The 144,179-nt window shown below is 38.4% G+C and overlaps 5 protein-coding genes and 1 long non-coding RNA gene across 9 annotated transcripts in view; all 6 read left to right on the plus strand.

Moving 5' to 3' along the window:
- Nucleotides 1-9,513: 9,513 nt before the first annotated feature.
- Nucleotides 9,514-42,250, plus strand: LOC105354181. Of its 4 annotated transcripts, none has more exons than XR_002290365.2 (7): nucleotides 9,514-9,779; nucleotides 9,927-10,116; nucleotides 13,056-13,083; nucleotides 18,384-18,585; nucleotides 27,376-27,426; nucleotides 36,882-36,931; nucleotides 41,525-42,250. It is a non-coding gene; the product is annotated as an uncharacterized LOC105354181 (long non-coding RNA). The 4 variants fall into 4 exon arrangements; XR_002290364.2 differs by having other exon boundaries at nucleotides 9,515-9,775; XR_002290366.1 differs by lacking the exons at nucleotides 9,514-9,779; nucleotides 9,927-10,116 and adding exons at nucleotides 12,368-12,958; nucleotides 13,460-15,078.
- Nucleotides 42,251-43,043: 793 nt separating this feature from the next.
- LOC101163971 (very-long-chain 3-oxoacyl-CoA reductase-A) lies at nucleotides 43,044-58,026 on the plus strand. The gene is made up of 11 exons (XM_004069403.4): nucleotides 43,044-43,348; nucleotides 51,089-51,135; nucleotides 51,843-51,918; nucleotides 53,165-53,272; nucleotides 54,040-54,104; nucleotides 54,234-54,278; nucleotides 54,674-54,708; nucleotides 55,417-55,498; nucleotides 55,646-55,711; nucleotides 56,340-56,489; nucleotides 56,797-58,026. Exons 1-11 carry the CDS (start codon nucleotides 43,171-43,173, stop codon nucleotides 56,935-56,937), a joined length of 993 nt encoding a protein of 330 aa, XP_004069451.1. The 5' UTR covers nucleotides 43,044-43,170; the 3' UTR covers nucleotides 56,938-58,026.
- Nucleotides 58,027-59,447: 1,421 nt separating this feature from the next.
- alkbh3 (alkB homolog 3, alpha-ketoglutaratedependent dioxygenase) lies at nucleotides 59,448-72,308 on the plus strand. Its single transcript, XM_004069404.4, has 10 exons — nucleotides 59,448-59,565; nucleotides 60,431-60,511; nucleotides 60,643-60,752; nucleotides 60,829-60,863; nucleotides 60,964-61,011; nucleotides 61,998-62,101; nucleotides 63,426-63,514; nucleotides 64,270-64,479; nucleotides 65,654-65,752; nucleotides 71,105-72,308. Exons 2-10 carry the CDS (start codon nucleotides 60,436-60,438, stop codon nucleotides 71,228-71,230), a joined length of 897 nt encoding a protein of 298 aa, XP_004069452.1. The 5' UTR covers nucleotides 59,448-59,565; nucleotides 60,431-60,435; the 3' UTR covers nucleotides 71,231-72,308.
- A 22,243-nt stretch (nucleotides 72,309-94,551) lies between these two features.
- On the plus strand, nucleotides 94,552-115,884 carry ticrr (TOPBP1 interacting checkpoint and replication regulator). Its single transcript, XM_011475797.3, has 21 exons — nucleotides 94,552-95,641; nucleotides 96,080-96,305; nucleotides 97,312-97,532; nucleotides 98,257-98,482; nucleotides 99,147-99,282; nucleotides 99,805-99,932; nucleotides 100,131-100,334; nucleotides 100,447-100,592; nucleotides 101,433-101,533; nucleotides 101,684-101,777; nucleotides 102,714-102,796; nucleotides 103,000-103,230; nucleotides 103,424-103,511; nucleotides 103,678-103,741; nucleotides 105,220-105,351; nucleotides 105,430-105,520; nucleotides 105,615-105,673; nucleotides 106,203-106,474; nucleotides 111,382-113,464; nucleotides 114,544-114,675; nucleotides 115,286-115,884. The coding sequence occupies exons 1-21, from the start codon at nucleotides 94,979-94,981 to the stop codon at nucleotides 115,399-115,401; spliced, it is 5,496 nt and encodes a 1,831-aa protein (XP_011474099.1). The 5' UTR covers nucleotides 94,552-94,978; the 3' UTR covers nucleotides 115,402-115,884.
- Nucleotides 115,885-118,187: 2,303 nt separating this feature from the next.
- Nucleotides 118,188-134,207, plus strand: LOC101164721 (creatine kinase U-type, mitochondrial). Its single transcript, XM_004069406.4, has 9 exons — nucleotides 118,188-118,501; nucleotides 121,756-121,954; nucleotides 122,516-122,611; nucleotides 127,356-127,577; nucleotides 128,106-128,191; nucleotides 131,456-131,579; nucleotides 131,862-131,996; nucleotides 132,254-132,379; nucleotides 133,387-134,207. The coding sequence occupies exons 1-9, from the start codon at nucleotides 118,350-118,352 to the stop codon at nucleotides 133,498-133,500; spliced, it is 1,254 nt and encodes a 417-aa protein (XP_004069454.3). The 5' UTR covers nucleotides 118,188-118,349; the 3' UTR covers nucleotides 133,501-134,207.
- Nucleotides 134,208-140,255: 6,048 nt separating this feature from the next.
- pdia3 (protein disulfide isomerase family A member 3) overlaps nucleotides 140,256-144,179 on the plus strand; it is a 5,563-nt gene continuing 1,639 nt past the window's right edge. Inside the window, exons 1-9 of the mRNA XM_004069407.4 lie at nucleotides 140,256-140,591; nucleotides 141,430-141,508; nucleotides 141,629-141,746; nucleotides 141,829-141,936; nucleotides 142,581-142,707; nucleotides 142,885-143,001; nucleotides 143,079-143,204; nucleotides 143,375-143,557; nucleotides 143,890-143,998. Of these exons, the coding sequence (XP_004069455.1) occupies nucleotides 140,458-140,591; nucleotides 141,430-141,508; nucleotides 141,629-141,746; nucleotides 141,829-141,936; nucleotides 142,581-142,707; nucleotides 142,885-143,001; nucleotides 143,079-143,204; nucleotides 143,375-143,557; nucleotides 143,890-143,998 (1,101 nt within the window). The 5' untranslated portion in view covers nucleotides 140,256-140,457. The remainder of the gene's footprint in view (nucleotides 140,592-141,429; nucleotides 141,509-141,628; nucleotides 141,747-141,828; nucleotides 141,937-142,580; nucleotides 142,708-142,884; nucleotides 143,002-143,078; nucleotides 143,205-143,374; nucleotides 143,558-143,889; nucleotides 143,999-144,179) is intronic.

Raw genomic sequence — 144,179 nt, forward strand, 5'->3', positions numbered from 1 at the left:
CAGAATGGAGCAGAGCAGAGAGCTTGTGGCCCTTCAAGCATATTTTCTGTCACATCTTTTTTTTAAATGGCCTTTTTCATCTGGTCCTGATTCACAGCGATTTGAATAAGGAAATACTCAGAAGTTCAATTTCAAACTTAATTTTCTTTCTTTTGGTCCGCTGTCATCAGAAAAATGCCACAATAACATGTTAAAAACGCCAAAATCACAGTTTTCATTCAAGTGAGTCTAAACGCTCAACCAAACTTGAAGGCGCTGTTTTGCTCTCTTAAAAGATTACTTGTATAAAGGTAATTGAGCCTATGGTTAATTCTTATTCTTGATTTGCATTCTCAATTATCTTGATTACATACATACATATAATAGCGAGTTTCAAAATCCCTATAACTTATTGAAATAGATGTCTTTATTGGAGGAATGGTTAGAGCATGTATGTAGCAGGTCTTCACGTGGATTTGTGCTGGTGTGTGGAGGTGGCTGCTTTGGGAAGGAACAAAGTGTTTTTTTTCTGAATTATCAGTGACTTTATGAATAAGTGAAGCAGCTGAAACAATGATTAGCAGTGTTTTGCAGAAGCTGGATCATACAGACTGCTGTATTCTTCTGAGAAGTAAAGTTATAATTTAAATGTATTTTGGATGAGTAGTAAAGCCAGGAAATAACCCTTGTAGATCATTTGCCTCACAGGAGTCTGTGATACATCATCTCTTCTTTCACCCATATGAGTGTTTAATTCAAGTGAAACTTCAATGGGTGAAAACATATTGTAGTGCCCCATAAATAAAACCTAAATAAACAGGTTTATGTCAATAAATATTGTTTTGTCAAAGAACCAAACGCAAAGTTCCTTACATTTTGTATATAATTCAGTACACTGATACTTCTAGATCATTTCACAGTAAAGCGTCTTTAGAGAAAGCAACTCTGAAGAATTCCAGGTAATTTGCACTGAAATGTAACCATCCACGACGCAATTTGTCTTGACAGAGTTTCACCTCTAGAGGGCGATCTAGACCAGGGCTATCCCTCAAATCTATTTTTATCATGAGTGTGCCACATAAGGCTTCTTAAATGATTTCCACTTTTATATTAATCAACATAAAGGAAAAGATGAGAGGAAATTATTATAAACCTTTAAATGCCAATGAATCTGTCTTTCTATGGATATTTATAAATTATCCTTATTATATTCAGTCAATCCTTTCTGCTATTTTCATTATTTGAACATTTTCAGTAAGTCACTATGATAGTGCGAGTCTGTTTTTCCTCTTTTCTTTCTTGTAAATTTCTCGGTGCTGACTTCACAAGGCACCACAGTTCCACTTTCAGAACAGTAGGAGGAGCCATAAGACCAGAAAGAAGCCCCCTCTATTGATCGTGACCAGGTATTTCCCAAACCAGCCTGCCAGCCAGTCAGCCAGCAAACGCCTGGCACTACACACACACACACATACACACATGGCGGAGCTGAAAATAATCAAATGGTGGAGGAGGAGTGGGCGGCAGCAGCAGGAAAAGAAGCGAAGACGACCCTCAGAGAGAGAAAGAGAGGAGGAAGGGATGACTGTAGCAGCCCACGTGAGAGGAGAAGTGAAGGGAAATCGATAGTTCTGGAGCACTTGGTGGAACTAGACGGGTTTCCTCACATTATTAACAACCTTCGGGAGTGGATGTTGTTGTTTGTGGTCATAAAACAATGCCTTAATACAGTAACAACACACACCCGAGGCAGACTCTACAACCACCCTAAACAGAAAGCTTTTTTTCTATTACACTGGTCCTAAATTTCCACTCTTTGTGAATTGCAGACAGAATTGTGATATGAAGATGGCATACTTTACACATCACTGATACCTGCAGTGTCCAGGTGGAGTCTTTACGTTCAAACACCAGTGAAGACTGCATTTGGCTTCCCAACCGTGCAGCCAATAAAGAAGAAGAGGGTGTACAGGACTCCACACAAAATGAAAGATCTTTCTCTCTTTACTTACAAAGGTCTCATATCCTCATCAGACCTACGGATGATGATAACAGGGAGCCTGGTAACTGTCTATTGTCTGTCATACATGTTTTTAACCCGCTTATGTCTTTCAGGGTCACAGGGCTTCCAGAGCCTAACCTGGCTACTATTGGGCGAAGGGGGAGTACATAGGTTGCCAGCCTGGCTACACAATCACGCACCCATACACTCTCACTGTCGCACCTATAGGGACAATTTAGAGTAATCAATCAACCTATGAATTATGTTTTTGGACTGGGGGAGGAAACCAGAGTGCCCAGAGAAAACCTACACATGCACAAGGAGAACATAAAAACTACAGAAAGGTCCCAAAAACTGAAAGCAATTTTATCAGTATGACACTTAGGAATGAGTAACAACTCACTTGGCTTAAAGAATAACATTTTATTGCTCTTAGTGTTTTTTTTTTTGTTTCATTTTGTTGGTCTTTCATTGATGCCTTACTCTATAATATAGGTTCAGTTCATTGAGTTTCACTGGCTTTTGTTTATGAAAAGACACCTAAAGTCCTGCCACATCGATTCAGTCAAGTTGAGATCTAACCACTGCAACCCTTTTCCAAACTGTTCTGTTATGTTTCTGTGACTCTGATCAATGTCCTGTTGAACAGCCCACCTGCACTTCATGTCACATCAGGTTCTGTGACCACAAAGCATCCATAAGCTTGGTCTCTGTGAGTGGTTGAACAGCTGATATTTGTCCAAATGTCGGTCTTACAGTCATGTGATTTGTAATGACTTTAATAATTCAAGTGAAGCTATTCATCAAAAGAAGAAACCTTGATCAAATAGTTCCCACTTGTGCAATCATTTTCTGCTTAGTCTTTTATAAACTATGATGTTAGGCTTGATTACTAAGTTATCAGTCTGAAATTTCCCCCTTAGATTGTTTTGTTGTCTATAGAATCATATAGTGGCACAGTGATGCAGGGGTCATCACTCTCCTCACACTGAGATGACCCTCGTTCAAATCCCTACTGGGTTCTTTCTGTGTGGAGTTTGCATGTTCTCCTTATGAATGTGTGGGTTTTCTTCGGGCACTCCAACTTCCTCACGAAGGCCAAAAGCATGCCTCCGTTGATGGGTGATTCTTACTTGTCCCTATGTGTGGATGTGAGTGAGTGTGATTGTGTGGCCCTGCAACAGACCAGCAACCTTTGCCCAGCAATTGGTAGGTATAGGCTCCAGCAACCCTGTGTCGCTGGAAAAGGGAGTAATCAGGCTTAGAAGTTGGATGGATCCTACAGCATAACTTGAGGGTAAACTTGTGCCTCTTTCCTAAATATTTCCCATTTGCAGACAATCTCCAATGGAGTCCACGCTATGGCTAAAAAAACCCTCTCCATCATTTTGCGCTGGAAGGTCTGCTTCCGTGAGAACAATCCTTTACGGAGAGTTTCAGAGCAGCAAACTGACAAAAGGCGTCTCCTTTCATTGGGTCAGTCGTTATAAAGTGGTTGATTTCTCGGAAGATCGCAGACTCGGTTTGTACTCTGTCCGCCCATGTGTCGAAGTGTCCTTGGACACTGAACCCCACATAGCCCCTGGTGGTTATAGGTTGGTGGAGGTGACATCAGTGTGTGAATGTTCGTAGATGAATTGGACTGGGACTGTAAATTATTTTGGGCCTTAAAGCAAAATAGAAAAGCGTTAGATAAGTATACGGCCGTCATCGGCCCTGACACACCTGCAGGTGATCATTTTGTCATGGGTGTTTGGTTGAGCATATGTTTGTCTCTAACCAAGCAGTTTTGTACAAGGCTTGTATATTTCAGTCTTAGTTATGCAGCACATTAAATGACTGCATGATGCCAAATTGTTTGTCTAGACTATGAATCAGATGGTTTATTTGTGTCCTCTGATTAGTAAAGTTTTAAAGTGGATGGTGTGTTATTTGTTTATCTCTAAATACATCAATAATCACATTTAGCGACATAATAACTTTGTAACATACATAGATTTTGTTCATAATGACTTTTCCTTTGTATGCCTGATCCTTCTATAAACAGTCAAGAGCGGACAAAAGTGTCGAGGAGCTGTCCGTGGTGCTGAGCATCAGAGCAGCACTCCAGTTTTTAGAGAAATTTGAAAAATCACTGCAGATTTTTTTTTTTATCTTTGGCATTAAAGCTATTTGAAAAAGTTTATTTGGACTTTCGCATCGTGCCAATAGTGGATCTCTCATTTGTGCTTTCAGAGATGCTTCAGTCGTGGTAATGATGGACATTTATCAACTGTTTCTTTGTCCTTAACTCTGGTATTTTGGAATCGTGACAGGCTTAACCGCAACGTGCCTGAAGTAATCTGGTTTCATTGTCAGAAAACAGGTTGGTGTGTGTATGCAAAGAAAAAAACAGTTGTGAAAAGGGAACTTTATCTTCTCTTTCATTATAAAAAGAAAGGTAAAAAAGCGCCGCACCATCCTCCCCCTCATGTACAATGCTGGGAATAGTAACAGCACTGTGAGGCTGGGCTAAATATAGCAGCCAGTGAGTGTTAACATGTCAACTTCAGCAGGAGTGCAGGGAAGCGGCTGCTGCACGTGTGGCCGCCTGGATGTACACAGTTTCGCTATAAATACTAAATCTTCTCTATACCAAATGCACCACAGACAGAGGAAAGAAAACATGAAAACATGATTTATTTCCGTAGGAGGCACAGGAATAAACGGACGAATATAGCTCACGATGCAGGCTCACGATGCACCGAGTGCCCCGTTAAATAAAGGAAGAACTGCCTTTTCATCTGCCTATTTCTTTTAAAGGACGTGGAAATAGGATTCAAATAGATCTGTTTAGTGTCATGACACCCCCCCCCCCCCCCCCCCAAAAGTCTCATAGAGTAGGGGGGAACTGATTAAGGCTTTTTATGTCAACTTCTTTGCCAGCTTTTCTCATTTGAATAAAAACAAACTAATCAACCAAACAATGTTTGTTTTATTTATGTAGTTCTTTCAGTGCTGGTGGAGGCAGACCTTCGGCACGCGCACAGACCTCCCTTCTACTTTACGTAATCGAGTACGTGAATGTCAAGATATACAGAGGGACTCATGGACAGAGGAGGAGCACTTCGTCAGTACACCCAGCACCCAAAACTCATACTAAAGGAACACTGTGTACTCGATTGTCCTGTCAGACTTTACGCATTAGATTTGCCCACCTACCCCTCCTTACGCGTACGAGCATGGACGTCCACTCTCATCAACCTCCACTGGATCATATAACAAAACAAACACAGATAAAAAATATATATACATAAATAGAAAAAATGGGTGGCAGCTGCACATGCGCTGCGTAAACTGGTGGGTTCCCCATATGCAACCAGTCTGCTCGGCCATTCATGCGCTCTGCAGGGGGACTTGTGTGAATGAGTGAGTGGGAAAAGGATGAATGAATGACTATAGGTGAGTGAATGAACAGTCAAAAACAGAATTAGAAGCTGGCAGGCTCGCTCCCGTCTCTCTCAATGGTTTTTCCACTCATCCATTCACGCGCCCTTCTATTCATCCAGCCATCGCAATATTCAGCGCCCCCCCCCCCCCCCCACCACCACCACCACCACGCACAAACACAATACTACCTCTGGTGTGGAGGGAAGTACGCTGCACGGGCACTAACCCAGCATGGAAAGCAAACACATACAGTACACACACGCCTGTCAGAGTGTGCATCAGTGTGTGTGTGGGTGTGTGTGTATCAGGGAAGGGTTCTATTAATAGCACTATAGCTCTGCTTCCATTGACATCATGTAGGTAGGAGAAATGGAAAAATAAATAGGTGAAGGGGAAGAGGGAAAGGAAAGGACACAGGAGGGTTCCTTAAGCTGGACCTGAATTTCAAAGAAAACAACATAAGCCCCTGAACACTAAAATCCACAGTCTCACATACAATCCTGTAATGTGATGTAGTTTAGGTGTTTGCTAATTACATTTAAAGTCTTTTCATTGCAAATACTAAAAACTCAGTCAGCATCAAATTCCACTTTTTGAATGTTCATTTTAAACTTTTCCCTCAAAATTTCCACAACACGTAAACAAAAAATGGGCTTTGTGTTAAAGCAGTTCTCTATGAACGATTTATTAAACCAAGGGTCTGCAACCTTTTATGCTAAAGGAGCCATTTGGTCCAGTTTCTTTACTGAACAAAACCCACCAAGAGCCATCAAAACCCAATGTTTAGAAAAATACACTTTATTTATGTTTTTGTGGATATTCAGCCGTTTTTATATGTGGCTTTTAAATATTTACAAAAGGTGAAAATTAACAGTGTTCCATATTTCTGGGCCCAGGTCTGGGTCCCCCTGTGCCGCTCCCTAGTCCAGATAAAATACTGGGTTGTGTCAGAAGGTTCTTTGCCAAACCAAATGTGTGTATCAGTGAAAGCCGATTACTATAGCAACTCATGAGGGGATGTGCTGAAAGGTGAACAACAACAAAAACTGTGTTTTATATTTTTCTGTATAAATCTATTTTGAATTTCTTTTTTTTACCCTCAAAACAAAACCCACCCTGTGTAAAATAAGATCCTCCTGCTGCAGCAGATTAACTTGAATTAAGAATCCAACAAAATCAAGTCAGACATAGCATTTTCTATCATTATCACTTTATCCCTTATATCCAAGGCACTCTAACATTGGGAGTTGGGTCATCTAGACCCACTAGACAGTGCTCTGAACCTTTTTTCTTCAATGATTTGTGATCTTCACTGGTGTCCATGGATTGCACGAAATCTTTCCACCTTTATCCACTTTTGTCATGGTAGGGAGAACACGTCAATGTAAGGGTGGGGTCATCTAAGATAGCACAAGGGTTACACATGTCCGTGCAGTTCCATACTATATTTTCCCTCTGCACCCCAGCTAGACACTGTTGGGCAGCAGAAAATCATAGTATGTCTTTTAAATTTATTCAAATAATGCACCACTCTGGCATTAGATTGAACCTTTTAACATTATTTTACTCAGTTATCCGATGTATGGAAATCCAAAAAAACACTAAACTTAATGAACTAAAAGAATTTCACAAAAACTGTAAGCCCATTATATAATGAAATTACTAGCATTTTTCTTCAAAGCCAAGGAGCCACGTAGGACGGATAAAGAAAGCACATATGGCTCCAGAGCCTCAGGTTGCAGACCGCTGCTTTTAACCTTTTTTGTCTTTAGCTTGTATGATTGTCCTTATTCCCTGCAGCCTAAAAAAGACAAATAAACCGCCACTTATTCTAAAAAGATGAATGAACTTGAAGAAAAAACTTTGACTTCAAGGAGATTTCCAAATGATTGAGCACCGCACATGTACAAGAGATATCCACTCCTACACATAAAAACAGGGATCCATGAGGAAAAGACAGCCAAATTATACGTGCAGGAAGATATTTTTACTTATCAACATGCTTATAGGATCCACTCTGGCTAAAGCTTGTTTTAATGAAGGAAAGACTTTTATTTTGTTGTCACAGCTTGATTCATTTGTTTATGTTAAGAAGAAGGAAAGGACGCAACAATATCTTTCCATGGTTGGAGTTTATTAGTCACACCCAGGATCTCTGCCTATCTGAGTCTGTCATCAGCCTTGGCACTGACCCCTAAATGCTGCGTGACTTCCACTGGTGACGATGACGTCTTCTGTGATACATTTCTCCCCATGTTTGTTTTCCATCATGACTTGTGATCACACATTTCACACCTTCTGCCTCCAGAAATATGTCTGTACTAGTAATTGTTTTCTAAAATTATCATGATTTTATCATTATTTGTTGAATAGGCTCCAATTAGATAGACATCAGCTGCAGTTGCTGGGCTCCCTGATGACTTAAGTGTTCATCAGAAGATGCTTACCTGAACTGAGGGAGATACTTATATGCAGCACGTGTGTATTTCTTTCTTAAAGTGAGGTTTAGATTGTTATTTATCCTTTTTTTTGCAAGACCACCTTTCCTCTCTGTCAATGGTGACACACTTCACCTACACAACACCATCACACCCTGATTTGAACATGTTTTCTTGAAAGGTGTGGTACCAAATGGCTTGCGGACATGAAACACCGCCCTAAGTTATTTTTAATGTGTAACTCTCAACTCAAAAGGATAAATCATGAAATTGATTTTTAATTTCTAACTGTAAAGCACTTTGGCTAAACTCTCTATGCTTACTTCTTTAATTCCCTCTTGGTCTTGGTCTTCTCCTCTTTCTCTTATTGTGTTTTTCTTCTCATATGTTCTAAAAGAATCAGACCTCTTGAGGGAAATTTTCAGGCCAGTGTTAAGAGTAATGTTAGTATCTCACACAGAAAAAAATCAAATGTATTCCGAGAGATTTCTTGCAAACTAGCAGCATTTTGTTTGTAAAAAAAAACTGCAAAAAAAGTATAATTTGCACATTTTCTAAAAATTAATGTAGAAAAAGGTTTAGTTGTGTAGAATTTTCTGAACATCTATTTTTAAAGCTTACAGTAAACTCCATCTTTTTGTAACTTAACTTGGTATTAATGAGTAATAACAGAAATATTTGCACTAAAGAGACAGTAAAACATTCTTACGATAACACAAGATAAAGTTCTGGAGTCGAAACGAAAACAGAAACCAACACGTGACCAACGCAATGACATTTCAGCACCACGGATAGCTCCTGGAATCTGACTTTAGTGACCTTGGAGAATCCAAAATCTTTTAAGTCCCATTCTTAGGATGTAACCACTTACTGTATTTTCAACGTTACTGGAGTCGATGGTTCTATCACTCACCTTCCAAATTTATTTGATTAAAAATAGTTGTTATTCAATTTATTATTCTGAAAGTAATTCTCTGTGGTAGCCTAAATTTAACGAGATTCTACATTTGTAAAAACTTTTTTGGGGCATTTGTTGAAAGTATTTATTAAAACATGCTACGAAAAAAGTGTAACCTTTTGAATTTGCACTTTGTGTATTTTCTGTTCTATCTTGTTTATGGCTTTAAGGGGTTGTTGGTTAGGAAAACGGTTTTAGCATAGTCAGCTGGAGGTTGGAAGATATTTATAGATCCGAGGAGCCAGAAAGACACAGGGGACCAAAAAATGACAGAGACGAACCTATTTTGACTGGTATGACCCGTTTGCTGAGGCCACTTAACATCAGTTTTAGTTAATTCTGTTTTTTAATTCCGTGTACTTTCATATACAAACACGACAAGTATAATTTCGTGATGTATTTTTTTTTGCCTTCACTGGGACTCCACATTGAACTCGTAGTGGCTCGCGCTGAGATATTGATGTCTGCTCCAGTTTGACAATGGGGCTGAATGGAGGTAAAAAAAAACTCCGAATAAAACATGCAATCACAGCTGCCCACAACCCCCTTCACCCCGAACACCCCAACCCAAGCACTTACAAACCCCACCCCATTTTTCTTGCCAGCTGAATTAATTTGATGCTATTTTTAAAAGTCGGTGTTTCTAAGGGATACCTAATGACGCAATGACGTCAATGCAGGTCAATAGCACACTGTTGGGGAAGAGGACTAGAGAAAGAGAGATGCACAGGCCCATAAGGAAGACAAGGGTCTGGTCTTTGAGAAGCACGTGCAGCCTTTTCCTTTGTTAAAGATTTCCTGAATGCGTCTTTGCTCCAGGAGATCTCTTCGTTCGTGAATTCCAATAACAATGTGGACTCAGAGTCGCGCATTTCCCTCCTCATTCATGTTTTCCTCCTGCAAGTCATTCACACAGGAAGACACCGAAGCGCACACAGACACAAAGTGTCTGCGCTGTGAGGATGAACCGTGAGTGCGTCTCCCTGCATGTCGGAAACCCCCTGTCTGGTTCTTCCTCAATGGGCTAACATTTGGATTTGCTCTTTCCTTTCCGATCAACCTCTCAACACTCAAACCCTATCTCTCCCCCCCTCCTCCAACCCACATTTCTTTTGAATAGGTTACAGGTTGAATCTCAAATTGCAACAACAAACATCTCAATCTCCGCCGGAGCAGGAAGACGACGCACATCGGACATTTTCCACCCTGACGCACGGGGGAAGACTACACGCTGCCCTGCGCTGTCGTGTCTCAGTTAGCATTAACGTTGACTTTAACGACTTTAAAAAGAAAAAAAAGTAATCACGAAGGTAAGTGTCTTTCGTTGGGTGGTGGTGGGGATCCCAAAACAGTTACATGGGGGGGGGGGGGGGGTCGTTTTAACTAATCTAACTAATGAAACAGGTTTTCTCCTGATGTTTTTATCATCATCATTATTATTAGACAAATATTTTATGACGGATAATTACATGTTGCTCTGACGATGAATGTTACAGTGCTCCTGATAACAGAGTTACAGACCTCAACATCAGCACGTTTCTGTTAAGATTCAGAGACATTTTTAGACCAATGATTCACGGAGCATAATTTTTCAAGTTTGTATTTAGCAGGAAAAATGCTTAAAAAGCTTGTAAACTTTGATCCCTGTCAATGTTTTTGCTTTGACTGGTGTTTGGCTCAGCGGGTTGAATTTTGCATGCACGGGAAAGGGGCTCCGCGTATTACGACTACTCACGTGATGGAAATCCTCAGTTTATGCAGGTTTGCCTGCATGCATGCCTAGTAACAACAAAGTGGTATAGTTAAACTTTGGAAATATATTTTTTCACTCCTGCTGATTAAATTGATAATAAATTCTGCATTTCTATTAATATATTTCTATATTCAATGCAAGACAGCAAACCAAGCTTATAAACTATACTACTATAAACTGGCGTCGAGTTTTATCTGTCTTTTGTTTTGGTAAACATTTTAAATAGATTTATGAATCTTGAACGCTCTGAATTGTCTTTTTTTCCTTAATATTCAGCAGCTCTGAGCTGCATTGAAGTGCGCTAATGTAAGGGTGGGAAAAACATGACACAAGCGAAGTTTATCAATGTAAACCTATAAGAATTCATTGACTGTCTTAAGCCTATCAGCATTATTAAAAGCACTCTCTCGTGGTCTCTTGTTCTTCTTAACTGAGCTTAGGAAAAAACATAATAATTAAGCTTTTTAGTACACTTTTTATATAGGAAACAATAGAAAACACAACAACCTGTATTCAGTGTTACAAACACTGCAAAACCGGTTTCCCCATCAATTCACTTGGTTGGATGCCTGTAGGGAGGAACCTTCTCAGTTCAACTTAAGATCATACACATTTTACCTCTCCGACCAAATCTCCTTTACTGGCACCTATAACCTACCAAGAAGGATCTCATGTTGATTCTGTCGACACCTTGTGGGAATCTGAGAGTATTACAGTGAGAAATTCCCGCTTCATCTCCCATTGATACTGCTCTTCGATTAAATGATCGTGGTCTACTGGGAGTTGTGCTTGGATGTGTGTAGGCAATTTAGTATATGTATGTGCACGCGCGTGCAGAGTGTGGCTTATGATGGTCGTTAGTAGATCCTCTTCCATTACTTGTTTTCCTGATCTTTACATATTTTTTCTCCAATTTCTTGTCTAAATAAAACAAACTGAATGCCACAGAATCTATCTACTTTTTCTTTCTTGTGTTTGTCTATAGGGGCACAATCAGTCCACAGTGCCTATAAGTACTAGCACAGACTCCAACAGTGTACAGTTGGCCTACAGGCAGGGATAAAAATAGCACGCACCGATGCGACGGGCGCAGCCCTTTTCCATTCTGAGAGACGACTTTTCTAGGATGCCACTCATTCAGGATACTCACTAGCCTTATTTCCAGCCCCCACCCTGTGCTATCTGCTTCACCCCTCTCTGTAAATATCTTCAATATGCAGATGAACGCAGACGTTGAATGTAAAAGAAAGATGTAAAGTAAAAATGTTGTTTAGAGAAAGGTGAACACGGAAGGTTTATTGCTGCGCCCTTGCACGGACAATCCACTCCCCGTGGGTCTTATCTGTGGGTGAGCAGGGTCTGATGCGTGGGCATGGCCGGTGAAAATATAGGAGATGTGGAGCTGCCACTGACTCCTTGTGTTTTCTGAATGTTTTGCCCGCCAAATTCACTGGATGCTGGGATATAAATTCTCTAGAAGAAAACATCACCGACACTTTATTTTTGTATATGTGTGTGTGTGGAGGAGGAGGGGGGATAAATACAGACAAGGTTGGTAGGCAGGGATAGAGGAGAGGGAGGGGGGAGGCTGGCTGGAAACCCTGATGCTCCAGCGTTAGAGGAGGGATTCTTTTTTATTATTTTACCTGGAGATAACCTGATCTAAAGCTTCTAATAGTCCATGCCACATTGGCAGCTGCATGTTCCTCGTTCCCTGCTGTATATGTTTCTTCTTTCATTGTGCATTTTCGCAGGGCTGATCACAGAGCGGCAGTCTTTAATCAGGCTCTACGGGCTGTAAAGTGAGTGAATCTGAACGTGACGTCAATGCCTAGAAACTGACGCAGCCCTTCAACATAAATTGGCTTTTTATTTATTTTTCCCTCTTCCTCTCCCTTCTTCTCATCAGCAAACCGTAATTACTAAATTGTACAGCTGGTAGTGCGTGTTTGCTCGGACCTGTTTTGGCGTTCTCGAGTGCCACACTGGGACGAGGAGCTTTTGAAGAGACATCTCGAACATAGACGGTGAAAATGGCAGCCTTGGCCAGTTGCAGATCTGAGTTGTTGGGAAGAAAAGTGGCGGGTTTAATCGCGGAGAGGGACGCGGTTCTGCGCGAAGACTCGTGTTTGAAAAAAAATCTCTGCAATGATGCAACGGAGGGGACTCTGGGCTTTTAAGCACAGTTGAAGAAGCAGCAATGTTGTTTTACTTTGCGCGCAGTTTACGCAGCGTTCCTTAAATTTGACTTTACGAGTGTTTGGGTTTTTTATAGTTTGCCTTCTTCACGCTGTGACCTAAAAATAGCATCATAGTTTGGATCGTGCGCCAGAAATAGACAGACGGGTATCACTTGTATAAAAAAGGAGGCGATGCTGGGCAAACTTGGACGTACCCCTGTAAGCCTAAAGTAACAAATAGAGGACTTAAACTGTTGCATTTCTCTCAGAGTTTTCTCTAAAGTATTTCATCTTTTTTTCTTTCTTTTTTCTGCAGTTTAGAGCAAGGACGAGCATGAGCTACGGTGAGTGACACATATGCACACGCTGCTTTTAATTCTGTGTACTTTTGTGTATTTAGTGAATTCCTCTTGGAGCCTATGCTTCTCCTCTTCTCCAAATTTCACCCTCCCTCTGCTCTGTCTCTGCACACAAGAACAGTTGGCTCTCAGACATGCACATGGATTTTTACTTTATTTTATTAGCAGAAGCAGCCCTTCCTGCACAGTAGGGATCACCCTCTTTATGTAATAAGTTAGAGCAAAAACTCCCTTTGTCTGTTGGCGCTGTTGAGTCTTCATCACGTTCTCCCCTCCCCTATGCTTAACCGCGAAAGCCAGGGTAGCCCTTCTTTGGCCAGCTCTAAAGGACGCCTTTCCCATCGTTTTCTTGTTTTTTAAGAAGAGTCATGTTGACTGAAAAACGGCGGTGGAGGCAGAAGAGGAAGAGGATGTGGTGGTGAAGTGAAGGAGCTGTTGCTGCTGCAGAAACCAGGCGCACCGCATGGGGAAACCCGGAAGCTGACCAGCAGAGGTGGTGCTGAAACCACACCAAAGTGGCAGTAGTGGGCTGTTGCTTCGTATGTGTTCGTGCATGTGTGTTTGCGCACGGGAGCTGGTTGGGGTTTCAGGAGATTTGTTAATTCCCCTGTTTGGAAACCAGAATCGTTTTTTCCCGGAGCATATGCTTGAAGTTTCCTGTTTTGGCGACAATTTTCACAAACATGTTATATGTGAGATTCTCTTGCGTATGGTTTGAATGGGATGAAACTAAGAGACGGGGAAAAAGGGATTCCAAAAGCAGCGACCAGACTTGTTTGAATAAACTTTTCTTGTGCTTACGCGAGCCCCGTGATTTCTTCCCGAAACTCAAAGCAGCTTGAGATTCCCCATCATTTTCAAGCGAAGCAGCGTTGCCATGGCTTTCAATCAATGTGCAGATGTGTGACCAGTAACAACTATGCAATGAAGGCTTTATAACGGTCACGTGACTATGTGTTTTAGGAGCTCTCCTCAGTGAAACTGCTTTCTAAGTCGTTGCAAGAGACCGAAGAAGCTCTGTTCGCGTGGTCTCTACTCCAAAATAGACGAGATCACCCTTTCAGTATCAGTGCCTGTTGGAGAAATGACGAGTATGCGACTGCACAGCTCTGCAGTCTAAAGGGCACGCGAGAGCGCGCTCACAACAGTCCGGTGAGTGCGCGACTTCAGCCAAATTTCCCAGCCTACAGCGCACCATCGATGAAGTAACACATCTACCGCCTGTCCTTGTCATGCAGCATCCAAATTGCACGCCACTTGCGATTCAATACTCCATCTAAGAAAGTACAAATGAAAAAAAATGTACACAGCATCTTCGGCCAAAACGCACCAAAACCTTCACCAGGGATCAGATCTTGCCCAGTAATGCAACGTCGGACGTGTAATTCGGGTGAAAACAACACAGATTACCGAGTCGTGACCGCCAAAGTGAGTGATGTGCGCGTTGGTTGCGTCAGGAGAGCCAGTCACTGTGCAGTGCAGACGGTGGGTGAGAATCGTGACTGACTAGGTTGCAAATGAAAAGACCACCCAATAAAAGACAGGGAAAAAATACCCACATTGGGAGGGGGTGCGCTTGAAGGAAGGGAGGGGTGGGATGTAAGGAAAAATATGGGGTCTGGAGTCTGGGCTGGACCTTGGCACTAACCCTTTCCCTTCCCCTCCCCAACCTTTCCCACGGAGTCCCAAATGTGTCGTTTGTCCCCTGAGCTTGTTTTTGCTTCCAGCCCTGCTGCTTGTTGGCATGCTTGAATGTAGTTTCACCAGTGATCGTGGGGCTTAGTTGATGGACGGAGAGAGAGAGGAGGAAGTTAGTTTGGAGGAGGGGGAGTGGTCGGGGTGAAGACTGGGGCACTTTTGGATCGTGACCCGTCCTACCTTAATACAGGACTTCTCCTTAGGGATTCTTGACTTGTTTTGGGGACAGAGTTAGGCTTTCAGAAAAAAACCCTCAAAGGAACTGTTGCAGGTAATAATGAGGTAAGTTGATCGTTCCATGCCTTCATTTCTAAGCTATACTAACAAGAAACAAAATCCCATTAAAGCCCAAATGTGTAAAGCAAACAGGGAGAACTCTGCAGCTCGTGCTCTGTTCGAATATGTAAACTTTTGTAGAGCACTCCATGTGCGTGGTTTCTTACAACCTAAAAAAACTGTACAAACTGAACATTGTTAGAACATTTACCACACTGTTACCACAATGTTGCAAGACTGAGCCACGAATGGACCCTTGCCGCCACTTCCCCGTTCGGAACCCCCCGCGACGCGTCGTGCTGTGGTACCCTCCGGTGAACTGGGTGACCACGAGTCGCCTCGGATGCGTCCTCTTATGTTTTGATGCAAGGTGGGAGGTAAAGCAAACATTCCCACACCTTGGTCGACGCAGTTGCAGTTTATTAAGAGCGCCTGTTTGCGTTTCCCAGAATGCCGTGCAGCCTGCAGCTGCCTCGTGATTAGAGGAAAAAGGGGCGTTCTTTGTGATGAGGTGAAAATGGCTCGGTCTTGTCGTCATTTATCTTGTTTATTTTTGTTATCATTGCTTGGTGTCACTTGTCGCAATATGAAGCCCAGATAATGTTGGTTAAATACCTTTATTGGGGGAAAACATCTAAAAAAATACTGCTGATACCACCATTAAATGTTTTATTTCTAAATCAATGCATAAGCATACACTTTGCTATAGATCGCAATTTGGTTTACCGTCTTTTTTTCTAAAAGGGGGGTCCCTGTATGAGCGAGACACCGATTGGTTGATGACGAGGTTTGGTTTGCTCCAATGAGATCCCTCCCTGCTCTCTTTATTGCCAGCAGTTTACAGCCTTGCTCCCTCCTCACCCAGGGCTCTGGAGCGGGTGCAGACAGCAAGCGCTTTACTATAGGGAGACGCACAACGGAGCCGAGAATATCATACACAGAGAGCGCGAGCGCGCTGACAACAAAACGCATCGATGCACTGCTCCCACTGATCACACGCGCCATGCACATCCGTGTGTTTTTCTGAGGAAAAGAGATAAGCAAGACAGGGAAAGAAGGAGAGAGCAGAAAGGGATGGTTGAGGGAGGAGAAAGGAGAGGAGGGAGAGAAGGGAGGATATCAACTGGAGGAGGAGAGGGGAGTGAGAGCGCAAGGACCTTGGACAGCTCTCAGCTGCAACAGCAGCAGCTGAAGACCCTTATTCCCTCACTTCCTTTTTTAATATTATGTTCATGCATCCCTTTATCTGGCTTCTATTGTATCTTGGAGTGAAATACTTGCCTCAGGTTGTCGAACGCTGGAAATATTACCGAGTGAGTCGGGATGGGAGATAAATTCACGGAAGCGAGCAGACTATCTGAGTGTCACGGAGTCTCCGTCGGACGACAGCAGCAGCAGCAGAAGCAGCAGCAGCAGCAGCAGATAATGTCCTTCACAAATCTTTTTGCGGTCTGGGCTTGCTGTTTATGAATATTAATCTGGGAAGCCCTTACCCCAAAAAGCATTTGCGGAGGGCGCATGCCCCGCTTCAAGACATCAACAGAAGACGGCTCCACTCATGGAATTTTACAACAATCCAAAAAAAAGAAGAAAGAAATTAAACGCAACACACCTCTAGCGATTTTTCTACTCATTTTTATTTGTTGCTTTAGTCTTACCTGTATTTACTCTTATGATTTCCATCATTTTCACGGCTGTAATGACTTTGTTTTATTTGATTTCACACTTTCTTTTTGTAGTTCAGAGTTTCCCTCCTTGTTAGAAAAGTTGCTGCAAAAGCTCTGCAGTCAAGGTTAGCCTCAACTCCGAAGCAGTACTTTGTTCAGTTGTCCAAAAACACATCAACCTCAAAGTTTGACCAATTAAGCCATAATTTCAGCTTTAGCCCCCCACCCCACATGTTCCCCCCATTTTTAAGAGCACACTTGAGCGCACCCCAGCAGAGGTGTAAGCACTGGGAGACCCCATGAAGTTCCACGTGTGCATGTTTTGAGGAGGGTGGGGTGTCACCTTAATAAGATGAACTTCCATATGGAAAAAAAAAACGTGAGAAAGAGACACACATCCATGAGAGAAATGCACAACGCACGGGATTTCCCGACAAGCCGGCCACGCGGGGACGTGTCATGAAGGAGCAGCTTGCAGTAACTTCCTCACGCGATGAGCGCGCAGCCCTGTGTCCACTCCGGGAGAGAGCATGGCCTTCGTGCGAGCATCCACTTCCCTTGAACACACGATGTAGAATGCGCACGTGTCTGCCTCCCAGTTTTGTGAATCGCAGTGAATCCAATTCAAGCATCTCACTTCCCTATACTTCCCCACAAAGCCCCTAGCCGCAAATGTCCCTCCACACTGATATCAAACGATCCTCAACAAACATTTACGCTTATTATTGACCCGTAATTTCGGAAACCTACAGAGTTGTTTTGTGTACTCCACAGCAACACATGAGCAAAACTTTTTCTTTTGGTTGAAAACTAAATGATTTGTACACAATATATTGGTCATACCTAAGAAAACAAACTTGGCAGACGTGCGTTTAGGGTCTTGACAGACAGAGTGAAAAGAATCAAATACGGTACAACTCAGTTTAGCCTCGAAAAAAAAGGCACACGCAACTTTATATTCAGTCTTCTCTGCGCGCATCCGAGTTCAAGAAGTGGAAAACAAAGATTCACCCCGAGACAGTTAGAAGTTGAAAAGTTTATTTGTGCTTTTTATAGGAAATGTGCGCTTTAAAAAACAATTCAGACTAAATCAAAAACACGCATATGTGAAAGTAAAATGATTCACTGAGATCAGGATGTTGAGGGGAAAAATAGCCTGTGTGTGTCTTTTGGACTCTATATATAAAAATAACTTAATCTTAAAAAAAACCATTAAAATCCACAACACAGAGGAAAAGTCAGACAAAGATGAGGCCAAATCTAGCCTACCAAAAATTTGGGGCAAAACCAGACAGAAACTGTGGTATTTCTTGTCTTAAAATATGTTGAAACAGCTGGAGACTTCAGATCCAAGGCGCTGTGAGCTGCAAAATGTGACGCAAACGACGTACCTGCGTGATTGCCTCTCTATCCCCTGTGCCAACGGAAAAATAAAAATATGTTTGAGCAGTGCCCATCTGATAAACCTCAAAAACCCAATTGAAACATGTCTGGAAATATTAGCAAATGTTTAAAACTTACAATAAAATCTATCCCGATCCTTGTTTGTGTCTTTGATCAATGTGACTCCAAAAAGTTCATTTTTCCTTTGCCTGGTTCATCTCCAGTAAAGTATACTTTACGCATGGTCACCGTGTTTTACAGGAATAAAAGGCCACGACAAGAGAGCTAAGATGTGAACGGGGTGTCTTGCGTGGATCCTGTTGCAGCTGCAGCTGGAGCCCCTATCGTGCGCCAGAGGAGAAGTGTCCCACCACTTGGATGTAGTTACCCAAGGAAGACACTGTATGACCTCCGTCTGACACCTCATCCCTGTGTCCCCGCCCCATCTTCACTCCTAAAACAGGTAACTGCACCGATCGTAAAGTGCGGGAGGATGACGTCAAAGTCAAATCACTCCTCCAGGTGCGTTTTGCTCAGGCTCGTAATTGCTGTTCTTTGCACGTGAGCAAGAGGTGCGTCTGCAGTTGTCCTGCTGGATTATCTTGTCTGCTTCCGTGTGCTTTGTCTACTTTTCTGGCTTGAAATTAACTGATTGGTTACAGTTAGTTATGTCGTTGTTGACGCTTTTGCCTGGTTACAATCAACAGTAATTGGTAATTGTGCGAAAAAACGGCACTTTATGCAGCGCAGCCTCCTTTAATTCATTGCAAATTTCAATTTTTTGTTAACTTTTTTTTGCAACAAAATCTCAATTCAGTCTTCATAAAAGTAAAGAATTTGTTTTTGATTTTGTGGTACACCCTTGAGGTGTTTTATTAAAGTATTGAACATTTCCAGTAAAACGTCTCCCACCATTAACGGAAAGAATGTGTTGTGGAATTTAGGTGTGAGCATGCATCTGCTGATGGCATACACCGCAAACAACAGTGGGCTGAATTTGATGAAACTTAAATGTGAATAGATTTGACATCAATTCTTGTTTAATTGTTTTTTTTTGTACACATATTTCATTTATACTTGATTATATTGAAGAAATACAAGGAATGTGGAAAACCTCACCTGCACTTTTCAGTACCAGGTATTTATCTCGGAGTCACACTGGTTGAATTTTAGGGTAATGATGTCCTGGATCCATTTTAGGTCAGTGAATCGGATCGTTCAAAATGAGCCAATATTGACTATGAATTGAATCAGCAACCACAAATTATAGGATGAATGGAATTGTTGTAAAAAAAGAAAAAAAAAGAAAAACCTTTCACCTATATATATTTACCTACCTATGTTACCTTTTTACTTAGTTTTGGGGGCTCATGTGCTGGTCACGAGAGAAAAGTCATGCAAAACTATTACCCCACGCACTTGGTATTTTCAGCAGATGCTTTTAGCCCTCTTCTCTTTTTTTGCCATCAGTCATTTGCAGTGTTTGCAGATGACATCACCGCAGCACAACAAACTGCTTGACAATGTCTTCGTAGTAATTTAACCAAGAACTCCTGGACAAAGTTTAAACTCAAAAGCTCGTTTATTGTGCATTTCTGCATTTACATTGAAGCAATACACATTAAAAAAACACATCAAATGTTTTTTAAGTTTTATAAAATGAATTATCATCTTTATCATTTTCTCAGTAAATACAGTGTTCCCAAAAAAAGAAAATTATATATATTTTCAAAATCCAGAATTCTCTTAGCCTGAGGGAGTTAATGTAATCTGTAGCCAAGGTTAACATAAAAGTTCTTTATCTGCACTGTAAGCCTTTACATACATTTAATCATATTTTTGTGTCAATGTCATCCTTAAAAAACTCTTGTTTTCTTGAAATTAAAAAATAAACAAGATTAATAGGACTGGATACTAATATGATAGAAATATACTGTTGTCAATAAAATAAAGGCCAAAATCCCGGTTTTAATACATGCCTGTGTCATTCCTGAAATTGACCATGGATGAGTTCCTATTTTATTTGATATATTTTGTGTTGAAAATTACCACAAGTAATGTTGTCTACTTAACGTTTTTGAACCTTTTACATTTTTAAACACACGACGAAATGTTATAAAATTTTACTCAGACCCTTATTGAAAATTGCTCAAACCTACAGCTTTTTAGAGTGTAGTTTAAAACAAAATTGTGAAAAACATTTGACGTCAGACATATAATTGTTAAAGTGTAGTCTCAGCCACATGCACATGTGCACATTTTGCAATGGATCAGGGCTGTGTTTTCTAGTGGCGAGTTCTACATTTTTGTCCACAGTGGGCTACAGTGATCATAGCATAGCAAAATGTGTAAAATAGATGCTCAAAGTTTGCTCACTTGAATCACTGAACACTTTAACCCTAATCACAAACCAAACACATGAAAACAGTTTTACGGCTTTTCTTTTTTTCTTGGCTACAGGTTCTGAACAAAATCTGCAAACACGGGAGTAGAAAATATGTTTAAAAAGAAAATGATTTACCAAGATTAGTTAAATGTACAACTTATACTTAGATACAAAAACCCACATTAACTTTCCATCCATTTTCAGAACCTAATGCATCCCTTTCAGGGTCATGGGTTGCTGGAGCCAACCCTGCTACGGTTGAGCAAAGGCAGGGTACAGCTTGGACAGGTCCCTAGTCTGTTGCAGGGCCACACACTCACATGCACACCTAGGGACAATTTAAAGATATCTATTAACCCATGAATCATGTTTTTGGGCTGTGGGAGGAAGTTGAAATAGCCAGAGAAAACCCACACATGCACGAGGAGAACATACAAACTGCACACAGCTTGAATTCAAACCAAGGCCGTCTCACTGTAAGGCGATAGCACTAACCACTGCACCACTGCGCCGCCCATGTTAATGTTCACTTTCAAAATGTAAAGTCTGGCAAATGAAAACCATTTTGATCAGAGATTATTTCATTCCTAATATAAGGTAACATGACTGCAGTAATAGAAAACGACAAACTGCTCTAGAAATCAACTGTTTATCATTTGTCCCTGCCAGGTGGTAGAGCTGAACAGCTCCACACTTCCTTTAACATGGTTTTAATTCATGACTGGGCCAAGAGGATGGAAAATAAAACCCTGACCTCTTCAGCACACTCTTTTGACACAGTATTTGAGATTTTAAATATTCAATTAGTTTTTTTTTTGGTGATGCATATGTGATTGTTTTGGTTTTTAAAAATGCAGTTCAATCTTGGTGAATCCTCTTCATTATTTGATCATCTGTTATATACACTGAGCTGCAAAAAGTTTTTCAGAGTGCAAACGGGCAGAAAACAGAGTTTTTTTTAATCCTCTCAGTTCAGCAGAGAGCAGAACAAATACTGCAGCAGCTTAAAATTTGGAATCAGGTCATCTGGACTGTTGTAGGAAAAAAAGGTTTTTTTAAAAATGTATAAAAAGTTTATTAACAGAATTCAGTGAGCAAGCTAATTCTAAACCCTAAATTTCCGTGTTTGAAACCTGTTACACTCCTAAAATGTAGTCAAGGAATGAATAAATACTCTAGTGGTGGGGACAATCAAGATAAAACAGGTGACAACTGCTTAAAACAAAAAAGTATTTCTTTGTCTTTGGTGGTTGAGATTTAAATCATCCATTCACCACTTTGCCCAGTTCGGTACTAATTACTGTTTTTAACTTCATAACGATTTTCTTCTTACTTTATTAGCATCATCTAAAGAAGTGTTTTGGAGGGATTTAACAAAGAACAAAAACAGAGAAATCACACCTCTCCCAAGTCCAACCCTGACTGTAACCTGTTCTCATCTTTAGAAACATTCATTTCCCCCAAAAAGGAAAATATTCACTTTTTGAATTAAGCGACATTAATACATGCTTGTGGTAAAGACCAGAATCTTTAATACATGTTTTAATGATCCTTGAGAGATGCTTTCAACTTTCCATGTGAATTCATGTAAACATGTTTCTGAAATGAACACATCGGTGGCTCTACTGTTCACCCTTACAGTCAAGACACAAAACAAGCCATGATGCCCAACAAACTCAAGAAGTAGGAATCATTCTATTACAGTCAACTTCTTAACTTCCTGTGACATGAGTCACCACGAGCGGCATGTTGCGTGACCCACCACTTTCTACGGGGCTGGTGTCTGTGATTGCTTTGGATTGGGGAGGGCTCTGTTTCCACATGAGTCATAATTGTTAATTAGATATATGAAGCCACAAACAGAGCAGCAAGTAATCACTCAAGTCACCATTTTGCTGCTTTATTGTGTCAGACAAAAAAAATATTAAAACTGCTTGTAAGAACAATTCTTTAAAAGAAATTCTTAAAAAAGCTGATGTCATGTGACACAAATTTGTTGAGATGATTGGTGAAAAAGAGAACCTCAATGCATGAGGTGCTGATAAAAAATAAAAACTTTATCAGACTTACAGAAACTTAAGTTATATTTGTCAGTACATGTTCGACAGAAATAAATGTATGATGATAAAAACAAAAACCATGATAAATGGAAATAGAATACAGAAATACTTTGGAAGAACTTTTGTTTGCTTACATTTTCCAGACATGACCTGGAAGCATCAAAGTAGCAGTCTTAATTTCTCAAATGCAGCTCAAAGATGTTTCATTGCTTTCCTTAATAAACAGACCCTCTTTTTTAAGACAAACTAACATTTTCCTTTTGTAATTTTTGTTACACAAGATTCCAAGTAATGCTTTGGTCCTACCCAAACACACCAACAGAAATATATGGAAATAAATGCACTTATACGAAAAAAACAATTTACCTTTTAAACTAACAGTTTTGATTTTCCATGAAAATGTATACAGTTATTCTAAAGCAATGTTTAGTTTTGGCAACATTAAGAAGCTTCTACATTAAAGAAGAAATTCCCCAAAAAATAGTCAGTAGGAGTGAGTGAACTCACTTCAAATGAAAATAAATGGAGTAAAACTAAACAAGTGAGGAAAAAATTGGAATAAATCTGAAAGTTGAGATATAAAAGATAAAAAACTTGAAAATCCATCCATCCATGTATTTGAACTATAGAAAATGGAAATCACAACACAACGAAAACTATAGAAAATGACTAATACGTTTAGTTTACCCCCAAAAATAAATTTTTATTCATTATGTTTGTCTTTGACTCTTGTCTTGGAAGATAGTTTAAGACCATATCTATGAATTTCCTGCATGGGCTTGAATGGAGGCATGGCTTGTACTGGCATCACTTCCCAACCCTGTATGTTGATGTGGTTTTATTAGGGCAAGGCGATCTTACTGGTTCACATTTTTACATTTTGCTGCCATTTTTAAGTAATATTTAGAATGAGCAAAACAGCATATTTTGAAAAAACTTGCAGAGCTTAAGGTAAAACTGTAGCACATCTTTTCATGTTCCAGATATCACTATAGTAGATGTTAGTCATAGCAACTGGACTTAAAATCTTCTTCAGCCACTTGGATGAGCGGCCAAATATTTCAAGGAAGAAGTCCAGTTGCTATGACTCAACTTCAAGATATTGAAAAAACCCGGAGAAGGGAGTTTACCGACATGTTCCAAAAATAATAGCACTGCAAGCTGAGTCTTAGTCTGATCTAAACTTTATGTTTGAAAATTTTGTATTAAAAAAATTAAAAATCATGTAAGCTGAACTTATTTTTCCTGTGGATCGACAGTTCGAATCTCATCTGGTAAATCAAACGAGATGTCAATGTCAGCAAATCAGCTTCACAAGTTCCAAAAATTCATTCAGTTTCAATGATTGAAAAAATATGGTCATGATGACTAACGGTCTCAACTCATAAAAAAACGTACCTGCTTTTGTACTCCATCTTTGTATGATGTGATAAATGTCAACATTGTATTTATTTATCGACAGTGAATCAAATGATCTCTTTGTAAAAGGATTGCCTCAGATAACAACCAGCTTTGTTTTTGTAGTGAGGGAGATGCTGCCCCACACCGTCACACTCCCTCCACCAAAAGACAATTCACAGTTTATGCAGGAAGCAGCGTAGCTTATTCCAAATCTTCTCTACACCACTCTGGGCTCACCTCTGAAAATAGAATTCCTCATAATGTTCAGGTTCTATTGCACATGTTGTCATGGTAGGTCTTCTGGCAGCCCTGTGAGACCAGAGGTTGAGTCAAGTTTGTTCTGGATTTTCGGACATTTAGCCATCGGATGTATCATCCAACACACTTTAACAGTACATTTGTTAAAGACAAACGTAACTACCCAAGTACTGAGGAAATATTCTCACTTGGATGTTATCGTCTTGGAGTGACCACCTTGTTACCAGTCTCTCTCAGCGTTTCATGAAACAGGGCCATTCAGTTTGGAGATGGTAGAGGAGCTTATTTCATACAAAACTGCCATTCTTTTTTTGGGGGTACTAGAAACTCAAAACAAGTCAGTTACAATATAAATATTGTTGCTGTTCTGAATTGGCTGGAAGAATTCAGCAAAATGTGCATTGGCCCAATCCAGCTCTGTTTCTCATTCCCACAAGTTCCTTAAAAAGTGACTCCGTTCAAAGACTCACAATGGGATAGTAATATCTCAAACAAATGTTTCATTAGGACTTTAAAACTTAAAAACTGGCCTTGGTTGCAATTTTAACATTTAAAAACTATTTCTATGCATTTTGTGTTCAGTATTTTGTAGTCTTCCAAAGGCTTAGACCAAATCCAAATTCATTCCCCATCCCTACGGTTTCTCCCTACCCTTACATTTAGCCCTCTAAGCAGGGAGTTATGGGAATAACCGTGTTTTAAAATCAGGACATAATTACCACTCGACGTTGCCAGTCATCTTTGTGAGAGCATAGCTGGGAAAATACATAACAACATCAGTTTTATAACTTTGAAAGTCATTCTAAAGAAAAAAGTCATGGTTACATTTAAATGCAAATGTCTGTGCTTCAGAGCACACCCATGTCAAGAAGTGTGATTCTCCTTCACGTCAAAAGCGCGACACAGATCACCTCCGATACCTGCGGAGGGACAGCCAGCCCTAAGTCCCTACGGCTCCACCTTAAGGTGCCCACCGGACTTTAGAGTCTTTGTCGTTTAAAGTTCTATGAGTGTAGTCAGACATTATATCTGTCCAATTTCTGTTATGGCTTTTGTTATTAAACATTAGAGAAAAAAGAAAAGTATAGGATAAAAATGTATTTACATTTAACCATAACACATTTTTTTCTGCTTGGGTAAAGTTGTTTTGATGTTTTATTCTGAAATTTCCAAATTTAATGCAAAATGAGCTGATCAATGTTAATATTAAAGTTCCAAAATGTAGTTTTGGAAAGGAGTCATTCTTGTTAAATGCAAACCAATACTGTACAAGGTATAAATAATAATATGTCATTGAGCAGTATGGTTCTGTGATTTTTATTCTGTATTAATGTCTGCTGTTTGGAGACATGTTTTCATTTGTCTATCTCTTCACCGAACTCTCTGGGACTTTGTTGAGTTCCACTGTGATGATGGTGGCAACCGGATAGCATTCAGTCTCCTAGCCCTTAAATATAGCAGAGAAAGTGTGTGTGTGTGTGTGTGTGGATGATCAGGTAGAAGAGAATGTGTGAGCGTGAGTCAGTAAGTGTCAGCTGGAGTGCGTCAGTCTACAAGTGAGAATTTATTTGTGAAGTTGTGCGCTCGTGACATATGCGACGAAGTGTGTGAAACTGAAGCGTTTGCAGATCCCAAGAGTTTGCAAAACATTGGATATTTCTTGCTCACAAAATACTTCTGTTATTCAAAACTAAGGCAGGAAGAGAATTTTTTTAAAAGTTGCTTCACAGTTTTTAATTAAAAAAAATCAAAAATTGACCCTTTACCACAAAATCAACTCCCTGCCTCCTCTTCTCCTGAAAAATGTTTATCACTCCCCTACACATAAGAGATTTTTCCTTTGACTCCTAAACAAAAATGCCCATTAAGGCAGTAGTTATTAGATGATAAATGAAAAAATGGTCCAAATTAAAATTCATAAAGCAACCGTTGCAGGAAAGAAGGTGCTGAAATCAGGAAGAGAGATGGAGGTGCAGGACTGCCTGGAAGTGGACAGGAACCCACAAACCAAAACTGTTCCAGGATTTAGTTTTATCCAAAACAACTGGTACATTAAAAAAAAGACTCAAATACAAACAGATACAGAACCGGTTAGATGGTGTTGTGGCGGTTTAGATCTCGTATTGCGACCTAATGCATAACTTTGGTATGTGAGGATCTTTAAAAGTTGTCAATAGAAAACGTCATGACTACTTATTTAAAACACATCACACAATTATTTCACTATCAGTGATAAAATAGGAGCCAGTCAACCTGCAGTAAATGATTAAATTACCCCTTTTAAATGTAAATGTGAGAGGAAAACACGTATTTTCCAAATCAATATATAATAGAAATCTTGTAGAAAAATCAGAGCTCAGAAATACATAAAAAAACTTTACAATGTTTATTGAAAACAGGTAATTTGATTGATTCTTCCTTTGTATTTGGTGTTTTTCATTTTTATGGCACACTTGCCTGTAAGGGATTTTCTAAAAATGAGTCACACTGCTATACTAGAATTTGCAGATGTCCACAAAAATTAAGGTAAATATTTGGTATCAAATAATCTGGAGACAAAGCAAAAGCTAACAATAACGTATGTTCATTTGTCCCTTTCTCTTAAAGGTTAAAATTTTTGCATCTTCTAATTCTAAACCTGTCTGTAACCCTTTTTGCTTTATTCATCTCAAATAAAACATTTGTGTTTAATTTCTAACAATTTATACTGTCTTTCCATTTTAACTTGTTTTAAAAACATGTTCAATTAGTGGTTTAATTGTATTCAAGTTTAACCAGCAGGAGAACGTGCAGCCTCAGCTCCCAGCATGCCTGTGGGCCAAAACATTTCCAACTATACCATGCCATACTTCAGCATCTGACTGATTTAAAGAACATTTTGCTTCTTATACTCAGGAAATAAAACATTTCAGTAGGAAACATCTGCTAGAGACTTTAATGTGGTTCAGCTTAACTTAAAAATTGCTGTTTCAGAAACACACTCTTGCTGTTTTAACTATTTAGACCAATATATTTCATTGTAAATGTTTTAATTTGTCATGGTAAAATTTCAAATTCTAGAAGAGATTTTGATGACATTTTTTATCGAGAACCTTGGGTTCCACTTATTTTAGGAACTAACTTTTTAATGCCAATTTTTCTTTTCCAGAAGCTGCCATCCAAAACAATGAAAGGCTTTGCAAACCTCTGCATCCCAAAGGTCAGAGAACATTTACATTATTTTGGTCAAAAGGTTTTTCTTCCGTCAATTTTAACTTTCTGTGTCATGATGCTGAATTAAGGAGGGTAAAACGTAGATCCTTGTTTTTCATGAACCTTTATGTTTTCTATATTTTCTTTTGGGGTGATTTCTATTTTAAAATGCTATAACGTCATTTTTTACCATACCTGTTAGAATATCCCCTGGGCTTCAAGCCAATTCAAAACCATGGTGCTAGACACACATGAGCAAAAAGCACAAAAGATGTGGAAGAAAAAGAGGTTGAAAACACAAGTGATCAAAAATAAAGATAATCCGTCTCTAGAAGTAACTTATAGCTGTGTAGTCAATTTAAAAATTAATAAATACATAAATTATGGGGTAAAAACACATATGTAATACATAATGAACGATGAGCATCGTTGTCCAGTCAGGAAATTCTATGTGGAAAAGTAAATCCAGAACAGTAAAGAAAATATCTGCTTAATCAGAAAACCAAACTGCTACATGTTTTTTACCCCAACCCTCCTGAAAAAACAAATGATTTTTTTAAACACAAAGATGAACTAAAAAGTTAGAAAAAGCACCCACAAATGCATTTTTCTTCACAGTTACTATTCTATATGGGCTACGAGACCTTTAATAAATTATGTCCAAAATGAATACATAAACAGTTACATCTGCCAATAAAAACATTATAATTTACTTTCTGGATAGAAAGACAAAGAAACAAAGAAAACCTGTTTATTGCAAACAAACGTGTCAGCTGGAGTGACTGTTTATTTTTAGAATATCAGGTCTGCAGATATGGCAGAGTTGAGAAAGAATTAGGAACTGATTTTTGTTTGTTTGTTTGTTTTAAATATATTTGTTACATTTATTAAAAGTAATTCCTGTCTGAAGAAAACCAGGATTTTTCCTTCTGTTTATTTTTTTAAAGTGTGTCACTAGTTTCTGGCAAAATAAAAGATATTAGCAGCTTTAAGACATTTTTATTTCACAAACATGACACCAGCTTTAAACAGTAACTTGCAGTCACAGTTGATTAAAGGTCAAAAACATTTGTAAAAATAATATGCACAACAAATCCCTATATTTAAACAAAACCAATCAATTTTTTTGTTATGTATTTTAATTTCAACCTTGCTAAAAGTGAAATGTTTGCAAAAAAGGCTTTGTGATACATGACTGTTTTGAAGTTTTCATCAACAAAATACTAAAAAGTATCTGGCTAAAGAAGAAGAGGAAGATAAGAGAGTATGTGATGAGGGTGGAGAAACGGTGGAGCAGAAACAGAGAGAGAATGACATGAAGAAGGAGAAGAAGGACTCACCAGTTAGGTTTCCTTTGGTTTTTCAGGATTTCGTCCCAGTCCAACCACACCTCAAGCTCCCGAGAGGGGAAGTGAGTGAGAGGGGAGAAGAAAGACAGACAGCAGAGAAAACACACCAGAGAGAAGATTCACAGAGGAAAGTGAAAGATTAGGACAAATGCCAAAAAAGTAGAGTAAAAACAACAACAACCAGAATTAAATAAAAAAGTGTGAGGAGATAAAATGCAGATGAAACATTTCCACACATTGTCAGTTGCACATTATAAAAACTACAACTTTGTTTCAAGTAAACTCCAAGCATGAAAAATTAGTTTGCTTATTAGATGAGAGCATAGACTCCAGAGCAATAACTTTTATTTGATTTTAAACTGTCTTTTCTGAGCTACATTTTTGCTCTTTAAGCGTTAGAGGTAGTTTCATTTAGGGCACATGTAACACAGATGCAACACATAAATGCCTTGCCACCCATTAGCAAAAAGTAGTACACTTGAGGTTTTTGTTATTAAGTAAACTTGAGTGTAGCAAGCGTACTAGACCAAGACTAACTAAAGACTTCTTTAGACTAAAATGGAACATTTTAAGTTTACAATATTTAGTTAGTATATAAAAAGTATACTTCAAGTATACTGCCTCACTTTTACTATAAACTAAGTATACTAAGTATACTACACTTAAATTGATTACTTTTTGCTAAGGAACAGTTTGATACTATCAGGAAGAATTTTGATTGAATTCAATTCAATCAAAATTCAAAATGTTGATTTCAGCTTCTATTGGTTATTGTACTTCAGACCAGGAGACGGATTTGTTAGAACAATGAAAAACATAAAACCAGCATCTATTCAGTGCTAGATTGATAATATTTGCTAAAAAAAAATACTCTTGAGGCTTGGCAAAACTGACATGGATCAATTTAGACAAATGAAAAAATGTCTAAATGTAATTTCATTCTTTATTCAATTCTATAATCTTAATTGATAATCAGCTGGTAGAGACTAATAAACTAATAATATGTCCATTTTGAATCTTAACACACAGTTCAGAAACAAATAAAAGCAGAAAACCTTAAAATAATTTATCTGACATTTAGCACCGCTAAACCCAAACTAGTGTGAGGAGGACTCCAAGCATGCCATGAAATGATGATGACCAGGGGGTCTGAAATAAGTAATGACAAATGGAATATTTGTTTAATTTAACAATTGTCATATATACAGTATATATGTGCAATTTCATATGCAGTACAGGCAATGCAGTGTATTTTTAACGTAATTTAAATTTTTTATTTAGTTGAATGTAAACAGTTTTTCATTATTTATATATTATTCATATTTCCAAAGCCAATAGATAGGGTTCCTTTGTAAAAGTAGAAGACAAACAATGAGGCTGCACTTTTTTGACAAAATGCCAACAATGGTTACTCACTGGTATGCAGTGTGAGGTTGGAAATGTATCACGACTTCATTTAAGATGACTTGGCCCTGAATGGTCAACCACACCCACGTGTTTCTGCTAAGTTAATCTGTCACATAACAGACATTTTGTAACATTTTGGAAGGTGTTTGTCTTTTTGTGCCTGTCCTATGGCTTCCCCATGGTTTCAGGTTTTTCTTTTTTCATTATTATAATTCACTTTATTTCAGACTCGGATGCGGTCCATAGAAGAAGATACAAATACAATATACATTAAAAAAAATTACATTAAAAATGAAAAAGAGTATAATCGCTGTATCCAGTGTTTCCTCAAGGCGGAAGTGTAGTGGCAGGAACTTCTTTTGGGATCAGTCAGGGACATGATAATTGAATTCTTAGATTTGTCCAGGCGTTCCATGAGGCTGTATGTAAGCTTACGCAGTAGTGCTTCACAGGTGGGGATGTGAGCATCCACAAACAGCTGACTGGCTCTGTACCACCTGGGCATCTGTAGCAGAAGCCTAAAAACATCGTTATAGGCCACTAAGAATTTACAGAATGTCCCACGTCCATAGTTCCACCAAATAGGAGCTGTATACAGAGGAGTGCAGTAAGCTCTGAACAGCGAACACTTCACTTGAAGAGAACACGTACTGAATTTTTTCATCAGCATATTTATAGAGTTTACAGTACTGTCTCTGAATGTCTCTATCATCCCTCCAATCAGCAGTAATGAGGTGTCCAAGATATTTGATAATTGAGGTTTGTTCCAGAGGATTTCCACAAAGCTTACAAAAAGTTTACATTTTTGTCGTCTTTAGTCCTTACAATCATTAGTTTGCTTTTAGAAGGATTGTAGTTAATATCAAAGTCTCTGCCATAGCCGGAGCAAGCTTTCATAAGTGTTTGTATCCGAGCACTGTAGGGGCTAAAAATGACAAGGTCATCAGCGTACATAAGATGATTAAAAGTTTGACATCCAAAAACACACCCAGTTTTTCACAGATTCAACTTAGTAGAAAGATCATCAATATATATACATTTAATAAAAATGGAGAGAGGATTGAACTCCATTACTGACATAAAAAGGCTCAGATAAAACATTGTCACATTTGACAACCATTGTTGGATTAGTGTACCAGAAAGCCAGAAATCATACCAGATATTTCAGCACACCTCGATTAATTATTGATAAAGCTCTGAGGAAAAGGTATAACTATGAAAAAGGTTGTCATAAAATAAAATTGAATTTTATCTTAGTGGACTTCAACTCAAGTTTTGCAATGTTTTATGAAGTGGCCTGCACTAAATCATGTAATGTGTGTGTGTGTGTGTGCGTGGGGGGGGGGGGGGGGGGGGGTGTTTGAATGTAAAAGAGAATACAAAATAAATGCAAGTTTTACTTTTGTAACATACAAATATTTACAACTGTTGTAAATATGCTGTTAAGTGAAAAATAATTAAAAGCAGGACATTTCACAAAATATAAGGCAGAATATGGATAAGCATATACAGTTTTTAGCCGCTTACATGTCCAGTTTGAGGAAGATATTGTTGATCATCTACACATTTGAATCCCAAAGGGATTAAAAGAACACCTTAATTTTTAAGTGAACATGTGTATATACTCTTTATTATTCTTATTTGATAAAAATTATAGTAATTATCAAGATTACATATAAACATGATGGTTATTTCACGTTACTAAATTCAATGTTTCAGTGCAGCACTTTTCAAGAGGCTTTGGACACTTTATGGCTTCAGGTACAACAATAGTGGAAAAAAATAATTTGGATGATTGTTTTAGTGTATTCCTTAGATAAAAGTGTTCAGTGACTTCAAACTTCAGTTTTGATTAGGGGCTAATAAGGACTAACACACTAAGAGGATGCAAAGACAAAGTCAGTGCAAGGTGGAAATACACATTTCAGGCTGTGATGTCAAAGTCTACCCGTTGGAGTCATGTGTGTGGATCAAGTGATTTATGCTCTTTTATCACATATCCTTCCATCTGCATTTGTCTGCATGTGTGTGTGGGGTGGGGGGTGTAATCTTGTGTGCAGGCCTGCAGCTCAAGTGTATAAAATGTTGCTCAGCTAAAAATAAATAAAGGGCTCTGGAGAGGAGCGAAAAGCATTGTGCGCTGTGAGTCACGACCAGGAGTGGTGGTGACGATACACTCCCCTCACTGCGTGCACGCACACACGTAATCACACACACAGACACACACACACACTGAACTGTCAATGATTGACAGATTAGAAATTCATACAAACACAAACATGTTATGGTAATGCTCACAAATCATAAATATTGTTTTATTATGCCGATATCTAATAGGAAAAACTTGATATTTTTTCCCTTTAGATTCCCAGAAAGAAATTCTATCCAACATCTTCACAATGAATCAGATGACTCATGTTGTAGCTTAACGTCTAATTTAGAAACTTTGAACCAAGAGGATGCAAATGCGTGACATTCTTTTTTTGTTAACTTTTTGTTGGTTCTCAAAAATCAATGTGCAGCCTTTGGAAAAAAAATGCTCACACCTTGGTCTTTTTGTTTAAAAAATGTGTTATTCTAAAAGTCCAGTTTGTTATTAGCCTCACAAAATACAATTTAAAAAGTACAAGATTTTCTTTTATTTGCAGAAAATATATTCGTCTTAACTGCATCAGCAGATGTTTATTAATCTGGCAATTTGTCCTTTCATTGTAAAAAGGGTGATGCTTCAAAACTTTACACAATTTCCTGTTGGGACTATGCAGAAATATATATATATTATTCTTCTTTTTAATGTGTCAAGACTGTTATACCACACTTAAAAAAGGTCACTGAAATGTTTTAAATGTAATCAATAATTTATAGAAGTAAAATAATCCCTTTGAAATATGAGAATGTGGAAACCCTGATTATGCAGATGTTGAATAGGCTAAAAACCATAATAGCATGAAATAAAATAAAAAAACAAGACAGGAGTTCATTGCCTTCATCAGGTGAGATGTGAGGTCGTTGTTTAATGATTGAAGTGTGGGTCGGGGTTTATATTTTCCATCACTTCTTCGTTTCCTTTTGAAAGAAAATATACTTTTTTGAGAGATGTTTTTCTGCTGATCCTTTTTTTTTCTTTTAACAACACATTTTTCTGTAAAATGTATGCCCAACCTCTGTTGATTTATTCTTTTCCAAACCCTCTTAATACATTTTTGAGTTCTGTTCTGCTATTTAAGTTTTTTTTGTTAAATAAACAAGCCTTACAGAAAAATCAAGATACAGTTTGTTTCATTTATTCTTAAAATTCACTGAGAGTATGCAGTAAAAACTAAAGTGAAAATCAGTTTTTAAATTGTTTTATTATGTTGATGTTGCCATTTATTGTTTGTTATCCGTTTCCCCCCGTTTTTGTTTTATTTTTTTACTCTGATTTAATCAGTGTACAAAATAAAATGTGCTTTCAAAATGCTACCAGGCTAAAAAATGCTCAGTTTGATGTTGAATACTTCTCAAAACTCTTAAAATGTTTACCTGTTGTTTCATTTTCATTGTTCATGTTGACAAGCTTATGAATATGTTTTTAACTGATTAGGAGTTGTTTTTTCAACATTTTAAACTTTCAAAAACATTGTGGTTAATAAATATTATTATGTGCACAAAAAACTAGTTTCTATGCACGTCTCTTTTGAAAAGTGCTTTATGAATCACAAAAACAACGTCAACCAGCTTTTTTTAAACCTTTTTTTAGACTTAAATCAGAGAAGTAAAATAACAGTAATAGTAATGGTTACAAGTTTTATTTTTTTACAGAAAATGTCTCACAGTTGGCAAAAATGGACATGAACAACATTCTATTTTTTTCTCTAAAGCCAGTTTGGAAATGCCAACTTAGTACATGTGACTGCTGGAAGCAGTTTTCTAATAATAAATGAATTTGAAGAGTGTCAAAACAAACTCAGTAATTTCACCATTTCTATTGAAACACAATAGATTATTTTGTGGTTCCTTTGATTTCTAAGATCAGATGCTTTTCTGATGATTCCCACTGTCATGTCACCAGCTCAGTTGACAAAATACAGAAGGAAAGTGCATTAAATTTAAAAACCTGAACTATCAAGGCCCCTTTTTTAGATCTGGGTCTTACTTTTGCATTGATAATATGCCATTCTATGTAAAGAAAAAAAAATTAGGGGGGATTAAAAAAGTGAGATAATAAGTTTTTCTTAACCTAAAAAAGAACCCCCCCCCCCCCCCCCCCCCCCCCCCCCCCGTGTTATCTGTGTCTACAAACAGGCTGTGCGTCCATCACAGTCCCAGCTGGAGACATGATTGTTTAATGTCCAAATGACTTCTTGAATGGTGTCTTTTTTTTAGCCAGCAGATGATTTGGGGAGGAAACTGGGATCTAACTTTACGAGAAAAAGGACAATTTGAAGGAAGAACAGACTGTTTAGAATCAGGAACAAGCATGCTCATCTCTACCGTCACCTTTGTTTTCTTAAGAACTGCTTGAAATCAGGAATTTCATGTTTGACTGAGACTCATCTACTTCCCCAAACACCACAGAAACACAGAAACACTTTGAATTCCTGTAGGAAACTAAATGGGTTTGACTGTTGACTATGAGCCAGACTTAACCCTTTAAACAATCATTTTATTTTTTCTATTTTTTGCTTTTCGAACAAAAAGTTTCAATTTTTTCCCCAGGTTAATTCAACAATTGTCATAATTCACAAACGTATAAGAGGTTTCCAAAACCTTCAGATGTTAACATATGAATGTAAAACTGCCACTGAGACTCAACATCCACATTAAATTGATGCTTACTTTACATACACCTGCAGAAAAAACAAAGAAATGATGCAAGAAAAGCTTGCAAAACTGTAGAGCTTGTGAAATAACTGGCATCATGTTGAAAGAACCCACAATTTTGGCTCCTGCTGATTTTGAACGACCAAAACATGATTCACCATTAAAGTTTAGACTAGGTAGCATTTTTCATTTGCCTATATTCTATGAATCTTTAAGTAAAAAAAAAGAAAAGAAACTACAGGCATATATTTTGAATCACCGTGTTCATTTCATGGGTTCTCTTTTTTATATCTTAATGAGTATTTTAAAACATGATCTGTTGGTTTTTTTATATGAAACTCTTAGTCGTTAAGAATTTGATACTTATTTCTTTTGTTTGCCGCATGGTTATAAATTGAATTATTCTGATGGTGTTTCTGGTGTTTTGAACCCATCCTAATTCAAAGAAAACAAACAGAAAAGTCCTGCAGAAATTTGATTCATGTTCTCCTAAAATGTTCTTTTTTTCAGTAAAACTAAATGAAAATTTAATTCAGGACTTCTATTTTTGGTTAATGAAAAAAATACTGCGCTCTGGAAATAAATTAAATAAATTAAAGGTTGTTGAGTCTGTTGTTCAAAAAGTTTCCACTGATTTTTTTCCACTGCAGTTTTTACAGTTGAAAATACATGTAGGTCACATAATAAAATTGTAAGTGAATCTGAGGGTTAGGTGACAGAATCAGGGTTAAGTCCTTGTATTAAACGGCTTCTCACAGCACTATGCTTATTTTTACCTACAAATTCTTGCCCTGTCTTTCACAGCAAATTGTTAGTAAATAACTGTGAGCCATACTTTGGCCACATCAGAATGGATAATTAAACTGTATGTAAAGGAAAGCGTCACATTCACTGGTGATGTCTCTGACAGACATCTGTGCATCCACCCTGAAACTGCACATTGAAGGAAGAATGTCATTGTGTCTGTTGATGTGATAGAAAATAACATATTTAGAAATAATTTTGCTAAAACATTTTTAGCACATGTGATATTTGAACTGTAGAACCTTAATTATGTAGTGATGAAATTACAGGTGATATGTAGCGGATAAACCAGTAAACGGCCAACCAGTTACAGATCAGGGACCACAAAGCGTCATTAAATACGACTCAACTGTACAAAGTAAGATGTTTAAAATTTAAGATGTGTCAACTATGACAGCCATACAAACACCCACACTAACACACACACACACACACTTGATCTGAAATGAAAAACTTGAAATCTAAACTGGAACAAAAGTAATTACACAGGTACATAGAAACATTCCAGCAGAGCTTCACAATCATACTGTGGGAGGTTCACACACCCTCATGACCTCTGGAAGAATAATGTTTGGGTGTGTTTTAGTTAGGCTTAAAGACTCCTAAAGAAACACATTTTGAAATATGCTCATATTGGCTATATTGTAACGGAATTCTGATAAATTATAATTAGAATCACTTTGAGGTTTTTCTTTAACAGTACACAAAATGTCATAATACTTATCTTTCAGGTACAGACACAAAAATCAGCTAAACGTACGCCTTTGTAGTTTTGTTGCACAATGAAAAAATATTTTAAAGAAAATATGCATTCCTTAATAAAAAACATTTTCGTCTGCACCTCCTGGACTGAAGTCTTTATTTTTTCTTTTCAATATGTAATTTGAGATTTTAATTTAAGATTGTAATTAAAGTAAAACCTGTGAGTAGTGACAATGGGGAAAATCCTGCTTTGTGTCAATTAACAGTTGAAATTTTAATTTTGTTCAATAAAGGTTCATTAACTCTTAAAAAAGATTGGAAACAGCAGATATAAGCTCTTAAATTGTATGTTTTGCTACAATTATAATTGATCTGATTTTGTTGCATGTATCATCAGGTGCTGCAGCTGCAGGATTGCTGTCACTGGCTGATGGAGACAGACTTCAGGTATGAAAGAAATCAAACATGTAAAGTTAACAGGACATGTCAATTGTAACACAGTTGAGTGAGTGCACAAAACTCCTAAGACATTAAAAGTGTTAATACTCTTAAAAAAAAAAAACTTTGGATTGCTCTCCAATCTCCAACACCTGTACTGAATATCAGCACAGGTGTATGTAAACATCAGATGCAAAATGTCATTTTTGAATTTTAATTGCTGCTCGCTGATCTTGAATTTGATGCAAAAACCATAGACTGTGGCTGTCCTGCTAGATGCTAACTACTCATGTTGCTGTGAGCCCTCTGGGAACTGAAAGGCAGACGTTTTTTTTGGAAATGATCTCAGTGATGAAACACGTTTTACTGCTTTTGAGCATTTTCTCACGTAGGTGCTTTGTTTTTTTTGTTTCAAATCTGGTTATAAAAGCTATTCGAATGCATTGCAGCCTCAGTGAAGCTTCCTCATGTCTGACAGAAAATGGCTGACTATAAAGCTGAAGGCACAGAGCTGCAGAAGGAAACAACACAACTGCTGCTTATCTGTTTGTGGCACAAGCTGATCGAAAATTACTTAAATAAATTAGCATTATAATAATTTACGTTTAGATCATGTATTCATTAGCGCTGCGATCATTTTGCCAAAGACACAGAGTAAAAGTGAAAGCTCTGATCAGTTCTGCAGACTGGAAGTGGGGGTGGGGGGCATAAAACAGCATGAATTTAAGAGTTTTTATTCTATAACTGTAATATATTTTAACCAAATAATGTTTGAAGCCAAAAACAGCTAAGAAAATAGAAAAAAAGAAGGACCGAGTTGAAGCGTAAAAGCTGTGACATATAAAGGAGAGGACAGGGATAACAGGTCATTGAACCAACATCTTTGCTTGCATGTGCATCGCCCTACAGTGAATTAAAAACATGCCTTTGTCCCTCACTTTGAATCTGTGGGCAAAGTTTCCCCCCGTACAATAATTGTAATCACTCTGAATGAGCCTACATAACATAATATGTAAAAAAATATATATATTGAAAACCAAAAACAGGAATAATTATTAAGACATTCAATATTTTCACATTTTTTATTTAATGTCAGTGAAATTTGCCAGCAAAATGATTTACTTTAAAAATACATAACAGATTCAACACAATGTTAAGTTCTCCAAAATGGTGGAAGCTGTAGCAAATGAAATCTTGTAAATGAAAACATAAACAAATTTAAAACATCAATGGTTTTAAAGAATAAATATCATTGTTGTTTAAAAAGCTTTTTTCCAACAAAAGTTATAGATTCAAATTCAGATATTTCCAGATTATCTCAATTAAAAAAACTGTCTCATCATTTTCTGTAAGTTTGAATCGCATCCAATCATGATTTTGACACATTAAAGGAATCATTAAGAATATAAATGAAGTAGTTTTATACATTTTGAATAAAATGTCTGTGTACTTTTAGAAAAATATAAAATAAGCTTTGTCACTAAAACACATATTTAGACACAGTTAGATCATAGCAGTGTTTGCAGCTTCATGAAAATTTTGTAGCTGTAAAACCAAATCATTTGAGTCAAATAAAATGCTAGATTCAGGGAAATGTTATTTTTCATATTATTTATTTTTGTCTTTTTAGTTTATTAAAAATAAAATGTCATTTCTGCAGAATATATGAATTAAAGCTGCTAAAAAAACCTGCATCAACATTTGTTTTGATGAAAACATTTGTAATACTGGCAAATTTAGATGAGTATGCTATTTGAATCAATTAGTTAAAATGTTATGCGTACAAACCTTAATTTTTGACCCACCAGTAACGTCTGTGGGGGACATGTTGCAACTTGCATCACATGTGAGACAAATTTCTACCTCGTGATCATTTCAGTTTCAGATAGACATGGCAGTGAGATTCCTTCCAAGACTCATTATGAATCCAGTCCTCATTGGGTTTTTGTCTGAAAGTTACACCCTGGGTAGGCACAACAATCATCTGGTTTTCCTGACAACGTTCAGACTAGTGTAGGTGCAGAAAAGCTCTTGGTGACATTTTGAAAGCTTCTGCAAATGAAATACCAAACTGCTTAGTTATCAATGACTTAAAATATGAAACTTCGAGTTTTTGTTTCTTTGCATTTCTGTTTATTTGGAAATGTAAAGAACCCATATTTTGTAATGATTTCTTTTTGTTTCAGAATCTGTCAAAAGTATGTCTTTGAGTGTGTTTGTGTGTGAGTGTGTGTGACACTATATAAGTGTATTTTGGCATTTAAGGCTGATTATTTATATGTCAAAAATTTGAAAAAATGTGCAATTATTTAAAAAGTGTGTGGGAATGCGAGTCAAAGTTTGTTTACCTGTATTAAAGATCGTTTGCGTCTGTGTGTCTTTGAGTTTTTATCTTCTTCAAAAAAAAACAGGTGTTGTCAGGTGTGTTTTTGGGCTGTTTGACTTGTATTCAGTCTAAATGATCTACAGTGAATTGGATGACAAATTTCTGTACATGCGTACACCACGAGCTGGTATATTCTAAAGCAACTTCAGATAAATCAGATGTTAAAACACACATTTAATATTGCTGGACACCATAGTGAGATAAGTGTGAGTATGTGAGACGGTCTGTGCTGTTTTCAACTGATTTTGATGGAGATGTCTTAATTCAAAATTACGTTTGTGGGGGTTGCTGGTTTTGACTTTAATTTTGAATTATGCTACAGAATCGCTTCCATAGGGGTGTCTTTGTGTGTGTGTGTGTGTATGTGTGTGTGTGTGTGTGGGGGGGGGGGGGGGGCTTATCATTTCACAGATGGAGTCTGTGCATCTCTCCTGAGAGGGAGTAAAAGATCAAGTTAATGTTGAAGAGTTTGTATATTTTTATACAAAAATTTCAACTTTGTATTTGTATTAATATTTTTGTTTGAAACAAAAATGTCAGTCTGCTGTTGCTTTTCCGTCAAGCCAAGCAGCAAATTAAAGAAAAAAGAAATTAAATCTACAAATTTCTTCTTCTGTATTATGGAATTTGTGGTGAAACTATTTCCTTTATAAATGATGAGCAGAATTTCTGGCGACAAACTTTCTGCATTTTAGAAAACACTTTAACAAAACAAATACATTTATTGTTTGTGTGTACAGGAGTCTATGTGTGTGTGTGTGTGTGTGTGTGTGTGTGGGTGTGGGTGTGGGTGTGGGTGTGTGTGTGTGTGTGTCCAGCCTGAGATAGGACAGCTGAGTGTTGCTTTGCTTGATGCAACAGCAGCAAAAAACTGCAGTGTATCTTGCAAAGAGACATCCCAGAAATATTAACTCTACCATACATGAATTTGAAGAACATTGTTAATTTTAATTTTTGTTTGCTTTAAAATCAGAAACTCTTCACTGAAATTCTAAGCTATTTTATTAAGAAGCTGAATTAACATATTTGAATGTATCTAAGTTGTGGTTTAAATGTTAATCTTATTATTGTATGAAATTGTGTAATTTTAACATTGATTCAAAAACACGAATTTTGGCTATTAAGGTTGTTGTTGGAAAATTGCTGAGAGTTTGTCATAAATCTGCATGGATTGTCAGGCTTTAAACATGACTCGTTTGATTGATATTTCCGGATTGATCTTTGTCATTTGAAAGCTGAAGTCCTCTCTGTCCGCTCCGGCCAAATTAGGGTTGGGTGAATGTAAAACCCTACACGTTGCTTTGTTTGCTCCGCTTATTTTCCTGCGTAGTGCTGCATGCGTTGCATTTGTGCTAGTCAGCTGTGGCGAAGGCTTTGTCAATTGTGTGTCAGACAGTTTGTGCCAACTTTACATGGAGAACAAACCCTCCTGATTGCTCTGATGAAGCTTTGCTGGTGCCAGAAACAGGGTTTCAGCGTGTCGCTGTCCACTGACATGGACGTTTCAGCACCACGGACAGAGGCAGAAGCAGCGAGGACAAAGGAGTTCAGAGCAATGTCACTTCTTTGCACACAGAATTATATACAAAAATGAAGTTCAATTGCGGGAAAAAGTGTGATATTTATTAACACTTGTGATGTCTGCCAATTATTCTTTTGGTTGTTGATCGCGAGCTCAGAGAGAAGGAAAAGTTTAGTGCCACGTTTCTAGTTTTGTTTTATGTTTTCTTTTAAAATTGTTTATTCTGCATTTCATTAAGAAAATATAAGCAGAAAGGAAGTGAAATAAGTTGAAAGTTTCTTTCTCTTGGTTTTAGTGTACAAAACTCGGTGTGTTTTTCAAGGTCACAATGAGAGAAAGTGGGTTTGGATCAGTCTGATGAGAGAAGGTGTGCGCGTTGGTGTCTGCAAGCCTGTTTACGCACGTGGTGACCAGTCGATATGAACACATGCAAATATGGGGAATAATGTGATTGTGAAATGAAAAACTAAGCATGCAAAGATAAATGTGAAATATGTTTATGAACACACCACAGCTCGACAAATAGACCTTTAATATTTTAAATTATCTTTATAAAACACCGTGGAAGTTTTCCTAAAGAGCAGATATGTGTTGTTTTTTTCTTTGAAGTGCAGATCACACATTTTCCTGTGGAGATTTTGATGGGGAATTGCGCACTTTTAAATCCCAATTTTCTTTGTTTTGTATTTTTCAGTTGTTGAAGACACGGCCATGATGTGAAGGAGGACACTCAAACGTGCATTAGGTGTATGAGTGTGTGCGTATTGTAACAGAAGTAAAATCAGAATTTACATTGCTTTAACACAATCTGGTGTCATTATGTTTCATATAACTAGTCTGTAGTTTTTAATTTAACATTTCTAGAAAACATATGTCTTCAATGCATTTTTTAAAATGTTGTAATGCATCAAACTGTGTACAGCAAATTATTTGTGTTGCATTTAATTGAATGTATTTTTTGGATTTTTTTTTCAAATATTGCATTTATACTTTTAAAAGATGTGGTGTAAAAACTGGAACCTTAACCTGAAAGCTCTTTCCCGATGACACTATTCGATTCTTTCACTTCAGTCGATGAATGCGTGCAGATGCGTGACGGCTGTCAGCATGACAGCTGATTTTTATACTCTTGTCTAAATGCTGAGTACAGGAAAGCGTTTGTTTTGCTGCTTGGGTTGTTGCTCTGCCTGCACGCTGCGTTTGGTTTGTCGGTGTGAGACAGAGACGGGGAGCATGGCGACTGATCGGCTGAGCTGGAGACTCAAAATGCTCTTTCAAAATCGCCTTTTTCTGGGTCGCAGTGATGTGCGCAGATCTCTGACAACTGGCTGTGCAAAAACAGCCGCCCCCTGTAAACATGTTTAGCTCAGAATGTGCGTGGAAATGTAAAAACTCTGTCAAATAAAGCGATGGAAATTTACAAGCGTGTCTCAATGTTTATGTAACACACGCACACACACATGGCTTTTATGCGCCCTGCTGCTGAATGTTTTGAACGGGGAATTTACTACCGCTGGATAATCTCGCGAGAATGAAAGAGGGTTTGATGGGGATTGTAGTTCTGGTATAGCTCTGGTTCTGGTGTAGCTCACAGTTAAACGTTGCCGCAGTGACAGATGATATAGGGGGTTCCTGGCACAAAGCATGCTCAAATGTCCTCAAAAATGACCTGCTTCCTTCTGCAGTGGTCCAGAGGTGATCAGCAGAGTGATGCAGACTGAATACCTAAAATAGATGAGTGAGTCATGCATTGCTGGAAGCAGGCTGACCTCACAGACTGGCGTCAAATCGGCCAATAGTGTGCCACTAGACGCTCTCTGCTGGGAGGGGGGAGCTGCACATTCCTCACCAATGAGTGCATCACTTCATTCATAAAGTGGTAAGGGCAGTTTTTTCTAACGTGTGGGTCTGGAGAGTTTCATAATTCTGACTGAAACCGTCTAACTTGTTCTGGAACGAGCCAATGGGGGAACCCGGATGGGAGCTGCCGTAATGGTTGCCCAATCGCCTGTCATCCCGGTCTGGCTTCATCCCGCCCTCCTTCATAGAGGAAATCGAATGAATGGGAGACGCTCTGAAGTTGATTGACGTGTCGATGCGCCTATCGGCGGGGCGGAGCAGTCAAGGGACGGATGCTGCAGCCAGTGAGGCGCACAGCTGGGAGGTGCGCTTTAAATCAGGCTAGACAAGTGTTGGGGGGGGGAAGTATGTGTGATGCTACAACCTCCTTATAAAGGGACGCTCTCTCACGTTGTGGCTTGGAAATTAGAGCACATTGCCTAAAATTGAGGTCTCCACATACACACTCTCACACACGCCGAGTCACCGACTGTCGCTGCCATGAACCGGATGAACGCCGAGGAGATGATCCGTAGGGCCGAGCCGCTTTTCTTCTGGGTTGGAGCCTTCACTTTGGCCTTCTTTGCGCTGTGGCTGCTCTACAGGCTGGTCACAGGCTTTAGGATCTGGGTCTTGGGAAATGGAACGCTGCTCTCCCCGAAGCTGGGCAAATGGGCAGGTGAGTTGAGTTTTGTCACATTTCACAAGCAGGAGCTCGAAAGTGCCCAGGTGGAGTCGGCGTGCAGACACCAGAGAGAACCCAAGGAGTTCAAACTTCACTGTGGCACAAAGTGAAGCTGCATTCTGGTGCATTTTTGTCACTGGTATCAACGGGGGGAGGGTTGGGGTGTTGCATAACCAGCGCAGGTAAGCAGCTGATTGATTGGGGGGGGGTTCTTTATTAGCTGAAATATTTCCCCCTCTTTTTCGTCGAAGTTAACACGGAGTGCTGTCATGAGCTCCAATCAGTGTTTTCAGCCACGTTGGAGCAGTACAGGGATGCCCCACATTGGTCAGCCAGCAGCCAAATTGCGCAGGCTATGCGCACTTTTCAGAGAGCTGTCTCATGTGGGTGAGCAGCACCAGAGCAGCTCATGCTCATGGGACAAACACTCCCTTAATGAAGACATGACCCACATCACAGATAATTAAAAAAGAGCCCTTGAAGTAAACGTTCCACCTTGGAGGAGCTGGTCGGTCATTACAAGGATTTAATCATTTTGCATATTTAAACTCCTTGATATTTTTTGGTTAGTCCTGTTCATTTTTCTTCGACTCCACCGGTTGACCTTTTTTGTCGTCACAAACTCGCAGATTGAATCTAATTACTTTGACTGTGAGCTTGTGGTGTCTTGAGTAATTTGACTTAAACCGAAGGGTTCTGGTTCGGTGTGGATGCTTTCCTATGTTGCCCAGTCATGGTTTGACCCACTTCTCCAATCTCATATTAGGCGAAGATTGCTGCGTAGAGAGCCCCTTGCTGCGCAGTTTTTTCGAAGCGCCTTTCATATTTGGATACGACACAAATCTTGTTTTTGTTTATTATCAAATACCAGACGGATCGCACACTTTTTTTTTAACGTGACACATTAAACATGCAGCCATCTGTTGGGTTAAATGATTAATTGATGCCCTGTGCGCCATAAGAGAATGAAATTCACGACGCTGGACAGGTCGCCCTCAGGAATGACTAATGCACACTTTATTTCTAGGGGTTCAGTCTGTGCAGTGGAATGTCGGTGCACTGAGTCATGTGTTCCACCCTTAGGGTTTTAACTGTCAACCATCCTAAAAATGTAAAGAACATGAAACATGAAAGGATAACATGAATAACTTTTTAGGCGCTCAATTTTCCTTTTCTTTTAACCCAAACATATTTTTACAATATATTTTCACAATGTCTCCCTTTTCTCTTTTGCGCATCAATGAGTCATCCCTATCTGACACGTGGGTTAAACTTGTAGATTTTAATCATAAGTGAAAAAATACCATTGACAAAAGTCTCCTTATGACCTTGAGCAACCCGAGAAACCTGAATACCACTCCCCAAAACCAGTCTCCGTCACCAGTTTGACCTGAACGCGCTCGTTTCCCGTTGGAACGGTTGAAGAAGACAGCAGGTGAGGTAAACGGGTTTGAAAGCAAAGGAGGGTAGTGGTGGTTGGGAGGAGGAGGAGGGGGAGGGGGGTAATTTGCGCCTTGGATGAGGTGTCCTCCTCAGCCGGTGGGACCAGGTGATCTGGTGTAGCCAGTTAATTCAGCGGCCATTTCTCTAAATGGCATGCGTAAGTCAGACTCTGTGTAGAACTTAAAGGATCACCTGTTGCATCACGTTTGACGTCTGTCTCATGGACTTGTGCTTTTCCTTAAACTAAAACAAATTGGCTTTTATTATGCCAGTCACTGCAGGTTTTTGATTCGTTGGTAAAGTCAATTTCCAGTACAAATTTACATTTCTCTCAATCCACTCTGAAGGGCTCAAAAGATTCATGTGCAATTTTAATAATCCAACAAAATAGGATAAATATGTGAGCAACTGTGCAAAAAATGATCTATTTTTCTTTTGTAAATGGAATAATGTGCTGACTTGGCATATGACATAACAGCTAAATAAGGAGAAACTTTGTTCCTCGTCAGACAGGTTTAGGTGCCTGTAGGTTATCAAGTTCACTGACATTCACCTGAACTTAGATAAGATGTTACAGCTTTTTAAAAATCTTATCTTTATCCCCTGGCTCGAAAAACATCATGTTCCATTTCTGCACACCTGGCTGTGTTGGATGGAGCTCTGCTGCTTCTTATGCACAGCAGGGTTTTCTCGGGATGACTGGTCCTGTTTTGGGGTTATGGGACTTCTAGTGGCACATGTGAAGTACTGCAGCATGAATCATAGCGGCTTTCCTCACCTCCTTTCCCTGCAAACTCCTACAGTGCTCGACTGGAAATTCCCTCCTGCCTGAGCATTTCTGCTCATCTAATCCCAATTCATGTCTATTTTAGAGAAACCTCATCTGCATGACACTTTTTTTCCCCTTTTTTCTTTTCTAGTTTTTTTTGCTTCTTAAGACTTTTTTTTCCCCCCCAAGTGTGTAAGAGAAATGGAAAAAACCTCAGCAAATATTTTGTAGCAATGTGACTGTTTTTCTGCCTTAGGGAGGGAACCAGCTAAACATGTTTCATACCTTAGTTTTTCTCCGCTCCGACCTCTAGTGGCCTCCAGCTTTCCAAGTTATGTAAGATGGTCTGCTCTGCTGTAAAACTCCATTATAAGAAAAAAAAACTACTAAAGAATAGCATCCTATGGTGATGGGAGGGGCAGGAGTGTGATATTCATCCTGTAGGAACCCCATCCCCACTTCTGACTTCAACCTATTGAGGAAATAGTCCTATTATGTAAGAAAGATGCACAGCACACCATTTTGGACACAATATGCATTTTTGCTTCTTCAGGAACAAAGCGTAGGTGAAACCTGAAGAAGGATCAACATTTAATGTCACTTGTAAACATTGTGACATGTCTATGTATTTTTGTTAGGGTTCACCTTTGCAGCTTAATGCATTCACACGTGAAACCACATGTCATTCTTGAATGAAGCAGTGGTCTCTGCTTCCTTCTTGAGGTGCTTCCCCCTAGTGCCATGTGTGCTTATGTGTGAATGAGCAGTTGGAGACAAAACCCTGCTGATCGTGTCATAAACACGCACTGTGACACGTGCTGGAGCAAAGGATGCGAGGGGAAAAGAATCCTGTACATCTCCCTCCCTCTTCAGTTTATCTTGAAAATGTACTTGCCTTTTATTCTATTCTATCATTTTCCTCTGTGCTGGTTTACTTTTAATCCTTTCACAATTGCTTGTTCACCAGAGCCTTCTCACAGTGCTTCATTATGGGCCACTAGTTATTCTAATAAACAGATGATGCCTACATATAGAAAAATACTTTAACAAGGTTTTTGCTGATTTGGGCAACATCATATGTGTTTTCATTTTGAGTTGCATCTTAATGTAATATTTCAAAATTTCTCGTAAACTCTAAAGACTGAATGTTAACTATGAGTTGTTAAAGAAAAAGTAACCCCCCCTAGTTATCAAATAGTTATCTAAAACCAAAGTTCCTTATGAGATAAAGCCACATGTTCGCAAAAATAGAAACTGATTTTCTGTATTGCGTATTTAAAAAAAGCTTTTTTGCACAGTTTCAGCTCCAAAATAAACCCTGCACGTTCCCATATCCCTTTAAAAATGAAGGATGAAATGCTTTATTTGAATAGCCCATGTCTTTTAAGCACTAAGGGGGGAAAAAAACAAAATCTTTCCCTTTCTGAGCTCATTTACAAATTGAGTTGTTATGTTTATCGTTCTGACTAACCAATAACTTGAATGCTCTTATAACAAAACTAAATAGGACCTCGAGCATTGAAATGTCTTGCCATCATTCTTAATAGGCATTGTACTGGATGGTTGACATACTTTGAGGGCAAGGTTTATGTTGACGCTCAAGGCGACAGCATGAATTCATAATTTTTAAGGTGTGATTCCGAGTGACTGTGAAACATTCCTTGGAGAAGGAATGTGCTACATGCAGTCATGACCTGGTCCATCAGCATTGGGGAGGGGGGGATGCAAAGATAGCACCTTTATCAGAATTAAAGGTTTTCAGTTATACTTTTGTAAGATGACAATGCAAAAGATGAAATCTTTTGCAAAATGCAGGTGCAATCCGATGCATGTTTTGTTTTTCTTGTTGGGACATTCTTCATCATACTTTTGCATGTAATTTCCTCAAATCTTTATCTCAAACTATAGAAATATTCTTCAATTATGTCATTTCTGTTTCTTAACATGCTGGTTATCTGACAGCACAAGAGAATCTCCTTTAAAAAAAAAGAGCTTTTCTAAAAGTCAAGTTTTATTTTGGCTCTTAGATTAACAATGTTACTTTGCGTTGTTGCTATTTAAAATGTGCGTCTCTTTAGGGGGGGGCTTATGGAAAATGTGTTTTTTGGATAAGGATGGAGGAGAGGGGTGGTTGCCTTTCAGTTTCATGCACCCCTCCCTCCCTGCATCAGTTATTTTTTTCCACAGAGATGGGAGGGTCTGCTCGTTGATAGAGGTTGGGGAGCAATACATTACATAATGTTGGGCTGTGTTAGGAGACTGGGGCATGAAAACCGCAGCAGCTCCTCACTCAGAATCCTAATTAGGGAAGTGCTGATGATGGGAAATGTCACCCCCCACCCCGCCATTTATTTATATAAATTTTCTTTAGGGTGTTGAAACCGAGTCTCTTATTTTCTTCTCATGGATTGCAAATTCTTTGTTTCGCTCCATTCACACAGCTTGCTTGTGTTATATCCCTTTGGCAGGGCACATGCTGAAATGAGGGCTTTGCAAGGCAGGTTCAAGCTCCAGCAGGGGTGATTGTGGAGGATCTTGTTGGTATTCTGGTGCTGCGGCAGGCAAGCAAGCAGCTCCCAGACAAGGCAGTGCAGGCACTGCTATTTTTACTCCTCCTGCTGCTTTTTTTAGACCCTCGGAATATTGAGCATGCAGAGGCAGGGGCTGCTCCGCTGCTGAGGAGGGAGGGAGACAAAAGGCTGGGGGATGTCAATGTCTCTGAATGTGCCATGACGCTGAGCTGCAGTGCAAATGCGCCCCCATCAGGGCACCTCGGAGCCAGCATTGGAGGACCGGGATTTTCGATGCATTTGAACGTGGGGTGACTAGGTTCAGAGAGATGGAGGGTGGAATGAATGAGAGGCAGTCGTGCACGCATGCACGCACCGCTGTGCAGCGGTCTATCAACATATCTTAACCCTGCTGGCGTCAGTGCTGCTGTCACTCGCGTGGCTGCTTGCATATCCCCTCTTGCGTTGGAGCTTTGTCTCTCTGATGTAATGCCTTTCTCATGTGAGGGGAGTTGCTGCTGGGAGCACTGGGATTGAGAAGTCTTTGTATGAGAATTCCAGTTCAACAATTGATTAATTATTATTATTATTTTCTTAATAGTTTTTGTAGAATTCCTCATTTTTGGGTGAGCTTGGGGAGTGATTGGAAAAAGGTTGGGGGGGGGGGGCATTGCCGTCCTTGGTGCAAAAATAAAATTGAACAAATTTTATTACATTTTTTTTAGCTTTTTGCCCCCTAATCATTTTACCGCATCTTAAAATGAGCATTATTGCTTCCATGACTGTAATGCAACTAAAGTGTATTTCACTGTTGCAGATGCATAAGAGGGAAATCTTTTTTTTTATTTTTTATTTTTTTATTATTAAGATAATCTATTTGGTTATATATTTTTAACGCTGTTTATATAATAAAAAGCTCCCTGGATTTTTTTGTTTTTTAGTTTTTGCTTTAGCTTGCTTTATGGATGTGGGTTGATGGTCCCATTTACATAGAAACTCTGCAAGGTGGAATTCTCCAGTTTGGGAGGAAAAACACTAAATTAACTCTTGAAATGTGTGGCATGTCAAATCTGATGCAGGCATGTGGCATGCAAAACACGCCAGGGGACTGCTAACGTCTTCAGGTTCAAAGTGTTTTTCTGTGCTTGTGCATTTTTAAGTTTACAAAGTAAACCTCCTCTGTTTAAAACTTCAAACTATGATGTTGTACATGCTTTTTGTTTGTTGGTGCATTCCTAACAAGTTGGGACATGGTGTGTGTATAATTTACCTCCCCACGATAATGCAGGAATGCATTTCAGTTATCTTTCAGGCATTTTTAGAGGAATGCTATTGGTACACTTGGGTACATGTGAAAAATTATTTGCATATTTTCTATGGCACATTTTTAATCTTAAGCAAACATCTGGCAGTAGATTGTTGATGCCTGGTCCTGCAAGAAGCCATGCCAAATGCTATTATCTTTAATGTTCAAGCAAGATGTCTAAAAAAGCACAATGTGCTTTAAGTCTTTGCTACAAATACCACTTGTTTTTGCCAGATGTAGGAAAAAATAGACCCCATTTCTTTTTTTAAATGGAAATTGTCCTCCACCTACAAGGCATTTTACTTTACAGCAACAGTAACATCGACACTGCTGCTGTATACCCCTCTCACACATGCACGCACAGAGGCATCTGCAACAGGGATCCTGACTTGGTACAGCCTGCACCCATTAAGGCTTTTCTGCCACAGAGCATTTCATTCTTAACATGGCAAGGTTAAAAATAACCAGGGATTCTGCTCTAACTTTTTACTTTGTGCAACTCTACTTCACTCATTCATTCACTTCTTTTTCTTTTTCCCCTTCTCCTCCAGTCATCTCCATTCGGTTTCTTCACTCTCCCATTCTTCTGCTTCGCTCAAGTTCTATTTTTAGCCACCCCTAGGATCCCTCCCTAACCCACTTCATCCTCCTTTCTTCTGCTCCATGTTCGTCATCACTCCCTCCTCTCTGCATCCCCTCTCATCTTTTTTTTTCAAGCTTTTTGCCAGAGTGTCCTCTCTCTATTAATCTTTCATCAAGCCTTGCGTGTGTATTCATGATTCACAACTGTGTGTGTATTTGAATATACCCATGCCTCCCCAACCACCACTATGCGCTCCATTTTTACATTTTTTTTTTATCCCTGTTCATTTTTATTGTTATTCTACATCCTTTCTGCTCAGCATCTTCCATGGCAGAGGGACTGGGATTGATGGCCAGCAAAGATTTAAAAATAGTCCGGTTTGCTTGACAAGGTGACGAGAACTCTGAACATAAGGAGAACATCAGTTTTTCTATTGGCTTTTGTCCGTCTGCACTAGGAAAAACCTTTTCTTTTTTTTTTTCCTCCTGTCTATTCAAAATCCTTTCTCCACCTTTTACCACAGCATTCTGCAGCTCATCTGTGATTTTCTGCTCAGAGTTCAGGCTCAGAGTTCTATGCTCCCCTCTGGTCTTTTGTTATTCTCATCTCAGCCTTATAAGTAATCTGCCACCTCTACTGTCTATGTAGCTCACTTTTTGAAATGTTTCTCGTATTACTTTCATCTGGAGTTTCATAATCAAAAAGAGCCTGGTCAATAAATATAAAGGCTAAAGAGAACTCATCCCAAATGTTTAGTTTCACTTAAGGGTGTGTCCATCTGATTGGCTTTGTGTGCTCTTTCACCTATTAAGCTCTATAGCTTAACTTCACATTGAGGTTTGCGTCTCGCTGTCGACGGTTACAGGTGCCCAAACCGGATTTGAAGTCATGAAATCCTAAGCAAAGATCTAATGTGATTTGTTGATACTGCATAACTAAAGCCATCTGACAGCATCATTTGTGTCTCGTATGTCATTTGATGAGATTAACTCATTCATTTTGATTCAGATCTAACTTTTGAGACTTCACTAGTACATTTGCCTAGTTGCAATGTTGCAGCTGAGATGAAATTCATTAATGTCTTTGCTTTTGTTTTTTCTTTTTTTTTTTTTTCCTCTCTCAGTTGTGACGGGAGCTACAGATGGAATTGGGAAATCCTATGCGGAGGAGGTGAGGTTCCTGGACCCTTTTAATCTGTGACTCATGCACACATGTCGTGTTCACTCAGGCCACAGTAGTGGAGAGCTCTTACAGGCCTTTCAGTGCAAGGGTCCTCACAAACATATGCACACACTTGAGAGCAGACTTGCCAACAAGCATTCACTGATTATGTGCAGCCAGGTCACTTGTCCCTCATCTACCAGTGTAGGAGGGCTGCGTCATACTGCCGTTTGTGGCTTTTTGACTCGTGCTGCTGCTTTTAGTGTACAGCCGATTGATGACAACATTTTTCCATGCTTGCTTTTAAGAAAAGGAAAAAATACAGTTGACGTGAAAATAATCTGTGATGTGCACTCACAGCCTTTGTGTCACTTTTTATACTTGTTCGTTGAGACAGCTGCTTGGGATTGAAAAAAATATTTGGAATTCAAACTGCTTTTTCATATCAAAGTACAATTTGACTTTACGAAGCAAGAAACCTTTAAACTAACAGTGTAGGTTTAAGTGTAGTTAATAATATTGAACTATCTGACATAAGCAAGAGCTATTTTACAGTTTCTGTTCTTTAAAAGCGGTGAATTGAAGAATTTAAGGCAAACTGTGGCTTTTTGAAGATTGTTGAAATATCATAAGTGTGCTGCCATCCTTGTACTGAAAAGTCTGATCAAACCCGTTCTGTGACTGATGTAGTTTTTTTGTTTTTCTTGCTTTTACAGCTGGCTCGTCGAGGATTTGCAATGATGCTTATCAGTCGCTCCCAAGAAAAGCTGGATGACGTGGCAAAGTCACTCGGTGAGTGTATTTGCAGTATTCCACAACCTCCTGGAAACAAGTTTTGGGTTGGGAGGATGATGTAGGCTGATGGGGATGTGCGTTTGGAAAGGCGGGGATGATGAACCCACCTGTCAACAGCCAATAACTGTATATTAAGGATAATGTAAAAAATTCAAATATTGGAACATTCAATTGGCCTTCCAAAGAAACTCCATAGGTGTGCTATGGTTTTTATTAGTGTCCAGTCTAATTACAGTATATTCTTATCAATCCTGCTGAGTTTAACTACTTTTACTGCCAGAAAAATAGGAAATTTCACTCTGTATAGTAATAAAGTGAAGAATTATTCATCACTGAAGTTTGTAATTATTGGGTGTTTTGTTTGAAAAGGAAGAGCTTAAAATTTTCTTCAACCCTTCCATTCAGACCCATATCCAGCTTTTAACACTCTGAATGAAGACTTTGCCCCGTCCCTCTGTTAAAAGTGCCCTCTCTACGACTCACTCTTTCCATCTGTCTCTGATGTCTCACACAGTGCAATTTTCCCTGTCGTGTTTCAAGTCCACAGAGGGGGCTGATGGGTAGTCACGAGCAGGGTGCGGCATGCTAAACTCTGGCACTCCTCCCTCACGATTAGTCTCACAAAAATGCCCTTCTTGCCTATAAGCAGCCAGCTCACCCTGCCCCACCTTTAACTGTGATTGTTTCTCTTCCTCTGATTCTCTGTTTTACCTTCTATATCTATATATACATTTTTAAAATATATTTATAACTTTTTATATTTTTATGTTTTATAAAGCTTTGTTTGCTGAGAAATACAGCAGTTCTTCATAGATGGACCATGATTTCTTTTCTCTTCTCACTTCAAATATATATTTGTCTTTCTTTTATAACATTTTTACAAATTTACTGAAGTTTAAATACAACACCATGCTACAGTGTTGCTGTTTTTTTCCCCACATCCCAATTTTCCTCTTCTAACCCCCTCTGCTAAAGGAGTCTTTGGACAATAGATCCTAATTGCAGCAGGCAAATAAAACATGTGGAGGAGAGTTAGAACTCCAGTTTGTTGGCACGCAGCACCCTCCAGTGTTCCAGTTCGACAGTATCTAGTTTTATGCTGCTAATTTCAAAAAGTTTGTATAAAAGTTCATTTTGACTTGTAATTTGTGTTGGAAAGATCAACCGGTACCAGGAAGGTTGATGTAGGATGTGAAATGTCAAATCTTGTGACTGCATAGTGAACACTGGCTTTTACTCGCAGAGGAACAGTTTGGCGTTGAGACCAAGACAATTGCAGTTGACTTCGGCAAGACTGACATCTACCCAAAGATCGAAGCAGGACTGGTGGGGCTGGAGATTGGCGTTTTAGGTAAGATCAAAACGTATTGGTTTTTCTGTTGACTCACTACTAAAAACCTTTGCTTGTTTCTTTGTCCCACTACTTGCTTCCCAACTTTTTCTGTCTGGTTTCACATGGTGCATAGTTTCACTGACATTCCCAAACAGTTGCTAATTGATTTCGCAACTATTTTCAGCTTTTTACGACTCTTCTGAAACATTGTGTCCTTCAAACGTCTGTGCACGTTAGAAATATGCGATGGCATCTCATCATTGTTTTACGTAGCACAGCCGTTAAATTCCAGTTTTGCGTTGAACGCGGTGACTTTCATTGTGCCAGCAAGCAATTATGGTTATGTGTGAATAACACGCACAAGATCTGTGTTGTTTTAGTCATTCCAGTTTTGGGAAAGCCAAGGAGAAGATCAGTTGCCTTTTAATTCTTGGTCTTGTGATGGACCCTGCGCTCTCTTGGCTTCAAGTCTCTCAATTGCAGCTTTACAATCAGGCAAACGCTAATTTCGATTGCTATTTTATGTGATATTTTTAAAGATGTGTCATTTCTAAGCACTTAGGCTTTAAAGTTCACACTGTACTTTTCAACAGAACATTTCGAGAACTCTTTGTTCTTTTTGTTACCAGCTGTGTTCTAATTCAAGGTGTGGCTGTTAGTTTGGTAAATGCTTATCTTTTTTGCTTTTGCTGCCACCTTGTGGTAGGTGTTTGTCTCAGTGTCTTTGGCTTTCTTGTAAAAAATAGGAGTAATTTTTCCCCCTCATTTTTGTTTTCCCTGAACAGTTAACAATGTTGGAGTGTCCTATCACTACCCTGAATACTACCTCAATATCCCTGACCTGGACAATGTAAGTAATCTTGTGCTGTAGAGATAAAAAAAAAACCTTAATGATTAAAGTGCAACATAAAATCCAGTCCAAAACTTATTTTTTAGACCACACTTTAAATGTTTTTGAATAAATTTTTTTCTCTTTCAGTTCCTCACAAATATGATCAATGTCAACATGACCTCAGTGTGCCAGGTAAGTTTATCGTTTTGTTTGTTTTTTGCCTGGAATTAGTGTTTCTCACACAAGATGGGGCAAGGGATTTAAAAAAAAAAACTTTGCCTTTTTCGGCCCATTTGTTGTTTTTAAAGCTGTTTTTTTCCTGGCTATTCTTGTTTCCTTCTGATCTGCTATTCTCACTGTGGTACCTGCAATGTCTTAGTTGTTCCCAAAGCAACGCTGGACTACACAAACGATGTCTGTACTCTTCGCCCACGCAACTGCTTCCCTCTGCTAGTCTGTCTCTTTCTGCTACTTTTAGTAATTCGGAATCTTTATTTGTCCTATTTTCTGTACATTTTACTTGGTTGGTTTTTTCTTATGCTGAATGCATTTGATTGTAAACTTCATTGTGGTGTTGTGGTTGGCAGATGACTCGTCTCGTGTTGCCTGGAATGGTCAGTAGGTGAGTAAAATGATAGGCTTTTGTGTCATGCAACATGACTGCAGTAAAGTGTTTATCTGCTAAATGCCGGACTGAGGGCCTTTAAAAACAAAATTTCTTAAAGGAAAATAATATATCTGTTTCTTTGAGGAGAAAACGCTTCTCAGTAAACATTACTCTTCATTGCGAAGTGGGACCAAAAAAATCTTTTCCATCACTGCATCTTTTTACCCTCTCCTTTGTTCGCAATGCTGTCAAGCTTTCAATTCACACAAAGTGCTCTTCCCATCTCATTGGCTGCCCTGTTCCCATGTGATTCCTGCTGGCCAATGGCAGCGCAGGCACATTTTTTGCCGTGTGAGGCTGGAGCGTCCTCACTACATCACTGCAGCAACAGGCTGCCATGGCAACGCATATGACCACTGCCACACTGCGTGTGTATAAATGTGAAATCACTGTATTTATCAGTTTGCTGGATGTGTACAGACGGATTTCTCACCGAAAATCTCCAAAAATTTGAGATGAATAAGTAATGAAATGCTCCCATTGCATGTTTTTAAGATTGATGCACAAGGAAAACCTAGATATGTAAAGTTGTTTTAATATAGGATCACATCAGAGTTATCTTTAGGTTTTAACCTAGACTTTCATGAGTATGCTACATGAAAAATTTAGCATTTTATACCTTTGACAAACTTCTGGATCAATCTTTTGTGTTTTTCCCCTTAGGGCCAAAGGTGTCATCCTCAACATTTCCTCTGCCAGTGGCATGTACCCTCTCCCTCTCCTCACAGTCTACTCTGCAACAAAGGTATACACTTCTCTGGGATTCTGTTAGTCAAGCAATATCTTCTGTACTTTATTTTTCTGATACTTTCATACGTATGAATCCACATCCATCTCCATTTGAAAGAGATGTTAACAGACTCATGACCATTTTCCGTCATTCTCTCTGCAGGCCTTTATGGATTTCTTCTCTCGTGGCCTTCAGGAGGAGTATAGGCGTCAGGGCATCATCATCCAGGTGAGTTAAGGAATGTTGCTGTCTCCAGACCTGAAGTTAGTGGCACTGCTAAAATATAATTTTATGTTGGTAACTAATGAATTCCTGAAAAAGGTTTACATCTAGGCCAAAAAGTACCAGAATGATCTTAATTTCACCTTGTTCTGTTTTAAGGCATTTAGAGGAATAGGTGCAACAATTATATACTGTTCAAAATTTAAGTTAGTTCCTCTTGGAAGAAAAGGTTGTTTAAAAAAGAAAAAAATATTATTTTTATGTTTTTTTTTTTACACTCATTTCATGTGACTGGACACGACTCAAAGGCCATGAGCTGCATGAAGACTCTGGACTTCAGCTTTAAGCTGTGGTGTTTTTAAATATGCAGTCTTGGAAAGAAAGCTAGGATTTTCTGCTTTAGCCCTCTGTAATTTACTGCATACCGGTATTTCTTTTACCCAAGCGCCATCTTCAGGCTGGAGAGCATAAACGCTTCTTTAATTTTATTCACATAAACCATACTATTAAAACAAACATTTTAGATACTAATGAAGAGTGTTTATTTATTTATTTATTTTTAATTTGATATGAAAGGTCCTATACTTCTATACTAGTTTACTATAATTCATTTTTTGTGTCTTCCTCTCATCAGAGTGTGCTGCCATTCTTTGTTGCCACAAAAATGACTCGCATCAGGAAGCCAACTCTGGATAAACCCACTCCAGAGCGCTATGTGGCTGCAGAACTCACCACTGTGGGTCTGCAGAACCAGACCAATGGCTACTTCCCCCATGCCGTCATGGTAAGAAAGCAAAGAGCCTGGAAAAAACACACGTCTCTGTAAAAGGAATTCACCTTCATGTTTAGTGCATATAATGGATCTCATGGTAAAGCTAGACAAAGTCTCCAGTTTATTTTTTTTCTAAACTTTTAACCACCTTTATTATGTCAGAGTAGAAACTCCACTATTCCAGTTTAAATATCATTTGAAAATATTTTTAAAATTTGACTTGCTGTTTTTTTTCTTTTTTTTGTGGAGAATAGAAATTCCCAGAAGTTTGTAATTTATTGACGGTGTATTGATCCAAGTGAATCTGTGCGTTTTTCAGGGCTGGGTGACCACCAAGCTGGTGCCCACCAGCATCGTCATCTTTCTGGGAGCCAGCATGAACCGCGTACAGCGCTCAGGGTACCTGCACAGGAGGAAGCTGCGAGAGATGAAGAACGGTGCAAGTCTGAAGAGTGAATAGTGAAATCTTAGACAACCATGCTGGCAGCCCCTCTGTTATGACCTGCAAGATTCTTTACCAAAGATGGGAGGATTTAGGATTTGTCTTCCAGGGCTCATTTAACCCTTTTTTTTTTTGCCTTCTAAGAAAAGCACACATGAAGGCTTGTGTGTTGGCTCTGTGATTAATGTTGTATCTTTATGCTGAAAACTAGCTGGGAGAAAAAACCAAGAGGAAGAATAGGAAGTAAGATGATGAAACCTTTAATATATTATTTTTCTTTGTCACTGACACTTGTGGTGGAAAAATACAGCAACGCGCAGAGGCTTTGCTAACCCTGCTGTTGTAAGCAGTGGAAGAAGGTGATGGGTATCTGGTTTTTTTTTATGTATAAATTTATTTATTTTATATTTGTATGAACACATCTGCCAACCCAGACCTTCAAAAGCAATGTAGAACTTAGTTCTGTTTACAAATCAGACATTTAAAGACGGCAGTATCTGCTTTATAATAATTGAAACTTACATTTGTTGCGAAAAGCTTGCCGGCTCTTTACCTATATTTTTTTCTTCTTCTCTCAAACTTGTTTGTTTGCTATCTATTTAAAATATCTCCTTGTGGTTGACTGGGGTTACCTTGATTTCTTTCTTTTTTTTTATGTTTTGAATGCCAAGGTTGATCAGTTTCTTCATGTTTCTTGTGGCTTTTTCTACTGAAAATGGTCAGTTTCAGTGAGAGGGTAATTTGTAATTGCATTAATAATTTTATCAGCTGTCCAAGTATTTGCTGTACAATATTTCCTCAAGGATATCACACTCTGTTTTTGAGCAGCAAGGTTTTTACTTCTTCTGCCATGGTTTCTACTTTACCATATAGTTGCTGCTCAAAGGGGTTTAAATAAACTGGGAACCCCTACTTTTTATACCCCATATGATGTGGTCTGACCTGTGCCTTAACCAAATAACCTTGTGAATGTTTTCTGTGGATTTTAATGATTGAAAATAAATGACAATTTCTTAAGAATTTCTCTGTTTAAAATGCATTGTTTACATTTGTTCTGCAATTCTAATGGCTAATTGTTTTGTTTGTTAATAAAAATTTTGGCACAAATCTTGCTGTTTTAGTTTTTCTTTCTTTGTCCCTTAAAGTTGTGTATGATGTATTGATGTAAAAAAAAACTACTTGCAGTTTCATTTTAGCTCTTTTTTTTTTTTTCCTTTAGCAAAACAAACTAGGAATAAACAATCTTCAGCATAATGCAGACCCAAAGGAAGTTTGTTCAGCTTTTGGCTTAATGCAAATGGAAGGGCCAAAAGTAAATGGCCACATAAAAGTATTTAAATACAGATGTAAATGTAAATGCGTGCATCTGCCCACCTAGAAACAAACGGCGCCCCCACACAAATGCAGATATAGTTTTAGAAAGCAGAACAGTGTGGATAATGAGTCTGTGTGAAGTATGGCGTTCCTGTCCCTCCGTCTAGGAAGAGGCATGCACAATTTGTGTTCTGGCTGGTGGGGTCCTCAGTACTTGAAGTTGGTTGTTGTACACAGAGTCCAGATGTAGGAGAGTTCTTCCCACAATCCCCTATGCAGTTTTCAACTCCCAGGCCATGTTCTTCTTGCTTTGTTTGGTGGAGCTCTAATACCTCACTGTTGCATTCAAACAGAAGATGTGTTCTGTTTTGTTTCTATGGACGTTTGTCAGAAATTGAGGGGAAGAGTCTAGTTCTTTTGACCTCATTGAGGAAGCCTTTTTTGGGTCTCCTTTATCATATAAGATGGATGTTCAGAACAAGTGAGGTCAGATGGATCCACAGGAACTTAATGCTGTCCATCCGCTCCAACTCTTCTGCGTCAATGAAGAGTGGAGTGTGTTCCATCCTCCTGGATCTCCTGTTGTCCATAAGGACTTCTTTGGTCTTGCTGGGGTTTAGGACAAGGTTGTTGTCAGAAAACGATCCTGTCAGGTTGAATCTCCTACCTGTAGCGAGTCTGATCATCGTCTGACAAGTGATCCACTACAAATGGTGTCATTTGCAAACAACCATCTTTGTTGAATGAATTTTGGCTATTAGAATAATCGACTTGCAAGACTATTGGTACAGGAGTTTTAACTTTTACACTGACATGAAATCGACATTCTGGTACAATTTGAAAGGTCATCTAAACAAAATATGACATATTTCTACTAAGGCTCTCAACCAGCTGACGTTGCATTTAGTCAAAAAGCTCAGTGCTCTGCCATTTATTCGGGATGTACTGAATTCTGATGCGAAGCAAAATAGTGGTATGACATAATACTCTGTAAGCGAAAACGTTTTTGTGTGTGAAAAAAAAATTATGGGTTTAGCTCATTTATTTAAAGCACTGTAATTTCATTGCATTTGTAACACTGCAATAGAAGTTCAAATGTTATAAAATGGCTTAATTTCTTTCTTAGGTTAAAAAAGGTTTTATTATATTTATTGATTGATATCATGTTAAACCTGCCGGAAATTTCATTTAAAAAGAAATCCGGAACCTTTGCTTCCTACTCGCGTTTCTAGTACGAAATGTTTTGTAGTAACACACCGTCCATGGCTCTCTTGTGAAAATCGTTTGTTTTGTTTTGTTTACAGTTTTTATGGCTGTTTGAGAATCATTTTGGTAAGTCGTTGCATGTTCCATAAATGCTGAGAAAAACAAAGAGTTTACTTAAATGTATTCCGCAATCATCTATTAAGGATTTAATTTAGTGCTTCTGTGTCAGTGATAACAGATATTCACTGACTCCTAGTGTCCTCGGTCCTGACTTAACCAAAGTTTAAGTTAGCTAAGTTAGCTAAATGTAAGAATTTCTCTAGTTAATTTGGGATAGAATTGACCAGAATAATTATTTCTGGCAACGTTTTCTTTAAATGTGAGAAAGCATGAAGGACAAAATTAACATCCTATCGCATTTAGTCTCTATCAATGGAAAACAACATGTGCAGGTCCTAACATTCAGTGATAAAGAAGTACTATCCTGATCAAAATCCAAAGAAAGACCGGTTAAAAATGCATGAATGTTCATTTAGTACAGCTGGATCTTAACAAGGTTCCAAGTAGAGCTTCGAGAAATGCAAAACGAAGAAAGTGGATAAAGAGAACAAATGTTTTAAGCTGCCAGTGTATTGAAAATAGTAAAACAAATGAAGGTGAATTTGTACAAGCATGTTAAACTAACTTAAATCAGTGTGGATTGCATCAAATGCCTGTCACTACAGCAAAAGTCAAACATAACTTCACTTTTTTCTTGTAGATATTCTTATTTATAGAGTTTGTTTTGATGTTTGCAGCCCTCTCACTGATATACTTCCTTTTGTAAAGTCGAGTCCTAAGGATTCGACTTTCCTCAAGCTTTTCCCAAGATACCACTGAGAGAAAACATATAAAGTGTGCTATTTGAGATTTTTGGCATAAAAAAATTCCAGTATTTTCTCATGTAACAATTTCATGTTAAATAATTAATTATTATCCCCCTTTACATCAGATCCAATGTCTGATAAGCGTCAACGTGCACGAGTCCAGGGCTCCTGGGCCAAACAATCCCCCAAACCCTCCGGTCAAACAGGTAATTGAAGCTGGAAATGACAATGTCAGAGGTTCAACTTCTCATGATTCTCCCCTAAAAAGTCATTTTAAACGTGCAAGTCGCATTATTTCACTGGATCTGACTGTATGTGAGAAATTTCTCCTTTACAGGTATTGCCCTAAAGAACAATCAGTCCGTTAATGCTGCTGCAACCGTTGGCTCTTGGGGATTTGATAATGAGAAAACGCCTAAAGCTTTTGAGTTTCATCAGCCTACTAAGGTAACTACCTTAATGTTTAATTACAAGAACATCTTTTTGAGCTGCTTCAAAATTATGTCTGTTTCCTTCTTTGCAGCCAGTTAGAGAAGTTCCTCCAGAGAGAGTGATAGAGTAAGTAAAGCACTGATACTTGACTTTATTTAAATGATTACTTATGTGCAGCATCTGTAGTTTAAGTCCACATAACAGAACAAAAACTTCCTTTTAACAGACAGGCTGGTGAATATGATATCAGCTACGGGCCATCAGGAGTGTCTCGGTAAGTACTATTTAGTTTGGAATAAATATAACACATCGAGCATTGTTAGTTTTTTTTTTTATCATTAATTTAATTGCAGAGCACTAAACCTGTATTTTTGTATCTTTGTTGCTGAGCTTTTAGTCAGTAGATGGCAGCAGCACATTTCTGCAAATTTCACGTCACTAACTTTAATGCTGTTCCCTGATAGATTCTTTCAAATTTAGCTCTAATCATTATTCCCATCCATCCATTTCCTTAACTGGCTTTATGCCTTCCGGGGTTACAGTCTAGCCTGGCTCCTGTTGGGTAAAGGCGGGGTACACACTGGACAGGTCGCCAGCCTGTCGCAAGGCCACATAAGCGCACACCCACACCTACGGACACTTCAGCTCCTTCAATCTATGAAGCATGTTTTTGGACTGTGGCAGAAGGCCCACGCATGAATGGAGAACATGCAAACTTCACATGCAAAGGTCCCAACTGGAATTTGAACCCTGACCCTCTTGGTATGAGGGGAAAGTGCTAACCGCTGCTCCACTGTGCGTTTTACGTTTTACTCTTGAATTTTTGATCTAAACCAAAATATTTCATGTTATAGAAACTCATTCAGATTAATTACTGTTAGCAAAGTTGTTCTGTTTTTTAGGCAATAAAAAGATAGTATGTTCAAATTAAATATAATGTTAAGCTTTCATCTCGATACAAACTAGCTCTCAGCTCTGTAACATGAAAATTTACAACTCTGTTCAGGAGTGGCAAGAAAGATTTCCTCTCCTACTATAAACAATCCAACTGCTGCTGAGAACCAGTAAAATACATTCATCTGGATTTCTTTCATTTTTGTGTGTTTACATAAAAAAGACAATAAGTGCAAATTTATCACAAACAGACTATAGTTTGCATTGAGGGTTTTTTTCTTCAGACTTTGGTTATGTAAAAAGCATAAAGACGGGACACATCCATCCTGGGTTTTGAATGACCGTTTCCTTGTTTTTGTCATGCAGATTACGTCTGCTGCCTGGGTTTCTTTCCACAGAAGAGGCCGACTGGATGTTCAGTAAGCTGCTAGCAGAGCTTCCGTGGTCTCAGAAGACCAACTACAGAGAGGGTGAGCACAGTAACCACTGAACACAGACTGAATGGTGAGCTAAAAACGGAAGTTTCTTTTTGCTTTTTTTATTTAATTTCTTCATATTTCAAACATGGTTATTGTACACTGTGGTATAAGAAAATTTAAAATCATAGTTTTTCTGATTTTTTTTTTTTCAGTTTAGAAGTCAGTACTTCATTTGTTCTGTGAACTGAAAATCACCTAAACAACACCAAAATGTTCATATCTGCATTATAAAAACTATAGAAATGGTCTATGTTTATAAATAAAACAAATAGTATGCTGTGCTCATGGTAAGATCAAGCTACAATTCTGCCTTCTGTCAGCTGTGTGTGATTCTGTGATAGCACCATGGTAGTCTGATGATGTAGGCGAGCCGGACTATTTCTAAACACTCCTCGCAAAGAAGGGTTGTGTCATTCCTGCTCCATCATTCTTTATGAACAAAGTTCTGTGGTGCTGGACTAAAGAAAGATCCGTGGAGGAGAAGAACAATTGACTGAAGCACCCAAATGTCACCTTTCCTGCCCAGCTTAACAAATCACTCTTCATACAGTGACTCATTTTTTTCCTCTACCATGCTGTTTTCCTATTATAAACCTCTTGTCATGGAAAAAGTTAGTCTTTTGAGAACAGACTGCACATTTTTAAACACATGAGTCCCACAAGACCAGAATACTTTAGTCCCATTATAAATGATGACAGATCAAGTACTTTGTTTTGGTTTTCTATGTGACCCTGTACCAGAGGACTGGCCAAAACACACTAATGGAGGAGAATTGGTTCTTGGAAGAGATCAGGTTGTTGGCAAGAAAAGAGACAGACACCCAAAGAGAAAAGCAGACAGAGAGATATTAGATGTAGGTGTTTGCCTTACTGATTGTTTGGAAATAAAGTCCTGCGACAAACCTGATTATTGTCTGATTATTGCAAAGGACAAGATGAAAAACAAATGTAGAAATGTTCTGCTCTTCCCAAACAGGCCTTAAGTTACAAATACAATAAAGATTGATGTGATCTCTCTTTCGGACACAGACGTGTCAACAAAAAAAAAAACTTTCCAACATAAATGAAACAAAGGCAATAAGACAGTCAAAAAAAGCACCAAAAGAATATTTGATTTAAGTTTTTATGAACAAAAAGCAACTGGTTTTAGTTGCTGATTTTAAACATGATTTTACATATTTGTTTCCAAAAATAATAATGAATAACCACCAATAAAATTTAATGTTCTTTTGTATTTTAGTCCGTTTTTGGATGTTTTACTATTCTGTTTATTTAAAACTGGAATAGTTCAGTTCAATTTTTTTCTTTACCATAGGTGAGGCATATGAGGAGCCCAGATTGACCTGTTGGTACGGAGAGTTGCCATATACCTACGGTCGTTCCACTATGCCCTCCAACTCACAAGTAAGAATCCTGGGTTATAAGAAAAAAATAAAAAACATTTTAACACAGTGTTTACCTTCATACTGACATTTCATTTCTGTGTAGTTAAAGGGCCGATACCATGCTGCTTTTGAGCCTCTCAGAGTAAACTATATCCATTTATATGATAAAATATTACCTTTGGCACACTAAAGAATCATTTTTTAATGAATTATTAGTTCTTTTACTGAGCTCATTTTCCAATCCGGAAGTAAGATGACTCGAACTCTGAGGCACCGCTCTGTGTTGGTGCCGCCCATTTCATGACATCATCCCAGAGTCGGTCTCGGTAGCGTGTCTGCGTTTCACCCACAAAAACAAACAACATCTGAACTTTTACATAGATGAATGAGAATATTGTGCATAGAAAAGGAACCCGTTTAGCCAATCACCGCTAGCTTAGTGGAGGAAGTGTGTGTGTGTGTGTTAGCCCGGGAGTGGTGCTGGCAACACAGACTCTTCCTGGAAGGGGCTGTTCTTCACTTTTCGACGTCACAATATGATAAACCCCTCGTTTTCATGGTTTAGGAGGGGCTGGTGCTCAGAGAGCAGGTTTTTATAGGAATACTCAGAAATGTGTGAATGGATCAAAATACTACTTTGGGGTTGTTGTTTTTTTTGTGCGAAATTAACATTATAATACACCTAAAAGCTCAAAAAGTTTATTTAGAGGCCCTTTAAATCCCTCCTTTGTTAACACTTTACAGACACTTTTTTTGTCCTGTTTTTCTTTGCAGTGGCACCCAGTGTTGGAAACCCTCCGCGCAGCAGTGGAGCAGGCGACTGGATGCTCGTTTAACTCTTTATTATGTAACTTGTATCGCGATGGGCATGACAGCATTGGCTGGCACAGTGATGACGAGGCCTCCCTAGGTGCCAAACCAACCATTGCCTCTCTCAGCCTGGGAGACAGCAGAGTGTTCAGCCTCCGCAAGCAGCCTCCACCGGTGAGATTGGAGTGGTTACAGATTAGCATGGCTTCAGATAAAGAGTCTTTAAAACTTTAAAGTCCCATTCCAATCAATAGTCTTTCAATTATGATTACCGGTGTGCCATTTTTAGGTCATTTTCTAGGACATAGTTTCTGCAGAGCGACAGTACTTCATTAGAAATCCACCTCAAAGTTGTGGGTGGGAACGTTGGTGCCAAGCAACCCTGCCCCCCCTTCCCTTTACCGTTGTTGGGTGCTCTCTGTTTACACACTCTCCCTCAACTTAATGCACTTCACAACCCCAGCCTAACATTAGCGGTGGAGCAAAACTACCGAGCAATATAGGAGCTATCCTCCGTACAATTTTGAGCCAGATGACGATAATAGTTTGCACTTAAGAACTACAAGCTTTTTCAAACAGCTTCTTTTTTTTTTCTTCTGTTCCTTATTCAACACAATTTGAACAAATAGTCAGAAATGCAATGTTAATCCTATTTTTCCTCCATCATTAGAAAAATGCTGCAAGAACATTTGAAAAACACCAAAAACACTATTCTTATTGGAGCGGGTCTTTAAATAGTTAGATCAATTTTGGCAAATATTTACAAGTCACTGTTTAATGAATATTACAGAAGTTGAAATGAAGTAGGGTGATATGTCATTTCCAGTCTCGAGGCTCATTGGGGTAGACCTTTAAAGACAAACCTTTTTATTTAGAAATTAAAGATGCATTTGACAAATAAATTAATACTTTAACCTCTCAGGGGGTGTGAGTCTGACAGGTATAATTTACCTGTAATTTCCAACCATCACAACACCTCTTTTTCTATGGTGTAGGCAGCCTACAACTACTAGTGCTTTTTATACATTCAACCACACCTGCACACCAGTAACTAGAGGAAGTGCTGGAAAGAGCCTCACACACTGACACATTTACTGTGTGAAATCTTGTTGTAATCTTATTTTCTTGTTTTTTCTTAGTAGTGGCATCTTGTTGAACACATGAAACTGTAAAACTTGAAAATAAAAAACCTGGGATTTAAAAACCCAACCAACTCGGTTTCAAGTTACTCACTTTAGTCTTGGTGACAGGATAGCATTCCATCTTTTTAATGAAGAGATGTTCTTGCATGTGTGGGCATGCATGCATGCAGAGAGATTGATTGTTTTCATCTGTGGGTATTTGTTAGGAGGAGAATGGTGACTACACCTATGTGGAACGGATTCGGGTGCCTTTAACTCATGGGGCTCTTCTGCTGATGGAAGGAGCCACGCAAGATGATTGGCAGGTGTGCTTATCTTTTTATAAGATTGTTGATGTTTTTTGTTTTTAAAATGACTGTATTTTTATTTCTATAATTGTGTTTTTTATATTAAATATCCTAAAATGCAGCACAGCTTTTTTTTTTTTCTATTTTGTATTGAGTATAATCCTTTTCACATTTACACTATTGCACAGTCACACCTGCACGCTGCTTGTGGCCACTAAGCAGCTTCATTCCAGCAATCGGAGTTCAGGGCCTTGCTCAAAGGCACCACAAAGAGTAAAACAAACACTATTGCCCATCCGTCCCCTTTAGATCTGCTGGTCCAGAGATTCAGTCACCCTCCAGGCAGATGTTTACATCTTTAACAATTACCCCACCATTACCGTTCTTTTTGTTTTTATTTTTTGTCTTGGGGTCGTGGTGCTTTATATTAAAGGTAATGAAGGACAACAGTTCATAGCATTTTGTGATCCTCCGAGAGAAAAAGACTCACCATCAGATTAAATCACTGGTTCTCAAAGTTTTTGTAGTGTAGGGGCCAAATTAGGAACTCAACATTAGAGTGGGGGCCAATTTTGGTGGGGAAAAAGAAGGATATACAGAAAAACTTTAATGACCAAGTGTCATTTGTACAATTAACCAGGCCCCCCCAGATGTTTTCCCAGTTGCGGTCATAGGTTGCTGCCCAGATCTTCTACTCGTCTAGTATTTGTATCATTTGACAGACTTACTTCTTCAATCTTCAAGCTGGACAAACAATGTCAGCTACTTTCAGCATATATTGGCTTTACAAATTCCCCCTTACTTAACGGCTTGCTATGCCGGACCATTTTCAAAGCCACAACATAGTTAGCTTCTGCCACAGCTTCACTGGATTTACCCATTTTTGTAAACATCTGGTGTGCAGCAATAGCCTAGTTGGAGTTGTTGGAGCTTATTTTTGAGCTTCTCGTCGGTAAATTTGTGATAGTTTTTATGATTTGTAACATAGTGACGATTTATATTGAATTCTTTGAGCACTGTATTTACCTGCTTGTAATAAGGCACATGACTTTATCCAGCCCATGATGTACGACAAAGTAAGCATTTGTCCACTTAGCTTGAAAGCACCTTTTCTCCTCGCCATCACAACGTTTTATTCTCAAAGGAACCTGCTCTGCCCATCTCTCTGAATCCCACTCTGGCTCAATTTTTCTACTTCTGTCGTCACGATCCTTCCTTTCGCAGAGGCATTGACATAGAAAATGTTGTGGTAAAATTAATACACTGTACTGTTGACACCCGCGTGTAATTACCTTTTTTTCCTACAGATGTTGCCAGAAACCAAAAAACAATATTTTTCCAAGCAATCTACAGCTGGTATGAGGGCCACAAAAAATCTTCCCATCACTTTCAGGACTTTTACTGATTTGTAAAACAGATCACACAGCTGCAAACGGGTTTAAATCATTTTCTACCTCAAGTCTTTAAGAATAAACTTGTGTTTCTTATGAGTGCGCTGTTAAATTTAAAAGGCGTTAATAATTATGATAACTAGATTGAAGTGGAGGGTGGCAGACAGCTGCTCCTGAATCTTTCAGTTTGTCAATACTTTCAGGTCAGAAAGCCATCTGGCCTAACAGTAATGAGCCACCTGTCATTTCTAACCATCACAAGACCTACTTTTAAGTTTAAAAAAAAAAAATTGTACAAATGGAGGATTCATTGCAGCTACACCTGCACACCAACCACTAGAGACTCCATCCAACCACAGACGTGTTATTAGTGAACCCAGTCTGCAATGCAGCTACTGCAAATGTTCTCCCACTGTGTTTCTGTAATGGATGCATGTACCGTACATCCACTATTTGGTTTGTGAGGCTTTTGAATGGCCTGGGGGGCTCAAATAAACTTAACAAAAATGTCTCTAAGTTTTATAACCACAAGGAGAGGAAGGACACTTACTCCTTCAATAATGATGAGCAAGATTTTCTTGATTAAAATCTACAAAAAAGTGTAACCCTTAGACAAGAGGTCTACAACCTTCAGCACCTGTGGAGCCAATTGGGTGGGTTCTTCTCTAACAACAACCCAGGAAGATTTAACTCATCCTTAAAAAAAGGGAAAAGGAAATGTTGTTATTTTTACAATAAATGTGATGAATGATAGCTTTTTTTGGCATAAATAAAATAATAGAAATAAAAAAAAAAGTATTTTGTTTTTCACTTTTGACGCACACTGATGAGTTTCTTTTAAAATAAGACACACTGAAATGAGGGTTTGCTGCAGCAAATTTACTTCAATGATAATCTTTGAACAAAGCAAGTTAAAATTTGCTTCTGAATCATAAATATGTGTCTATGTGTATGTGCTTAGACTTTTTCTGATAATAAACAGAGCTTAAAGAAAATCAGACTTTTTTTTTTACTAATATTTTGCTCAGTTTATAAAAATTGGGTATTCTGGTAAAGCATATAGCCTCTTCAATCATTGTCATCAGTGGTGAAAAAAAATCCCCACAGTTTATGGTACTGTTATAGGAGCACCTAACCCATAAAATAAATAAATGTATACAAAACAAAATGAAATTAGTGCTACGTAAGTAAACCCAGTTTTTTAAAATACTATCCTTTTATTTTTTTCAGCTAAGGAGCCACAAAGACCCATAAGTGGCTCTGGAGCCTCAGGTTGGAGATCCCTTCCTTAGACCAAAGAAAGAAAAAACCTAGCCTCAACAGGAGATCATGTGCTCTAAGCTAACATAGCAAAATCATACTTTTGAATCTATTAGTCATTTCTTCAACTTCTATGGCACTGGGAAAAGCAAATTCCAAACATAAAACTACGAAACTATTCTGATCAGTACTATTTTTTCATGTTTTTAAAAAAAATATTAATCTTCCATCTAAGTAAAGACACTAATCCTTCCTGTCTCTAACAACTGAAAATGTTGTTTTACCAAAACTTAAGTTTGTATGTTTGTTAATAGTCTATAAACCCAATTTTGCTTTTGACTGAGCACATGAGAAAACGTATCAGGTTTCGATAAAAACAGGTTTTTTCCCCCACCTAGCAGGTGCACGAGGATGGATGAGGTTTCCTGCAGAGAAGCGCCAAGCTTTAGCTTAATGAGAGCTATTTATTTTCCAATCAGAGACAAGCACATGGGCTTTGTGAGGTGGAGTGGGTCTGAATGAGTATGTTTGGGTGTTTTTTTGTTGATGATAATTGGGTCACATTCAGCAATGGTTTAATGCAGTATATAAACGTGAATTTTGGTAAAAAATCCCAGCTGTCTGGATCACAGCTTTACCAGTCTTGTTCGAAAGACTTCACACGGGGAAAAAAAAGACACATTTTGTATCTCATAGTTTAAAGGCAAAGGGGTTATTAATGAAGGGATGGTCTTATATATATGCTCAAGATTTTAACTAAAGTCATATTTAAAGATAGCATTTTGTCAATATAATTGCTCATTGTGAGTCAGAATTTAATCTCTATTTGTATTTAGTGCTAATGAACACGGTACCCGGCACCTACAAGAGCCATTAAAACCTTTTTATGAAGGATGTAAGAGACTCAGATTATTGCTTATTACAAGAAGAGGACTCATCAAAGTGGTCAGATCATGTATGTCTAATATTCAAACCTATCAAAGCGTAGCTTAAGCTGTAGAAGGGTGGTTTGAAAGGCCAGGGGAATGAAGTAAGAACGAAAGAAAGTAAGAGCAAAGGGGTGTCATCCTAAGCGGAAAGCAGGAGAAGGTCACAGAAGTTTTATGGGACACCCTCCAAAATGTTTCTTCAGGGGGTTTGTTGCTCCTTTAGAGTCCGCTTGGAAAAAGATCACTCCGACTATCAATCCTTTCTGTTATTGCAGTCAAAGTGGGCCGTGCAAAACAACTCGGCTCTGGCAGAGGGATTTGCAGCTGAGGGCTGCATAAATAACTAAACCTGTCATCCGTCTTAAAGAACCTAATTTGTAGAAACTAAATACTTGGTTATTACTGTCATTCATGATCTGCTGTTATTTTATTAAAGTGTGGCATTAGAAAAACAGACTCGAACCCTATTTTTCAGAAAAACTTTTATTCTTTTAAAGACAGGTTATTAAAGTCCCACTCCAATCATTTAAAGTGTTCCCAGTGGTCTTTTAGTTATAATTATGCTCTTTTTAGCCAAAAACAAAAAACATGTATCATTCTTTACGACATAGTTTCTGCAGAACGGCAAGAGTACATTAGAATTTCGCCCCTGAGTTATAGGCGAGTTATAGGCACTGGACAGATCGCATCCTTTCATCTGATGTCCTATTCTTCATTATTTTTGTCTAAAATTGGATATTTTTTTTTACTAAATGTAAAACCTTTTTAAAGTTAAGAATTTTTCCCTAAAAATTACCCTGAAATCTCTACACGACAACTCAAACTCCAAACTCATATGGATTGTTTTTACTCAGAATAGTTGAGATGGAGTTTCTTTCTTTCTTTTTTCTTTCTTTCTTGCTTGCTTGCTTTCTTGCTTTCTTTCTTGCTTGCTGTCCTTCTTTCTTGCTTTCTCTCCTTCTTTCTTGCTTTCTTTCTAAGAGACATTTATACTCTATAAGTGAGTTTAGGAAAGTTTACTTTGTAGTTGTTCAGTCAAATTTGAGCTGCATTTCTGAATGCAAGTTAATTTATATTGTTTTAGGGTACGACAAATGTCTAAGATGTGCATTTGGACTAAGAGATCCCAAAAAACAAACGACCAGTTTAGTGAAGCACATCTTTCCATGTCCCAAAAGATTTCAGGAAACTGCAGTTTAGACAAGAATGTACAATTCATCCCATTTAGTTACTTTATTTAGCTATTTTAAAAGGCTTATGACATTCAAAATAGTTTTTTTTTAGCTTTTAAGTATATTATAATGTTCATTCCTCGCGAAAAGAAACCCCAAAGCGGTACAGTATTTTGATCCATTCTCAATTTCTTAGTTTTTCTTTTAAAAACCTGCACTCTGCTCACCATCCCCTCCCAAACCATGAAAACTAACAGGTGTCATGGTAGAAATAACTTGTGTAATATTTGGGGTTTATCTTACCTGACCTCACACAAAGAGAGGGAAGTATGTTGACAATTACCGTGAGTTATTTTCACAAGAGAAAGATTGAAATATTTAAGGTTTCAACTGCAATTCATTCATTGCAACCTGCATTAAATTAAAAGTCAACATTATTTCTAAAAATCACTGCTTTTTACACATTGTAATTTATTGTCATTATTTTGTTTTTTATTATTTTCATTTAGTTTGTGTTTTCATTCCTTCTATATTTTAAACCAGATCATATAAAAACACTTATATTACTTCTTTTTAAAGTTTAATTTACATGTTAAGCTATACTTTCTATCTTTCCAGCATCGTGTGGCTAAAGAGTACCATGACAGGGGTCCACGCATTAACCTGACCTTCAGAACCATCTACCCGGAACCGGAGGGCCACAGACCGGGCACCAAGATGAGATTCACTGAAAAGAAAACATAAGAACGCCCTCATGATAAAAAAGAAAGTAAACATTTGTTTCTATTGTGTTTCTCTTGTTTACACACACTAAGTTTATTCAAAGAAATTAATAATCAGCTTGTTGTTTTTTTTTGGGGGGGGTGTTTGGTTTTCATGTTTTATTGCATTAACACCTGCAACCTTAAAAAAAAAGGAAAAAGCAGGCAAGAAGATATGTTTATTAAAAGGTTTAAGTTATATTTGAAATATTTATTTTAAGTACTTGGAATACAAAAAAGCACATATTCACATATTTTTTTTTTTTTTTAGATGTTATTAAAGAAATGCCTTCACTCACTGATTATTGTTTTTTATTTCAGAGAAGCTGTTTAGGTCATTTTGATTATTAGTTCATCCAAAGACCAGAACTGATTTGCCACCCTGTATTTTATCCTGTGGCTCTAGAGGTAATTTTTGTCGTTTTAGTTTTTGTATTATTTCTGAAACTGTCATTACATGTTGACCTTTGGTGTGAAGTAATTTATGAACCAACAGTTGGTAATGACTGGTCAGAGTGTTTCTGAAATTCAAATGATGTCCTGTCATCATTAAGAGCTAAAATAAACTAAATAGGAGCACAGTGAGAAGGGAATGGGCAAGTGAAGCGAGTGGCAACTTCTACAAGTAAAGCAACCAAAATGGGACTTGATTTGAACGACTTGTCAAGTAAAGAAAACCAAAATTATACTAAACTGCTCTTTTACTTGAACACCTGACATTTTTCTTTTACCAAATTGATGAATTTCTAGGAAATAAAAGTTAAAATTGTCCAACTTTCTCTTAGCTTCCACATTTATTGATGTATGAAAGTCTTCTGTTATTCAAAATGAGCATCAGATTTATGTATGAGAGGACTAAAGCGACCAGTGTCCTTAACAGATTTATTTTTCTCTAAAGTTGATTATCAGTTTACAATATGATATTTTCTATTCTATTAAACTACAAAAGCAATTCTTCCCTGATATACATAATGCAGATGTCATGTGCTATGCAGCAATGAAAATGTAAAGGAAAAATTAGAAGCTGTTATTTAAAAAAAAAGGCTGTTTGAAAACATTGACTGAGACTCATCTTCATTATTTAATCTTTTAAAGAAACATTTTAATGTTTAAGTAGTTTGTGTTTGTCTATGGAAAATTAAATAAAATCACTGTAACAAAGAATTGTGCTGCAGTTAGAAATGATCTAAAGTAGCGGACAGTTTTGCAGCAAAGTTGGAAGAGTTTTTCGTTCAGAGACACTACTGTTTAATCAGTATGTTGTGCAGAGTGAGTGCAGCACTTTCCTTTTGCTCAGAAACAGTCTTCTGCGTCAGTTCTCTGAGTCTCTGTTGTTCCTAGAAGTGACTGACTGCAGATCTGTTCTTTTTACAGGAACATGTTCTGGATAAAATGTGCGCCTGTGTATTCTGTTAGCTTCCTCCCCACTTAAGATGTCAGAAATTCCAAATAAGTCAAAATATTGTTTCCAAAGACACCATCCTTATACAAAGTCCACATCTTTATGACTTTCTTATTGCCTCTTTCTTCTACCGTAATTATCATCCAGTATAGTTCAAAAACCCCGGAACTAGATTCATCCGGTTATACAGAGCTATGTCACATTTTCAATATGGACAGTATTTTTTCCATCTTCTGTACTGGAGACGTGGAGTTTCACATGACCAGCAAGACCAGTGAATGATGACTTGGCTCGTACCTCTTCCTTTGCTGATCTTTTTCCTGATCTTTTTCTGCACATAGAACATTTCACTTTCAGCTCACCTAAGACGTTTAAAACGACCGTTTTCCTTTAGAATTTAAGATAATGTAAAAAAAAAAGAAAAAGGCTTTGAAACTGAGATAATAATTTCCACCTCAGCAATAGTGAGGATGAACATCACATCCCACAAGGTCAATATATTTGATTTGATTTGAAATGGTTTATTTCAAGCAATCAAATAAGAACAATACACAAAACCATTACAATCATCAGTAATACATTCATACAATGACGTATCAAACTTGGGATTATTAAACATAAAATTAATTATTGCTTGAAAGGGAGTGGAAGGAAGCTAACTTATATAAGTCCACCCCATTCCACCGTAACCATTTTATTACAGGATTTATCATTATTCAGTTCATAACTTTCTCAGACAGAATTAAGAGTCCTTAGGTATCAATAAAGCACATGAAGACAAAGATGAATTACTTAAAATATTATATAGAAAATAACGATTTTAGAATATATATATATAGATATAAATATCTATATCTATATATCTATCAATATATATCTATGTATGTATGTATATGTATGTCTATATGTATATATATTTACATACATATATACATACATATACATACATATATATGTTATTTGCTGAAAGATTCCTCCTACATTCTATATACATTTCAGTTCCCTAACTGCTTTTATTTCCTAAAATTGTAAAACAAGTTTTTTATGGGATGTAGGTTATTTTAACTAGACACTGAAAGTAAGCCAGGATGAATGAATATGTTTGTTTTGTCAATAGGCTGAAATCTGAGTTTACTGTTTGCAAAATAGACCCAAAAAATGTGCTTCATGACCCCTGAGAGAGGATAAGTTATGTAACCATTAGGGCACATGTCTCAAACTCAAGGCCTGCGGGCCATATGTTGCCCGCAAGAGCATAAAAGATTTTTAATTCTTAAAATAAAAAGTAAAAATTGGTGTGTATTAATTCATATCTAGGGGGAATTGGACTTGAAATATTGGATTGGGTAACTATACATTAGGACTTAAACATTGTCCATATAACCTAACCTGACAAAATCAAATTTAAAAGGCTTGATGTTAGAGTAACAAGCAAACATATGTTTTCTATGCAACTGGAATTGTCACTTTAAAAAGTTATAGTAAATAAATAATTAGTTGTTTAACATTAAAGAGTAGTTAAATTTATTTTTCATTACATTTAGTTACATGTATAAGTTATATCTGGCCCTTTGAGGACAGCTTTATGCTGATGTGGCCCTCAGAGAAAATGAGTTTGACACCCCTGCATCAGAGTTTTATATGAAAATGAGTTTCAGCTGCTAAAATATTTCCAAACCTTTTATTGGACCTTTCAAATATAAGTGTAACTGGAAGCTCTTTAAACACTTAAACCAGCGGATTCCAAAAACAATTTAAACAATAACGTTCAATATCAAATTAAATCCAAAAGTTGCTAAAATAAAAGCAGCACGATAAAACAAATACAAACAGCCCGTAAAATCTACGATTTTCAAAAAGGATGGTGTTACTTTTTATATATAAGCAGAGCTTCAGTTTCTCTTGGGCAAAAGGTTCTTTAGAGAAGGGACTTCAAAAATAAAAGCCTTTTCCACCAGTTGTGGTCTGAGCACCTTGTCAGAAACAGGAGAAGTTGTTCTGAGATGAAAGTGTTCCTTTGGGTTAAAAGAAGACAATTACATAGGCCTTAATGTTGGGAAATGTTTTGATTTATTGGTTTACTATCACTTTTAAACAATTTTTATCTAAGTTATTGGTTGACCTTTCTTTTTTTTTCCAATATAAGTCCATATTTGTCCCTTTTTTGTTTGAGCAGTTCCAGCTTTATTGAAACTCCTTTCAAAGCACAAAAAACCCATCCATGTGTGCAGATTATCTCACAGAACAAACCATGCTCTTAATATCACCTTGATATCTTGATCTGATTTGTGAATGTGACCATCATGCAGCAGGACTTTGAAAGCTCACAGGACAACAAACTAAACTTTGTTTTTAATGACTTGTTACAAAAGCAGGCTTCTGTGTTTCCATGACAACGATCTCACTGCCTCCTTTTGGTCCCCTGATGGTCTGAAGTGCTCCCTGATTTCCTCCTTATTAAATGGACAGTTTCCTAATTAGCAGGCTGTACACGTGGTCTCTTTGCCCACACACTTCTGCGAAAATGAGAAGCTTTTTTCCAAACTGATTACAAAGCAGCAGTTTTCATAAATATAGAAATGAGTTTTTGGATATTTGTGTTTAAGGGGATGGCATTAAGTAAAAACCAGCAGATAGTCAAGCACGTTGTGTTGTAGATTCTGTGCTGCTTGTTGCAGCAGCACACATGTGCCATACTGAGCCAAACGTTTCCTAGCTGCTAGATCCAGGGCCGCCAGGGCCATAGATTGGAACATTTTGTTCAAAAAGAACACGGCACATCCCATCATCGACTGTGAAGCAGATGTGAGATGAACGTTTTAATTTTGGCAGGGTTGCTTAATGTTCTAGTAAAGAGAAGCTGTTCCTTTCCAGTATCAGACGGTGTACCTGTCCCTCTCAGGCCTGTGGTTGTCATGTTAACCTCTAAGCTTCACAATCCTAAAAAAAACACCTTAAACTGTGTTTTTCACCTTTTTTATCCTCAGATTTTATAAGTAAGCATACATAAGTATACATATTTTTTAGTTGTTTTATTTTTTTCCAAACAGATTTATTTCAAATTGGTTTAATTTAAATATTATTCATTCATTCCTCTTCTAATCTGTTTTCCCTTTCGGGGTGCTGGTGCCTATCCTAGCCACTTGCGGGCAAAGGCAGGGGACACCCTGGCCAGGTCTGTCGCTTTGTCACAGGGCCACAATCACACACCAATGCACTCTAACATTCCCACCTAGTGACAATTTAGAATGACCATTTAACCAATGTAGCAGGTTTTTGGACGGTAGGAGGAACGTGGGGTCCCTGGATAGGGCCCACGCATGCACGGGGAGAACATGCAAACTCCACACAGAGGGGTCTCCCATTGGTGTTCTGTTTCTGGTCCCCCAGCAAGGACTTGAACCAGGGGGATTCTTGCTGTGAGGCAAGATTGCCAACCACTGCGCCACCATAATATTATTAATTTTGTTTTGTATGATTGTAAAGCACTTTGTGTTATACTTTTATATGTAAAGTGCTTTATAAATAAAGTTTGATTGATTGATTGATTGATAAAGCCCCACTTTAAAGATGAACTTTTCAAAATTATTGTTGAAAAAAGAAAATAACTTTATCTTGTCCTTAAAGATCCACGCTGATGAAAATCATGTTATGTTTTGGTTTCCACTCTGCCTTGAAAGGTGGCCATCAAACCAGCTTCTGCTTTGCTTATTCAGGTTTCTGCTTAGTTTATATCATGTTTGTTCTTCCCTCCATGCCTGTTCATATGTAACTCACCACAGTAGAATTAATATTCCTTTTCCCCTTAACCTTATGTTGAAAAGTCACTATGCCTTCGCTGAGTAAAAGGCCATTACTGAACCTAAGTGTGCAGGTAATGCCAGCCTTTAACCACGCTGCCGGATGTTTGAATAAGGGGAACCTTGCAAATTTTTAAACAGTGTTCTAATAACATGGTGCTGCACGCTTATTTGTGGTTTTGCTGAACCTACAGTAAGCAGACTACCATTACGCTTAATAGCAACCTGGATCTGTCTGGGAGTCTGTGTGTGTGTGGGCCAGATGTTTCTTAGATGGCTTGTTGGGATTCAATTAACGGTTAAAACTCGCAGTAGACCCAACATTTTATCAGACCTATAAAGGTTGTGTTTTGGATTACCTGTGGTCATAATCTTACTTCCATGCAAGCATTTGTGCTTTCACTTCAGTAGAACTTCATTCTGAAATTTTCATTAGTTTCATTCATATTTTTTCATTTTACTGCTGAGTTTTGTGTTGTTTCTGGAGTAATAACATAAAAGATACAGAAGATGTTCTTCTGATTTCTGTAAAAGAGATTAGAATGAAAAAAGAAAAATAAGTAAAACATTTAAAGATGAATGTAACAATGATAAAGCATGGATAAAGTATAGAATTTGTCTAAATAAATCAGACAACTGAACTGATTTAGCCAAAACCAAAAAACTTTAGAAACAAAAAACAAGACAAAATACTTCATCAATGCAAGTATTTTGTATAAAATAATCTGGGAGCTGTTTTGAAATCGCTCTGTTCTCACTGCAGAATAATGGAAACCATCACCATACTGACACCATACATGACTTCCACTGCCTCCAGCCCCCTGAACCTGTTTCTCCTCTGTTGGTTTCACCACCCGATTTGAATTTCATGTTCACAGACACAACATTAGTGGTATTTACCAAGAAGGTCACTCTGAGTTGTATAAGAGCTGTGTGTGTTCTAGGAGACAATCTGTTCCTGTAAAGCTTACAAAGATGGATCCACCGTCAGCAGACTCTTATCATTTGCACAAACACAGTCTGGACTGAAATCTCATAGCAACGTCTCCTTTTCATCACATGTTTAAAAAAAAAGCCGCTTCAGCCACTAAGACACTGTCTTTGATTGAAACAAGCAGAAACAATTAGGTATTAAAAGGCTAAATACAATCTCAATATGTTTGGTGGCTCGAAAAGTTTTTCCAGTTATTTAATAAAAATAGAAAAAAAACAATGATTATTTATGTAATCCTTCTCAGACCTATGAAGTCGTTTATCAGGGGGTGTTCTGGGCCAGGCAACATAAACAGACGTGTTTCTGGATGGGAGTAATTCCTAGTTCCCCCAGTCTGTCTATAAATAACTGCTGTGTCCCCATGTTGTCTCACTGTCTCAGTCAGGGAGACTGAGATGGGGGGGAAGGTTAACAGGAACAAACCCCTCCCAAGATGATGGCTGCTTTCTTCTCCATATTTGCTTTGCTACTGATGTGAACCAGTGCTAAGGCTTCTCACTTTGCGTGACAGCTCAAGTTTTTTTGGGATTCTCCACATCACAAGAATGAGATGATCAATCTTTAAAAAACAGGAAAGGTCAAACAGTTCCCATCTTTTACTGTAGAAGCTGTCTGCAATGTTTTCTTTTGAGGAAGCCCAGTGTGGATCCACTAACAAACTCTCTTATTTTCTTAAGTTTGCTGTACTGAACAAGGACGGCGGCACAGGAACTGTGCCTGGTCGTGGTTCTGTGTTATGAAGAACGCACAAACTGACTTAACAACTTTGACTTCACTGCAGTCAGCTGACATTTAGGTTGGCTTGGTAACAGGAGTGCCCCATCACAGCAGGAACAGGGAGATTTACTGATGTGGGAATGAGTCCTGTGGCGTGTACCTCTCCTTTGTGACCCTGTGATCCTGCTTAATGAGTTTTCCTAAGTCATCCCTCTTTCTGAATTTTTTCTCCATCCTCCTCTTTTAACATAAACTCTAGAAATGACTTTTGTAGCATTATATTTGTATTTTCACACACAAAACAAATATGACCCGGCATGACACTAAATAAATATAAATAAATTGAAAACTGAGTATAATATCTGTTTTGTGATCAAAAGCGCTGTTTTAAGTCATCAGAAATTCTAAAAAAAGAAAAGAACATTTTATCACGTGTCATCTTGAAAGGTTAGATTAAAGTTAAATTGCAAGTAAAAATAGTTTTTTAGTAAAGTTCAGGAGTTTTATTTTGCTCTCTAACCAGCTTTCAGGAAAATATATTCCAATCTGATAAGTAAAAAAACGTTTTGCTAATTGCAGATGGAGTATTTTTTTAAAGTTATGCTGCAGTAAAAAAGAATCTGCACTCTGGACTTTGAACCTTTAGCTGTAACTTGTCATCGACTTTATCTACTTGGATTGTTATTTTAAGTAACTGTATCACACAGATAGCAGTCCTTCAGCTCCCTTACAGGCTGGAGAGGCCTATTTGTTTTTCCATTTCTGTCTTTCTTTGAACTGCTTTTCCCAATTGATTGCTTGTTTGATTAACTAGCTGGTTAATTTTTTCCCCTCCTTGCAATGATGTAATTTCATACAGGTAATTATTAAACTTTGTTACAAATCAGATCATTTTTGGTTCTCAAAAACAGCTGTTGTATTGTGGTATATTTTGCTTTTCAGAGGAACTAAAGCTAGTTTTTGTGCAGATGATCACACTAGGTGGAGACTGCTTGGATCTTGGGTTTGTATTCTGAACTATAATTATAATAATTTGAAGATCAGTAGTCTTTTGTGTGACTCTGTGACCACATAACCACTTTAACTCGTAACTCACAGTGAATCTTAGTGAGCAAAAGTGGTTGAACACACTGTGAGGAGAAATAAGTCATCCATGGAAAATAGTTTGTGTTTTTTTATGTTCACTTAGCTGTTTGTTTAAAGCTTTTTAAAGGTTTTCTTTTACTCTCATGTACATATTTGTGTGTGTCTTTTTCCTAACTTTCTCCAACTCTTCTATCACAACAAGGCTTTCCTATTGAACGCTCCGCTCTCTTGTCGGACTTTGGCTGCATGGGCTGACATTAGACAGAGGAACCGAAAATATTAACTCTAGTCTAAAGTGTTTGTTTAGACTAAAACACTCAGACAGTTAAATCTAATGTTAAGAACTCCAATAGGCTGCTTAATGTAGATATTCTAATAGTTATACGGCAGTTCCCAATGAAAACATGTGGAAGAAATACTAAGACCTAAACCATTAAGAACAGTTGGAAGATGATATAAAAACATTAGATTACTTGTGTACCTAATATAAACTAGTATTCAAGTTTGTATTTTTAAAATATAAAAAAAAGTACAACAAATGCTCTTTAAATTTAGAAATTTTGTGTTTACTTTCAAAGGCTTTTGTTAACTTTTATTCATTTGCTTTGTTTTTTATTTTTTTCTGACCTAGAGATTTCTGAATCAGTTACAGGTAAGTTTCATGTTATTTTTTCTTAACAGGCCAATCCACCTCGTGATTACCTTTAACTTCCACATGCACAGGAACTGCAGGCAAAGCAGCAATCAAAGTGCTATTATGCAGTCTGTAGAGACAAATGTCAAGTGGAATGTCCTGTCTGCATAATGATCATTTGAGTTTAATGCTTTTGAGTCTATCAATGGTAATGAGCACCTTGTAGATGTTATTGACCTCAGTCCACAGCAGCACAAACATGGTTTTCAATTTAAACAGGGAAATAGTTTAGCTTATATTTACTGAGGTACACAAAGTGCTGCATTTATGTCTCCATTTTACATTTTTACACCAACCAATAAAAATAAATATTATTTAGATAACCTGAAACCAGCTGTTTTTCATACCCTGCAACATGTTTGCTTAAGATGACTGGGTCAAGTACAATGCTGTGGATAAAAGGTACACCAGTGCAAGTATAAATATAAAATCAATTCTTGTGTTAAAGTAATAAAGTTATTACTTTTTAAAATAATTTACTAAAATAATAAAATTACTTTATTGAAAGAAATTGGATAACAACTTTGATGTTATTTTGATTTGATTTGAAATGGTTTATTTCAAGCAATTAAGTAGAAATAATACACAACAGCAATATAAACATCAGTTATACATTCATACAGTAACTAATCAAACTTAGGATAATTAGACATACTAATAAATATTGCTTGAAAGGGAGTGGGAGGAAGCGAACTTATATAATCCCACCCCGATTATACTGTAACCATTTTATTACATGATTTATCAATATCCGGTTCCCAGTTTTTATCAGACAGAATTAAAAATCATAAGATATCGATAAAGCACATGACAAAGATGTTATAGGAAATAACACAAAGCCTCTGCTGATGATAGATGTTTATTTATGCATTTGTCGCTATAAAACAACAAAAATAAAATTAAGGCAACAAAAGAGGTCAGATAAAAGAAAATGTCCGCTTAGAAATCTTTTCAAGTGTTTCTGAAATGTCGAATGAACACTGACAAGACACCAAGACAAAAATTCTTCTCAAGTTTTAATTGATGTTTTTTTCTTATTAAAAAACATTGCTTTTTCCTTCATTTATGGAGTACATTCTGTGACATAAACTTTTATTAATGATGGAATTTTCATTTTAATTTCAAATACCAGTATTTTGATTTCCCCTTCTTTCTGGAGAGAATGAGACTCAAATTTTATATTTTCAAAATAGAGACTTTAAATAAATAATAAAAAAAAAGATTTAAAAAAAAAAAACCTTCTACAAGTGCCAACTGGTAAGAAAAGTAACTAATTCTTAGATAAGTCAATATAGTCTGTTGGACTTTTCTGTCACTGTGTTCACATTTTTCAATAGGTACGGTTTTTAAATGTATTTCTACTTTTTAATGGGATTTTGTTTTTCTTTATCTTATATTTATGTAATTGCTTCACTATTTTCACATTGTTACATCAACTTTTGATTAAAATGCATTATGCTTCAGTAAATAAAAATGTTTTGTGATAGCTACAACTGATCATAACAGAAAAGTCCAGTTAAAAACTGAAATGGAGTAAATAAAAAACAACAGTGTATCATTTTATGAGGTGAGTTTTGGGGAGGAACCCAAGCAATGTTAATCAAGAGGAAAACTCGAGGGAAAATCATTCTAGGCTACTATATTTGTTGTTCTCTGCTGGAGGTATTTTCAGGATACACTAACAGTTTTCATACTCTAATAAAATGACATATTTGTAATGCCAGAAATGACGGAAGGGCACACAAAAATAATCTAAAAGAATGGGTAAATGGAGGCAAAAATGATGATAAATATAAAATCAGTTTGGCCTAATAAATACTTTTTAAGTTTTTAAGTGTTGAAATGTAAGCAGTCTGTTTTTTTTTAAAGCTTGTTTTCTTCGTATTAATTCAAGTTTAAAAGAGACTTTTTTTCTTTTTTCTTTTTTTGGTGCCCAAGTTATGTGTGCTGGATTGTTTTTTTAAGATGACAACTTCCAGAGCCCGTTTTCTTATTTTCCACGAACTGGTCAAGAAATCGCTTTGAGCAGTTTTGATTTTTTTTTTAAACTCCATTGTTTAAAATAGAGTGCATTCCTTTAAAAGTGTTATTTTAAAGTTGAAGTAAAGCAATAGATTAAAATGTATAAACACATGCTAACATTTTCTGACAGTTGTTTTCACCAACCCATGTCCTTTTGTGGAGAACATGCAGCCGCAGTGTCTGTAACAAAAACAAGCAGGCCCAGTAGTTTCCTCTACAGCACACATGTCCTGTGTCACAAAACACATGCAATAAACGCGTTCATTTACAAAAAATGAACCAATCAGCATCACATGACCAAAAAGACATTTAGACTCTTGAGTACCAACTAGACTGGGATGTCATTTAATTGGCAGCTGTTGACCTTAAATCTGCTCAAAATAGAACAAAAAGTATTTACAAGTTTACACAACCTGCTTGTCCATCCACAAAGTTCATATGACTGTGTGTGCGCTGTGGAAGATTCAAAACATGACCTGACCTCCATTTTTAACTCCCCTGAGGTGTTACCATAGGAATGCATGACAGAACAGGGGCATTTTAGCATCACTCCAGAGAAATCTGCAACCTCTGCAAAAAGAGGCATGTGGTCATAGCCTGTAATACAGCCATGTTAATCCCTTCATGTAATGGCTGATCCACACAATACTGGCAGTTCTGGCGGTGCAAATTTATATCAGTGTGTAAGAATGATATTTTGTTTAAGTTTTAGCTTTCTTGTTGTTTCACCCATAGACGAGTCATTACAATCCAACCAAATAAATCTGTCAGAGGCAAATTGTTAATTGAATCAACCTGTTAAAAATTCATTTCAAAATAAAACAAATTGATAATATTGATCTTGGAAATACCATTTGGATTTAGGCATGGTTTATTTTACTGTAACATAGAAGCGACTAAGTGCCATCACGCGGACAACAAACATGTGATGGTAGCAAAAAATGATCAATCCATAATTCCTTTCCCAATTTGAATTTATTAAAGTCATGTGACCATACAGTGTGCTAGAATGTTCGAAGAATTTTCCGTTTGTATTATTTAAATGTAGAAAAACAACAGTAGGATGAACTTTAGGAAACTAAAATGTGAATGGATTTGTCACTAAATCTTGTTTACTTGTTTGTTTTTGCACTTATTTAATTTACACTTGATTATCTTGCTAAAAATACAAGAAATCTGGAAAACATCACCTACACTGTTCAGTACCAGGTATTTTATCTCTGAGTCTCAATGGTTGAAGTTTTGACTAGATGCCCTGGATCCATTTTATGTAAGAGAATCAGATTGTTTGAATTGAACCAATATTGACTATGAATCGTATCGTCAACCTTGAATTGAATCTTTGCTAAAATAAATCTTTTTTTTTTTTTTTTTTTTAACTTGTCCTGTCCAACAGCTAGGCAGGCAGATGAGAGCTGAGGGCCTCTTGTGTTGGACATATTTTACTTTAAGAAGAGGGGTTATTAATCTTCAGACAAACCAAAGGTGTGACTGAACAAACCCCTTTTGTAATTGAGGCCAAACTTTATTCATTTCAACCATGATTGAAAATCTTTGGTGTTGGACCGGACGGAAAAGGAAAGAAGGGAAGAAGAGGGAGGGATGTCAGGGGGGGGGGGGGGGTGATAGTGAGAGGGGGGGTAAGACCATGAAGCAGCATAGAGCAGACAGGTTTACTGGTTGTTTATCGTTACGGTACAGTTCCAATGTAGTACAAAAAGGGCGGGGCCTGTTCACACACACTCAAATATTATCAACACACCTGCTAGCTGCAAGAAATGTTCACATGTCAACATGTACACAAAACAGATAGTGTTCACACACGCATACTTATGCCTTTAAACCAACTAGTGTGAAATCTTTCATTCATTCAATCATGCAAACTATAAGTGCAAAGGTGAGCTAACACCTGTGCTCAGGTGAGTGTTTATGTTCTTCTAAAATGGATGGTGGAATGTGAAAAGAAGGAAGAGGAGCGCCCAGCCACCCCCACACCCAGACCCCCGCCGCAGCAGCAGCAGCGGCAGCCGGAATTCCCCCAACGCCACACAGGAACAGGCAGGGAAAACCGCCCCCCGGGCGACCAAGACCGCCACCCAGGCCAGGGCCAGCAGGACCGCCGCTAGGCCCCCAGAGCCAGAGAGCAGGGAGGCGCGGAGGGAAAGAGAGCGCCGCCCCAGCCCAGCCAGGAAAGCAGCCCCCCCGCCGCGCCGGAAGAGCCCAAAGCAGGGCCCCACCGGAGAAGGACGCCCACAGCCCCAGACGAGCACCCCACCACCACCCAGGAGTTCCGGGCATCCCCCCGCCCAACCCCAGGTACGAGCCAGGACCCCCCAAGGGAGACCCGCTCCGCACTCCAGGCAGCCACCCACCCGGCCCACGGTTGGTCCAGGGAGGAGCAAGGCAGGGGGGAAAAAGGGTGGCCCACAAGGGGTGTTATAAATATGGCCCGACCAGGCTCAGCCATGTTGGAAGTTTGGCGGGGCCCAGCGCTCAGGGGCAGGGACCAGGACCCACCCCCCAGGGCCACGAGCACCCCCGGCTCAGGTGTAATATGAACCCCCCCACCGTGCGGAGAGAGCACCGCCGGGCCCAGGGAGCCGGCACCCAAGGGACACGGCCGCCATCGCCAAGGGGCCCGCACCCCCCACCAGGGAAGGGGTAGGGGACAGATGGACCCAGGTCCCCCCCTTCCTTGCAAAATGTGTGTGCGTGTATGTGTGTTTGAGAGGGTGTGTGTGTGCATGTGTGTGTGTTTATGTTGGAATGTATATATTGAAGGGGGAGGGGTGTGTGTAGTAAGGGGGGTGCAGTTAAAATTGGCGAGTAGGGCACTAAGGGGACATCTCCTGATTACTCACAGTGATGTCCCCCCACCCTCCCCACCAAGGGGCCCTAAATGTCTAAGGTGCGGTTAAAATTGGTGGGTAGGGTGCCAGGAGGACATCTGCTGCTTGCTTGCAGTGATGTCCAAGCACCCCCCCTACCAAGGACCCTACATGTCTAAGGTGCAAATAAAACCGAAAGAGGGGGGGCCCACTCCATACGGCAACCATAGGAGGGGGGCCACTGCCAAGTAACCCCCCCCCCCCAAGGCGCATTGCAGGCTAGACCCCCCCACCCCCTCACCCTAATATGAGGTTATATGAGGAAGGGGGTAAGTTGGGGACAGCTGGTCGACTGTGCCCCTGTGGTCAAACAGCTGTCCCCCAGCCTCCCCCCTCCCCCCAGCAAAGGGGCCAGGGCCACCCAGCCCAAGGGCCCCACCCCCGGAGGGGCAGACACCCCAAGCCCGGCACCACCCACCCCACACAGAGAGAGAGGAGCCAGAAAGCGTCGCCCCCCCCCGGGGCAAGCCCAGGCCCCCACCCCCAGACGCCGGCCATAGAGGAGCTCTGGTCAGGCCTCGACGGGACCGAGGAGGCCAACCGGCCGAGGCAACCACTGATTGCCTCAGCGGAGACCCCGACCCGCTAGCCCCCCGACCCGTACCAATAATGCCCCCCCCCCTCCCCCCCAGAACGCCCCCCCACAGGACAGGGCCGACAAGCCCCCCACCCCACACCACCCCAGACCCCGCAGCCGAAGCGGATGACACCCAGAGCGACCGGGGGCACCGAGAGGGTTGTCCCGTCCCGTCCCAGAGCCAGGGAAGGGCCGATCCCAGCCCCAGGTGCAGATGGGCAGCCCATCCGGAGCCGCTGCCCCCCCCCCGAGCAGGGCCCCCCGCCAAACCCCCCCAGCGCAGGCAAAGGGACCACCCCCCCAAGCCAAGCCAGACCACCACCACACCCCCCCACCACGCACCCCCACATAAAAAATAAATCTTAACATCCCTGCTATGGAGGCAATGTGGTGGAACACCACTCCTCAAGTCGCATCTAAAACTAAAATCTAATGGCAGAAATCAATTTTCTTCTAAAACTGCCTTTAACAGTCAAATGAGCTTATAATGCTGATGAAATAATTATATCATGTGGTTTTCTTTTTAAAAAAAGACCTTTTCAATTAAATCAGCATTGAATTTGGCATACATGATGGATTTTCCACATCAGCAACTCTTGTATTGAGTCATACATTCTTTGATCACCGTCTGACCTTCTTGGAACTGAACCAGGTCATTTTTCCCAGCCCCGGTGGGCCCCCCAACAGCAATGACACCGATAAAAATAGTCCTTACTGTAACAGTTAAGATGACACGACATGCCTACTGGAAGGCTGCTGATGAGCCTGTGGTTTTCTGTTTTTGTTTGTCGGCTCTGACGTTTACTACAAGGCCTTACCCATAGGACACATTCAACAGACCCCATTCCCGGTGTTTTCCAAACGCAGGCCACGGTCATGTTATTAATCTGTTGATTTTTAGCAACAGAGCGTTTAGTTGAAAACTATTTCAGATTTTCCCTCAATAGTATTCACTAATTTCACCAATACCACCCACATAGATTACATGCAGGGGTTGCACAGTGATGTAGTGGTTAGCACTCTTACCTCACATGAAGATGGCCCTGGTTCATATCCCTTAAATCCTTTCTGTTTGGAGTTTGCATGTTCTCCCTGTACATGCATTGGTTTTCTGGCACTCCAGTTACCTCGCCCAGTCCAAAAACATGCTATATAGTTTAATTGGTGTCTCTAGATTATCCATAGGTGTGTGCGAAGTTGTGTGGCCATGCAATGGAATGGCACCCTGTCCAGGATGTACCCCACCTTCACCCAACAGTAGCGGGGACAGCCTCCAGCAACCCTGTTACCCCAGAAGCGAACAAGTAAGCATTAGGACAGGGGTGTCAAACTCATTTTCACCAAAGGCCACATCACTTTAGTGGCTGTCCTCAAAGGGCCAAATATAACTTATACATGTAACTACCGGTAAATGTAATGAAAAATAAAAGTAACTACGGTACTCCTTAATGTTAATACAATATTTAAATGTTTGTTTCTGCTTTTGGGGAAAAACCTGCACTGAGCTGCATCTTGGGAGTCAACTGACTTTGAACCCACTTGTATTTCTGTTTGGAATAAACAGTGGGGCTCCCACATTGCCTGCAGGTGATCAGAGGATCATTACTTTTTCAACTTTGCTAGCTCGACGCCTCATTCTTCTTAAGTGGAAAGATGCTGCCCTACCCACTTTCTCATATTGGATTCGAGATGTGCTTTACCATCTTAAACTTCAAAAAATAAGATTTACTGTGAGACGGTCAGAGCATAAATTTTATAAGGTATGGGGACCATTTCTCAACTTTTTTAGTCTACCATCTACGAGTGTGACAGAATGATGCCCCCCTTTTTTCTCTCTCTCTTTTTTTCTTTCTTTTCTCTACATGTATTGATACATTTGCACTTTACTTATTTTTTTTTTATATATATGCTATTTCATCTATACTGTGACTGATTTTATATATTCATGTTTCTCTCTGCTGATAACATGTACCATATCATTTTCTTATAGTTTCTTTACTTAAATTGATATTGGTGTGTATGTCACTGACAGCAGCAGGGGGTGGGGGACTGGGTTTTGAATTTGTTTGTATTGTGTTTTAAAACTGAAAACTTAATAAACATATAAAACACTAAATGTTTATTTCTTATAAATTTTTAAAGTGACAATTCCAGTTGCATAGAAAACATAAGTTTGCTTGTTACTCTAGCATAAAGCATCCTTTTAAATTTGATTCTGTCAGGTTAGGTTATATGGACAGTGTTTAAGTCCTAATGTATAGTTGCCCAATCCGATAGTTTCAAGTCTGATTCCCCCTAGATATGAATAAATACACAACAAATTTTTTTTTTTTTTTTTTAAGAAATCAAAAACTTTTATGATCTCGTGGGCCACATAAAATGACATGGAGGGCCACATTTGGCCCGCGGGCCTTGAGTTTGACACGTGCATTAGAACATGGATGGATGGATGGCATTCACATACAGCATTTATAGCCATAGAAAATGCTGATCGGTCCTAATTTAGTGATGAGTTATTTTAATATAAAACTTTTAGTGAGCAGCTTTAATTAAATAAGAAAAAAGAAATTGAAGCGTAAAAATGGCTTTAAGTTTCCTGCATCACATGTTTGGCAAAAAAAGGAATAAACTTATATATTGCTTTTCTAATTTCGTTGTGGTCCAAAAAATATTGTGTTCGGCTCAAAATTTACCCCTTTTCAAGTGTGAAAACGGATCAATTTTGACCCAAACACAACATATGGGTTGAAGTCATAGGGCCCGTTCAGACATATTCACGCACTGATGAAAACAGAGTCGTCATTTAAAGTGCTAACCAGACCAGGAGGAATGAAAGGTTCAGTGTCTTGCCCAAGGACACTTTGACACACAGGCATCAAACCAAACATACAACCTTCCAATCAGAGGTTGACCACTCTTCCTCTACACAACAAGTTAGAGAGGGATCATGAACGTGTAATAAAGTAGATCAAAGTAAAAAAAAATAAAAAATTAATAAAAATGTTTCTCATCTTGTCTGGACTCTCTTTCGAGTCACTGTTTGTCTTCTTTTATAATTAACACTGCTATCAAAGAAAAGGTTCAAACCCAACTCATTAAAGAAGACTTTACTGTAGAGATGAAATAAACGTAAAATATGGGACATTGCCGTGATGACTTTTTTTATTTAATAAAGAATTTCTCTTTGAAATGCTGCATGTTCACATCTGGACTGACACTGATGCCTTTGAGTGCTTCAAGCGCTTTGTTACCACATCAACATTTTGCTAGTTCACATTTTTTACAAATTAGAAAAGTGCGTCACTTCAGCAATTCTTAAATATAATGACGAAATCTATACAAACAGAGATGAGGTGTTTTAAGTTGTAAAGCAGAATTGAACTTGTGGGACAAACTGTGGTTTATAGGTAATGTAAGGTAAACAGGTCAGACAAAGTACTTTTGATACAATTTCAAACTGTTTAGTTCCAACAGTTAAATAAAAAGGTTTCATGGAGCAGATTAATGATATCTTTTGAAAAACAAATGTTTGCTATGTTTCTGCAAATATTCCCAAATCCTCAACGTGAAAAACCCTGAATTATGACAAGTTACATCCATGTGTGATTAATGCAAGAACAATTCCATTGACCTAAAATATAACCGAAATGGAAACTGTCTCTGATAACTTTGAACTACTTTAATAAACTTGGAGTTTCTTTTCTAAAAAATGCTGTTGATACTGATTTAAATGGGTTAATTAGTCAGCATTAGCTGGTTACAAAGGCACTGCCTCTCAGTGAAAAGACCCCTCTCTTTACTCAGATCACGTCGTCTCTGATCTGTGCAAACTCTACGTAAAGCAGCACATGAGAGACACAAGACTAATGTAGCATCAACACAGAAAGCTGTTGCTATTTCCACTATTTTTCTGTACGAGGTCATGTTTACATGTTTACAGTGGTAACACGGTAGAGCTGCCTGGAATGTGTCTGTCAAAACACATAAGACAAGCCAACCTTTTTTAGCTTACAGAACCCATTTTCACCACAGTTCAGTGTTTGCGGTCTAAAATGCTTGAAGGTGTCTATGACCATTACTAGACTGAGACTGCTTATTATAAAGACCAATGTGAAAAGAGAGTCTGAACAGATTGTGAGACATCTGTTCGAATTTAAATTCACATCTCTGTATGTGTGTTTACAACAAATTGGTGGAACATACACCTAAGAAGAAAAACACACAACCCTTATCGCCTCATTTGTTTATTTTAAGAGGTTGACTCCTGCAGTGGCGAGAAGGAGGGGAGTGGGAGGGACCTGGCAGGCTCAGAGAGACAGAGCGAGACTGAGGACTGAGGCACTATAAAAGAGAAAGCCGGGGCTGTTGGTGACATTAGCTTCAGCTGACTGAGACTGGCACTCTCAATTTAAGATACAGAGCACAGACTGCAGACTCCAGCAGAGACTGAGGAGATATAAAGCTGCTTTTTTTTAGAAAGACAGGTTTTTTTAGAAGCTTCTGGACTGATTAACAGATTTTTTTAAGTGGAATTCTGATTCACTCCACAGAAAGATAAGTTTGGTCATCGTTTCAGACCTGAAAAACTAAAGCCTTGTTCTGGCTGTTTTTACACCTGGTGTACCTTTTTTTTTCTAAACCTGCAATGGCTGCAGTACGTCAGATGGAGACCACTGGCTTGCATGTCCTTCCTGCTCATCTTATGTCTTCTGCTATGGAAGAGTTCCCCCAGCAGCTGCCTGTGCCAAAGGGCCCAACAAAGGGCAAGAGCCGCTTCCGCCGACCTCGGGAGGCTCGCTTCAAAACCCAGCCCGTCACCTTTGCTGAAATCGCAGAGGTGGAGGAAGAAGGCTCCTCTCCCCTGGAAGAAGAAAGGGCCCGTCGCTCCTTTTTGCAATCCTTGGAAAACCTGCGGCGAAGCACACAGGCCCTCTACTGCCCACCAGCTGCCCATCGCAGCTCAACCCCAACACAAGCCAGCCTGGACTCCAGCGACTCTGATTCAACCCAGTAAAGCCTTCAGTTTTCCCATCTCCTCACTTACATATTCCCTGCTTAGTCCCTGGACAGGGGCAAACTGAAGTGAACCGAGCTGGTCTACCCTTCAGACTGCCTGAGCATGAACTGCTGCTGCCATGCAACAGTCTGACCTTTGCATACTAACCAGTCAACCTTCAGCTCGGAGATGCACTTCCTGTATCCCTGTAGAGACCGAAGGATGTTCATCCTGTCATTAAGAAATAACTCCTGTAAAGTTAGCAAATGACGCTGTGAGGAACATGAGAACTTCAAAGTATTCCTTTTCTACTTTAGATGTTTGAGAAGAACATGTGAGATAACAGACGGTAGATATTTTTATATTTAAAGCTGTATTGCTAGTTTGGTTTTTCTACTTGACCAGTCATTATAAGAGATTTTTAAAGATGTTAGGATTGTTGTGACTTAATGCACTGTAAATAAAGTAAATAGATACCTAGCTGTGGCTGAAGCAATTGAATACAATCACAAAGCTTTGTCAAGAGTCTGAACTCTTGGTTTCCAGATTGACAGTCGACGATAATATTTTTCCCTGCTTTATTTGTTGAGCAGAAATGACCTTTCTAATGTTTCTATTTATTTTAATATATTTACTTGAATAAATATTTTCATGCATAACAAGCCATTTTTCAAAGTTCTGATTTGCTATTTTATTAATGAATGCAAAAAACCTAAAGAGTAGAGTCCTTGGTTCTATTTTGTTGTATCACGTCTTCACTTTTCAATCCAACAGTGATCCCCAAAAACAAGAATCCTCAATCGTGCTACAATTTGAAGAAGAAACATGAAGCAGCATTTGAAATGTTTTTTAATAAAATCTGGAATGCATATGTACAGCTTTAGTGGGCTGACGTCCGACTCTTATGCTCTATTCATTACTTGACCCGTGTCTGCTGCTTGGCTGATGACGCACTTTGTGTAATGTCAGGTTTTCATCAGCAAAATCAACCACAACAGTGCCCTTGCCTGCGGAGACAAGTGGCTCCCTGAAAGCTGCTGGAGTGCAACCCTCCTGCTGCTGATAACCCTCTTCCCCCATCTACCCGGAGACACGTTAGGCGCAATCATTTCCATCCAACTCTGCACCAAAGGGCAGTAGGACACAATATTAAATAATAAGTTGTTTATTTCACATTAGGTCTGAAAAGAGACTTATGGAGACTTCTTTGGACAGAACAGCCCCGATTCTGTAGAAGAAATAGTGTGTGACAAGATTATTGTCAAACAAAGTGTTCACAGATGTACAGGATTTATTTGAAAATATAGAATTTGTCTTTATTATTCATAGACCAATTCAAATATTATTTTACTGGTATTTCACTTTTAAGAATTTCCTAATTACCCATTCCGGATTTTTACAATGTGGTCATGTATTTTGGACAGATTTAACTTTCATTCCCTTTGGTCTTTCAAATGAAACCACAGTGTTACATTTTAATGACAAAAAAGAACTGCACTGCAAAACAGGCCCCTCAAGAAATAAATCAAAATGTCTTACCTCATTAGCAGTTTTTTTTAATACAGGAAAATATCTTCCAATGGGGTAAGAAAGATGTTTCCACCAATTGTTATTTTAAGAAAAATGTTCTTGTCACCTAGGGATGTTTTGTCAAACTAAGATTACTTTCCTATTGAAAAACTTACTTGATAAGATTATTTTTCTTGAAACAAGGGTCTTTTTACTTTGTTAAGATTCAGTTTTTGCAGCGTGGTCCAGAGATAGGCAACCTTTACCTTTAGGAAAGATAAATGAAATAACTTTTTTAATAATGTATGGTTTTTATTCTATTTGACCCATTTGATAAGAAAACTTGTCTTTTAGGAAGGAAAAAACTCTAAAGCACTTGCATTTTCTGCTGTCCACCAATAAAAATGAGTACTCACTGCTTTTAGCGATTGCTTGGATTATTACTGTCCAAAGTGTCGTATTGTTATTTTTCTGATATGAATGAAAAACAGAAACCAGGACACTTGTCTCTGGAGAGGAACACAGGTTTGTTTTAAGTGGCTGCCTGCACAATTATTGAAATGAATGAGTGTGTTTTTAAATGATTTCAGGACTTCATTTACATCCTGTTCAGGCTGTTTAAGAGATGTTCTGTCACAGGCTGAACAGAATAACAAGCCCCTCTCATAAATAAAAAGCATGAGCGTAGGGAGTCCTCTCAAACACACAAGCATCCTGTTTATGATGTTTTGTGACGTTATTGTTTTTTTTTGTGTTCTAAATACATTTGTATGAGACTGTTAATGTATTTCAGTTTATCTGTAGAAATAATAATCACAAATGGTAAATAAAAGAATTTAAAAACCTAAATGTACAGATATAGGGAAAAACATTTTAGATTTTTTTCACAATTCTTTTTACAAAGGCAAATGCAACCTGGAGGGAAATGGGAAAGCAGCGTCAAACCAGCTGCAGTAAATTTGACTTTTAGTGGTGCTTTATAGTTCTATTCTCACGTTTCCAACGGCTTATACAATTATCTTTCATTTGGTTCTTTTCACAAGTTGCTGTTGACAGAAGACGTATGACTGGCTTAATCTTGAAAAGGTTTCTGTTTCTAAAACTGTATAACTGCTGGATCATCAAATACTTTAGTCTGGACTAAATGATAGAGCAGACAAAGAGGCAAATTTAGTGTAAACTGTGGTTTCCACTAGAAATAAAGATGCTGCTAATAATGCCTCAAAGCCAAACAACGTTTAGACAGTTTTTATTTGATTTTAAATTCTCAGACCATACAGTAACTATCAGGACACTTCAAGATTCAAAAAATGCGTACTTTGAGAATATAATGACTTAAAAGGGTCACTATTGATCAGATCAATAAACAACAAAAATCCTGCTTTTCTGACATGACAAAGAGAGTGAGGAACCTCTGATATGCTCTTCTTGAAGTGTTATTTGCTCTGTGGGGTCATATTTCCTTTTGAAATATATTTGATTTGTCTGATTTACCCTTAGGCTGCAGTGGGTTAATCCATTAGTTAATAATACAATGTCTAAGAATCTAACACTTCTGAAAGTTTAAGTAAGGACAGTTTTATTGATATCTGGTATTTATTTAAATACAAATTAAGTTAGAAAAACAAACTTTGATTCGTGAAAAATTTGTTATCTACCACTACTCTTAATTCTAAAATTTGTTTTCCATGTGAGAACTTGGTAAGATGTTTTTTTATTGTTTATTCTCACATGTATTGTCATCACATAAACTCAAAACATGAATCTAAGTCATTATCAATTGGAATATGATAGCTTGCACCTTGTGTTTGGTCTGTCCAGACCTCTAGTTTTAATAACTAATGAATAAAACAGCAGTAACTGCTTTTCTATTTTAGGCTTAGGAGTCAGATGGAATCATGATGCCATGTTCTCTCTCACATTACTCAACTTTCCAAAGGGGAACATGTAAAGAACCTTTTGTGAACTATCTAAGAAGAAGCACACATTTAACTTTAAAATTCTTAAACTTGTACTTTAGTTGAATATCATAAATATAATTATAAGAAAATGCCAAATAACCTAGATTTTGACAAAGATAGAATAGTGGCTCTCATTTAGCGCAAAAATAACAGAACAGAGATCATCAGAATTTAATGGAAAAGAATTGTCATTCACAGTTTTTACAGTAACTTTTCAAGTTCAAACCATGACCACTAACGTTTGAATTGTGGTCTAGGGGTCAAGAGTTTGAATCTTATTTTTCATATTGCTTTCTTTTTAGTTCTTTTTACTTACAAAAAACTTTATCAATTTTGCTTTAACGATTGTTTCCACGTATTGTTGTTTTAATATTGATAAACCATGATTTTCAGCAAGGTTGTCCTGGTTTTTGAAGACACTTAAAATTTAAAAGCAATTGCTGCCTGTCAGTCTTTTGGCTCCTCCTGTCGGCCTGTTGGCAAGTCATGTTTTGCACTTCCCATAACACAACTGTATTTGACTGAACGGGTATTCCTCCAATAAAAACACTCACGCAAGTTTTGTAGGCGTGGCACAAGTTTTGTTTTGACCAATCACTTTCGCACAGCTCAAGAATGTGACCAATCATAGACTCGGGTTGTACCACAGTTCAAGAGGCGCCAACGGTTGAGGGAGACATTAAGGAGAAAATGGCGTTCGTGGTGTTTTGGTCTTGGGGTAATGTTGCCTGACTATTTAAACAATTTTAAGGACTCATGGGTTGTGTTGTTTTTTCGTTTTTAATCAGAAATCGTTTTAATTGTTTCGTTGATGAGTGTTAACTCTTTCTTAAGTGGATTTTTAAAATTTCAGCAACTTTAAAATATATCTAGCTAGCGTAATCTATTGCTGGCTAAATTTGGTTAGCTTGTGAAACATGTAGTAAATTGGCATGATGAACGGCGCCTGTCGCTACACATGCAGATAATGGGTGAATATTAAACTGTAAAAAAACAGCGCTCTTTTGCATACTTATCCTATGAGCCCCTTTCTTGGCATGTCCGTTAAGGCTCTGAGGCTATATTTTTAGACTGCTGTTTTCACGATGGCTTTACATAACATTGTTTTTCTTATCGATGTGGACTTAGAAGATCACGAGTCAGACAGTCAAGTTAATGTGAAGATCGACTTTATAAAAAGAGGAATACTGCACATTTTGCTGCATTTTGGATACAAACTTGGGCTGGAGAAGTTGCGTTGGGGATACAAGTTCTTTCAATCCAAGGCTAGCCGTCCTTCCAACACTTTATCAAGGGCTTCGGATTTTAAGGAGCTTCGACAAAAAACATTTGAGGACTTTGAACAAGACTTCGAAACGAGGATCGACTTGAAGGGCAAATTGTGTTCAACCCGCCAGAAGCCCTGTCAGTTGGTCCAAAACGCACTGAGAGAGACGCTCCTGGACTTCCAGTGGGACAGACCAGACATCACTTCTCCAACTAAACTGTCTCTGAGGCCCAGAAGGACGAGTCGTGGTGGGAAGCCCAACCTATCACATGAAGATGACATTTCTAACAGTGTGAAAAACTTTGTTTTTGTTGTCTCACAATGCCCAAATTCCTGGGCTCAATTTATGGATTATCTGTCTTTCAAAGACAAAGAACTATCATCGGATCCCACAGAGCACATTATTTCTAAGAGCCTTAAAGACATGTTGGTTCAGCAGCTAGTTATTCTTCATTGGATTGACACCAGATCCTATAATCAGGTGAGCAGATCTAATTAATATAAAGAAACCACTTTCCAAAAAAACATACGCAGTGGTAGATATCTTTTTGTCATTATAGTGTTTTTAGGAGTACATGAAGAATAGCCACTGACATTTGTATGTGTATAGTTGAAAAGTGCATATATTGTAACAGCTTGTCATATCCTGTGAAGTTTGATGTTTTTAACTCACATTTGAAAAAAGTAATTTCAAGCTAACAGAAGTCTGTTTGTAAAATATAATTCTTCTTTGGTCAAGTATTATTTAATGGCTTTTTGGGTAGTACAAATTTGTCTGTTTGATGGAACTGTGCATAAAGTAAAGCAACTAAAATTGCACCCCCCCCCCCCCCCAATATTCATAGTTTAATACATTTCTTATCTTTTATAAATATCAGAACAAAACATCGTTCTTATCTGGGCATTTTCCTTGTCTCAGGTTGTGAGCTGTGAGGACCACCTTGGCTCTGATGAGGTAGCTGGGGTCCTCTCTCAGGTGGGTGGCAGGATAATCCCTCTCGTTGCACTGTTGGATCTCTGCTGTCAACAAAAGTCAGACTCAAGACTGGCAAAAGATGCCTTTGGATTGAAGTCTAGTATTGGATACCTCCTGTCCTCTGAAAGTCTCTTCCAGCAAGCTCGTGGTGTTCTTCGATGGGATCAAGGTTTGTTGCAGAACATTTGTATGTTTACGTGCATTATTGCTTTGACTTTCTTATAGTCAAAGCAATTCTAAATCTAATGGAGTTCTTGTGGGCCTAACTGACAAAAATACCTCAGTAGATTTTTTAAATTATTATTGATGGGGATTATTAAGCAAAGTCATATATCAGTTGACAATAATAACCCATCACGGTTTCCAAATTCTCCCCCTACCCCTCTGGCTTCTCCCTACCCCTACATGTAGCCCTCCAAGTGGAGAGTTATGGAAAAAGAGTGTTCAAATTTGGACGTTACTACCACTCAGTGACATTATCAATAGTTGCCGGTAAGCTACATTAGCGCGCAGCTGCCAGCGCTCGGAAAATACATAAGAACATCAGTTTTGTAACTTTAAAAATTCATGCCAAAAAAAAAGGTTATACTTAGATTTACATGTTAACTTCTGTGCTCCAGAGCACACCCACGTGAAGAAATGTTTCTCTTCCGCGATGCGGATGGTAAATGGCATATACTTTTATAGCGCCTTTCTTCCTACAAGGACAAAGCGCTTTACAGTCACAGACCCGTTCACCCAGTCACACACACATTTACTCACACATTCACACACTGGTGGCCGCTCCGCTGCCAAACACAGGCGCCCGCCAACCACCAGAGGCAAAGTGGGGTTCAGTGTCTTGCCCAAGGACACTTCGACTCATGGGCGTGCAAGGCGGGAATCGACCCGCCTTGGCTATCCCTCCCCGCAGAGGGATAGCCAGCCCCAAGTCTCTATGCCTTACCCTAAAAAGAAAACAAGTTCGGAAACCACTGCAACTCCAAATGCCCCTACAATTGGAGTAATAGGAGGGAACCAGGGGGGTAGGCGAATAATTTACATTTGGCCTTTATATGAGCCAAGACAAACCATGGTTCATATGAGATGTACTTGTGTTAGGCATGTAAAATCAATTAATTGAACATAAGACCAAACTTGTCCCATCATAATTGTCTTATTTCTCACAAAACTAGGGAATATAGCACAGAGTTGTGCAGTCACAGTGGAGCCAGTGCTATGCAGGCAGAGAATTCCCCAGGAGCCTGTTGAAGTGTGTCTCAAAGCACTGGTGCCTTGCTGCGATGCTTCGTCCGTGACACAGATCTCCACAGAGTCATGGGTGCTTAAGGGCGACCAGGAAGCTGCTGCCTTCCTACAACTTCTAAGGGAACTGTCTTCTCTTGATTCTAACATGGTGAGAGTTATTGTGATTTGTGTTATAATTGTCATTAATAAACCAATATTTTTGGGGTTGTCTTGCAACCGACATATACAATTATAACTCTAAAAGCTGTATTTGGCCTAAAAATATATTTTTCCTCAATGATGCTCCCACTTATCTCCTGAAACCAATCACAGACTACTGATGCCTAATTTCAAAATCAGGATTTTCAGTAGCGTGGGTCTTTAAGGACCAGATAAAGTTATTTTCTTTTTTCAACAATAATTATGAAGGTGGTGTTGCAGTGGTTAGTGCTCTTGCCTCACAGCAAGAAGGCCCCTGGCTGGGGAACCTGAACCAACGGGGGACATTTCTTTTCTGTGTGGAGTTGGCATGTTGTGCCTGTGCATGCGTGCGTTTTCTCCGGGGACTCCGGCTTCCTTCCACCGTCCAAAAACATGCTTCATAGGTTAATTGGTCACTCTAAATTGTTCACAGGTGTGAATGTGAGTGTGCATGGGTGTGAGATTGTGGACCTGTGACAGGCTGCAACCTGTCCAGGGTGTCCCCCTGCCTTTGCCCACAAGTGGCCAGGATAGGCTCCGGCAGCCCTGTGACCCGAAAGGGAATAAACAGATTAGAAAATGAATGAACAAAACAGATGCCAATTGTAAAAACTTACATTAGAATTATTAGAATAAAATCGACTATCACTTATTACCTTAATCTAGGTTTCTTTCTTTCTTTCTTTTTTCAGCTTGCAGAGGTGAATGTCGGTGGACTGGTGTGTTCGGCTGTCCTTTCTCCTCTGTCACACTCGACAGCACTACTCACTGTTCTTCAGCCGGAAATCCCTCAGCAGAATCAGCTCCTGAAGACAAATGCTGAGGCACCTCAAACCACCACTGATCTGCCAGACGTAGTGAGCAGTGTTCTGGGAGTAGTTTATGACATCATGAACAACGATGAAGATGCTGTCAATGGTAGGAACACTGACATGCAGCTGCACATACAAGTCATAATTAATTGATATCACTACATAATATTCTACTACATGCACATTTATTCTTTTGAATTTATTTATTTTGGCAAACATGTTTTCAAGCTGTATTGAAGCCAAATGACTTCAACACAGCTTGCCCTGTGGTTGTATTCAGGTTACAGTGGTGTTGAGTGTTAACGAGGTTTGGCTCTAGCTGTAAAATGGGCAAATTTAGTTTGGTGGACATGATTTTATTTTTCTCTCAACTTTACCTCAATAAAGTTATGACAACACTATTTATTGTGTTAACAAACACTAATTTTAGTTAGTTGTCCACACAAGAAATCTTTCTTAAAGTTTTCAAAATCATTTGTCAATTCTCTTGGCTTAAGTCATTGTATTATTCATTGGTAAGATTTTGTACTTCATGAATATCAGCCATACATGTCACCTGTTTACTGAAAAACAGTAAGATCTGCTACAGAATTGAGTTGGGTTATTTTCAGCCTGAAATGCTCCCGTTTTTGTTTTTTTGGTCAGAATCCAGATGTCTACCAAGTCCTTTATTAGAAATGCATTATATGCTCATTTGCAGTCAATTTTAGCAAACAATTTTTGAATATTAGTGATAAATTGTCATTTGTGTACATTTAATTACTTCTCAGATAAAATACAAGATCCTCCGGTCCCTGAGTGGGCTCAGCAAGAAATAAGCCACCCACTGACAACAAGCTTGTTGGAGACCTGGTTCCCTCTGTCAGACTTGTCTGGAGTGAGCTCTCATTTAATGGAGTCTTTCAGGTACAAAAGCTGGATTTTAGTTTTCTGTTGTCCGTTTACTGTGAACTAGCTTTTGATTGCAGAGTCTGATGAAGAGCTGCTTTTCTCTTTCAATGCATCCCAAAGACAGACACCATTTATAATAAAAATGTGAACTCTGTTTGCTGAATGCAAGCATATCTAAAACTGGCATCACAACTTGTGGTATAACATGTTTTTTAAATCTCTTTACATGGATATTTTTGTAACAGGGGCAATAACTCATTAATGGCAATTTCATACAATTTACTTTACATTTTACTTTTCACAACACTGTTGAATGGCTTGTTTCTTGTCTTCCTCTTTTCTTTTTATTTACATGTAAGCTAAATACCAGTTGATAGCTCTTCATACAGGTTAAAAATACACATGTCCACAATATTAATAACATCAATTTTTACTGCTACTTTTATCAGTTTATAGAAATTTTCATTATCTTGATTCTTTGAAATTCTTTCGTTCTGTAAAGGAAACTCAAATTAAATTTGATTCCCATCATTATAGGTTGCTGAGTGCAGTGCCAGAGCAGAGTGAAGAAGAAGAGGCGTGTTTGCTTCAACAAGAGCTGATTGGTGGTCTTTCTGAACTGTATCAAGCATCTCAGGACCATGTTAATAAGAGAGGGAGGAAACGTAAGTGAACAACTCCATGTAACAATTCTGAGTATTTTTAAAAAAAAACGTTATACCTACATGTTGATGAACTTCTAAGCCATTTTTTATAGACTTTTAGGTTCTTATAAATTATTTTTGTTTACTTCCAACTTACTGTCTGACATCATTATAAAAAAAATGTTTGGAATTCGTTTCATTCTTGTTTTTCATCCCCAGGTGGCGCCCATTGCACACCGGTGAAACAGAAGATGAAGACGATGAGTCGTTCTTTGCAGATGCTGAATGTGGCTCGTCTGAATGTAAAAGCCCAGAAGAACCAGTCTGAGGAGGAGCAGATGGCTACTGAGAGCAGGACGGTAGACAAACCAGAGAAGAGACGGACAAGTGCTCGTGGAAAATCTGCAGGGCAGAGTTTTGTCAGTGAGTGCTGCTATTTTAACTTCAAATACACATAATTGTTCCATTACTGTAAAATATCACATTATGTTTTACTCATCCCTTAAAAAAACAAAATAAACGTGTACTTGTTTAGGTTTCAATGATGAGGCAGAGCTGCTGACTCACCTGAAGACGAGCTATGACAAGACTGTGGCAGAGAAAGACTCATCTCTGCTGAAAGTTGTTCAACAGCTAGTAACCGCTGTGAAAGCTTTTCTTGAGGCAAAGTTGACTGGTCAGGTGAGACTTGGCGCATTTCATTCTAAACCTTTTTTAGGTAATCTTGAAGGGCCTATACCATGCTATTCTTAAGATTTTTATAGTAAACTATATCCATGTATATGAGAATATTTTACCTTTGGCACACAAAAGAACACTTTTTTAAATGAAATATTAGTTATTTTCCGGAGTTCTTTTCCAACCAGGAAGAAAGACGACTTGATCTCTGAAACACCGCCTTTCGCTCCGTGTAGGTGCCGACCATTTCATGACGTTGCCCTCGGCAGCGTGTCTCCCTCTCGCCCCCAAAAACAAACAACATCCAAACAATTGCAAAGATGGATGTGCAGATTGTGCATATAAAAGGAAAGCGTTTTTGCCGATCACCGCTAGCTCCGTGGAGAAAGTGGATGTTTGTGTTGGCCTGAGGGCGGGTAGTTCAGACTCTTCCTGGAAGGGGCTGTTCTTCACATTGCAACGTCTGAGAACCAACTGGTTTTCGTGAGTTTTGAGGGTCTGGTGCTCACAGTACAGGTTTTTAAAGGAATACTCGGAGATGCCGCTTTAGGGTTTCTTTTCTTGAGGAATGAACATTATAATACACTTAAGTAAAAAAACAAAAAAGATTTAGCAGGGTATAGGCCCTGTAATCTATAATTGTGGAAAACCCTGTATGTGATCATCTGTTGTTAAATTCAAGATCATTCTTGGATAACTTGATTGGTGAAATGTTGAGTCTACTGGGTGATTAAAAACTATTGTGGTGCCTGAAACATCAGATTTGATAGAGGCTGTTGGAAGTAAAGCTCAGTAAGACAGTATGGTGATTCTCTATAAATACATTTCTTTGTTTCTTTTTAGGGGCAAACCTCCTTGTTTATTCAGAATCATCTCCTAAAAACAAGCAAATCAATCAGACAGCTTTATGGAGCAGATGCTGACACTGATAGCAAAGTCAGAGAGTAAGTGTGTTTGATATTTTTGTCCACACCATCTTTTATTTTGTTTAAAAAAATCTTTTTTAAGTTTGTATTGTCTTTAAGAGTCATAATCTAAATCTGTATAAATACATCAGTGTAGTTCAGGTTTTGGTAACAGACCTTCTGATTTAGGTGCCAACTTCAAGTGATGCTGAGGCTGGAGCTGTGCAGTATGTTGGCTTCAGAGCCATCTGACTCACTGGATTCTGATCAGATGACTGAGGAGGTAGGTTATTTTGGAACTCCAGGAACACATGAAGAAGAAAAATACATGGCAGACGCTGATGTTTTTGCAGGGATTGCTTTTGACGCCTCTTAAATTAGAGCGCGTAGGGGGGCCTCCTTTCCACCTGGCTGGGTGGGTGGGCGGTCCTCCCCCACTCAGGCTGCGTGGGTCCCGTCACTGGGGACGCTCCTGGTCCGGGGGTCCCCTCCTCTCTCCTGGTCTGGCTGGGAAGGATTTGGTTCCCCTTATGATCACATGGTTCACTTTGGCAGCGTGCATGCATCTCCACCCCCCACTTGCACACTGCTCCCTGTCTGTTTTATCCCTCCTCCTAACCCACAGTGTATTGATGGACAGATATCTATCTCTTATCTTAGTGTCAGAATTTCACGTTTGGATGTATTATTTGCCTTTTTGCAGATCTAGAATAAATTTTTCACAGCTTAAAATAATAACCTATTGAAATTAGCAACTCTGCACTTGTATCCCCTCACTTTCTCTCCCCTTCCCTCTGTAGTTCCTTTTCTTCTACCCCCCCCCCCCCTCACATGCACACACGCACTTTCCCCCTCTCCCTCTCCTTTAATAAAAATACAATTTATATATACTTAAAACACAAAATGTAACAAACAAATAAAAGATTATTTAAAAAAAACAGAAAGGGGCTCATACAAATTTACACCCTGGCCATCCCAAGATTCATAACCCCTTTTTGAAATGGGAAAACCTGTCCAACACAAAAGGCCTTCAGCGCTCCTCCGTTTGCTCAGTTGTTGGACAGAACAAGTTAGAGAAAAAAAAAGAGAAGAAAATACCAGCATTTTGTGATATGCATTTGCTATGAAGCATTTAATATTAAATAAAATGGAGTTTGTCACATGGAATTTTTACATGGAAGTTTTATTGGTGTATATTAAAATTTTCTGTTTTTTATAGGCTGCTGAGATGCTTCGGGTTATCTCCCTGACAAAAGATCCGGTTTTCCTTTCAAGATTTCTGCTAGATGAAGTCATCCCTGGGTAAGCCTGTCGATATACTTGACGTTTTCTGATTGGCCATGACTTCAAACAATTTTTTTGGGGGAGTTTTGAAATTGCTTACAAAAATCTACTTACCAGATTGGGTTCATTTATTATTTCATTCTGTTAAAATGTAACGATAACGCTGATATTTATCGAAAAAATAATTTCAAAAGAACTAAAAACATTGTTTCTCTGCACAGGTATTTGAATTCAGTTCCCAGAGATCTTGCAAACATTTACCACAATTTGGGAACTCAGTTGCCTGAAGCTTTGATGGCTGTTTTGCCGGCTGACTTCTTCAGTGATGAATCCATCAACAAAGACAGCATCTCACCCTCTGTCTCCTCATCCAATATGTCAGCCTCCAACTTGGCGTCTAATGGTAACGATGGTCTGCAGGACCTCAGAGATCGCACAGTCAATAGGAAAAGGTAAGGCTGGCAGCAAGCCTGAAAGACATGTTTATAGATAATCAATTGAATTGTAAAATTTAAAACAATTATTTAAGTTAAAATAATATTGGCTCTTCTGTATGTCAAAGTCAACTTTAGTGGGTTTATTTATGCTTAGACATATTTTGTAAAGTCAGTCTAAAAAACGCTGAAAAATCATTTTTCTAATTAGAAGTGGGATGTTGACCCGTCATCGGAGTATGACCGAATCATCACAGAGTTTTCGTCAAGTGGAGATTCCCAAGAAGACTTCAAAAGCAGTGAGAAAACTGAAAAATTAGATCACTTCTCATAAGTATATAGTTACACAAAACACGGATTCTGTTGAATGCATGTTTGTAGAAGAAGTTTAGAGACCAGCTTCAGTTTGTCAGCTGACGTGGTTGTGCGACTAATTAACAAGCTTTACCTGATTACTTCTGTTAGCCCAAACCTGGCCGTGTTGCTTCAGAGAAACCTCCTGTGGAAGCTCAGAAACAAGAAACCAAAGGTATGTGCATAAAAAAATACAGATGAAATTCTGTTGTTGACTGGTAATGATGTTGTTTTACTATCAAGGATTTTAAAGCAGCAAAATACTTTGATTTTATTCTCAAATGTCAGGTCCTCTGAGGTACTGCAAAATTGACGGTAATCTGGTGAAATTTTGTGGGATAATTTTGTCAAAGCTCAGAAACAAGTATAGAGAGCAAAAAATTGCTTCTCTTAAGAAATTTGTAATTACAGTAAAATTCGATTGTGTATTTAGGTTGTGTATTAGTTGCTGTAAACTTAATTTTTGCCTTTCATAGCAAGGTTTTGTGCAAAGTTTCCCTGATCTACAGCCAATGGCTGTTTCATAGGAAAGAGGGGAGAGACTGACTTATACAGATTGGCAAGGCAGAGAGACAAAGATGGGAAGGACATGCAGCAGGTTGGGGTGATGAAGGATAGGGATGGTAATGTATTGAAAGGTGTCACTACAGTAGTGTAATGGAAAGTAGGAAAGAATACTTTGAAGAGTTGACAAATGAAGAAAATAACAAAGATAAAATAATAGAAGAGGGGACTGTTGTGGAGCAGGAAGTAACAAAGATTATTAAGAGTGAAGTGAAGGGGACATTCAAGAGGATGAAAAGTGAAAAAAGTACTACATATGCAATATTTGCTTTAAAGATGTTGATAGAGAAGGTCAGAGAGAGCTATACTGTCTTTGTACATGTGGAGAAAACCAGAGAGGAAGTATGTTAAAGCAGTGCAGGACATGTTGTAACCCTTGTGCTATCCTAGGCACTTTAACGTTGGGAGTTGGGTCATCTAGACCCACTAGACAGTGCTCTGAACCTTTTTTCTTCAATGATTTGTGATCTTCACTGGTGTCCATGGATTCCATGAAATCTTTCCACCTTTATCCACCTTTGTCATGGTAGGGAGAACACGTCAAAGTAAGGGTGGGGTCATCTAAGATAGCACAAGGGTTAAGGCTGTAAGAAAGCGGTGAGGTGTGCTGTAGGGGTGACAGAGGAGTTCAAGGTAGATGTGAGGTTACATCATGCATCAGCTCTGAACCTCTTCCTGTTTACAAAGGTGGACAGGCTGACAGATGAGGGTAGACAGGAATCACCATGGACTATGAAGTTTGCAGACGATATGGTGATTTGTAGCGAGAGCAGGGAACATGTGGAGGATAAGCTAAAGAGGTGGAGGTTTGCTCTGGAAAGCATAGGAATGAAAGTTAGCCTCAGCAAGATGGAGTACATGTGTGGGAATGAGAGGGTCCCAAGTGTAAGAGTGAGGTTACACGAAGAAGAGGTAAAGAAGGTGGAGGATTTGAAGTATCTAGGGTCAACACTCCAGAGTAATGGAGAGTGTGGAAAATCCTCAAATTCTAACTCTCAACTGCATTTGATTGTTTTAAAGTAACAAAATGACAGTTATTATTGCAATGTTTCATAATACACAATTTTTGTGGATTTATTTACTCCACAGAAGTGACCAAAGTTAGAAGAAATCTTTTCAACCAAGAAGATGTTACCCAGCCAAAAAAATCCAAATTGTCCCGAAGCCAGTCTGTGTCTGTAGTGGAAGGACTGAAACGCAAGCGGCCTGATGACACTGAAGGTAGAAACCTTCTTGTAAAGGGGAGTGAAAGATGGTGCTTTAATTACTCTTTGAGACATGTAAATGTAATTATTTCAGAGAGACACAAGCTTCTTACAAAGAAGGTTTGTGACACTCCCGTCCACAAGCAGGTGTCAAGTCGGCTTCTCCATCGACAGAAAATTGGAAGGTTGGTTTAAAAACAATTAAATGCAAGAAATATTTTTACATTTTGTTAATGGGATATAAAAATATTTACCATAATTATTTTATTATTCTTATAGGAGATCTGACCTCTCTGAAGATTTTATTGTGGAAGAATCTCCTGTGAAACCAGCAGAAGGTATTTAATATCCCAGTTTTTGCTTTTACCATACGCAGTGTATCCATTTATGTATGATTTACTTAATCTATGTCTGTTTTAGGATTTATTTTACTATTTAAAAAAAAAAGCCTGCTGAAAGAGGGGTGCTATATATTGTAGGGTTTTTTCTATTGTCGATAGAATCAAATAGGAACATAATCAATGAATTGTTCTGTATAATAATAATCTGCCATTGTTACAAAAAAAATGAATAACTTGTAAAAAAAAACAAAAGCTCTTAATAAATGAAAACAAATTGGGTTTTAAAAATAAAAATTTGAATTTACATCATTTCTAGTTTAATTTTCTTAAGATATCAAAAAAGTTCTATTGTGAAGTTTTTTAAATTTATGGATAAATGTTTATTTTATTTTGTTTTTTTCAATTGCAGCTTTTGCACACACATCATTTCACTGTATATTAACATTTCATCCTAAAAACAAAGAATTTTATTTTATTTTTATGAATATCAAAACGACACAATTTGTTTGTGTTTTGCTGCTGTCAGAGCTCAGACGGAGTCCAAGGATACAGACGTTTTCTAGAAGACACTCCAGCACTTTCTACTCATCTTCTCAGTCTCGCTCTCGTAACCTGGACAGAGCTCTTTCATCATCGCAGCTTTGCCTCAGTGACGCCAAAGCCTGTGAGGTTAACGTAAAAACAGTCAAGTCTCCACTGCGACTTCTCTTTGGAGCTGCTGAATCTCCTGGCCGTGACCAGCATGTAGCAACCAGAACCACCAGGTCTCGACTTTCCACAGGCTCCAGTGTTTTTGAGGTAAATATTTCATGTAAACATTAAGGAATGCAGAGAAATGTTTAGTGAATTTCTAATTTGGAAAAAAATACACTGCTCACAATAAGTTAGGGATATTATTATTTAGATTAGTGCTTTTCCTATTTGGTTTGAATATTAATGAAATGTGTCAATGTTTTGATATTACTAATGATGAACGAGAAGAAACAACATTTACATTAATTTGATACTTATTACACCATAAATTAATAGAATAATATAATAGCCCCAAATAATAATAATCAACCATGTCAATACAAGGGTTGAGATTCACCAATAATTTCCATAATCGGTTTGATTCGATTCATGATTCTTTCGATCCACTTGATTCAACTCAATATTGAATTTACACTGTTTACACATTTGGACATATTTGTGTAGACATACATTAATAATCTACGGTTTGTTTTATAGATATTCATATTTATCTGATACAGTTCCCACAGTGTAACATGTATTGGTGAAATAATACACCAATGAGATTGTTAACACTGTACAGTGTTTCATAGTATCTCAAACAGAGAAGCTCCAACAAAAATGTGCAGATCATTAACATCGTAAAGGCTCTAAACTAGCTCATATTACAGAAATAAATGTTCTCCTGGGGGGCGTTTCAGTTTGGCTTCTAGGTGGCACTAAAGCATTACATTTTATTCCAGATGATTTGTGCAGAAATTGTGCTTTAGACCACAAATGGCTACTTAAAAAACAAAGTTTCCTTAAAAGAGTTTGGCAAATTCATGCCTGTGCGGACATAAAGCTGTTCATCTAGTCAACAATGTACGGTAAACCCTTGTTTATCGCGGGGGTTACGTTCCAAAAAGAACCCGTGATAGGCAAAATCCGTGAAGTAGAATCTTCTGTTTTTTTAACAAGTATTATACAATTAAAAAGTCTATTATACATTGAAAAGAAAGAACAAACCATTTTACAGGCTCAAGCATTTGTTTCACAAATAAAAGTACTTTGGAAAAGTTTTTTAACAAATAACTTCTGTACTGTACTGTCAAATAATAATTTTAATCATCAATGTGAACAGAAGGCTTCAAATTGCAGAGATTAGCCCCGCCCACCGCGACCCGAGAGTAATTGGATTAAACGGGAGAAAATGTAAAATGATTATGAATAAAATACAAAGTACAGTGGGACAAATAGTGACTCGGGTTTATTTCACTGCTCTACAGACTGAGCCGCTGCATCCTGACTCCGCTCTGCAGTGTTTTCTTCTGTTGAAGCCCGCGGTGCAGCTGTGTTTGTTTGGGGGGAAAGAGCATAGTGATAGGCAGTTGTTGTCACTCTTTTTTCTTTGGGTTTTAGAGAAACTGGAAATTGCAAGAGAATTTGCATGTACGTGTTGTAAATTTGGCAAGCTGATTTACGTACCTTTACATATTAAACTGCAACATTATTGACGCACAGGTAGAGAAGAAGTGGAGTGACTTTTTAGCCAATCAGAATGCAGAACATAATGCACGATGCAAATCCGTGAAGTAGCGAAACCGTGAAAAGTAAACCGTGTTATAGCAAGGGATCACTGTACGTTTAGGTTGACCAAGCGTTAGCATTAGCCGTCCTATTAGAAATTCCATTATATGTTAGTATCATATGTTAGTATAATATGTTAGTGGACTTTAGCTTTACTGCTGTTATGTGTCAGGTCATCGGAAAAGGAAAAGCATAAAAGATTGATCTCTACTTTTATGGATCGATTATTGATCTATTAAGCTTTGATCGATTCAGATCGATTACAGTAATAGCCGGGTTGATTAACAAGCCGCACCTTCCCAATTTAATGAGGATTAACCACTTTTTACTCACACAAGCCGCACTTGTATACAAGCCGCATGTTGTGGCTATTCATTTGGCAGTGTCACTGAGACCACAGTAGTCTCAGAGAGGGAGGAGTAACCAGTAGTTTATGCTATTTATTTGAACACACCCATATCTGCCAAACAGCATGGACCTCACTTCAGCTCACAGGTGGACTTACGGTGTGGAAATTCACACTCAGATTCCCCACTTCCCATGGGTCTTAGGGGTTTAAGGCGGGGCTAACCCCCAGTTCGACAAACTGTGTTGTAGATTGAGGATGTATATGTGCTGAAACTGCATGCGTGTTTAAGAAAGACCAGGGAGCTGCAGCAGAGCAGCTCTCCCCTCCTTCAGGCAGTAACACGGCAGCAATGTGGAAATAACAGGGCTGGTTAAAAAAACATACCAGTAAAAGAGAGCAGCAGTGAGTTATAAGTGCGCGCGGCACGCGCCTATGCGCACTCTACGCAGCTCTCCACAACAGTGAAGGAAACTTCTGGCACGCAACAGACCGGCTTTTCCAAACCCGTTGGTGATGGTGGATTTTTTACACTGCTTTTAACGATTGCTTTTAACTTGAAAACTGCGTCATTTTGTAGTGGCAGTCACATGCACGTTGGGTATAATGGTACCAAAGGATTGTGGGATGCGGCTGGGCATGGGTGTTTATTTTATTGGACCATGACTGAACCCTCCTGTTATGTTCCGGGTCAAATTGACCCGTTTTAAAGTTTGAACATCTAGAAAAAATAGTTTAAATTATTTTCTCAGCATGAAACTTCTTCTGCTTGCCTTAATTAGCGTAATCAACAGATATTATGAAAATGGTTCATCTCACATATATGCAACCCCCCCCCCCCCCTGCATGTTATATAACATAGATGATGTTCGGGTCAATTTGACCCGGCAGTCAAAATGGAGGTACAAGGATGTCTTATTATAAGTAGTATTGCTTTCTTTGCAGCTGTGAGACATATTTAAACCCAATCACACACATAGACACACACACACACAAACGCACACACACAGGTGCATAGTTGTTATGACTTTTGACAGGAACCATCTATGTTCTCGTACGAAAACTCAACCCAGATTCAGTGGACACTCCACAGGGGAGGGCCTAAACATATAAAAGATTCTCTGCATGGGAGTCCTTCCAACATTACACAGGCAGACCTTTACAAAATGAGCAGCAGAAGCAGAAAGATGACAATCCAGGAGGCTCTGGAAGGCATCACTGATCATGTTCAGAAGAAGACTATCTTGAGCTAAATTCTGATTCTAATGATTCTGATTTTGAAACGGATGAAGGAATTGCTATTCCTGTTCCTCCAAGCAAGACATTCATGTCAAAGAATGGTGAAATATATTGGCCTTCATCCTCAAATATGTGTCAGACAAACCTGTCTTCAGAAAACATAAAAAAGACAGTGCCAGGGCCCACCAGGATGGCAGTGACTCATGTGACTGTCAATTCAATTCAACTCAATCTAATTCAATTCAATTCCGTTCCATTTTATTTGTACAGCCCAAATTCACAACAACTGTCATCTCAATGGGCTTTGTATTGGTAATTGAAAAAGTAAAACATAAAATAAAAAGGATCATGAATACATAGAATTCAATAGGAAAAAACTAAATTGAACTAACTAAGAAAACTAAACTAAACTGTCATCCCTGCCCTTAGACCCCCCTTCGCGGTAAGGAAAAACTCCTAATAAAAAAAATGGATTCCGGAAAAAAATAAGAAACCTCAGGGGTGTCCACATGAAGGAGGGATCCTCCCCCAGGACGGACAGGCGATTTACCAGAACTCATAGAGAAGAATTAATTTATCAAACCCTACAACTACATATTTAAAGTCCAGCAGACGAGCTTCATCCAGATGGAGTTGGGGGGACGGCTGGGGGCGCGAGACGAGCCGGAGACAGGATCCAGGTCAAGACAAGTGTGACCTGTGCGAAATGTGCAAAATTAATTTGCACAAAGCACAGTGTGATGACTTGTCACTCTTGTGCTGTGTAGATGTACACACACACAACTTCATATTGCAATTGCTTGTCTGCTGTATTGTGATTTTGTTTTTTTCTAGTTCACAGTGCATGTATGTAAAACAAAATTTCAAGATTATGTTTCAATGTTATGTAAAACTATTGTATTTTATATGTTAGTCTTTTAAAAGTAATACAGTAGTGAAAAATTCAAAAAAAGTTTGAACATGTATATTTTTAAGAAAAACTAGTGAATTATCAAATAATTGAACCACTTCCTGTTAGTGGTAAAAAAAAACATTATTTTAACTAAGTTTTTGAAAGAATAATTGGTAATGGAGTTAGTGATGATATATTCACACTGCTTGTTAGGATTTTCTAGTTTCAGACATTTTTTAATTAATAAAACATGCACCGGGTCAAATTGACCCGGGAACATCATATCCGTTCCTCACAAATGAACATAACAGGAGGGTTAAGTGTCTAACAACTGAAGTGAGGTCCATGCTGTTTGGCTGCTTGTGTGTGTGTCAAAACAATCACGCTTGTTGCTAGACTTAGAATTATGCAGGCAGTCTCCCCTCTGAGGCTCCCGGAGCGCACCTGGCGGCATTAAATGAAGGCATAAATTAGCCGCATCATTGAATAAGCCGCAGGGTCGAAAGTTGGTGACAAAAGTAGCGGCTTATAGTCCAGAAAATACAGTAATTGATTTTATCATCCCAGCCCTAGTCAATAGCAGGAATTTCCACTATTTTCTGCAATGATAGCTTGACAGCCACGTCTCATCCTACTCGTAGGCTCATGATGTTGTTCCGAGGCAATGCATTCCACTGTTTCATATGTGCTACATGTGGTTATGCCAGGTCACTTGGGGATGGGGTACCATCATCCATTCTTTGCTTCAACTGGTTTCAGAAAAGCTCTATGGTGTTCAGGTCAGGGGACATTGCTGGACATACCATATGAGGCACTCCTACTTCCTAAAGTCACACTATCCCTTACTTATTCTGATTAGTGTATTCATTTTAGTTAAGTTAAATTATGTTTGGAAGACTAATGCATTTTTGTTTATTTTTATTTTAGAGTCCAAACAAAACTCCAACCAAGTCACCAAACAGATCTGGAGCAGCTGTTATCGATTGTTATGCTCTCGGGACTCCTTGTACTCCAAAAACCCCTGAAAGGAGACTTTCAACCAGGATGCATACATCTTCAGGTGCAGAGACTCCAGCAGAAGGCTCCTCTGGTCTTGCTATGACATTGAGGAACAGTCCTTTCAGATCTCCAGCTGAAACACCTCTAGATGTAGATACGCCTTTAAAGCAGAGCCCCATGAAAAGCCCTTTGAAAAGTATCCTCAAGACTCCAGTAAAAAGTGATGACTACTCCTCTTCAATGTGTTTGCGCAGAAATCAGGTTTTCAGGACTCCTAAGAAAAGTGTCACCTGGTCTCCTTCTCCTCAAAAACTGAAAAAATGTGAAAATGTTTCATCCTTCAAAGTACCAGAGTCGCCTAAAACTTCAGCTCCCAGTTGTTTTGGAATACTGAAAACACCCAGCAAGCTCAGCAGTCCTGTCCAAAGCTTAAACACTACAAGAGACATTTTTACAACCCCAACAAAAATCTGTCAAGTTAAACTAGTGAGGATGCCTGATGAGGCTTTTTTGACCCCAGAGAAAACTTCAACATTACTTGAAAAGCCTGGCAGGACTGAAACACCCAAGAAAGACGACAATTTTAATCCTCTTGAAATGTCTCCTCCTCTGTCAACCTCGCCCTTAGACCAACGTCAATCACCTCATTCTAGAGATAGCAATCCTACCAAGACCCCCAGTCCTGGACGACAGATGATTACTCGATCAGGGCAAACTCCTGGAAAACATTCCTCAAGAATTTTTCCATTGAAGTCACCACAAAAAGATGCCGATACTTCAGAGGGTTCACTGTCTTTACTCAAGAAGAAAATGGAATCACTTCAATTTAGAAGAAAATCTATGCACAATTTAAAACCAGAGCCTGTTGAGAACTTTGTGGAAGAGAACATCAACTTGGGTTTACAAGAAGAAGCCTCTCATTCGTCTGAGACGGACTCCAGTTTCCACACAGACTCTCAGGAAAACAATTCTTCTCAAGGAAACTCTGCAACAACCAGCAGTGATAGTTTGGATATTATTGATGCTGCAGTTGTAAAGTCTCAATTTAATGGAGGACTCAAGATGAACATTAGTTTTTCAAGAAAGCCTTCGGTGTCAGAAGACTGTCTTTCAAAATTAAAATCCCCTAAACATAGAGTTGCACTCGCTGGGACACCAAGCAGGAGCTATGGCTTTAGACAAACTCCAGACCGCCAACAGAGAGAGGCTGCTGCTCGTTTAGGTTACAGTAATGAATTCCCTCGATTCTCCACCCCTAGAGGTCCCAGAAGACTCGCGCAGCAAAAGGGAAGTCCTCTTACCTATCAAGTAGAACTGGAAATGCAAACATCGGGCCTCCCTAAGCTTAAAATAAAGCGCACTGACTTTTCATCAGATGGAAGTCCACCTGTAGGGACTCGGAGCCCTTTTGGAGGTTCAAAACCTTACTTTGAAAGCCCCTTGGCTCTATTAACTAAGCACAAAGATCCTGGTTGTGTCTCGCCAACTGTCTGTGCTCACGCCACGCCAGCCAAGACTACACCATTGAAAGGTGTAGGTGTGCAGACGTACATCTGTCAGTCTTACACCCCGACCCGCCTCCCTGCAGTTGCAATGTCCCCAGTAGCAGTTGCAGACGTGATTCCCCTTACTCCTTCACCTCAGTGTGTGGGAAAAGTCACTACAGACAATCTGAACAGCTGGCCCCGCAGGAAGAGACCCAACATCGTAACCACTGGAGGTAAAGATCGACCGCTGAAGGTTGACCCTCAGCTGGAGGAGTTGCTGGAAGAGGCCGAACTTGGCGTTGGGAGGTTGCAGGACATTGAGGACAATGATGAACCTTCTGACAATAATGCAGATAAAATGGTACCGTCTTCCAAACCAATGGTCTCATGTGGAGCTGCTACATCTCCCGTTTCACCACAGGAGAATTTGTACTGGACAGAAAAACTGGCAGAGCAGACTGGCTCCAACCCTCAGGGGATGGATTCTGTCTTCTGGTCCCATGAAAATGGAGATTCTAAAACAAGTGAGTCTAACATTTATTATCACAATGGTTAAAGTTTTAGATGGGTCAAAGAAGCAAACACAAAAGAGTGGCTTAGACTAAATCACGTTACTGATGTGTGGTGATGATCTAAAAATTATTCAGGCATGTAATTTAAAAAAAAAGTAGTCTGATTTTTTTTTAATTTGGTAAAAATGTCTTGTGTTTTTGTTTTTTGATTTACATATTCTTGTGGCATTTTCCCATGATGGAGGACATATGTAAAAAAAATGAATTCTTTTTTCGCCATTTTGGGTGCACCAGTAATGTTAGGTTGGTGGTGTGAGGGGCTGTATGCTAGCGGGAAAGTTTGTCAACAGAGAGCTCTCAGAAATGGGGAGGGGAGGGGTGATTGCTCTGTGCCAACAGTCTCACCAGCGACTTGGGGGCAACTTTCTAATGAACTACTGTTGCTATGCAGACACTGTCCTTAAAAAACACACACATTTGGTACTGTGAAGCTGCAACAACCCTTATCATAATCAAAAGACCACTGAAAGATCTCAACTTTAAAGGGCTTGTGTCATACAATTCTTAAACCTTTCAGAGTAAACTATATCCAGACATAATATATTACCTGTGGCACACTAAAGAACAAATTTTAATGTAATATTAGTTATTTTTGCAGCTCATTTTCCTATCCAGAAGCATGACTCGATCTCTGAGGGACCGCCTTTCTCTCCGTGTGGGTGTCGCCCATTACTTAACATTAATGTAGAGCCGGCCTCAGCAGCGTGTCGCCCACAAAAACAAACAACATCCAAACTTTTGCAAAGATGGACGAGCATATTGTGCATATAAAAGGAAAAAAGGAGGGCTCTGAAATGCATTGATGGAGTGAAATAAAGTTTGTGTTTTTTTTCTGTGAGGAATTAACATTATAATATAGTTTAAAGCTCAAAAAGTTTATTTTGCATGATAGTGAAATTGTTCAAAGATGGGGAAGTGTTTTAGGATTTACTATCTAATTATGTTTTATTCAATCATTGAATAAAGAAAAATATGACCTTCATCTTAAGGTCCAGTTTTTGCAGTTCATTTGTCTTTATTCTGTATTTCAGCGATAGAGACTCCTCCCAGTTCAAAGAAGATGAAGCCAGTGACAGCCAGTGGTATTTTGGCCCTCACTCAGTCCCCGCTCCTGTTTAAGAGCAGACCAGGCTCCAGTCATCCGAAGAGATCCAACTATAAACGTAAGTGATGCTTGGACACCAATCTGCCCTCAGAATACAAGCAAACTGTGGATTTCCTCAGCTTCTACTAACAATACACTGAAGCAAAACATCCTCCTTCCCTGATTGGTCACCGTTCAACTGGTTTAACTTTCAACCCACGTTCAATAGACGCATATTTTGTACGTAAAGTGCGAAAAACTGACCTAAAACTTGTGGACCTACTCGTAAACGCAAGAGTTTTGAACGTGGAAGCCCAAAACGGGCATTTACACTTGTTTGCATAGTCTTTTCTTTGGAAGTAGTCACTTGAACCTTGATGTTGATGTAAATGTCGTATAAAGTCTGTTTAGGCTGGAAAGAAATAAAAGTATTTGCACAAAAATTTGAGATGATGAACTTGAAAATGTTAGTTTCTAACACAAAAGCTGTTATGACATTACTTTTTGTCTTTGTGCTGTATGGTGAGTCACAACATCTACCTTTTGAAAGGTATAAGGAAAATGTAAAAGGTCTAACAAAATCTTTTTTTTCTAAAGGTGTGTTGTTTTCCTCTTATCTGGACTTTGGTACCATAAACAGGTGAAGTTTTGATATCCATCTCTAAGGATTCTGCTTTATTGTTTTACAGAAGAAGCGGCTTCAGAGAACGCTGAAACAGATGCAGTGGACCTCTTTGACTCCAATCCGCCAGACAGACACTCAAGAACAGGAAAGACCTACAGTAGAAAGAGACTCATTCATTGAACCCCTTCCCCGACAAAAATAAAATAAAAAAGCAAAGGGGAGGCATGCAGAGCGAATAGACAGAATTTTAATCTTTATGGTACTGTGAAGCTGCGAGCCGTTTGACGGCATTTCTAAAAGATTTCTTTCAATTATCACTTCAAAGAGTTTTTGTTTCCTTCAATCTGCTTCACTAACGTTTTCACATTTTCTGTTACAATATTGATTTTTCTTTTAGTTCCCAATAATTTTATTGTTGACAGTTTTTTATCAAATTTTGTTCTTAAATGGCCTTTAGTATTACATATTTATTTCATTTTGTTGCTGTTATTATTTATTTCTCTTGACTCGTATAAATTTTAACATTGGATATATGTTGTTTTGACCTTTTTCTGCTTTGTTTCAAAGAGTAATAAAAAACAATCATCTGTGGTATATGTCGGTTTTAATGGTTTGTGAGGATGCGATTCATCATAATGTAAATAAATATTCCTTTCTAACTTGTTTGAATTGTATTTGTCATGTTACAAAAGAAGTTGATCAAAGCAATAACTGACTTTTGAGCAAAAGTGATCAGTGCTTCAGACATCTCAAATATACATTTTCTACAATATTACACATTTGTGAATACTTAGTATCCCACAAAATGCTTTATCTCTTTGATGGTTCCTTTATTCTGGTTCAGAAAAAATGTTGTGAAAAAGGGCTCTTTTGAAGTTAGTTTTCAGTCAAAGACAATTGTCAGTTATTGGGGCAAAATATCTTCAAACTAAAAAAACAAAGTCCAGATTTACCCTCTTTTTTAAAATCAAATAATACAAATTAACCATTGAACTAGTTTAGCATTGTGTTTTCGTATCTTTTTAATTTATTTTTTGGACAAATAGACTTGCAGTCAAATGCTTTCAGTTTGAAGTTCATATCCAAATCTCTTACACTGTAGTACTTGAGGTAATTTTTAAAAACCAGATCTACTTTGATAAGTTTGATTTAAATTTTTAAGGGTTTTTATGCTGCTTTATAGATGATGCAGTTTGAAAAAAAAATCAGTTTTCACCTTGACTTGTTTTAAATGCAACCTATATTCTTAGAAGGTGAAGCCTGCTGCAATGTAAGTTAAATTCATCTTAAACCGATGTACTTTGTCAAAAAGAAAACAATAAATTGTAAGACAGAACTCAAGTTTTCAAATATTCATCACAACTTCAACCTATTTGAAATGTTATTTTACAAAGAACCTTCTTGATTTAAAGGCTGCAAATTTTTTATGCAAACCTTTTAACTAAAGTTTTCTTCCAGAGTTTAACATCTGCACAGAGACACCAGAATGAAAGTTGTGCTGCCAGTTTTCTTAAAAAAATAGCCTGTTGTTGCTGCTAATACCAGGTAATCATGTTTTAATGCAACTTTGTTCTGTAAAACTCAACGACATTGAGGAGTTTTACCCTGCTGTTACAAATTGTATTTCCTTCATAAAAAAGAGTGAACTTTGATCCAACAGCCTCTTTCATCAGATCACATATTTTCCATAAACAGTGGGTTATGAAATAGTTGACTGTACTCTCAGATTACAATGAAAGCACAGATTTAGTTTTGTTGAGAACGTGACATGATTTTTTGACCCGTTGTGGCCGAGAACCTCCATTGTAGCAAAAAATAAATAAAACAAAATAAAGAACAGCAACTGCAAACACATAAAAAAGGAAATGCAAATGAAAAATAAACAAGAAAACTGTAGTTTAACAAAAATGTCGAGTGTTCTTTAAAAGTCTAATCAAACGTGAAGCGTCACAACAAGGAAGTTCCTGCACTTTCAAGCTGTAAATGACTTGTTTAACCTTGTTGGCTGTACAAGAATTTAATAATACTCGATTTTCCTTAATCCGCCTTTATTTAGAACAGAATAAAAAGTATGTCGTGGGAGAGAAATGTATTAAATGCACAGTTTGTTTAAAAGAAAATCTAATTGGTGCTGCAGCCCCATTCAAAAGCTTATCATGTTCTCACGAATGTTTGAGCGATCAGCACAAAAATGGATGGAAATCCAAGATGCACGACGCTGCTTTGCACGCACGTATTTTAGCCCTATCTGCAACCACAATCCTAACCCCTCCCTAATTACGTGCGAATAATCACTTCCTTTCATATACATGTATGTCTTGCTTCACACAAATGCCCTTCAGTATTCTCTTCACGCGCCTCTCCACCACTATCAAAGTAGCGGAAATCAGTTGAACAACTTCCGGCACAGCGCAGATTTACAATTGCGGTGTCTTTTTGGTTAAAAAAACTGTTTATAACTACAAAACCTTTATAATAGAAGACAGTTTATTCCAACGACTGACTGTTACGTGATAAATAACGAAAAAATCAGGTAGGCTTGGGTTGCACTGTGCCATGGAGTATAAAAGGCCGTTTTTATTTTATTTTACACAGAAATACACTATGCACCGAGGTTAATTATCTTCTTTCCTTTGAACATTTCAGCCGTACAAGTGAGCTCAACCTAGCAAAGAACTTTTCAGTAAACTTTGAAATGTCTGCCTCTTTTGTTTTTATTGCAAAATGATCGCCTTTAAATAGCTTGCAACAAAAATGTCAAATTTTTTTAATGTGTATTGAGTTTAGAAAAATAAAACAATTCAAAAGGGGTCCCATATCAAAACGTTATCGTGGCAGATACTTTTCATTTAGGGCTAACTCTTTAATTTAATCGCCAAAAGTAATATAAAGGTTTCGCTGCTTTTGGTGAATCTGCTTTTTATTTTGAAAGGTAGAGTTCCTGTGTCGTCGTCCATGTCTGTTACCTTGACGACCCCGTTAAGCCCTTCTCCTTGTAATTCCTTCAGAGGCACTCCATCACTGACGCTCCCATCTCACTCCTACCTGTGCCGTCTTTGCACGATTACGGAAGTCGGACCTTTCATTTTAAACACTTGCGAAGGAAAATAATTTTGAAAAAAGAAAAAATGGCCAGCAGCTTCACCAGAATCCTGTCCTCCAAGCGTAACGTTGGAATCCTCTCGGTGGTGGCGGGGGGCTCCATAACGGCCGCTTTTCTCTTCAAACGGGAGCATGTCAGCGCCGGCGGAGTACCGGTCCGCAGGATATACCCCGCAAGGTACTATTTTCCTACCCTTTTATTTACACTAATTCTAATTCTATCACTTAACTGGATTGATTTTTATTTAATTTTATCGATTTAATGCTGTCACTTCCTTTATTTGTCCAAAATCCTTTAATCTTGGTTTTGTGTTACATTTTAAGCTAATTGCAGTTGATGCTCATTGACCAAATATGCACATTATAAACAAAATATATACATCTTGAACATCTATTTGAAATAATTCTTCATGAATCTCAATGAAAATATAACAGTTTTGGGGGTTCGTGTTTGGCTCATAACTAGTAGACGGTCATCTTAATTGAAAGGCAAATGTTCTTCTCACGTGCAACCAGCACAAACTGATGGAAAGTCATGTTGCAGGTTGCTTCATTGCCTGGACGTATTTTAACCGTAACTATAACTCCGCCCTAAAATTATGAGCAAATAGTCAGTTCCTAAATTTTAAAAAATTACCAGTCAAGGGTTCATCACTGAATGAATGACTATTTTAACTCAGGCCTGAAGAGTGACACATATAATATTTTCAAGTTCAAATGACTGTAATAGAAAAAGGAACTTTACTGAAGATAATACTTCATTTTACTTATTGAAAAAGTCTAATTTCTTGAGATGAAGAAAAAGTCCCAAAAACATAAAGGTAAAGTTAGAAAAAATACACGCTTGAGAAGATTTCCACAAGCAGAACAGAAGTGATGGTGTTTTTTAGTGTGGAGACTGTGCAGTCATTGCAGTATTAAAGAGTGAAATCCTGAGGGCTGTGTGTGTACGGTTGCGTACGTGCCCCAATGCACACTTGCCTGCACTGTAAAGCCAGAATACTGTATTAAGATTAGTAGAACATTAGCTGCTGCTCAATTATCACGTCATAAAACAATCACACCACCAACACTGTTTACGGCTTACAATGAAAAGTCAAAGTACACATTTAATCTGGACTTCTTTTTGCCAAGTGTTATAACAAGGACTTTTGTTGCGTGTTTGGACTTACCTCTTTGTTTAACAGGGGTATAACTATCCAACCAGATTAGCTATTAAAAAAGCATTTTAAAATTAAACAAATCAATTATAATTGATCTTGGTAAATAGCATCTCCCTTGAGGCATGGTTAGTTTATTTTACTATAATGTAAAAACGACCAAGTGCATGACAGCGGACAACACACATGTAATGACAGCAAAAACTGATCACACTGTCATTCCAGTCCAATGTATGGAAACACATTGAATTTAGCAAAGTCATGTGACCACACAGTGTGCTAGAAAGTTCTAGTAATGTTCCCTTTTGATTATTTGAATGTGGAGAAAGAACAGCGGTCTGAACTTTAGGAAACTCAAATGTGAATGAATTTGTCACTGATTCTTGTTTACTAGTTTGTTTGGACATACGTTTAATTTACACTTGATTATCTTGCAAGAAACACAATAAATCTGGAAAACTTCTCCTGCACTCCTGCACTGTTCAGTACCAGGTATTTATCTCTGTAACACTGGTTGAAGTTTTGGCTAAAAAAGTCCTGGATCCATTTTAGGTCAGTGAATTGGATGAAATCGGATCATTAAAAATGAAATAAATATCAACTATGAATCGTATCAGCAACTTCAAATTAGGATATGAATCAAATCGTTGTGAAAAGAAATAGTTATACCCCTAGTAGAATATATACAAGAACACATTACTTATTGGATTTTATGGCGGAAAAACACAGGAAAACTTCCATTTTAATAATAATAACAATGATAATGCATTGGATTTATCTGCGCTTTTCCAGACGCTCAAAGCACTTCCATTGTGTCCATTATTCATTCACCTATTCATTCATACTTACTACTGTTGTAGCTGCAGCGGCCCTGGGGCAGACTGACAGAGGCGTGGCTGCCAGTTCGCGGCTACGGCCCCTCTGACCGTCACCGGTCATGTGCACGATCATTCATTCACATTCATGCACATTCATGCTTGTAGGCAGTAGTGTCGGGGGCCTTGCCCAAGGGCCCTCACTGAGTGATGTTAATTGCTTACTATTGATATGGTAATTACCCCATTACCTTTGTCAATTCCCCTCCAGGAATCGAACCCTGGATTCCATCCATTCCTGGATGGTAGCCGCTCACCTTACCAACCAAGGTGTCCCATATTGTTTTGAATATATTTATTATAAATTGGTATTGAGAATCAAATCTAATTATGTGCGTTGCAGCCATGAACATGTGTTTTCTCAAGACTTTCTATTGTGCTGCATTGTCACTGATTACTTTTTTTTGGCCAACCAATACCTAAAAATCTCACATGCTTTGTAAACCATTTGTTACCCAATCCAGCTGGCATTGCCATTATACTTTACCCCTTGGTATTATAATGTGGCGAAATTTCATTATCTGCTGTTTGACAGTCAAAGCTGATTAGGAGAAACTGATCTAACAATCTGCAGGCTTTAACATGGAACGGTCAACAGAAATCTGATCATTTGTCCATTTTCTAAACCTGCTTTATTCTCGTTTTGTTTGGGGACATGGGGTTCCTGGAGCCTACACAGCTACTGTTGGGTGAAGGTGGGTTTCAGTTTGGACAGTTTACCAGTCCATCACAGGGCAACACAGAGAAACACATCCACACAAAACATTCATATCCAAGGGACAACTTAAATTCATTGAATGACCTACGAAACACGTGTTTGAACTGTGGGAAGAAATTCAGTGCTCAGAGAAAACCCACTCATGCATGAGGAGAACGTGGAAACAGAAAGGACCATGCCAGGATTCCAACCAGGGTCTTTTTGTTTTGAGACGAGAGCTTCCTTTTCCTTGATCCAAATGATCAGTTATTAATTATCAATCACTTAAATGTTTCATCGTGCACATGGAATAAATTCCTGTTAAGAAATGTTTTTGTGCAAATAAGATTAGAGTAAGATATTTAAGCTTGAATCCAAATTAGACTTTATTCTCTTGTTTTAGGATCTCTGCAGGTACTTATTTGAATTCCCTTCCTGAGATATTAAAATAGTTCAGTACCCCATGTAGGACACGTGGCTTTTTTATGCAAAACAAACATCCACATATTGTCCAGAAGCAATTCTATTTTCCTAGCTTTGCATGGGAGACATTTATTAGATGGATTTAAGCTCTGAGATAGACAGAGTGATGTCATTTAGTCTGCACTATGGTGCCATAGTTGGAAGCTATGCTAAGCTACTAAAATAAAGCTAAGTAGTGAAAAATGCAGCACTGGCTTATCTTCCTTTTTCTTTGCAGTGCAGAGTATCCTGACCTGCGCAAACACAACAACTGCATGGCAAGTCACCTGACCCCTGCTATCTATGCCAAGCTTTGTGATAAAGCCACTCCCAACGGTTTCACATTGGACCAAGCCATCCAGACAGGTGTGGACAACCCCGGGCACCCATTCATCAAGACAGTTGGCATGGTTGCAGGAGACGAGGAGTCATATGAGGTGTGAGATCATATAACCTTTCAGTCCATGTAGTTCTATAGTTTGGAGGGAAAGAAATCCCTTTTCCAATTATGTATTTATTGCAAAAATAATTTCAGTGTCCCTTTTTTTTAAATCTAATGTTAAGCCTAAACAAGAAAAGCTATTTAAAAACAGTTTATAAATGTAGAAAACATTCTGCAAATACACAGAACTATGAGTCATACCCTTCCTGTAAAACTATTGATCAACATCCTTTTAGTAAATATTTGTCTATAGTCTTCATCTATTGAAAGATTTACATTTCACTAAAGTTTCAACGTATACTAGAAGTTAAACATGTAAATATTACACAATTTTGAAGTTTTCACTTACAGTCAGTACTCCCATTTTTTGTGCAGCCCAAAAATTGCATACCCAGTTCAAGTTAGGGCAAGTCTTTTGTACAAAGCCTGATTTATTTGTTTTGTCAGCACTGTTCAGCTATGTGGGGTTGAAGAATAGCAGTGCACAATGATAAATAACAGCACATTCACTTAAGTTAGTTTACCTGTTGATTGTTGAATGCTTTGTCTATTGTAGGTATTTGGAGATCTGTTGGACCCTGTCATCACAGAGAGGCACAATGGTTACGACCCCCGCACCATGAAACATCCCACTGACCTAGATGCTAGTAAGGTACGGCCAATCTCTGCCAGGAAGAGACTAATTTAGAATAGTTTAATGGAGTGCTTCCCAGCCCCTTGTCCTCTGAGAAAACAGTCCTGCATTTTTTAGTCCCACCCTGCTCAAACAAACCTGCCTTTGATGACTGCCATTATCAGGCTACTGCAGAGACTAATGATGGCCTTAATCAGGTACGCCTGACGCCACGGTTAAAACCTAAGGCTGTGTCTGAATTCCCTTCTACTCCCTAACAACTGAAAAACTATATAGTGCCGGACTATCTAATGCCCTGGATTTTCAAGGGCACTTTATTTATTTTGTTTTTTTACGGCAAATATGATGTCAACGATTTCACGAAGTTAAAATCTAATAAATACAAGCATTTTACATGGACTATTTATGAATGGTGGTTTATAAAATATAATATTATATATATATTTATATATTATAAAAATAGTTTAAACTCAATGCATTGTGGGATACATTTCTATGGAAGCGATTCTGTAGCATAATTACAAATAAAAGTCAAACCCAGAAATTCTTTTTCATTTTCAAAATGAAGCTGCATTTTTTGACTCAAAATTAAAATGAAAAAGTAATCTGCTAAAATGCTTTTTAATTTTCTTCTTCAACACTGCTTATTCTGTCACTTAATTAAAATGATAATTAAAATGGTATTTGACATTTTATTTTCAAAAAGTTCTCTGTTAAATGTGTAGCAAAATTAATTTAGTAACTTCTAATTTGACAATTAAAATGGATTAACAGAAATGCTTTTTAATTTTCAAAATGAAGCTGCATCAAATAACTCATAATTAAAATAAAAAAGCAATCCTTCCAAATGCATTTTCCTTTTCTACTTCAACACTGCTTATTCTGTCACTTACGGTAATTAAAATGATAATTTAATTCAATTTTATTTGTATAGCCCCAATTCCCAACAACAGTCGTCTCGATGGACTTCGTATCAGTAATTGAAAAAGTGAAACATAAAATTAAAAGGATCATCAGGGCTCCAGACTAACTTTTTTCACTAGGAGCACAGTGGCCCCTAACTGAAAATTTTAGGGGCACAACCAGAAAATTTAGGGGCGCATACCATAAATCAACATGCAAACCAAATCTACTCATTTCCACTGTATTACTAATAAATACTTTAATAATAGATGCAGAAATTACAATGTGCTGTTTCAAATTCAGTGTCACATTTTATTCTGCACTTTTGAAGATGCAACAAGAAGGTAAACTGACAAAAGCATCGCTGTCATGACAGTACAAATAAGTAAAGAAAACGGATGGAAATTTATCTTTGTGACACCAAATAGGTGCAGCCAAGATGCACAATAAGCGTGTTTGAGATCACCCAGGTGAACTCAACGCTGCGCAGATCACCTGGTGTGAGACATATATTTTTGTTTTTGCTCCAACATCAACTGTCAATCATCACAAAAATATCGCAAGAAAGGGGTGGGAGAAAGGGGCACACCTACCCGGACACAGCTGAAAACTGAACTGACTGAAAGCTGCCCTACAGACTACAAAACAATGCATTATGGGACATGTGTCCTGATGGTTTTTGTAGTTAAGTGATTAATTAAAATAATTTCAAATACCAATTCATTAAAAAAAGGCTACATACATCACAAAACATTAAAATAATCATAAAATATATAATAACACAGATCATACTAAGGGGGAGAAGAATATTAAAACTAAATTGAATGTTAAGGACAACTCCAACTTCCTGTCGTCCTTCAGTCTTGTTGCAGATTCCCCTTCATATCACAGCCCCCCCCCCCCCCCCCCCCGGCCTGGTCTCCCCAACGATCCAGGTGAGGTGCTGGTTCATCTCAAACACGTCTATCGTTGCATTTTCCCCACGTATTTTCAGTGTGTCTAAAACTAATGTTGTTGTTGCTCGCACGTGTTTAAAGTTCAAGCCTCGTTAGCTGTCACGCATGTAGGTGTGGGACATTTATTCTCCTCAGCTGACCATCTCCCGCGGGAGCGGTGTGCTGCCGTAACGGCCGTGCATAAACCGTGATGCGCCGCCGTAAGTGTAACCAAAACCTAAACCTTCCTCCGGGTTTGTGGGGCCCAGAGAAAAGTTCAGCGCGGACTGCATGTATGTAGAATATTTCGAGCGAATAGATACGTTCTAAAAAAGGAAAGTAAGGAACTCCTTAATGTGGTCCGGGGAGGGAGGGGGCTGTCAGGTTTCCTGTTTTCAAGCCCTGTCATTTACTCCACTGTGATTGGTTGGTCATCTCCGTGCACGACAATGAAAAAGTGTCATTCATTAAAACTGGCGGGCTGCAGTAACATTAAACTTTCATATTAAGGCGGGGGCCGCAAAATATCATCTCGGACATAGCCCGCGAGCCGCGAGTTTGAGAGCCCTGCTGTAGTTCTGGCACTGGTACACTAGCCGCAGGTCGGAAGAACGAATCAATAGTTCGCTTACTCATAGCTCAGACGCACATATCAGGTTGTGATGATATTTGTCTCCGTTTCCTTCCCACAGATGTTTACGCGCGCTCGATTATCTCTAGCCCCTCCCCCTCCACGCATTTAGCCACTTACAGTGGCTTTCCCTATTCTTGTCACACGCAGTGGCCGCCTCACAGACGGCATCACGCAAGTGTGTGCTCGCATTTCATGAGTATGTGCGCGAGTGTGTGTGTCTGCCTGCGTGCGTGTGCGCTCGCGTCTCATTGATTATTTCATTGATCATTGACGTGCCCCTTCCACGTTTAATGTATAAAAAAATATGGAGGGTGGGGGAGAAAATTTACTGGTCGCGCATGTGCGACTGGATGTAAAATTCAGTCGCACACTCTCACATTTTGGTTGCAAAATGCGACCAAATGGTCGCAGTCTGGAGCCCTGATCATGAATACATAGAATTCAATCGGGAAAATACTCAATTGAACTAACAAACTGACTAAACTAAACTGGCATCCCTGCCCTTAGACCCTCCTTCTCGGTAAGGAAAAACTCCTAAAAAAAACGGATTCCGGAAAAAACGAATATAATATAATCATAATATATATTCTACTTAAAAAACGCTTATTGTGTGTCATAATTAAAACGAAAATGCAAAGAGGGGATTGCATTTGCGTTTTCACATCCACCCTGCGAACATTGTCGCATAATTCATTTCGACTTAGCATTTCCAGAGGGGAGGCGGGGCGATGACGTCAGTGTCATCTCCGTGTGTCCGGCTGCTAAGAGACTCATGCTAGGAGCAGTGCGGCCAGGCTTGTAGCTTTGTGTTAGCGGCAGAGGAGAGGGCTTTGTGATGGTGGTGCACTCCTGATGATTTTACACAGCTTCTCAGGACTACGTAGCAGCATTTCCTCCTTTTCCACCTTCTGCGGTCCTCCTTTGGCAAATGCACTATATATTGCACTATGTAGTGAGTAGTGACAACTACTCTAGCCTTCATTAATCTTTTTGACAATGATCTAGTTTATAAATTGCGTGGTAGTTTTTATCTGTGATTTTAGTTTTCTACTTCCTGTCAATATGCTGTTTACAAACTGGTTACTTTGGCAGTTTTATTCCTTTGTTTCCACTTCACACTGTTGGAGGGTTGGTTTGGAGGCGGGATTTATTTTTCCTTTAATAAGCAGAATGCCGTGACTATAATAACACCAGTGTTGCAATAACTCTTTCTCACACCCACATGACGCACTCCCTTGATTAAGCAAGATTTACCACATTGGTACAAAATTAAACTACGTCTTCAAGTAGCGACAAATGTGAAATACATGTTTTTTGTTAAAAAAAGAAAAAGATTCTATTTACATACACATTCTATCAACCTCACTTTTAATTTAAATCCATCTCTTTTCTGAACGCACTCATACATTTCTGATTTAAAGTACACATTTTATTAAAGCTGGGCTTTTGTCTAAGCATAACTCTAAAAGCTACACATGTGCAAAGGAAGACTTCACATTTAGCAGGTGATTCTTAATATCATGTTTTAACCCTTGTGCTATCCTATGGGGTCCAGATGACCCGATCTTTACATTGACCTGTTCTCCCTACTATGACAAAGGTGGATAAAGGTGGAAAGATTTCATATAATCCATGGACACCAGTGAAGATCACAAATCATTGAAGAAAAAAGGTTCAACACACTGTCTAGTGGGTCTAGATGACCCAACTCCCAATGTTAAAATGCCTAGGATAGCACAAGTGGTTTTGAATTATTAAAAGCAAACTGGTCTGTAGATATTTTTTAGATATACCACTTTACATGAACCCAAAATATTTGTTTTTTATGACAAGGTTTTTTATGTCTATTGTTTGATGACAGATTTTATTTTTTAGGTAAAGGTATAAAAGTGTTTCAGTCAAATACACTAATAGAAGGCTGAATAGCAAAATTACAAGTTAAACTACTAGCTTTAGACCAACACATTAAATGTTGAACATTTTCATGTGTAGAACCAGATAAACTGCTTGTAAAAAGCAAATAAAACTGCCAGTGAAACAAGTTTTTCACAGTAAAACATGGCGTGAACTTGGAAAAAGAGCATTTTGAATGTTAGTTTTATGGAGAGAAACTCAATATTTGTGTTAAGAAGCTATTAATCAAGCCTTAAAGTTTTAAAAAGTTTTCAATTATAAATAAAAATTCCATTCAATTGTGGTGAACGTTTCCTTATTTAGGAAATCCACTGAAGTCAAAAATAACATCTTCAGTCTGCTTGCATTGAACATTTGCCTTGTTTCTTTGTTCCAGATCCATTCGGGGCAGTTTGATGAACGCTATGTGTTGTCATCCAGAGTGAGGACAGGCCGCAGCATCCGGGGGCTCAGTCTGCCCCCCGCCTGCACTCGGGCAGAGCGTAGAGAAGTGGAAAGGGTGGTGATAGATGCCCTATCTGGTCTCAAGGGAGATTTGACTGGGAGATACTACAGTCTGACCCAAATGACAGAGAAGGAACAGCAGCAGCTCATTGATGTAAGTTGTGCACACAAAATGCAGTTTTACGACATTCATGGAGTTAAAATGTACCAAATATTATTCACATGTAAGGTAAAGTCCTTTTCACTGAGCTTATTTTACTTCTATGCTTATTTCAAAGTAAAAAACCGAAAAAAGTTGGTTTAAAAAAAGAAAGTATACAGTATATTTAAAAAAAGAGTTTTTGCACATGATTTACAAGATTTAGTCCTTTCCTGTATTTAACCACAAAATCCCAAAAAGGGCAGTGGAGACAATGTAAACAGTTTTATCTCATGGGATAGGAAGTGGGTGTACTGTGGGCATTTTTTTTTCACAATGAGAAAGATTGACTAGATAAAAGTAGTCATAACCCCATGGTCCTTTCTCCTTCCGCTGTACATCATAATCCTTAGAAAAATGATGTGAAAAACTGGGATAATATTAGGTAAAGAGTGTAAGCTACTAATCTACAGGCTAATTTATTGACTTTGAATAAACAGAAATGTAACTGGCGGTTTCCTAAAAGTTGTGTTTTTGTTTTAGGACCATTTCTTGTTTGACAAGCCAGTGTCCCCCCTCCTGACATGTGCAGGCATGGCTCGTGATTGGCCAGATGCTCGTGGTATTTGGTGAGTGGGTATTAGAAACAACTCAACAGAAGTTATCAATACTTACAGAGATTTTCTGCTGAGGAATTCCCGGCTCCTTCTCAGGGTTTTAAGCCTGCATTATTAGTGGTTATTGAACTTTTTCCTGAATGCGTTTCATTTATTAGAAGGCTGCTTAAAACAGTCAGGGTAGACAGAACTGTACACTTGGCAGAAGGCTTAAACTTGCCCTTGCTTGAACTTTTCCACTTCCACTGTTTCACCCATGAAGGTCGTTCTTGTGTTGTTTTAGAAATATCAAGTTCTTTATGCCTTTCATGCATGCATGTTTTCTTTTTATCAACCGAGCAATTGAAACATGTCAAGGTAAACTACATCTTTATCTTTTCATTTGTCTGATAAAAAGAATAGACTTATGTATGCTTCTTTTGTTTTGACTAGGTCAGATCTTTCCATTGAAGCAATAGTATTAAGGCGGTCTTTGTTTTGCCGTTTAAGGCCAAGTTATTTGGGTTCATGTGTTATTTTGGTTACAGTTTTACCCTCCATCTTAATTTAGTCAGAGAAGCAACTCTTACAGCTGTGAATTTTCCTAACATACCTAATGGTCAAGCTCAATGTAACAAAACTGATGTTTTTTGCATCATGTACAGTAAATTAAAGGGCAATGGGTTTAATGCGGATTAGTACCAGACAGCTAAATGAGCACAGTGGCCTCCAACCCTGCAGCATTTAACTTTCATTCTCTTGTTCAACAGAATGATTACAAACACATTTATTTCTGAAATGTCAGGGCTTTATTTCTTGTGATTTAGATGAAAATTGTCTATGAATTTTAAAATCTAAAATATCGTGTCTTAGAAAATCAGAATATCAAATCAGGCCTATTAAAAAGAAGGTTTACACACAAATATCAGGATTTGGAAATGTATGTTCCTGTCTTTGTGCTCAGTACTTAACTGGTAAACAAAGTCTGTGTTCTCATACAGTTTGTCTGCAATAATAGCATAGAATTTTCTGATAGATGTTTGCTTTGCCTGTAAACCTCAGAAAACAGCACATGGCATGGCACCCCAAATCATAACTGGACATAACTTTCCATTTGACTTCAAGAAATGGGAATTCTTTGCTTCTCCACTCTTCCTCCAAACTCTGAGACTTTGATTTACTAAGCGAAATTTTCCTTTACTTTATGAGACGGTGATTATCTGTATTGCTGGAGCTCCTTATCATACCTCACTTCTTCCTTCCACTCAGTCTTTTGTGTAGTTTTTGTGTACGACCAGCTTGTTTAGCAAAGGCCGTTTGTAGCCTGCTCTCCTTGTATAAGGACGTTGACCATCTTCTGGACGTCTGTCAAGTCAGCAGTCTGCGTATGATTATGGAGCCTATTGACCCACATTAAGAGATCATGTAGAGGTCCATGAAGCCTCTCAGGTATTTTCAGTAACCTTAGGGTGGTTTAGAGTTTCCAATGTTACATTTTTTCGCAATATTGTAGATAAGATATGCCTTTATTGTCACTGACCACTTGGACAATGAAATTGAAGATTTTATACTAGGTTTTCATTACATATTAGCCATGATAATCATCATCAGCTATAGATACAAGACTATCACTTTTTGAAATGATTGACAGAAAACCTTTTGCAATATTCTGAACCTTATACATTTATTAGATATACAAACATTTTAATAAATGATATTAATGTTTTTCAACAACAGATCCTCCACTAAGATCCCCACTATCCAGTTTGATCAAAGCATTGTTAGTTTTCGACATGATTTTATTAACATTCTTAACCCTTGTGCTATCTTAGATGACCCCATCCTTACTTTGACCTGTTCTCCCTACCATGACAAAGGTGGATAAAGGTGGAAAGATTTCATGTAATCCATGGACACCAGTGAAGATCACAAATCATTGAAGAAAAAAGGTTCAGAGCACTGTCTAGTGGGGTCTAGATGACCCAACTCCCAACGTTAAAGTGCCTAGGTTAGCACAAGGGTTATTACTCTGTTTGATTTAGCACATCAATGTAGGACTTTATAGACAGAAAAACAATCTTTGTTTAAAACAGTTATGAATGCTAGGTCAGCAGTTCTTGTCTCTGGTGCTGAGCTGTGGCTGGAGTGCATCAGTAAACCAGATAATGCTGCTTCAGCACACGTGCCTGCAAATAACCTAATTCAAAGTTTCAGCCAACTGAAATCCATCACCTTCTTTGTAACTTTGTATTAGCATAGCTCTTCTAAATAATTCACCTTTACTTTATCCTCTGTCTCCTCTTTCAGGTGAACTTGTTTTCTCTGTTGCTCAGCAGTCACTGACAGACTTTCCCATCAGCTAAATGGAAATATATGTTTGTTTAATCATGTGTCACTTCTTGTATAAGTGGATGACAAAATGAACCCCGACCCAGTTGCAGCTCTGTTCTTTGTGCCTTCTCTTATCACTTTTGACAGACATGTGTTCTTATGATCTTAAATTACTGAGATTATTAAAAAAATTTGGGTTCAGGTTTTTTAAATGTTGGGATATCAAGCTCATGTCATGAGATGTGTATTAATGTTATACTGGGATTTGACACAAATTCATAAATTGGTCAGAATGACGAGGGGATTTCGTTTTAAGGCAGTAATGAGAAGTTGACATTTATTATTCAAAGTATTTGTAAAATTAAAAAAAAACATAAAATATTATGACACCATTTCAATTGTTTAATAACCTTACCACCTACTGTATGTGAGTAAAAAATGATCAACTTTAATCCATATAATATAATGCATATTATATGCATTTTGTCTGCTGCTGACTTCCAATCATTTGAATAAAGAAATACTCACATTTTTTTTATATTTGGCCTCTATTATTAGACAAATTCTACAAGAACTAAAAACACCCAAAACACTATTTTTGTTGGAGTCGGTCATAACTTTTGGGTGGCCCAAATCTATTGTATAACAAAATAACAATGGTAAGCAATGATTTTAACTGTGTTAATTTTTGACTCAGTGAAGAATATAGTTACTCTTGGAGCCAAGAGTGAAGCAGGTTTTATTCTCAAATTGTTTCAGTAATAGTACTTCAGAGACCTCCAGAAGAAACAAACTTTGTAACGTATCCCAAAATAGAAGAAACCGATTGATCAGTTTTGCTTTTTGCTGATTTTATATTACAGCTGTGCTGCAGTGACCACCCTGACCTCACAAACAATCATCAGCTTTTGAATGGAACAGAGGCCCTAGCCCCTCACAACACAAAAATGCTTCCTGTCTGTTCAGGCACAACAACGAGAAGACGTTCTTGATTTGGGTCAATGAGGAAGATCACACCAGGGTCATCTCCATGGAGAAAGGAGGCAACATGAAGAGAGTCTTTGAGCGGTTCTGCAGAGGTCTCAAGGAGGTAAGACTGCTGCCTGCACAGAAATAAAAGTTTTCTTAATTATAATTATACTTCTGTAAAGTAAAAATTGCAAAAACTAGTCTTCATCCTACTTAAAGTTTATAGACAGAAGTACAACTCATGCAGGTGAAACACGTGCCTGTTTTTAGAGTAAGGTACGAACCTAACTTATAATGTGGAAAGGCCTTCATGTGTTCAAATCCTTAAATCACTTTCCAGTCTGAGTTCAAGAAAACATTTACCAGTTTGTTTAATAAAAAAGAGACTATGTCTGTTTGTCAGGTGGAGCGTCTGATCCAGGAGAGAGGATGGGAGTTCATGTGGAATGAGAGGCTGGGTTACATCCTCACCTGCCCTTCCAACCTGGGCACAGGCCTCAGGGCTGGGGTCCATGTCAAACTCCCCTTGTTGAGCAAAGTAACTATTTCAATCAAACTCTGCTTTTATATCATTTTCTTCACAAAAACGTTATTTTACTGCTCTTTGTCGAACTAGAAAATGTACAACAAACTGACTACAGTGTAGTATATCCTTCTGTTATTTACAGAAGATATTTGCACATCAAGTTAACCTGCAGTTTGTAATCAGAGATTAGATAAGAACCTGTGTTTAGTTTAAGTTCACACCTGCTTGAACTAAGTTATTTTAAATGTCTTCCTTCTGTTGCTTCACAGGATCCTCGCTTTAGTAAAATCCTGGACAACTTGCGTCTTCAGAAGCGAGGCACTGGTGGAGTGGACACCGCCGCTGTGGGTGGCGTGTTTGACATTTCCAACCTGGACCGCCTCGGACATTCTGAGGTAGGCAGCCCTGTTCAGAACATACAGAAACTCAAGCTGTATTGAATGAGAAGCTGCAGTTTTTAACTTGGTTTAGGCTTAACAACAAATGCAGTGTAAACATCTGCAAGGACTAGATATAAGTCACCCAATTTTTCATCCACTTTTAGGTCATGTTGTAAGCATAAATGACACATTTAATGCCTCTTTACTAATTGCCTTAGTTATTGCCCCTTTTTCTGGCTTCCACGGTCACAAAGTGCAAGCTCAAATTGTGACAATAACAGCTGCTAAGAGGACTTGAAACCAGCTGGATATGATGCAATGCTGCCATGTAAAAAAAAAAAATTGTCTAAATAAATTCAACAAATTAGCATTTTGACACTTTAATAAGTGACGTTTTTATTCCAAAGGATTACTGTCTGTCTGAACCGATTAAAAACAAAGTGAAATGATACTTCCAAAGCTATCTATATAGTACAAGTGTGTTGCTGTTTTACATCACATACATTTTCATTCAGTTGCTTTGTGTCTGCAGACTCTGTCACAACGATGTGCTCTCAAAAACCCAACTGCAGCAAAGCCGATTACCTTTTTACATTAGAGTAAACATAAAAAAAAAAAAAACTTAAGACAAATCCATCTTAGAAAGTCAGGTTTATCCAAAGAAAAAAAAAACAACAGCTTTCCTCTTTTCATGAAGAAAATGGTCATCGTACCGGGGAAAGCTAACTGTACCACGGTTACTACCATGCACAAAAAGGCCCTTAAAGGAAGCTAAGCTAAAATGTCCGACAGCATCTATTTACTTTTGGCAACGTTCTGTATAAAGGACTGTACACTGATTGTGAATTACAATTGTTTACAATATGTTGTAAACAAGGAAATATTATAAAATCCTGTATTCATATTTTCTGTGCATATACACTGAGGGTTACGTGTGAGTTGTATTCATGTTAGGGCTGCTAAACTCTCATAGATGGTTTCCCATGTGAAGATCCAAACCCCAAATTGTGCTGCCCTTTCAGGTCCAGCTGGTGCAGACAGTGATTGATGGAGTCAACTACCTTGTTGAGTGTGAGAAGAAGCTGGAGAAAGGCCAGGACATCAAGGTGCCCCCACCCATTAAGCAGTTCAAGTAGACACTAATCCCCCCATCTTTGCACACAGACCTCTGAACACACGTGCACAGATACCCCACTGTCTGTCATAGATACCTAAATATCTATGCGTTCCTCTCATTTACTACTATACCTAATCACACCTTCCTGTTCAATAATATAATCTATAATTTAATCTAAATGTTATTTGTAGTGGTTGTTCAATTGAATTCAGTTGGAGCTGCAGAATGTTAGAGCTCAGATCCTAATCTGACTCCTGAGAGACAACAGTGGTTTGTTGGCAGAAATGTTGTGGTGGTCATGATTGACTCCTCTGCTTGGCCAAACAATATCTACTGCTTTGCTCCAGACAAGTCCTTTTCCCACTAAACCCCAGCTTTACCCTGCCTCATCCACGTCCCGCTGCATGTCTGCACGCAGCCTGTCTCCTACCTTCCCTCATGGTTAATATCTGGTGTTTATATAATCTTTCCATTTTTCGTTTTTTTCTCCATAGTGCACTATACGTAGAGAATTTATTTTCTCCATTTTGAATGGGTTTGAATGTAGAATTACCTTCCAAAATAGGATTTTGTGAATGGTAAAGTACAGGTGATGAAATAAAATGTTCTAACTCATAAACAAAGTTCGAGTCTGAACCAGAAGCTTATGAAGCAATATTGTAGGAGCTATTACTGAATGTCAATCTGTCATGTCTTTTATTATTAAAGATATCATCTATTTAACAATGCCTCCTCAGTCTGCTCTTTGTTGGTCGGTGGAGTGTCGCGTTTTTATATGAGCCGGATTCAATTATTTCTCTGGCATTCAAAAGGATTTCACAATAATAAGTACAAGCTTTGGGTAACCATGGAGACTAAGCTTTCAGGTCATGATTTTAAACAGCTCCCCTGGTGCCATGTGACAATGAGGCAAAACAAAACTCTGTTTAGAAAGTTGTTGCATTCCGGTTCTGCCTTGAGTTTTCCATTGACCACATCTTTGACACTTCAAGACATAAATGAAAACCAACAAGCCAATTAAATGAGTAAATACAGTAAAAAATGAATAATAGTGCCTCTTTTTGATCAAAATTAGAACGTAGTTTTATATTTGGCAGGACTTCACAGCGGTCATTTATTAAAAGGCTTTTCTTTATCATAAATGTTCGAGGCCCTGTAAATCTAGATTGGCATTAAACAAAGAAAGTGTGATGTGTTACGTAACAGTTCCTTGTTCGCATGCATTTACTGTTGGGAACTGCTACAAATATTAGACCTAGACAAAGTACCTTCTGGCTCCAAGAAGTCAAAATTCCTTAGACTTCTATGGAGAAATAAACAGCTGTTACTCATTCATTCTATTTGTCTGAATAACCATTTTTGCTCTGATACCTTATTTAACAGGTAATCCTAATTTCTTTTCAGATTTTTTTTTCTTTGTCACAAATTATTCAAGTTATAAACTGACCAATCAGATGTCAATAAAATCCCGCTGACCCCACCTCAAAGTTCACTCCCCTTGATTCAGTGGGGCGGGAGGCAACTTTGAGCATGCTCACTCCTGATTGGCGACAATAGTTGCCATAGTAATGTTGACTCAGACAAATCACTGTCATCTAGCTCCAACAGGGCAACATATTGTGAAAACATAGCAACAGAATTGGCTTCACTTTGCTGGAGCTGGAAGTAAGCCAGTAAAACTCTATGAGTAACATCACACTCCCTCAGTCCAGTCCCTATACAATCAATGATCTAGAGTTAAAGTTTTTTATGTGTACATTTTCGGCCAATGAGAGAATCCATTAGAAACTTGGCAACATGTACTAACAGTCATAGATAAACAACCAACAAACAAACAAACACTGTGGCATTTTCAACCTGAATTCACCAAAAGCAACAAAAGAATAAAACTTTGGTTCTAAATTTAAAAGCTTGAAGTGGATTCTGAAGATCTGGGATCTCAATGGGTGGGAAAGAGAGGTTCTTTTGGTGTAATGTGGTTCATAAGATTCTGGTTCATGAACCACCCAGGTGATGTTCAATGCTTATGAGTCCAGAACGCTGCTGAGTTCACCAGATCAAGAAGCACACTAAAAGGTGAGTTTTGATTGTACTGAACTGAAAACTTGTTTTTTACATTCATGTAACTTGTTTTGATAGGTGAACAACCGTTTATCAAGCCTCAACCCAATCGCCGGCACCCACACTCCCTAATGCTTGTGGAGCAATAATGTAAATGCAGGTTATAGATTCTACTTTTATTTGAAAAGCAATGTCGTCTGTCTAGAGATTACATTGAAGAGAGAGCTCATTTTATGGACACAAATCCAAGAAACTATGTTTGGAAAAAGTTATCACTTAAAGGGACGATCCTGCAGCCTCTCAGTTTCCATACGGTTTATCTCAGAAATAGTGAAGCATTCAGCAGACTGGGATGATTGTGTTGATGCTGACAATATTATTTCCTAACCAACACCATCTTTCCTTCAGAAGACCAAATGCCCTACAGTCATGTATGTCCTGCTGAAATGACTGTTGGACACAGTCTGACCCCTGTGGTTTGGTGAATTTCAGGGTATGTTTTTATAAACCAAAAAAAAAAGTGGATAATCTGTATTCTGCAGCAGCACCACAGGCACATTTATGCCAGCAAAACACCAACTTCATCTGTTAAACTGCTGATGGAAGGTTTGTTTGGAGGTGGAGCCTCAAAAAACGGCACCAAAGATGGTAGAAAACCGTTTGTTTCTTAAAAAAAAACAAAAACAAAAGATGCTGCATTTATGAAAAATTAAATTTGACTATTTTTGGTTGTGTTATGTGACCATGTTACCAATGTAGCTACAGTTTAGCCACCTCTGTTAGACTCAAACCCCCAACTGCTAAATCTAATCAGAAATTGGAAAATATAATTAAAAAGAACCTCAATCAAACATTCAATTGCTAAAAGTTCCCTCCACACTTAATTTTCCACAGACAGCCTTTACTGGGATTCCGCCAAAGTTTTCAAGTATCAATCTTTACAAACTTCCAAACCTCATGTGTCCTTCGGATTAGCAAAACTCTCCTCAGATGGTTCTTCGTGGCTATGTAGCTACATCCCAGCGATGTGTTGTTAAGTGCACAGTGTTAAAACCAGGGAAACACAGCGATTGGACACTAAACTAAGTTAAGGTTGGCAGAGGGGGTTAATGATATGGGTTTGTTTTTCTTTAAGAGATAGACCTTGTCCCGTAGTTCCAGTTAAAGTAACTAGATGCTTCTGAAGAGCGAGGGTTTTTGAAGAAGTTTATGCTCCCAACATTATGGGAACAGACTTTCAATGGATCCTTACTGTTCCATCATGACTGCACATCAGTGCTCAAAGCATACTTCATAACGATAACGATCAGTGTGGAAGAACTTGACTGATCTGCACAGTCCTGATCTCAGTTTGATGGCATGTCTTTGGGAGAAAATGGAGTGAAAACTGTAAAAAATAGGATGTTATGTGAATTTATATGAATCCAAAGGCAATTAGGGAAATTCTTTCACTATAGACTAGTGAACATGTATTAGTGAGGCTTAGGTTACGTAAAGGTGATGAAGGATTTATGGTCAATTCTTTATCATCTCAAGTAATTATCATTTTTTTAAAGATTTCTTTACTAATTCAGTAAACTTATGTATGTTATTTTCACTATTAAAAAAATGGAACCTGATTGATTCATAAAGGTCTTTATTTTCTGTTGCAATTACATTCTGTTGTTATCACTCGAAATAACTCACCAACAAATATATTAGGCTCTAAAAGCACTAAAACAAGACAATTTTGACTGATTAAAACTACAATGCTATGTTAGGACTAGAATAAAGACTCTTTTCATAACTTCTATTACAAACTTTGATGTTTAATTTGTTTGTTAAAAAAAGCCCAGGTAAGGTAGGACATATGTTTGACTACAAGAGGCATGAAGTTAGTAATTTCTTTGCAGTGCAGAACATCGGAAAAACAGGGCTTTGTCTTCATGTGACTGAATGAATAATTTCTGTTGTGGTAAAACAGACAACAGCTTTTCCAGTGTCTCAGTCTGCCAGCTGAAGGCACAACAAGGCTTCCAGTGTTGAGACGTGGAGTGTAGGTGCTGGAAGGCGGAGGAAATCTGTCTCTCTGGTTGGATGGAAAAAAGCAGCTGTCCTACATACAGGAAGATTTTCTCTCCTCCTTCACTTCTAATGGCATGTCACTGGCATAATCTGTGAACGTTTCTTCTCCCTGCTCCAAATATGGCAGAGGAGCTAGAATGGTTGTCATGGTAACTCCTCTATAGAGGAGAGAAGGCTCTGACGGGGAGGGAGTAGGGTTTGATGCTGCAAACAGCACATCTCTGTAGCATCGATTAGTAATAGACACTGTGCAGCCTCACATAATGCAGATTTATGACCTTTTACATGATTCCACTCTGTTGTTTCCCCCCACAGTAAACAACCAATGAGAAAAGAGAAAAGCAGTCTGGGGAGAAACACGCTGCTCAACTCTCTGATCATCCGTGGAGCTGCAGCTGTGAACAAAAAAGGTCTAAACAATTTAGGTCAAGAATTGAAACAGATAAAAAAAAGCATTGCCCAAATTTAAAACACAAAGAATTACACTTTAAAAAAAAAAAAATATATATATATATATATATATATATATATATATATATATATATACATATATATATATATATATTATTATTAGTTGTGTACTAATGAAAGAATGACCAAACATAAGGCATGACATGATTACTATCATTGTCCTCACAAAAGGAGCATCTGATTTGTCACGTAAATATATGAGTTTTAAAACCAAAATTTGCATAAATATGAGATGCTTTTACTGTCCTGAACATCCTGTCCATTTTTTTCACTGTCTTTTTATTTTGTCACTCAACCATTTTATGACCTTTATTTAAACAATTTAGTGGCGTTTAACTAATATTTTCTTTCCACTTGCAGCACTTTAGACCTCTCATTATAGTAGTTTTATAATATACTTTTTCTTTGTATTCACAGCACATCAGTTCTGGAAGCATATGTGTCTCATAAAAAAAAGTCAGTACCGGAAATGCTTTTTCATTTTCACAATAAAGCTGCGTCCGTTGACTCTGAAGCAGGGGTGTCAAACTCATTTTCACTGAGGGCCACATCAGCATAGTGGCTGTCCTCAAAGGGCCAGATATAACTAATACATGTAACTAAATGTAATGAAAAATAAATGTAACTACTCCTTAATGTTAAATAACTCATTTATTTACTTACTATAACTTTTTAAAGTACAGTAACAATAATTACAGTTGCGTAGAAAACATATATTTCCTTGTTGCTCTGGCATAAATCCTTTTAAATTTGATTCTGTCAGGTTAGGTTATATGGACAGTGTTTAAGTCCTAATGTATAGTTGTCCAATCAGATATTTCAAGTCCAATTCCCCCTAGATATGAATAAATACACACCAATTTTTATTTTTTATTCTAAGAAATTAAAAACTTCTATGCTCTCGCAGGGCACATAAAATGACATGGCGGGCCACATTTGGCCCCCGGGCCTTGAGTTTGACACATGTGCTCTAAAGTAAAATTAAAAATCAATCCGTAATCCGCCAATCGGCCTTTTCTTTTTCTTCTTCAAAACTGCTCATTCTGTCACTTAATTAAAATGATAAATAAAATGGTATTTAAAATTTCGTTTTCACAAAGTTCTCTAGTAAACGTGTTAGAAATATCTAATTTGACCATTAAAATGGATTAACAGAAATGTTTTTTCGTTTTCACGATGTAACTGCATCATTTTACTCAGCATCAATTGACTCAATTTTTTTGAAATATGAGACACACATTCTTCTATATTCATTAGGATTGTGTGTGGATTAACAACAACAAACAGGAAGCAAAAAAGAAAAGAAAAGACTGAAGCATTTGGCACTGCCCAGTAACGCCATCTGCTGGCGCAATGAGGACACTGTATTTCAAGACGACTGTGAAGAGATCTGGTTTTGATCATTTTTATAACATAACTTTGCTGGGTGTGCATATAAAACAGTCTGAATGACCAACACAGATACTTTTAGTTTTACTAATGTGATTATAAATCATATTATATACTATAGAGCTATGTTTAGTCAATTACCACCAGTCGTGTTCAATTATTTTAAACCATTCAGAGAAGTTTTGATCTGACAGTGGTGCAGTGTCTCAGTTATCACCCTAGAAAGTAGTCCAACGCTAATTTACTTCATCCAGAAATGTCCATATTTAGATATGGTTCAATTAATATCCTCAGAGGAGTGCTTAGAGTCTGGTAGAAGGTCTGGGAGAGTGTAGACCATAAATCTTTACTGTGGGGAAAAAAAACTGGCCTGAAATCATAGCTTTAGAACGTTTAGAAAGACAAAGTCCTCAACAGTTATAGAAATCTTTTTGTTGATGATAAACCACAGCCAGTGGTTGTGTTTTAAAGTGACCGGAAAGTGGCTTTAAAATATTCCTGTGAAGCAAGGCAGTTTTAATTAATTTATCAAACAAAGTAAGTTTGTGCTTTTGTGACGTTGTAGTTTCTAAAATCTACACCTGAGCAGGTGCTATTTTACCTCAAAATGTTTTCACATCATGAAAACACGATCTGGTAAAAATCAACAGGACTTCCGCGTGTTAGAGGCGTTTTGATTTTTGCCCAGTGCTGATTGGTTAAAATGCTCCGTATGTCATCTATTCTCGCTGCTGATTGGCTGACATCCGAAGAGTGACTTGGTAAGTGGACCAATGAGAGGCTGCCACACTCTGGTAAGAAGAGGTCCCGCTGCCTGTGAAGATCCTGAGCGGCTCTTGTTCCTTTCTCTTTCTTTATCGTTTTCTGTCTTGGCCTTAACTGAGGAGCTTGCAGCTTTGGCGTTCACGCTGTCAAACCGACGCGATAGAGGACAGCCGCGAACTCCTCCTGCATCATTTTTGCTTATTTGAAGTGGACTGCCCCGTGAGAGATGCTAAGGTTGATCTTTTTAGCCGCTCTGGCAGGTTTCACTCGGGCCAGTGACGTGCTCGAGTACACGGATGATGACTTTGAAAGCAGGATTGGAAATCATGATCTGGCTCTCGTGGAATTTTTTGCTCCTTGGTGAGTGAGTCCCGTCGTCTATTGTTCCGGTGCTGCGTCGCAGCATTGTTAGCAAAGGCTACGTTTAGCTTTATATTTACGCGACTTATATCTGCAGAAATGAATTTATCTTTATATGTGGGAAAGAAAAATCACGCTTTCCTTCATCTGTCATTAAAATCGCTTTACTCATTAGCTAAGCTAGCTTGGGGGACCAAATGCTGCTAGCATTGCTGCAGGTAAACCTGCAGCCGTAAATGTGTACTAAATTATTATAATTAAACAAGCATGTGTATGTATAAATACATATTAAAATGATATTTTTACATTTAAAGAAATGTTTATGGTTCGCGTTTAAAATTAACACTATAATAGCTAAAATCTGTGATAATCAGCAACGAGGAAGTTAGGGGGTGTGGCGTTTGGTTGTTGTAACCTTCTGATTGGCTAATGAAGTTTTGGTGTCCTTATCCTATTGGTCCACGGAAAGTCTGACGTGTTTTCTCTGTGCCAAACTTGAATGAATTCAATTTTGCTAAACTTACAATTCAAACGCTTTAAACGTGTTTTACTTTGTACAGTTGACTTTTTTTTGTTAGTAACTGTGAAACATATCTTACAACAAAGTGTCCCCGTGAATGTTTACTGACCTTTTTTTGTAGTAAATTGAGAACACATTGCTAATCCAAACACGTGAAAGATGAGCCTTTTGACTCCAGCACTTAAATTTGTTTAGGCTTCTGAGTATTAAAGGTGTTAGATTTCACGCAGGGAGTTTGTTTTTGGTCTTGACGAGTTTAAAGCTGATGTGTCACCCCCCCCCTCCCTCTTTTTTGCCACCCCCATATTGTTTCTTTAGGTGTGGTCATTGTAAACGACTGGCCCCTGAATACGAAGCAGCAGCCACACGCTTGAAAGGCATTGTTCCACTCGTTAAGGTATTGTACACTCCTCTTCATTTATCTGCTCTCTGGATGCACTTTTTGCACTTTCTGTTTGTCAATACTCTCCCCATTAAGTGATTTAGTCCCCCTCCCCCCTCCCCCCCTCCAATCTAGGTCGACTGCACCGCCAACAGCAACATATGCAGCAAGTATGGCGTCAGCGGGTACCCAACTTTGAAGATCTTCAGAGATGGAGAGGAATCTGGTCCTTACGATGGTCCCAGAAGTGCAGGTATTCACCTTACACCCCTGTTTTGTAATTCTTCAAAAAAAAAAGGTTGAATTGCATCTAAGGCTGCTCTTCCTCTCTCAAGATGGGATCGTCAGTTTTCTGAAGAAGCAGGCTGGCCCAGCTTCAGTGGAGCTCAAGACGGATGCTGACTTTGAGAAGTTCATCGGAGATCAAGATGCAAGTGTTGTTGGTGAGTTTTGTTTCTCCCACTTCTTGTCATAACAGTCTTTTCTGAGCTGCATAAAAAAGTCACAGTGGTTTTAATAGTTCCATGAATAGTTCACCACCTGTTGTTTCCTCGGTTGCCAGATCTGTTAATGATCAGCACAAAAGTAATCAGTTTTATTTAGAGCTAGTCCAAATACCACTCTATAGAAACTGATAATTATACTGTAAGCATATTTAGGAAAAGCTTAAAGCTGCAGAGAGGAAATAGGAAAAAAAATCAATAAAGTCTCAGGCTCCCCTGAAGTGGATTAATCAGACGTCCAAATGGTTTGTATGCTGATGTCACCGTAGCTATGGCCATGAGTGAAGTGGGAAAAGGAGGATAGACTAACACTCTTATCACACATTACATTATTTGCACTTCTGTGTCCAAAGGTTACACACTTGACAGCAAAAGTAGTACATAATTCCCCACCTTCTTCCCCAAATGCAGTAAACTATAACATTTTCCCAAGAATACTAAAGAAAAACAGTTGTAAATCGCATCTCCCATTTAATGTGAGCTGAATGTGTTTAAATGAAGCTTGATTGGCATAAAAACCCACAGAATCTGTTGAGGCCGGCTGCGAGTTTTTGCTTGATGGACGATGTGTCCGTTCTTTCCAGGGTTCTTCGCCGATCAGAGCACTTCACAGGCCGAGTTCTTGAAGGCAGCCAGCGCCTTGAGGGACGACTATCGCTTTGCCCACACCAACTCTGAAGCTCTTCTTAAGAGCAACGGCATTGATGAAGAGTGAGTAGATCTGCAAGAGCTATAAGAAGCTTGGTTAAACATGTGGTTAAGATGATGGTGCATCTACAACTTTGGTGGTCAGTTTTGCTGCAGACGTCTCCAGAAGTGTCAAAATAAGTGACCTGCTTGTTCTCTGTGAAACTGAGATGACTGATCTTTTTCTGTTTTGGTTTTCAGGGGAGTCGTCCTATTCCGCCCGCCTCGCCTCAACAACAAGTTCGAGGAGAACTCTGTCAAATTCACAGAAGACAAATTCACCAGCAACAAAATCAAGAAGTTTATTCAGGAGAACATGTGAGTGCTCCAGATCCCCTCATGGCTGCACGGCACAGAGCAGTTCCTGACATTGTTTTCTCTTTCTCTGTTCTCAGCTTTGGAATCTGTCCACACATGACTGACGATAACAAAGATCAGTTGAAAGGAAAAGATCTGCTGGTGGCTTATTATGAGGTCGATTATGACAAGAACCCCAAAGGTTCCAACTACTGGAGGAATAGGTGGGTGTCCTGCACTTTTTTGGTGCTGCTGTCCTCAACAGAAGCTTAAACATCTGCATGATCAAAATTCCCTCTGAAATGGCAGAAGAGTGGACGCTGCACCTGCTTTTGTTTGACTCCCCTCCCCGCTTTATTTCAGTAACTTACATGTTGACTGTCTGATATTTTAGAGTGATGAAGGTGGCAAAAAGCTTCCTGGATCAGGGCAAGAAGCTTAACTTCGCTGTGGCCAACAAGAACACGTTCAGCCACGAAGTGTCGGAGTTCGGGCTGAGCAGCAGCTCGGGGGAGCTCCCCGTAGTGGCCATCCGCACCTCCAAGGGCGACAAATACGTCATGACGGAGGAGTTCTCGTAAGTGTGGATTAGAAGGGTGCCCGGGATCGCAGAGTAATCTGAAAATGATGTGCTTTTTTGTTAGAGAATCAATTTATGCTTTATAGAGTTCAGGAAAACACTGGAAACGGCTTTGGTTATAAATATGCAGCTTTTACACTGCAGCAGATCTGTTTTAAAAATAGTATCTACTTAAAATGAATTCAATTATTCTTGATTGTAACTTGAGCCAGTTGCTACTCGAATGTGACGTCTTCCCTCCCTTAAAGGAGGCTGCTGTCCTGTACGGAAGCTGAAGTTTGGTGATCATGTCTGTTAAATCTCCATCCCTGTTTCACTTTTTCTAACAGACGTGACGGAAAAGCTCTGGAGCGTTTCCTGCAGGACTACTTTGATGGGAAGCTGAAACGCTACCTTAAATCTGAGCCCATTCCAGAGGACAACGACGGCCCTGTTAAGGTAACGGGTTCTTAAACGCTTCACTTCCCTGTAGATCGGTTTTACGGACTGCTGGTAAAAGAGATCATCAGACTGTCAGTCATCATAAAAAATCTGACTTCAACACTGACAGATGGTCTAAATGAAATCCAGATTAAACCACGTTTGACTTTTTCTTTTTTCTTTTCTTTGTTCAATGAGC

The sequence above is a fragment of the Oryzias latipes genome, chromosome 6 (assembly GCF_002234675.1).
Source record: "Oryzias latipes chromosome 6, ASM223467v1".
NCBI classification, from domain to species: domain Eukaryota; kingdom Metazoa; phylum Chordata; class Actinopteri; order Beloniformes; family Adrianichthyidae; genus Oryzias; species Oryzias latipes.

Coding starts and splice junctions, on each gene's coding strand:
- LOC101163971 (XM_004069403.4), top strand. CDS start 43,171: ATGAACCGGATGAACGCCGAGGAGATGATCCGTAGGGCCGAGCCGCTT. Junction 54,105..54,233: donor ATATCCCTGACCTGGACAAT/GTAAGTAATCTT, acceptor TTTCTCTTTCAG/TTCCTCACAAATATGATCAA. Junction 56,490..56,796: donor ACTTCCCCCATGCCGTCATG/GTAAGAAAGCAA, acceptor TGCGTTTTTCAG/GGCTGGGTGACCACCAAGCT.
- ticrr (XM_011475797.3), top strand. CDS start 94,979: ATGGCTTTACATAACATTGTTTTTCTTATCGATGTGGACTTAGAAGAT. Junction 99,283..99,804: donor CATTTAATGGAGTCTTTCAG/GTACAAAAGCTG, acceptor CCATCATTATAG/GTTGCTGAGTGCAGTGCCAG. Junction 113,465..114,543: donor AAATGGAGATTCTAAAACAA/GTGAGTCTAACA, acceptor TCTGTATTTCAG/CGATAGAGACTCCTCCCAGT.
- alkbh3 (XM_004069404.4), top strand. CDS start 60,436: ATGTCTGATAAGCGTCAACGTGCACGAGTCCAGGGCTCCTGGGCCAAA. Junction 60,864..60,963: donor CCTCCAGAGAGAGTGATAGA/GTAAGTAAAGCA, acceptor TCCTTTTAACAG/ACAGGCTGGTGAATATGATA. Junction 65,753..71,104: donor CCACGCAAGATGATTGGCAG/GTGTGCTTATCT, acceptor CTATCTTTCCAG/CATCGTGTGGCTAAAGAGTA.
- LOC101164721 (XM_004069406.4), top strand. CDS start 118,350: ATGGCCAGCAGCTTCACCAGAATCCTGTCCTCCAAGCGTAACGTTGGA. Junction 128,192..131,455: donor CCAGATGCTCGTGGTATTTG/GTGAGTGGGTAT, acceptor CTGTCTGTTCAG/GCACAACAACGAGAAGACGT. Junction 132,380..133,386: donor ACCGCCTCGGACATTCTGAG/GTAGGCAGCCCT, acceptor CTGCCCTTTCAG/GTCCAGCTGGTGCAGACAGT.